This window comes from Odocoileus virginianus, chromosome 5 (assembly GCF_023699985.2).
Source record: "Odocoileus virginianus isolate 20LAN1187 ecotype Illinois chromosome 5, Ovbor_1.2, whole genome shotgun sequence".
NCBI classification, from domain to species: domain Eukaryota; kingdom Metazoa; phylum Chordata; class Mammalia; order Artiodactyla; family Cervidae; genus Odocoileus; species Odocoileus virginianus.
This window is the reverse complement of record NC_069678.1, coordinates 80,967,147-81,084,660: the sequence shown is the minus strand read 5'-3', so window position 1 is coordinate 81,084,660 and position 117,514 is coordinate 80,967,147. Positions and strand designations below refer to the sequence as shown.

General features: G+C 40.5%; 5 protein-coding genes and 1 non-coding gene across 17 annotated transcripts in view; 4 read left to right on the top strand and 2 right to left on the bottom strand.

The window, feature by feature from the left end:
• The window catches only part of AKR1A1 (aldo-keto reductase family 1 member A1), an 11,845-nt gene extending 9,643 nt beyond the window's left edge, over positions 1–2,202 (top strand). For both annotated transcript variants that reach the window (XM_070468236.1, XM_020897400.2), the window contains exons 5-9: positions 155–350; positions 685–884; positions 1,134–1,206; positions 1,346–1,432; positions 2,044–2,202. In XM_070468236.1, the coding sequence (XP_070324337.1) occupies positions 155–350; positions 685–884; positions 1,134–1,206; positions 1,346–1,432; positions 2,044–2,109 (622 nt within the window). In that variant the 3' untranslated portion in view covers positions 2,110–2,202. The remainder of the gene's footprint in view (positions 1–154; positions 351–684; positions 885–1,133; positions 1,207–1,345; positions 1,433–2,043) is intronic.
• Positions 2,203–12,786: 10,584 nt separating this feature from the next.
• On the top strand, positions 12,787–12,859 carry TRNAS-GCU (transfer RNA serine (anticodon GCU)). The gene has a single exon. It is a non-coding gene; the product is annotated as a tRNA-Ser (tRNA).
• Positions 12,860–13,968: 1,109 nt separating this feature from the next.
• On the top strand, positions 13,969–43,635 carry NASP (nuclear autoantigenic sperm protein). 2 transcript variants are annotated; one of them, XM_020897385.2, is made up of 16 exons: positions 13,969–14,243; positions 14,464–14,561; positions 28,015–28,065; positions 30,387–30,497; positions 32,640–32,720; positions 33,755–33,864; positions 34,584–35,564; positions 38,755–38,834; positions 39,487–39,572; positions 39,677–39,750; positions 40,241–40,429; positions 40,584–40,750; positions 41,140–41,196; positions 41,294–41,371; positions 42,163–42,291; positions 42,761–43,635. In XM_020897385.2, the coding sequence occupies exons 2-16, from the start codon at positions 14,503–14,505 to the stop codon at positions 42,839–42,841; spliced, it is 2,334 nt and encodes a 777-aa protein (XP_020753044.1). In that variant the 5' UTR covers positions 13,969–14,243; positions 14,464–14,502; the 3' UTR covers positions 42,842–43,635. The 2 variants fall into 2 exon arrangements, with proteins under 2 accessions (XP_020753044.1, XP_020753046.1); XM_020897387.2 differs by lacking the exons at positions 13,969–14,243; positions 34,584–35,564 and having other exon boundaries at positions 14,387–14,561.
• Positions 43,636–44,386: 751 nt separating this feature from the next.
• On the bottom strand, positions 44,387–48,236 carry CCDC17 (coiled-coil domain containing 17; the record flags this gene model as incomplete). The annotated part of the gene is made up of 11 exons (XM_070468230.1): positions 44,387–44,758; positions 45,052–45,162; positions 45,235–45,445; positions 45,615–45,818; positions 45,971–46,068; positions 46,185–46,315; positions 46,552–46,668; positions 46,860–47,029; positions 47,126–47,536; positions 47,631–47,853; positions 47,969–48,236. Coding segments are annotated over 11 exons (2,028 nt in total), but the record flags the coding sequence as incomplete, so codon positions are not given.
• A 1,998-nt stretch (positions 48,237–50,234) lies between these two features.
• Positions 50,235–112,354, bottom strand: GPBP1L1 (GC-rich promoter binding protein 1 like 1). 8 transcript variants are annotated; one of them, XM_070468231.1, is made up of 13 exons: positions 110,651–110,818; positions 107,866–108,064; positions 81,436–82,455; positions 80,479–80,593; positions 77,945–78,074; positions 77,275–77,561; positions 63,575–63,647; positions 62,307–62,500; positions 55,360–55,500; positions 54,755–54,913; positions 53,689–53,813; positions 52,201–52,303; positions 50,235–51,138 (listed from the first exon to the last, which is right to left on the bottom strand). In XM_070468231.1, the coding sequence occupies exons 4-13, from the start codon at positions 80,536–80,538 to the stop codon at positions 50,986–50,988; spliced, it is 1,425 nt and encodes a 474-aa protein (XP_070324332.1). In that variant the 5' UTR covers positions 80,539–80,593; positions 81,436–82,455; positions 107,866–108,064; positions 110,651–110,818; the 3' UTR covers positions 50,235–50,985. The 8 variants fall into 8 exon arrangements, with proteins under 8 accessions (XP_070324332.1, XP_070324334.1, XP_020753052.1 ...); XM_070468233.1 differs by lacking the exons at positions 107,866–108,064; positions 110,651–110,818 and adding an exon at positions 112,336–112,354; XM_020897393.2 differs by lacking the exons at positions 107,866–108,064; positions 110,651–110,818 and adding an exon at positions 111,307–111,396.
• Positions 111,462–116,927, top strand: TMEM69 (transmembrane protein 69). Of its 3 annotated transcripts, none has more exons than XM_020897399.2 (4): positions 111,462–111,547; positions 112,579–112,682; positions 114,643–114,750; positions 115,925–116,927. In XM_020897399.2, the coding sequence occupies exons 3-4, from the start codon at positions 114,709–114,711 to the stop codon at positions 116,636–116,638; spliced, it is 756 nt and encodes a 251-aa protein (XP_020753058.1). In that variant the 5' UTR covers positions 111,462–111,547; positions 112,579–112,682; positions 114,643–114,708; the 3' UTR covers positions 116,639–116,927. The 3 variants fall into 3 exon arrangements, with proteins under 3 accessions (XP_020753058.1, XP_020753057.1, XP_020753054.1); XM_020897398.2 differs by having other exon boundaries at positions 114,614–114,750; XM_020897395.2 differs by having other exon boundaries at positions 114,611–114,750.
• Positions 116,928–117,514: the final 587 nt, after the last annotated feature.

The window sequence follows — 117,514 nt, the reverse complement described above, 5'->3', positions numbered from 1 at the left end:
ATCATGACCTGGAAAGGTGAAAAACCATGCTTGTTTCTCATTCTTGCCCTTTACCCTTTCTGGGCTTCGATTATGGGATGTAGAATGGCTGGACAGGCAGGTAGACAGGAGCCTGGCATGTGTGCCCACACCTGTGGGGCTGTCTTTCACTCAGGCGGGGAGACAGCCCCTTCCCTAAGAATGCTGATGGGACTATACGCTACGACTCCACCCACTACAAGGAGACCTGGAGGGCTCTGGAGGCACTGGTGGCTAAGGGGCTGGTGCGGGCTCTGGGTCTGTCCAACTTCAACAGTCGGCAGATTGACGATGTGCTCAGCATGGCCTCTGTGCGCCCAGCTGTTCTGCAGGTGAGCACAGCAAAGCAGATCAGTTGGCTTGGGGATGGTGTGCATGTATGTGTGTGTGTGTGTGTGTGCGTGTGTGTAAATGAACATGAGCTAGCAGATGATGAGTTTACTTCAGGAAATAGCTAGAAAGTTGTCAGAAGTGTTGGTGCAGAAATCCTCTGAAGTGTGAGAAAAGAATGAAATAGACATTGGAAAACTGTCCAGAGAGTGAGAAAAGCAGAGTGAGGGGAAGTGGGGGGTCAGCAATTCAGGGTTGGTCAGAATGTGCATGTTCGGGTGGGGCCAGCAAGCCAGCTGCGGCCACCCCGTGCTGATAGGTTGTTTCTTGGCTTAGGTGGAATGCCACCCATACCTGGCTCAGAATGAGCTGATTGCCCACTGCCAAGCGCGAGGCCTGGAGGTGACTGCTTATAGCTCTCTGGGCTCCTCTGATCGTGCATGGCGTGATCCTGAAGAGCCTGTCCTGCTTAAGGAGCCAGTGGTCCTGGCTCTGGCTGAAAAGCATGGTCGGTCTCCGGCTCAGATCTTGCTCCGGTAAGGGCAGTCTTAGGGAAAGACAATCAGGTTAGGGAGAGGGCTCCTGGGCTGGGAGGCAAGGGTTGAGGGGTTCCCAGTGCCTGAATGAGACTGAGAATCTTGCCATGTTATCTCGGGAGAGGCCATTCTGAGGCTCATTCCCTCTTCCAGTGGGGCTCGGGGGCTCCAGGAGCTCAGAGAAGCCTGCATGGAGGACAAAATGCTCATGAGTGCTGACTGTTTCATTTACTTCTATCCCCCACTTAGGTGGCAGGTCCAGCGGAAAGTGAGCTGCATCCCCAAGAGTGTCACGCCTTCCCGTATCCTTGAGAACATTCAGGTACTTGATATGTCTGTCCTGTCTTCTTTAGCCCACCGGGACACAGTCTGACCCTTACTCTGGCTAAGAAGGCAGTGGTCTGGAACCCCAACTTCTACTCACAAAACTGGCTTTCCTGACCCCCACCTTCCATTCCCAGGTGTTTGACTTCACCTTTAGCCCAGAGGAGATGAAGCAGCTGGATGCCCTGAATAAAAATTTGCGATTCATTGTGCCCATGCTTACGGTGAGTGTGTATTCCCCAGAATCAGGGAATGTGAGATTCGGGGCAGCATTCTGGCCTTCATATTGCTGATTAGAGGCTTGGCAGGATGGTATTGTTGGTAGGATTGCTGTCCTGGACACAGTGGGCTGTTTTTCTTTATTGAGCTCCCAGAAGTAATCTGGTTCAGGGATAAGGCATTTAGCCTGTGAGTTCCAGTCCTGACTCTCAATACCTTGTAACCTAGAGCAAGCGATTTAACTTGTCTAAGCTTTAGCTTCCTATGTGTAAAATGATCCCAGTTCCTGACACGTAACAATTTCTTAGTATAAATGGGGCATTCTCAACCTTGTTAGAAAGGAAAATAAATAGTTCCTTATCTAAGCTGACTGTAAACTCTTAGGGATAGAGTCAGCCATGTACCAGGCTGTGGGTTTGGTGCTGGAATGCTGTTGGTACCGTGGCATTCTCTGAGGCTAGGTCCCTGTCACTGACATCTGTCATAGTGCTGTACACAGGTGAGGCTGTTCAGGAAGATTCTTGGGAAAAGATGTCCTGGAATGTCTAACTAGGGGAACTGGCAGGGTGCGGGAATATCACCTCCTGCTAATGGAGTCATCTGTCTGTCTCTCCAGGTGGATGGGAAGAGGGTCCCAAGAGATGCAGGGCACCCTCTGTACCCCTTCAATGACCCATATTGAGACCACAGCTTCCTGGCTTCCTTTTCATCTCTCCGGCTGTAAGGTCCTGCCGTCCCCAGAAAGAAGGAGTTAATAAAGCCCTTGAAGTATCCATCCATGCTACTTGCTTGTCTTATTTGTCTGGTCGACTTGGTATGGAAATTGTTTCTTTTTGGGATGCTGGGTGTGACCTGCCTTGAGCCCAAACCCCTTTGTTTTCTTGCTTCTGGAGAAACAAGCATGTAGCTGAATTCCATTTCCACTTTCATAAGTTAGATACATTAGTGGAGTATCGCCATCTAGTGGCGTCTATTAGCACTGCATGCCACCCCAGAGTAGTCTTTGTGAGAATAACCAAAATTGGTCACTTAAGGACTGTGGTTTCTTGGCTCTGCTGGGCATGGGTCTTGAGTTCCCACACCCTGCCCCTCCTCCTAGTTAGTGCCTTGATTTAGGAATATGAAGAGCCAAAAAACCTTACATTCTGAAGTTTGGGAGTCCCAGCTTGGAGAATCAGGCAGAGGCTTTTTCTCTCAGACACTATAGTCAATGTGCATAGGCTACCTGAAGGAGGCCGAGTCTTGTCACTGTAGCTAAGGTCCTGTCTTATATAATTTATGGTCCCACCAGAGACAACTGAGATTTTAGGAGGGTTTTTGGAAAAACCCTCTAGACTCCAGTCATACAAAACTCAGTTTCCTAGTTGAACCATTGCTCTTCATTCAGAAGATATTAATGGAGTCCTTATATGGGTTAGACACAAATGCTAGGCCCTGGGGATATAGCTATAACTAAGACACAGGTCCCTGCAGTTTACTTGAAACGGACTAAGTAATTGCATAATTAGTTTAATTACAGTTGGGAGAAGTGCTGTGAAAAAGCACAGAGCAAGAAGCCTACTGATTTAATTGGCTAAGTTCTGAAGGATGAGTAGGAAATAATTTGTTAAAAGAGGTGAGAGTGGTAATAGTGTTCCATACAAATTGGATCGCTTTGGGGGAAAACTTTGTAACTAGAAGAAGCTGTTGGAAAAACCTAAAGAAGTCTTCTGTGACAAACTGGAAACGAGGTGGGGGTAGTGGGGGTATGGAATGGCATGAAATAATGCTGGAATAAGATAGGGACCTGATGCTGGAAAGCCCAGGAGACTGGGTTAAGATTTTAGGTTCTTTAATCCTGAATGCAGCAGGAAGCTATGGAAGAGTTTTGAGCAGGAATAACATGGCATGATTTGTATCTTAGAAATACAGCACAGCTGCTCTTGCCTTCTGAGATGGCCCATGCTCTGTGGAGTGTGTTTCTCTTTAAATATATCCACTTTTTATCTATCAAAAAAAAAGAAGAAATAGCACTAGAGCAGTGGGGAAAATGGATTAGTAGGATAAAAAGTGGTTGGAGGAAGGCATGTTGCAAGTTAGTCTTTTTTTATTTTATTAATAGTATAGTCAAAGCTATGGTTTTTCCAGTAGTCATGTATGGATATGAGAGTTGGACCATAAAGAGGGCTGAGCACTGAAGAATTGATGCTTTCAAACTGTGGTGCTAGAGACTTGAGAGTCCCTTGGACTGGAAGGAGATCCAAACCAGTCAATCCTAAAGGAAATCAACCCTGAATATTCATTGGAAGCACTGGTGCTGAGACTGAAGCTCCAAAATTTTGACCACCTGATGTGAAGAGCTGACTCATTGGAAAAGACCCTGATGTTGGGAAAGATTGAGGGCAAGAGGAGAAGGGGGCAGTAGAGGATGCAGTGGTTGAATGGCATCACTGACTCAATGGACATGAGTTTGAGCAAACTTGAGGGTATAGCTAAGGACAGGGAACCCTGACATACTGCCATCTGTGGGGTCGCAGAGCTGGACATGGCTTAGCGACTGAACAATAGTTGATTTACAATGTTGTGTCAATCTCTGCAGTACTGCAAAGTGACTGTTAAATACATATGTACATTCTTAGGGCTTCCCAGGTGACACCAGTTGTAAAGAACCTGCCTGCCAATGCAGGAGACAAAAAAGAGACTTGGGTTCAGTCCCTGGGTTGGGAAGATTCCCCTGGAGGAGGGCAGAGCAACTCACTTCAGTATTCTTGCCTGGAAAATCCCACAGACAGAGGAGCTCGGCAGGCTATAGTCCATAGAGTCACAAACAGTCGGACACGACTGAAGTGACTTAGCATGCACATGTACATTCTTACTTTTTATGTTCTTTTCTGTTATGGTTTATAACAGTATTGAGTATAGTTTCCCATGCTATACATTGCGGCTTCCCTGGTGGCTCAGACAGTAAAGAATCTGCCTGCAATGTGGGAGACCTGGGTTTGATCCCTGGGTCAGGAAGAGCCCCTGGAGAAGGCAATGGCTACCCACTCCAGGATTCTTGCCTGGAGAATTCCATGGACAGAGGAGCCTGGTGAGTGACAGTCCATGGATACATTAAGACAGTCAATGGATACATCCATTCTAAATGTAATAGTTTACGTCTAGCAACCTGGGAAGTTAGTCTTTCATCTCCAGTCCTTTCTACCTGGAACCTGTTATCCCACTGTTGGGTGAGCATCTATTACTAAACATTCCATTTAGCTGTCACTTCTCTGGAACATTTTCCTGATCTCACTTTCCCCAGGTGGCTTGCTGTATGATTCCATAGCCTCCTTACACCCTTTCATGATCCAAGTTTCCACAGTTAGGAGATAGTGTGAGTCTGAAGTGTATTAGTTTGCTGGGACTGCCATGACAGTACCACATAATGGGTGATTTAAACAACAGAAATTTGTTTTCTTACAGTTTTGGGAATTTAGAAGTCTGAGATCAAAGCAGGATAGGTTCCCTCCGGTGTAAGAGAAGGGTTGTTCTAGGCCTCTCTCCTTGGCTTGTAGATGGACATCTTCCTGTGACTTCATATTGTCTGTCTTCTGTACACATCTGTGTCCAAATTTCTTTTTTTGTTTGAGTTTTTTTTTGTTTAATTTTTTGGCCATGCTGCATGCTTTGTGAAATCTCTGTTCCCCTACCAGGGATTGAACCCAGGCCCCCGCAGTGAGGAGGTAGGGTCCTAGCTACTGGACTGCCAGAAATTCCCTGTGCCCAAATTCCTTATAAGGCAGTCTACTGAATTAGGGCCCATCATAATGATCTCATTATAACTGAAGACCCTGTCTCCATGTGGAGTCACATTCTGAGGTATTAAGGGTTAGCACTTAAGCATAGGGGCTTCCCAGGTGGCTCAGAGGTAAAGAATCCACCTGCAATGTAGGAGGTAGCCTGCAGCGCAGGAGATGGGGGTTCGATCCCTGGGTAGGGAAGGTGCCCTGGGGGAGGAAATGGCAACCCACTCCAGTATCCTTGCCAGGATAATCCTATGATTATCCTGATGGGCTGCAGTCTATGAGGTCACAAGAGTCGACCCTACTTAGTGACTAAACCACCACCACCATAAGAATTTGAGGGAGGAGGACACAATTCAGCTCATATCAGGAAGTGAAAGTTGTCATAACATCAAATTATTCATGAGTAAACTGATTATTTAGGAATCATTCTTGACTCAGACATCTTACCCTGCTGAATGTTAGCATTTCTCTATTGACATCTTTGTCTAAATCACTGAGCAGTACAGTTTATATCCACTGAAAAATGAAATTGCACAGCTTGCAAAAGATAAGTCTTTATGAAGCAATGAAGTGATATTGGGAACTTAACACATCATACCCAAAGCAATAGAAAAGTGAGGATCTGACAGTTAATTTGGAAAGAAAATCAAAGATTAAGACACTAGACTTCAAAAGAAGATATGTGGCTTATCAAGGTATTAAGGACAGACTGAGAAAACCATGGTGTCCTTGGGACTTCCCTGGTAGTCCAGTGGTTAAGACTTTGAACTTCCAATGTAGGGGATGTGGGTTTGACGCCTTGTCAGGGAACTAAGGTTCTATGTACCATTCAGTACAGCTCAAAACAACAACACAAACTGTCAACAACAACAAACTATGAGGTCCTTAAGTAGTTTTGCAAAAAAGGATTCTTTATATGACTGTTTTGAGTAAAAGACCAGAGACTCATTTTAAAATGAGACTTGCCTTTAGAAGACTACATTCTAGAAGGAAGGGGTTGCTCACCAGCCAGAGACTAGCACCACCACATTCCTGTTCCTTATATCAGAATTCCTTATACACAAGTACAATCTTAAACCCCTCTCAGAAACTGCTCTGTGGTCTGCAAGGGAGGAGGGGCTATCTCCCACTCAAGTAGGAAAAATGAAATTTTGTGATGTTCTGTAGGAGAAGAAATGTGAACCTTGTAGTCAAAGTCAGGCAAACTGAAAGAGAATACTTGGAAAAATGGGACTAATAACATACATTTGAAAGAGATCACAATATTTGTCCAGGAAAATGTGATCTGTGGAGTCCTCGAATTTGTCCAAAGCAGTAAAACACTGAAAATCTGTTTGAGATGTTTACTTCTAGAATGTTCATGACAAGTTCTATTGATTTTCCTCTTTGAGGATCATCTGTACTCTGACAACTGTTTATTCATGAGGCTATAAATATGCCTGTACAGATGTATCTTTGTTTTATTTCACTGCCCCTTGGGCCTTTGGCTAATCAAGGTTTTAATAGGTTGTTTTATACAACATGACAAGTAAGCCTGAGCTAGTATAATGAGTACAGGAGAGCATTTTTTTTTTTTCAGGATAATTAGTGCACTTTTGTTATTATTGTTGTTTAGTTGCTAAGTTGTGTCTGACTCTTTTGCAGCCCCAAGGACTGTAGCCTGCCAGGCTCCTCTGTCCATGGGATTTCCCAGACAAGAATACTGGAGTGGGTTGCCATTTCCTTCTCCAGGGGCTCTTCTCTACCCGGGGATCGAATCCACTTCTCAATTACATTTAAATCTCATTCTGTTTCATTTCCCTACATCCAGGATCTATCTGAATTAATTAAACAGTTCTCAATAGAGTGGAGAACCAAGACTGTTTAATTTTAGAGATGTTTCTTTTGTTTTTCTTCTTCTTTTTTTTTTTTTCCTTTCTTGTGTGGGATCTTCCTGGACCAGGGATTGAACCCATGTCTCCTGCATTGGCAGGTGGATTCTTTACCACTGAGCCACCAGGGAAACCCTAGGGATGTTTCTTTCTAATTGACTATACAGTTTAATAATTTGTGTTGACAACAGTGTAAACATCACCATGAGCTATGAACATTAGGTCAAGAGCCATTCAATTCTGCCACAACAGAGGTAGATGATACTTCTGTGTGTGGGGATCTGGGGTGTCACTTTTTGCATTAAAGCTTTGCTCTAATATTCCAGAGATATTAAAATGACTTGTGCTGACCAATAAAAAGAAAAATTATGTGTTGGTTCCAAGTGAAGGCTTTAAGAGCAAGTATACATTCCAACATATTCTCTCTTTCCATCTGAAACGGTGACAAGCAATACTCTACATTATAATTTATGGTCGCTGTTTCATGCGCTTGAGACCTAGAGTGAGGATGACACAAAGGCTCCAGCTCACATGAGATGAAAACATAGTGTGAGTGAAGACTGAATCTTATTGAATGAAGACATTGAAGTTTTGGGGTTACTTGCTACTGCAGCAAAATTTACCCTGTCTTGATTAGTGCAGTTAGCTAATACTTTATTTAGGATATATGCAATGACATTCATAAGTGAAAGGGGCTTGCAACTCTGTTTTGTATATTTTTCTACTTTTAGAATCAAGAATACATTACCTTTTGGACTTCCCTGGCAAAAAGTGATTAAGTCTGTGATTCCCTGGTCCAGTGATTAAGACTGTGTTTCCACTGCAGGGGGCACAGGTTCGATTCCTGGTCAAGGAACTAAGATTCCCATGTGGCCAGTGGAGTGCCCCCTCATTGCTATATATGAATGCATGTGCTCAACCCACCATTTTAATTGGAAGTCTTCCCTAAATCTATTAATAAAAATCAGGGTTCTGGACTTCCCTGGTGGCACAGTGGATAAGAATCTGACTGCTAATGCAGGGGACCTAGGCTCGATCCCTGCTCCGGGAAGATCTTACATGCCTTGATGCAACTAAGCTCAAGCTCCACAAATACTGAGCCCCTGCTCTAGAGCCTGTGAGCCACAACTACTAAGCCTGAATACTGCAATCACTAAAGCCTCAGTGCCTAGAGCCTGTGCTCCACAATGAAGAGTAGCCCCCACTAGCCTGTGCAAAAAAACAAAGACCCAGCAATGCCAAAAAAAAAATCCTAGAAAAGCTTTTTTCCCCCTACATATGGAAATGTTTCTTGAAAATATGTTGTGAGAGTGTTAGTCACTCAGTTGTGTCTGACTCTTTGCAATCCCATGGACTGTAGCTCACCACATTCCTCTGTCCATGGAATGTGTTAACCTCACCGATAAAGCCATCTGGGCATTTGAGGGAAATGGTAATTCAACTACCATTTTCAAACGTGTATTATTTATTGATCTACTTAAAGTTTCTGTTTCTTCTTGTGCCAGTTTTGGCACTTTTTTCTTAGGATCACTCCATTAGGTTTTCAAATTTATTAGCAAATAGTTATTATTAACATAATTATCTTTCCATTGTACTTATTTCTTCTGCATTTTCTTTTTTTTTTTTTTGTATTTGCCATCTGTATTTTTATATTTTTATAATTTTTTTTCAAAGAACTAGTTTCTAGTTATGTTAATCTTTTATTTCTGTTGATTCCTGCCCTGTCTTTCTATGTCCTTTCCTTCTTTTTTAAAATAATTAATTTTTGGTTGCACTAGGTCTTCATTGCTGCACCAGGGCTTTCCCTAGTTGGAGTGAATGGGGGCTACCCTTCATTGCAGTGCTTCTCATTGTGGTGGCTTCTCTTGTTGTGGTGCACAGGTTTCAGTAGTTGTGGCACAAATAGTTGCTCAGAGGCATGTGGAATCTTCCCAGACCAGGGATTGAACCTGTGTCCTCTGCAGTGGTAGACAGATTCTTATCCATTGTACAACCAGGGAAGTCTCCTTCCTTCATGTTTTACAAGGGCTATTTATATTATTTGTACAATATATAAATGTTAATTTGCAATGCAATAAAATTTTGTGGATAGAGAAGATTGTTTACATGATAATGATTCTTTAGAATGTCTGAGGCTTTCTTTGTGGCCTAATACATGGTCCATTTTTGTAAGTGATCTATGATGTTTGAATATAATGTGCATTTGCTGTTTTTAATATTTAGTTTTTGGCTGTGCTGGATCTTAGTTGAGGCATGCAGTATCATTTTTTCTTTAGTTGCAGCATGCAGGGTCTTCAGTTGTAGCATGAGGGATCTAGTTCTCTGACCAAGGTTCCAGCCTAGGCCCCCTGTTTTGGGAGCATGGTGTCTTAGGCACTGGACCACCGGAAAGTCCCTGTATTTGCTGTTTTTTTGAGTATAGATTTCTATATATGTTTAGTGACTGAGCACACACACAAACACACTAGAGCATATCAATAATATTGGTCGTATCTTCTCTATCTCTGTTTATTTTTTTGTCTACTTGTTTCTGAGTGACATGAGTTAAAAATTTTCAACTACAATTGATGATTTATCTCTATTTCTTTGGCAATTCTTATAGTCTTGGCTTGATATATGATGGATATATCTAAGAAGTTTATTTTACTCTTATATAACATTTTTGGAGTAAGTAGTCTAGAGCTTGTACAGTGGCTCTGCGATGCTAGGAAATAGTTCATGGGGTCCAAAGAGTTGGCCACAGCTGAGCGGCTTTCACTTTCATTTTCAAGCATCTTACTGATTTGTCATTTCTGGTGCATCACACTGATTGACTTTGTCCAAGTTGGTTCACCACCATATCTTCTGGAAAGACAGGCCCCTTCCCTTTGATGTCGCTACATGGAAGTTGCACATGTTACTTCTGTTCACTTTCCTTTGACCAGAATGTCATCATGTGAGCACATCTAGTTCCAAGGGACATTGACAATTTTGGTTTTTGTTCTGGTGGCTATGCACTAAAATGAATGTATAAATAAATTAATAAAAATCAGGGTTCTATTTACTACTATAGGAGAGAAAAATAGATAGTGGAAGACAATTAGGAGTCTATCACAAGGTCTCAGTATTTTGTATGTGGTCATTCATTTAATCCTTTTCTTTTCTATCTACTTCTTCTACCCTCAACTTTCACTTAGTTCAACCTCCTTATTGTTTTACCCTCTCCAAAAAATAAACTTCCAGTTTTCCATTGCCTTGGGGAAGACATTTGTCAGCCTAACCTGCTTTTTAAAGCCCTGGGAGACACAGGTTTGATCCCTGGGTCAGGAAGATCCCCTAAAGGAGGAAATGGCAACTCACTCCAGCATCCTTGCCTGGAAAATCCTATGGACAGAAGAGCCTGGTCTGCTACAGTCCATGGGGTCACAGAGTTGGATACAATGAGTAACTGAGCACGGACGCATGTACTTCTTCCCATACTCTTAAAAGAGCCTGCTGCAACCAATTCATGAGCCTTTTGTGACTTCTAGGTTGACTTTTGTTGTCAACCTAATTGCTTCTTGGCTTTCCCATTTGAATTCTCTCTCTCTTTAATGATTTTATTTATTTATCTATGGCTGTGCTGGGTCTTCATTGCCATGCAGGGGCTTTCCCGAATTGTGGTGAGCAGGGACTACTTTCTAGTTGAGGTGCATAGACTTCTCATTGTGGTGGTTTCTGTTGTGGCCCAGCATGAGCTCAAGGGCATTCAGGTTTCAGTAGTTGTGGCTTGAAGGTTCTAGAACACAGGCTCAATAGCAGTGCCTACTTCGCTGCAGCAAGTGGGATCTTCCTGAACCAGGTATTGAACCCATGTCTCTCACATTGGCAGGCGGATTCTTTATCATTGAGCCACCAGGGAAGCCCGAATTCTCCTTTCTTGGGTGCTAGGTCAGTTACTACTTGTCCATCTCTTTTCCAGCTTTAAGAATTTTGTTGCTATTTCTTCCTTTCCCATTCTCTGTGATCTTGCCAGTCTATCTTTAAAAGCAAATTAAAAGTTTCTTTATTGCTATGTAGACAGGTTTCAAAGGGAATGGGTATAAATGTGTTCAACACACCATCTTTAGCTGGAAGTCCTCCCTAAATCATGTTAAATATAATTTTAAAATTACTATGAAATCTTGTGGCTTGTTTTGTTTTCGGCCGCTGCTCTTGGGATCATATTTCCCCAACCTTGGTCCTTAACAGTGAAGCATGGAGTCAACCACTGGATTGCCAGGAAATTCTCCAAATCTTGGCTTCTATTTTAAGTAGATATATTTTAAGTGAAACTCTTTCCAGGTCTAATTATGATTAATTATTTTATTCATTCATTTGATAAGTTCATTTTGGACACCTAGTATGCATCAACCACTGGTAAATGCATTGGGCATTTAGCTGTAAATAAGACAGAAAAGGGCACATGAAGTCTATATATTTAGAAGTGGTAAGAATAAAATAAAAATTAATAAGTTCAGATTTTGATAAGTACAAAGGAAGAAATAAACACTAGGAAGCTAACTTTGATTGAGTGGCTAGGGAAGGTTTCTTTGGAGAAGTAATACTTGAGATGAGGCCTAAAGGAAGAAAAGCTGCTGCTAAGTCTCGTCAGTCATGGCTGACTCTTTGTGACCCCATAGACGGACCCTGTCCCTGGGATTCTCCAGGCATGAATACTTGAGTGGGTTGCCATTTCCTTCTCCAGTGCATGAAAGTGAAAAGTGAAAGTGAAGTCTCTCAGTCACGTCTGACTCTTCGCTACCCCATGGACTGCAGCCTATCAGTCTCCTCTGTCCATGGGATTTCCCAGGCGAGAGTACTGGAGTGGGGTGCCATTGCCTTCTCCAAAGGAAGAACAGGAGCTAGTTATTCAAAGTATTGGTAGAAGAGCTTTTTAGGTAGTAAGACAGCAAGTGCAAAGCCCCCTGGATATGAGAAAGGGCTTGTGCATTCAAAGGAACAGGGAGAAAGTGTGGTAGGAAAACCAGGTGAAGGAAGAGGAGTAGTATGAGATGAATTTTGGAAAGGTGAATTGGAGCCAGATCATGTAGGACTTGTAGGTAATGATAAAGAGCTCAAAATTTCTTCTAACAGCAATGGAAAGCTATTCCAGGAGAGTGACATGATCTGATTTACACTTTAAAAAGATTTTTCTGGAGAGGGTTCAGCAGAGATCAGAAGGTATGCAGTAGTACAGGCAAGAGATGAGTGGTGGTAGTAAAAACTGAAGGTAGTGGATGAATTTAAAATCCATTTTTTATAAGACTGAGTTCCTCAAAGGCAGAGACCATGTATTTTGTCCTTAGGACTTAGAACAAAGCCTTGAGAAATTATAGCTGTTCAGCGAATATTAGTATGAGGGACTTCCGTAGTGATCCAGTGGTTGAGAATCCATCTGCCAATGCAGGGGACATGGATTCGATTACTAGTCCAGGAAGATCCCACATGGCATGGAGCAATTAAGCCTGGGTGTTGAAACTACTGAAGCCCACACACCCTAGATCCCATGCTCAGCAACAAAAGAAGCCACCTCATTGAGAAGCCGGAACACCTCAACGAGAAATTAGCCCCTGCTGGCCACAACTAGGAAAAGCCCCTGCACAGCAATGAAGACCCTGCACAGCTAAAAATAAAATAAAAATATTTTAAAAGTTAGTATAACAAATGAGTGAATCACACAAGTTCCTGGACTGGATTTGTCAGGCCCTACTCCTGGCTGCTTCCCTGGTGGCTCAGATGGTAAAGCGTCTGCCTGCTATGCAGGAGACCCAGGTTCGATCCCTGGGTCAGGAAGATCCCCGGAGGAGGAAACGGCAACCCACTCTAGTACTCTTGCCTGGAAAATTCCAGGGACAGAGGAGCCTGGTAGGCTACAGTCCATGGGGTGAAAAGAGTCAGACACGACTGAGCAACTTTACTTCACTCACTCCTGGCTGCTAGGACTCTGGAGAGATCTCCCTGGAGCTCGATCGTCCAGTCACTGTGTTATCAGACTGTTGTAGCCATTTAGTAAATGGTTAGCATGGCCCAGGCATAGTGCTGATTGTTGAAGCATCATCTCGAATTCTCACAATATTCTTAAAGGGTGGATACTGATATTGTCCTCATTTTACATTTAATTTTATATGGTTACTTGACTTGGCTCAGGTCACCCAGCTATAAAGGGAGAACCCACATCTGTTTGCTACAGGAATTGGCATTTACAGGAATTGGCTCTTTTTCCCTAAAAATTCCCAACTGCCTGAGTCTTGACAGGCTGGAATAAGAACACTCCCCAGGAATCTTTCGCAGTATGTCTGAACCTGGACGAAAATAAAATTACTGTTTTGATCACAGTAGGCAAGGCCATGGTGGAAGGCAATGGATGGTGCTCCAGGTGTGAGGAAGTGTAATCATTTCAGCCTGCCAGTTATCTTCCACTCAGCCAGCTGCAGGAAACGAGGCACATTACTTCCCATAAACGACTTGTCTTGCAACTTTCTGCGCTAGTCAAACCTTCTCCGAACTTTGGTTTCCATCTCTACCAAATGGGGCTGAGAACACCGTTGTCACTAGTAAGCTTTGGTGTCAAGTTAAGTAAGACAGTTAATAGCTTTAGATGTTTAAGCACAGTGCCCCCGCAAGTAGTGGAGAAACGATAAGATAAATCGAAGCTCGATAAATCGTAATCAGCTAGTCAGATTTGGAGTCTGGGGTCGGGTCTAAGAGAATGGCGTCAGCGGATTGGGCCAGTCGAAGCGGGGCGGCTCCAGAGGGAGGAGCCAGCTGCGTCCCGCCACAGCCCGAGCTCTGAATCAAGCGCGGTAGTTTCAAGCAGTGACCAATCCTAGGACAGCACTGTTTTGCGTCAGTTGTTGCGGAGGTTCAGAGCCACGCGTCTCTCACCGATAACAGTTCTAGCCGTTGCAGGTAGTTCTAGCCCGTGCTCGGCTCCTGCGTGTCCATCCGTTACGACTCAGAGGACAGAAAGAAAATTTCAGTTTCCCTCCTAAGTATCGGGCCGAGAAAGAGACTCCAGGCTACTCGCTCCAAACATGTAGAGCAGCACTAGCTTCTTTTCTGGAAGCTGCTGGCCAACGTCCAGTCAGGAGCTGTAGTGCCAAAATTCTAGTTCTTACGTGACTTGCTAGAGAAGCAAAAAGTTGCTTTCTTCGAGGAAGGCAGACTAGGGAGGAAAGGTACCCGGCAGAACCAGATGGTGCGGGCGGGGGATATCCTTGGGTTGGTTTGGGGCTGGGTCCTGGCCCTTTAAACTCGAGGGGGAGGATCCGGAAGTGGATAGGCGGGGCGAAGGGCCCTGGTATATAAGAGGACCCAGCCGCGCGGGGTCTCCAATCTGCCATTTTCTGTCCCTGAATAAGTCTCTGGTGTCCCGAATTCCGTCTGTTTTTCTCACAGGCTGTGTCCCGTCCGTTGGCCCACCACCTCAGGGGAACGATGGCCGCAGAGTCCACAGCCACTGCCGCCATCACCGCAGAGCTGGTTTCCGCCGACAAGTAAGCCGGACCGTGGAGAGCTTGAGGCACTGGGCAGTCCTCAGGGAGGGGGTGGTGGACGGAGGCTCCCTGGGAGGGGCAGACTGGAGGGTTGGAGGACGTGCCTTCCAATGAACAACCGGCGCTATTCGGGAAGGCTCGGACACTGGAGAAGCTCACCTCTTGTAGAGAGTCTCTCTCAATATCAGTAACGCCGGTCGGCTGGCGCCCCCTGCCCCGCTTTTCGCGGCCGCCATCTTGCCGGGGGCAGCGGTGGCTGTCTCCATTGCCTGCCCCTCTCTTTCCTCCCCCGGCCCGGGGCTATCGGTGTGGGGGGGCGGGGCCCAGGCGCGCCGGTGTGCCTTCTTGCCCCTGCTATTCCCACACAGCAGGTGTGCGCCTCCGGTAGTATTCTCAAACACCTCGGGAAAATAACCAACAGAGATTTGGCGCCAAAAAAAAAAAAACCTGCACGAGGAAGGAGGCTGGACTGGTAGCTCGGGGTGGGCGGGACCTCTAGGGGGCGGGGTCGTGCGCTGAGGCGTTCGCTTCCCTCCGCGGGCTCTGGAGCAGGGGGCGGGGCCCCGAGGAGGCGGGAAAACTCCATTGTTTGGGGCTGTGCGGCTCGCGGTCAGCCTCGTACTTCCGTGGTGGGACACAGGGAAGCTTGTTCCCCGCGGTCTCCGTGCTCACCTGGTACCCTCCTACCTTCAGCTAGGACCATTTCTTTTTGTGGTGGAGAGCATCGTGGTTCTTTTTGATTTTAGCAATGTTGGCAGGGGACTTGATTGCTTGTAGGGTACTTGGTCGGGTCTTGAAGCATCTTCAGCGCTGCGTTGAGGTCTCACTTCTAGCAGCGTTTGGTTGCTAGGAGAATGGGCAGTATTATGCTTGAAGTGCAGTAGAAGGGAAGACATGATTGCTGTAAAAACGGCACAGTGCCACTCAGGTATTTTTTGAACAGTGAAGGGAAACGGGACGTTTATTCTAAGAAACATAATTTAAATTATTGTGTCAGAGACTGGTTAAGCCCTAGTATTTCACGTTTTTATTCCCTCATTTCTCATCCTTCCTCCATCCCCAAAGCTTACTTGAGAGGAAATTGCATGAAAATTTAATTAGCTAGTTGGAGAGAACAATAAAGGCAGCATTCCTCAGTTAAATTCTTGAAACAGTTCAGGGGTAAGGCGTTTATGGGGGAGGGTGAAGAAAATTAACATGAATTTAGACTCTTAAGAATGCACATTATAATTCCAGTATAACCATTGAAAGAATAAAAAACATAACTTTCAAACCAGTAGAGAGAAAAAAATGGAATGAGAAATAAACCTTAATTCAGAGTTGACTTTGATACCACTTTCATTGCTTAAGTAGTGAGCGTTGGGCCACAGTTTTGTCATCTCTAAAAAGCTTCAGTTTGGCTTCTGTTCCCTCATGCCATTTAAACAGCATTGGTAAAGTTTATCAGTGACTGTCTAAATGTTAAATCAGTCCTTGTCCTCACTAGCTTTCTGAATAGTTCTAACTAATTTTTAATGTTTTTATGTTACAATAGATAAAGAATATAACAGTTTGTAATGTAGTGGTAAGGAGGAATGAGAAAACTTAGGAAGTCTTATGTGGTGCATGAATTTTAGTTTAGCTGTTTTATTATTGTTTCTGAGCTACATAATTGGACCTTTAAATGAGAGATGCCAAAGTAAAAATGAATGGTTTAGCTCATCCTTAAAGTTCTGGAGTTTGTTTCTGTTTCTGTTTCTGTAAGTGTAAGGTTCATCTGTGTTGGTGTGAGGCTTATTTTGGTGCTTAGTATTCCGCTGTTTAAAGTGAGATAAAAAAAGAAAAAAAAAAATAAAGTGAGATCAATAACTTCTTGTACTGGGTTGGCCAGAAAGTTTGTTTGGGTTTTTTTCCATAAGCTCAATAAGTAAGCTTTACCATGAGATGCATTAATGTCACAGTAATTAGAATATAAGATTTAGCCAAGGTAGCCGTGGTACTAATTTTTGGTGGATTGGAGATGTTAGGCTAGTATATTAGCTCAAATGTGTAAATGAGAAGAGTCTCGGTGGACCTGCCAAAAAAAAAAAAAAATACTGTTCTTACAAGATCGTTTTATTTACTCATTAATTTTTTGTGGCGTGGCATGTGGGATCTTAGTTTCCCGACCAGGACCTTGAACTCGAGCCCCTTGCATTCTCGATCTTAACCATTGGACCACCAGGGAAGCCTCTTTAGAAGATTGTTTTAAATGAAATCTGATATTTGATAATCTCAGGATGGTTTTGAGGTGAAGGAAAAGAACAGATCAGAAAAATAAATGGAATATTGAAATTATTTCTGAACAAGATGAATATGACTTGTACTCTTAGGACAAGCTTTTTCGTCATGACATCCATTAACTTTGATAATCTATGTGTGTCCAAAAGAACTCTTCACTTACCACTTTAAAAGCTGGGGTTCAGAGAATTTCCTGGTGGTCCATTGGTTAGGACTCAGTGATTACACTGCAGAGGGCAAGATGTGCAGCCCATCCAAAAAAAATAGTTTTAAAAAAAGCCCTGAGGTTCACCCTTAAGATTCCACAAAAAAAAATGTCCTTTGTTCATGGACTGGAATGCTTGATACTGTTAAGATGTTCATACTACCCAAAGAGATCTGTAGATTCAACAGTCTGTCAAAACACCAGTTTTGTAGAAATAGGAAAATGCGTCCTAAAACGCATAAGAAACCTCAAGGGACCCCAAATAGCCCAAACATTTTTTTTGTTGTTTTTGGCCTTTCCTTGGCCTGGGCCCGTAGCAGTGAGAATGTGGATCCACTGGACCACCAAGGAATTCCCTGCCAAAACAATTTTGAAAAAGGACGAAGTGTGTAAGTCTCACTTCCTGATTTCAAAACATTGCAAAGCTATAATAATTAAAACAGGGTGGTACTGGCATGATGGAGCAATGGAATGTAATAGTCCAGAAATAAATCCTTGCTTGTCATCAAATGATTTTTGTTAAGGATGCCAAGACCACTCAGTGAGGACAGGACATTCTTTTCAACAAATTGTCTTGGGAAAACAGGATGTACACATGCAGAAGAATGAAGTTAGACCCTTGTATACAAAAATGAGCTGAAAATGGATTAAAGTCCTAGATATAAGGCCTTAAACTATACATCTCCTAGGAGAAAGCATAAGTTGAAAGTTCCATGGGACTTCCCTGGTTGTCCAGTGGCTAAGACTCTGTGTTTCCAATGCAAGGGGTATGGATTCGATCCTTGGTCAAGGAATTAGATCTCCATATGCCTCAACTAAGAGTTCACCAAAAAATAAATAAAAGCAAATATTAAAAGCCCGTTGGAAATTCCCTGGTGGTCCAGTGGTTAGGATTCAGTGGTTTGACTGCAGTGGCCTGGGTTCAGTCCCTGCTTGGGGAACTGGGATCCCTCAAGCCATACTCCCAACAAGGGTAGTTCTTCTGACTTACAACATTACAGATTAGTTTTGTCTGTTTTTGAATATTATATCTACGGTATGTTATTATATGATCTCTTATACACAACTTTATGTGAACCATCCACATTACATATTGTTTAGTGATTCTTTTTGCTGTGTGGGTGCCTGCTTTTGAATAGCTTTATCTGTTCTATCATAGGTGGGTGCTGAACATGTATTTATTTGTAAGGGTATCTTAAAACTTTTTATGGAGGGACTTCCCTGGTGGTCCAGTGGTTAAAACTGCAGGGGGCACAGATTTGATCCCTGGTCGGGGAACTAAGATCTTGTATGCCAAGTGGTGCAGCCAGGAAAAAAAAAACAAAACTAGACAGATTATGTCTTTGATGACTAGGAGTCAAGAAAACTGGATTCTTATTTCTGGCTACCATGGTGGACCTCAGTTTTCCCATTTGTAAAATAGTAGCAGTAATGAGGAAGGTTCTTTTAGGAAATTTTCTTTTAGCAAGATTTTGTGAAGCAGTTTTTTTTTTTGTCCTATTTAAGGCATAGTGAAAGTGTTAGTCCCTTAGTCATGTCCAATTCTTTGTGACCCCATTGACTGCAGCCTGCCAAGCTCCTTTGCCCGTGGAATTCTCCAGGCAAGAATACTGGAGTGGGTAACCATTCGCTTCTCCAGGGGATCTTCCTGACCCAGAGATCTAACCTAGGTCTCCTACACTGTAGGCAGATTCTTTACCATCGGAGCCACCAAGGATTCCCTGTATTTATCGAGCATTTGTTTTATATAATGAGACAGAAAAGATCTCTGCTCTTAAATGGAGAGTACTTGTGATAGAGACCATAAATATGATGTGGACTAGAGAATATCAGTGATAAAGTGCTATGCAAATAATTGCTTTACCTTCCCCTAGTTTAAAGAGATGTGAGGTAACTGGGTAGTTATTTTAGATTGGGCAATCTGGAATGGCCACAAGGAGATGAATGACCAGGAGCCAGCAATCTGAAGTTTCCATTCATGAGTAGGAGAGAGTGGATACAGATACAGGCAGGTTGATGGTTTTAGTGGTTGAGGGAGACTTTCTGTCTAATGGTGTCTATTTGCTCAATGAGGGGTGAAGCAAGACCTGCTTAGAAGTAAGGGAGAATGGAATACAGTGTAGGAGATTTGAGGAGAGAAATTGTTACTTTGGAGACTTGGAAGACATATTTTAGGGAATGTAGTAGGATTGCCAGTTTTGTCCTTGTTTCAGATGTGGGGCCAAGAATTTAAAAAGAGTGCTGTTTTCTTAAGTGTGCATTCAGCTGCTTTTTTGGAGCAGACACAGAATAGACAGCTAGAGGGTTGAAACCACCTCTTGTGGAACTTAAAAGTTCTCTAGAAGAAAGGTCTTCTTTACAGAGTGAGGGTTTACGTAAAGGAAAAAAATTTGAAGATACAACAATTGGAGATTTCCGCCCCCCCCCCCCCCCCCCCCACGTCCAGCAACTACCTATTTGGTCTCTTGGTGCTTGTATTCCTTAGATAGAGCACCATCTTCTCTGCATTCAAACTTCCCAAGATGAAGTGAAGTGAAGTCGCTCAGTCGTGTCCGACTCTTTGCGACCCCATGGACTGTAGCCTACCATGATCCTCTGTCCATGGGATTTTCCAGGCAAGAGTACTGGAGTGGGTTGCCATTTCCTTTTCTAGGGGATCTTCCTGACCCAGGGATCAAACCTGGGTCTCCTGCATTGTAGGCAGATGCTTTACCGACTGAGCCACCAGTTGCTTTCTTTGCTTCTTCCCTTTCATAGCCAGGCTTCTTTAGATAAGATTCTGCATTTCTAGTCTCCCATTTTTTCCCCTTCTATTTGCTTATACATTTAACAGATATATTCAATATATATTTTAATATGTTGGGTTTTAGAGATACAAAGATGAATAAGATACTAGTTTCTGGTCATCAGATCACAATCTAACTGGACAACTGTGTTCTGAGAATATACACATTTGTCCATCCTGTCTCAATTGGGCTTCTTTCTTTTATGTCATTTAAACAACATTGCTAAAGATAATCATTGTCCAAATGCTGAAGTAGTCCTTATCGTTTTTAGCTTCCTAATTAGTTCTTTTTGGTACCTTTTTGCTGCCTCTGATACCAGATACTCCCTCCTTAATTTTGTTTTCCTTTGATGCTGCCTCTAATTCTTCCTATCTTTTGGTTCTTTCATTGTTAATGATTGTTAGCGTCTTTTGATTCCTTATGTGTGAAGCATTGAGCTAAGTACTTTGTGAACATTCTCATTTAATTTTCAAAACAAGTCTTGTGAGATGGTACTGTTAATAGTTGAGGAAATTTAGGTACTTCACATGGTAAGTGGCAAGGTCACTTGTCCTTAATCCTACCCTTAGTGATTCAGAATTGTTCACTTACTTTAACAAATATTGATTAGATGCCAGGCTTTGTGGTTGATTGTAGAATACAGTTCAGGATAAAATAGACATCGTTTCTCAGATCTTAATCCGGATGGGGAATACAGAAAGTCAGTAGGCAGTTAGAATATAGCATGAGTTATGATTGGTGTTATGTATAGATTAGTAAATCATTTCTGTAATTGGGTAAGTTACTACTATGGAAAATAGGATATTGACACATACCGCAAGGTTTTTTTTTTTTTTTTTTTTGTGAGAGGATTAAATGATAATGTAATAGGTACTGCTCTATGACATGTTTGCTCTGAATTGCCTTTGGAATCTTACCCGTTTAGGTGTTTTATAAGCACCTCAAAACCAACTCCGAGGGACTTCCTTGGTGTTCCAGTGGGTAAGACTCCACTCCAATGCAGGGGGCCTGGGTTCTATCTCTGGTCAGGGAACTAGATTCCACATGCTGCAATTAAGAGTTTGCATGCTGCAACTAAAGATCCCTCTTGCTGCAACTAAGACAGTTCAGCCAAATAAATACATACATTTTTTTTTTAAAAACCAACCAACCAACTCTTAATATGTACCCACAGTTTTCACTAATGAATCCTGTTCTTGTACCTTATTTTGCTCGGATAGTGCTCAGTTTCCCTATCCCAGAAATAAAAATTCCAGATTCACCCTCCCTCCTTTCCCAGTTTCTAAACAGTCACCAATATTTAGTAGTTTGGTGTTTTGTAGTGGGGCTTAGAAATGTAAAGCTTAGAGGGCCAGATAGGAAAAAGTGACGTGGTGGGGATTGAAGTGAATTCTCCCTTATTAGTGTTAGGTCACTATTCAGCTTTGCTTGATTGGGGAGAATGTATGCCACAGTGGCAGATATTTTTGATATTTAAAATATTATTTCTTTGAATAGGACATACGTTCCTAGTTCAAAATCCAGAAGAGGCAGTATACAGCGAAATGTTAATTAACCCTTCTTAGCATTTTCTCCTTACAGTCCACCAGTGTTCATAATTTACCAGTGTTCGTAACTTATTATGTATCCCTCAGTGATCTTTTGGGCTTCCCTGGTGGCCCAGTGGTCATGAATCTGCCTGCCAATGCAGGAGTTGCACGTTCAATCCCTGGGTGGAGAAGATCCCTGGAAATGGAAATGGCAACCCACGCCAGTGTTCTTGCCTGGGAAATACATGGACAGAGGAGCCTGGCAGACTACAGTTCATGGGGTTGTAAAGAGTTGGACACGACTTAGTGACTAAACAATAACAGCAATGATATCTAATCATATAACAGCAGATTGTATGTTGTTATTAATTCTACATTACCATACAAATGGTAGCACATTTGATACATCTCTGACCACTTTATTAGCAGTGTATCTTGGAGATGATTCCTCATCAGGATGTAATTTCCTCATTAAGGCATAGTTTTCCTTTTTTTTTTTTTAATGGCTGCATTTTATTCTATTCTGTGGCTGTCTCATAACAGTTTTCCTTTTGGTGGACATTTGAATTCTGCCCAGAATTTAATTATTACAAATAATGCTCTAGTGAATAATCTTGTAAACCATGGACTCATCTATAGGATAAATTTCTTCAAGTGGAACTGCTGGATCAAAGAGTGTTCACTTGTTATTTTTTATAGATATTGCCAATTAGACCTGCATAGAGGTTTTGTCAATTTAGATTTCTATTAGCAGTATATATTTAAACCTCTGTTAGCAATTGGTTAGCGTGCAGTACTTATACAGCAGTGCATGCAGAGCATTGCCGAGGTTGTGAGTTCAAGCCTGACGTGGAGCATGACTCTTGGATACCCTCATGTCCCTTCTTTTGATTCCCTGGTGGCTCAGACGATAACGTGTCTGCTTGCGATGCTGGATACCTGGGTTTGATCCCTGGGTCAGGAAGATTCCCTGGAGAAGGCAACCCACTCCAGTACTCTTGCCTGGAAAATCCCATGGACTGAGGAACCTGGTAGGCTGTATGGTCCATGGGGTCGGAAAGAGTCGGACACGACTGAGTGACTTCACTTTTAGCAGTATATGGGAACAGTTGTTTCTCTTACATTCTTGTCTTTGAATATTTGATGGGTAAAAAATGTTTTCTCATGGTAGTTTTGTGTTTCTCTGAAGAGTATGAGCATGTATTCAGACATTTGAGCTCTTTGTGTTTCATTTTCTGAGTATGCTTATAACCTTTGATCTTTAATTGTTGGACCTTTTTTCCTGTTGATTATAATACTCTATATTTGGTAAGTTAACCTTTTGTGAAATGAATTAGATGGAGTAGAATTTATCAGTCTTCTATAATTTCTGAATTTAAAAAGGCCTTCTCCAGATGAATTACAAAGTAATTTTCCCATGGTTTTCTTTAATAATTTTTGGTTTTACAGTTTACATAACAATTTTTCAAGAGAAGCAGAAATACAGATTTTTTATGTGATTTCTTCATAGTTTTAAATGTAGTAGCTACTGTAATTAATATTAAAAAAATAATTGTGGATAAACTTGTCTGTGTCTCAGATTAGACATGAACATTAGTGTATAATTTTTTTCCTCATCTGGTGTTTGTTACATTGTGGTCCCCAAACCAGTAGTAGCATCACCTAGAAAGTTGTTAGAAATGCAAATTCCTGGACCTCATAGTAGATCCACTGAACCAGAACTCTAGGGTTGGGACTCAACAATCTGTTTAATTCATGTAGACTGAAATTTGAAGAATCACTGCTTTAATTATGTCTTTTCTTACGACTGTACTAGTATGGCCTTGATTGGTTCATGCCCTTTTTGTCTAGGCTACTAAGTAAGAGTAGAAGTAAGTTTATCACTGCTGAGTGCTTTACAGTGCTATTTAATAATATACTGAGCTATTTCAAATCCTGAAAGATGATGCTGTGAAACTGCTGCACTCAATATGCCAGCAAGTTTGGAAAACTCAGCAGTGGCCACAGGACTGGAAAAGGTCAGTTTTCATTCCAATCCCCAAGAGAGGCAATCCGAAAGAATGCTCAAACTACCACAATTGCATTAATCTCACATGCTAGTAGAGTAATGCTCAAAAATTCTCCAAGCCAGGCCTCAGCAATACGTGAACCGTGAACTTCCAGATGTTCAAGCTGGTTTTAGGAAAGGCAGAGGAATCAGAGATCGAACTGCCAACATCCGCTGGATCATTGAAAAAGCAAGAGAGTCCCAGAAAAAAATCTATTTCTGCTTTATTGACTATGCCAAAGCCTTTGACTACGTGGGTCACAATAAACTGGAAAATTCTGAAAGAGATGGGAATACCAGACCATCTGACCTGCCTCTTGAGAAATCTGTATGCAGGTCAGGAAGCAACAGTTAGAACTGGACATGAAACAACAGACCGGTTCCAAATAGGAAAAGGAGTACATCAAGGCTGTATATTGTCACCCTGCTTATTTAACTTATATGCAGAGTACATCATGAGAAATGCTGGGCTGGAGGAAGCACGAGCTGGATTGCTGGGAGAAATATCAATAACCTCAGATATGCAGATGACACCACCATTACAGCAGAAAGTGAAGAACTACTAAAGGGTCTCTTTATGAAAGTGAAAGAGGAGAATGAAGAAGTTGGCTTAAAGCTCAGCATTCAGAAAACTAACATCGTGGCATCTGGTCCTATCACTTCATGGCAAATAGATGGGGAAACAGTGGCTGACTTTATTTTTCTGGGCTCCAAAATCAATGCAGATGGTGATTGTAGCCATGAAATGAAAAGACGCTTACTCCTTGGAAGGAAAGTTATGACCAACCTAGACAGCATATTAAAAAGCAGAGACATTACTTTGTCAACAAAGGTCTTGTCTAGTCAAGGCTATGGTTTTTCCAGTGGTTATGAATGGGTGTGAGAGTTGGACTATAAAGAAAGCTGAGCGCTGAAGAATTGATGCTTTTGAACTGTGGTGTTGGAGAAGACTCTTAAGAGCCCCTTGGACTGCAAGGAGATCCAACCAGTCCATTCTAAAGGAGATCAGTCCTGGGTGTTCATTGGAAGGACTGATGTTGAAGCTGAAACTGCAATACTTTGGCCACCTGATGCAAAGAGCTGACTCGTTTGAGAAGACCCTGATGCTGGGAAAGATTGAAGGCAGGAGGAGAAGGGGACGACAGAGGACGAGATGGTTGGATGGCATCACCAACTCAGTGGACATGGGTTTGGGTGGACTCCAGGAGTTGATGATGGACAGGAAGGCCTGGCATGCTGCAGTTCATGGGGTTACAAAGAGTTGGACACGACTGAGCAATTGAATTGATACCCATTTTTCCTAGTTTTATCCACTTCATACTTTTGTACCACAGGGTATATAAGAAGTAAATTTGATGATATTAGACGTTCAGTGCCTCAGCTTGATAAAAGTTTAATGACTTAGGTTGGCATCAAAACTAAATGATCTGTTTCTAGCCTTGTTCCTAGGAAGTGGGCACATGGAAAGTAGGGTGAAGGACAGTTACAAAGGTGTAAATTTCAGGTAATTCCCTGGTGGTTCAGTGGTTAGGACTCCACACTTCACTGCTGTGGTCCCTGGTTCAATCTCTGGTCCAGGAACTAAAGTCCTATGCTGTGCAGCCCGGTCCCTGCTCCCACCGTCCGCCCCCCCCCCCCCCAAAAAAAAAAAAAGATTTAAGTATAAAAATTGAGAGTAAACATTTGGAAATGAAGAAATTTGACATTACTGTGACATTTCTGTTTTATATTACAAAAACCCATCTCTTGCACATTGGAATTGAAAGTCCGGTCGTTTGGTCACAGGTAATTTGAGAAACTCTGCTAGAATTAGTGGAAGAAGCTATCTGAAGGTAACTAGCTATGACAGGGGCTTCCCCTGGTGGCTCAGTGGTAGAGAATCCACCTGTCAATACAGATTCAGTTCCTGGATCTTGAAGATCCCCTGGAGAAGGAAATGGCAACCCACTCCAGTATTCTTGCCTGGGAAACTCCATGGACAGGGGAACCTGGCAGGCTACAGTCCATGAGGTCACAAAAGAGTCTGATACGTCTTGGCAACTAAACAACAGCAAGCTATGACAGGAAGTATTTGTAGATAAGGATCCTGGGCCATTCCAGGGTTCTGGTCAGATCATTTGCTGCTTACCGTGCAGCTGAATGCATTAGCTTTTAAATTGTGCTTTTTTCCTGTCACTGTGAAGTCTGCTTATTTTCAACCTCATTTCCCTGCCCACCTCCCCTCCCCAGGACTTTTCATCAGACTTGTAAACCAATATAATATTTATCAAAGGTTTAGGAGTTTCTAGCAAGGATACTGGAGAAGGCAGTGGCAACCCACTCCAATACTCTTGCCTGGAAAATCCCATGGACGGTGGAGCCTGGTGGGCTGCAATCCATGGGGTCGCAGAGAGTCGGACATGACTGAGCAATTTCACTTTCACTTTTCACTTTCATGCTTTGGAGAAGGAAATGGGAACGCACTCCAGTGTTCTTGCCTGCAGAATTCCAAGGATGGGAGAGTCTGGTGGGCTGCTGTCTATGGGGTCGCACAGAGTCGGACACGACTGAAGCGACTTAGCAGCAGCAGCAGCAAGGATACTAGATCCTGTTGAAAGTAATTGACAATTTTTCATCTCTAAAGCATTTTCTAAGACTCAGATTCCAATATAGTTAGCCCCTGCTTGTCATTTAATCTCTTCTGCTTTTCCCAAATTGTCCTCTCTGCTTTTTTTTCTGGGGTGGGGGAGCGTTGGCGCCTGTGGCTTGTGGGATTTTAGTTCCCCCACTTGGGCCATTGGCAGTGATGGAGCGAATCCTAACCACTGGACAGCAGGGATGTCCTCTGCTATAACTTTTGTTGGAGGCTGATTCCGATCCTTAGCATACAGTAGATACTAATAAAATGTCTATTGAATTTGATTTTTGAATTAATATATTTTTTGAATTGAGTGAGCTATTTTTTAATCGTTCATTTATTTAGTCCATATTGTGTATATTACTCTGCTGTTTTCATAAATTTGGTATGCTAAATAATAAAGTCCAAGTATGAAAAATTGACTCAGTTCTGTTTGTGTGTATATTTTAACCTTTGAAGTTTTCAGTAGTGTTATCTCCTGCAACTTTCTGTGTTCTCTCATACTCCTAGCTTCCTTGCTGCATGTACTTAAGTTCTAATGTATGGCTTCTGAGGTGTTTAGTAGTAAAGTTTTCTGTTTTCCCACTGTCCTTTTTCTCCATTTCATCACAGCTAACAGCATTCTCTGCTCTCATTTGAGATGTAACTGTCCTTGGTTTAAACTCTGGTGTGCTTTGAGGCCACAGTTAAAGATGATACATATCCTTAACTGAATATTTCCTTTGGGATATAGGTGAAAACTGGTGATAGAGGAGGTAACAAAGGCAAGGATTTAAGTTAATACCAAGTGAATGGTGTCAGTGTATAGCATTCCTAAGTAATAACTCAGGTCAACCGTTTTCTTGAAACCTGCCTAAGGTTTAACTGTGTGGTAAAGAAAGGGTAAATTCTTCTTTTCCTTTATCAATTTTCAAAATAATACAGTGGTCTCCCGTCATTTTCCAGATGACTAATGAGTTTTTTTGTTTTTGTTTATATTATTGAGAACTCACGAATTTAAACATATTTGGAGTTTTCCAGTCAATTGCAGCTATAATCTTTTTAAAAATGTTTAAAACTTTATATTGCTATATAGTTGATCAACAATGTGTTAGTTTCAGGTGTACAGCAAAGTGATTCAATTATATGTATACATGTATCCTTTTTCAAGTCTTTTTCCCACTTAGGTTATTACAACATATTGAGCATATTTCCCTGTACTACACAGTAGGTCCTTTTTGCTTATTCAGTTATTATCTGTGTGTGTTTTATATTTATTTATTTGGCTGCTTTGGGTCTTAGTTGCAGCTCATGGGCTCTTATATCATCATTGTGGCGTGAGGGATCTTTCAGTTGTGACTTGTGAACTCTTAGTTGGGACATTCGGGATCTAGTTCCCTGACCAAGAATCGAACCCGGGCCCCTTATTGAGAGCTTGGAGTCTTACCCACTGGGCCACCGGGGCAGTCCCTATTATCTTTGTTGATGCTCACTCACATTGTCCCTCCTTTTGGTCAGTGAGATTTTGTTGAGGTTGGCTCCCAAGTGTGCTTTTGTAATAGGAGCCTTGGTTCCTTTTAGTGGGAAATGGATTTTCAGGAGCACAGTCTAGGTTCTAGGGGATACTCATTGCTGCTGAGTTGGTCATTATTTCTAGACTTTTTCAGTAAACACGACTATGAAATATTTTTAAGATATTTATTAGTACTTTTCCCCCCAAAAATGGAATGTTCTGGAAAACTTTGCTTTTTCCTTTTTTTAAAAAACAAACTTATTTTTAGTGAGCAATAAACTGAAATCTAGGATGTAACTGTCTTGTTCATTATATCAGTAGTAGCATGTAGCAAATAAGCATTCGACAGTTACTTGAAGGAATAAGCGTTAAATTTGATAATGTAAGTAAATGTTCTGTAAGATCTGAATATATTGGACATTTAATAAAAGCTCTTTTTATGGCTTTATGTTTTTAGGTTTCTAGTCTTAAAATAGCCTTTCATTTTTACTTTTTTTCCCCTTAATTTTTCTTTACAGAATTGAAGAAGATGCCCCTGCTCCTTCTACTTCTGCAGATAAAGTGGAGAGGTATGATTATTTACAGTGGTGTGATTTGATTTATATCTAGAACATAGACATAAGAGCTATGTAACTTGAGGGTAGTTTGTTTTATCATCTTTAATAGGTAACAAGTGAGAGTGAATATTAAAGTACTTGTTCATTTTAAAGTATGGAGTCCTGACAGTGATGTCATCAGGGTTTTTTGTATTTGATTAAAATATTTGAATTTTAAAAGTTATTTAATTCTGCTCTTTATTTGGTACACAGCATGCCTGGCAAATGCTAGCTTATTCTTTGTTTGAATATGCCTACTGATTTAGATCTCGGTTTTGTAAGGTTGCTATTTTCAATTTTGTTGTTAATTCTTGTTGAAAGTTGTAAATTTTATATTGCGCCCACATGTATTTCCATGTAACTTCTGCATCTTGATGTAACCATAGTTCTTAACCAGAGGAAACATAATAATTGGAAAGGTTATCCAAAAGGTAAATGCCTGGGTTGCGTTCCTGGAGATTTCCTTTGTTAAGCTTTGAGTGTATGAGTGTTTTAGAAAAACTTCCTGGTAAATCTTAAACTCACTTAGGTTGAAAACTACTGTTCTAAATTCTGTCTAATCCTTCTGCAAAATATATGCACATCTTTTGGGGTTTTTTTGAGTCTTAAGTTTTCCCTTTTTTTTGGTTTTCATTATTTTATGTTTTTTACATTGTGGTCTTAAATTCCTTTGTTATCTTGGTTACTTAAACTATGTCTTCTACAAATACTATCTAATGATTTGTGAGTTAGTCTCGTTTTTGGGTGGAAGGAGTACTGCTCAGGATTGATCCTAAACACATTCATGTAACTTTTAGAGGGTTAATCTTGGTATATACCATGATATTAAATTTCTGGACTGAGCATAAAAGGTGTAAATATAGCTAGGCTATTTAATTAACCCTTGGGACACTGCTGATAGGTAATTATTAATATTACAAGCATTTATGATCTTTCAAGGAGTATGATAATCTGATTCTGAGAGAAACATGAAGGATATTTAGGAAAAACATAAAGTCTCATAAATTGGTAACAACTGACCTGAAATGATTACTTAGTACTGCCCAGCAACTATAGCATGTTTCTGTGGCCAAGTTGTTCTGTTCTGCTGAGCAACTTTTTCTTAACAGTCAATACCATCACCTGTCTTCTAGCTCTTGAAGATTTTACTTGTTAAAAAAATTTTTGATTGTTCAGTGAATCAGCAATAGGCAGGGAATTTTTTAAAAAATTATTTTTTAGTTGAAGGGTAATTGCTTTACAGAATTTTGTTGGTTTCTGCCAAACATCAACATGAGTCAGCCATAGGTATACATATGTCCCCTGCCTCTAGAACCTCCCTCCTATCTCCCTCCCCACCCCACCCTTCTAGGTTGTTACAGAGCCCCTGTTTGAGTTCAGTCACTGTATCTTAAATCTGTACCTATACATTCTTTTCTTTTGGATGTGGGTCCATGCTCTTATTCAGAGGTTCTCAAAGTATAGTATAGTTTGTATGCCCTTGATGTCCCTAAGACCCTTTGAGAGATTCTGCAAGATCAAAACTTTTTGTAATTGGAAGAACATTTGCCTTTTTGACTGTGTTGACATTGATACTGATGGTGAAAAAAAAGCAATGGTGGATAAACTTGCTGGCCCTTTTATTTAACATAAGGCAGTACAAGTAGCTCACTACTAGTTTCACTTAGGAATGTCCGTTAGAAAGCAATACAAGCTAATTTATTCTCAGTCCTTCACTAAATGATTTTATAATCTGTGTGACAAAATGTGAAGTATGAATGCTACTTCTGCATACTAAAGTAGGTAAGATGATTGTCTTTGGGAAAAGCACTGTGTGACCATTTGAATTAAGAATTAAAATTTTTCTTTGTGGACATGGGGATAGGGGAGGAGAGAGTGAGATGTATAGAAAGAGTAACATGGAAACTTAACATTACCATATGTGAAATAGATAGCTAACGGGAATTTGCTGTGTGGCTCAAGAAACTCAAACAGGGGCTCTGTATCAACCTAGATGAGGTTTGACAGAAAAACAACAAAATTCTATAAAGCAATTATCCTTCAATGAAAAATAAATACATTAAAAATAATTAAAATTTTCATGGAATTCTGGATTTGAAAGGATGACCAACAGACAAACTGATTACGCAGACTTTGTAGTGAGCTTTTGTAGTGATAGATTGTGGGTTAGCTCGGCCTTGCCAGAGCAGTTGAGAGGTTTAAGGAAATGAAATACTATGGTTTAAATGTAGCAGGTATTCAAAAAATGTTGATTTTAAAAGTATATGACACCTGAAAAATCCTTTTTCTTGCAGTCTGGATGTGGATAGTGAAGCTAAGAAACTATTGGGATTAGGACAGAAACATCTAGTAATGGGTGATATTCCCGCAGCTGTCAATGCCTTCCAGGAAGCAGCTAGTCTTTTGTAAGTACTGTATTTTGGTATGCTGTGATACTACATTCCTAATAAACTTGAGTCATAAAAAGTTGTTTAATGGGAAGAAGAATGAAAAGCAAGAGTTTAAAAAGATTTTTCATGTATGAGTTTATTCCTATAAAACTTACGTATAACTGAGCAATTTCAGCCTTTGATTTTCCTGAGTTAATGAAATTTGTTTTCTGTTGATCACTAACTAATTTGTCCCAGTTCTGGGATTTGTTCCATTTTTAACAGTGGAAGTGTTTGTTTTTTTTTTTTTAACTTATTTTTTAGTTGAAGTGGAGTTGATTTACAATGTTATATTAATTTCTGCTGTATATCAGAGTGACTCAGTTATACTCATATATACATTTTTTTAAATATTCTTTTCCCTTTAAGTATATATCCCAGGGTACTGAATATACCTGTATAGTAGGACTGTGTTTATTCTAACGCTTAAAGTTCTGTATCCAGGGAAAGTCCATAATCCCAAGCAAGGCATGGTTAGTCACCCTCTCACTAATGCTGTTACTAGCACAGCATTTTTCATAGATTCTTGGCACCTTTGTTATCTGTACAATTTCTTGGGTATTGGTAGTTGACCACCAGGTGGCCATGTATAGCTGTATCTTGGGGGAACAGGTTAGTCTTAGTGCCTCAAGAGTGATTTAGTTTAGCCAAAGACTTTAATGTACTTTGTACCCTGAGAGAAAATGTCTTTTACGTGGTAGCCTTTCAGCCTGTGACTTGTTTTCTCAAAAATACCATTACCAATAGCAATTGAAGTCAGTCATGCATGCTCATTAGTTGATAACATTATATTCCGTGGAATTGAAGAAATCTTCCTTATGAAAGAGATGCTTAATAAACCTGGGTGTCAGGTTTTAAGGTTACTGATTAAGTCTTTGGCTTCTTCATTCCTTTTATTCAGTCAGTCAGGGTTATATTAGTGCATTTTTTTCCTAACCCTTACTCTAGAACAGAGTCTTATTCATGGATGTCTGCAATAATCTCTTGTTGATTTATTGGCCTTTGGCCTCTCTGTCATCATCGGGGCCTGAAGAGCTGAGGTTCTGGTATTCAGTGTTGTGCTAAGGGTAGGGCCCAGGTTTCATCTGATGCTGAGTAATTAGGTGTTTTTATGTAAAAATCTTACATTGTAAAATGCTAAAATTAAATTTTTAAGATCGAGCCCATAGACAAACTTCTTAGCTTATTCCTTCCAGATTCCTGAAAAGTTTAGTTTTCTCGCTGTCCTGCTATTAAGGGTATTTGAGGAGAATTTGACATGACCTTCATCACTATAGCTTTTATGCTTAGTTGCTCTGGTTACTGTCACTAGACTCTTAGGCTATTAGTTGACCTGACTTAGCATGATTTCTGCAGATCCTTTACTACCATAAAAGCTTGTCTTTTTACTCCACATGAAGTATTTCCTCCTTCCTATTTATTATACTTGTGATTTTCCCTCTGCTTCTTCCATGTTTATAGGTATTAATAGCTAAACTTGGTATATATATTGCTATCTCTATTTCTAAGCATTATTTTGAATGATTTTATATACATGAACTTAATTAGTTCTTGCAGTAGAGCTAAGTGGTTCTTAACATTTGCATTTTATAAATGTGAAAACTAAGGCATTGTGAGATTAAGTTAACTACTAATGTTTAAAGTTAGAGGCAGGATTTGAATCTAGGCAGTCAGGCTCTGAAGAACGTTAACTCTTTATCATGATGCCTTTCTGTGGACTTGATTCATGCCTTAGTCCCAGCCAAAGGCCGTCTTAACTCCTAACAATAATCTGGCTTATGTCGACCCCTATCTTTTATTAGGAGAAATACCTATTAATAGTTTGGATCTTAGATTATATATAGTAGCAAACAGATGTCTTTTTAGAATATATATTCTAATTATATAATGTATATTATATATCTAAGTACATAATTATGATATATACTATATAGATGAAGAACTGGCAACATTAACTTAATCATTGTTTCTTAAAGTCCCTTGAACCTTGAGTTCAAGAGGAGGGGAGAGTATTGGTTTCCTAGAAGGATGTGTTATAGAAGAAATGTCATTTTATGGCTAAAGAACTAGAAAAAATAGAAGTTTAATTCAGATCCTAGCTGTTTATTCTCTTTTTAGAGGTAAGAAGTATGGAGAGACAGCTAATGAATGTGGAGAAGCCTTCTTTTTTTATGGGAAATCGCTTTTGGAATTGGCAAGGTATGTCTTTATAGCTAAGTTTAAAGTAAGATGTTTGTATTATAATGATTTATTTAAAAACTTTTAAGTTTCTTTGTTAAGATTATTTACTAGCCTTGAGATTTCACAGGAACTGAGTGAGACTGGAGATGGTTTAGAAAGGAGGATGAAAAATTGGTGGATTGTTTTTGCTTCTCTTTTTCTTTTTTGGTTGTGCTGCACAGTTTGTGGGATCATAGTTCCCTGACCAGGGATTGAACCTTTGCCCTCAGCAGTGGAAGTGTGGAGTTTTAACCACTGAACCTCCAGGGAATTCCCTTGATGGGAGTTTTGAAAGTCACTTAAAACAGTAAAGTTATACTTAAGTTTTGACTTTGGCAGTTATTAGAAGCAGAGATCTTTCCATTAGTGAATAATCAATAACTTACAAAGTCTAGTTTGGAGAGGGAACCTTTAAAAACACTCTCAGCTAGCCCATAGTGAACATCCATAACAAGGATGGACTGAAGGAACAATTTGAAAACACTTGGTATGTGAAAATGTCTTAAAATAAAAAAACAGAAGAAGAATCTCTGGATAAGGAGTCTTAATTGTTGGAAAGTTGTTGTGATATTCCACCAGAATTTATTAACCAGAATAAAATATACTGAGGGTACACACGTAGCAAATAATCTGTAATCTATTTAATCTCTCACTTTTGCTAAGTTTTCTAATTTTGTAGAGCAGTCTAAGGATTTGTCATGAAAATCTTGCCAGAATGTTTTTGGCCATCTAGAGACATAGGTGGATGAGAAGTGGGAAACATGGCCCTTTTTATAAGGGTCATCAGTGGTTTTTCTGATGGCTGGATAAAGGGTATGTTTATTTTCTTCAGTGCTCCTAAAATCTTAGTTTATATTCCTTTTGATCATTGCTTTTCTTTCATGAGTGTTTATATTTCCTGTACTTACTTACTTTTCTGTTGCTTTTGTAATATAGGACTAAGTTTCTTTCTTAAAAAGACTGTTAGGTTCTAGCCATCATACCTTTAGTGCTTTCTCCTTTTGTTCTGCTAGAATGGAGAATGGTGTGTTGGGAAATGCCCTGGAAGGTGTGCATGTGGAAGAGGAGGAAGGAGAAAAAACAGAAGAAGAATCTCTGGTAGAAAATAATGATAACATAGATGGTATGTGGAGTTGCATGTGACATTCAAGAGATGCGACGTATATTTCTTGTGTATAAGCGATGGAAATAGGGCTCTCCTTATCTTGAATAGTCTCTCTTGGGGCTACACCTGAATCTGGTGGAGACTGCGGGGGAGGTCTCAGTAAAACTGATGATAGGCTTTTTTTTTTTTTTTTTTTTATGATGATAGGCTTTTTTAAGGGGATAACTTAATTTCCTAAATAAATCTGGTTATTTAAATTGATAACTCAGAGTATTAAAATAACCTAAAATATTTTTTCTGATGTAAATTTTTAAAAGTTTGCTGCTCAGTTATTTTAATGGCTGGGCTTTTGGGGCCCTTTTACATTTTTTGTGTCTAAGAAAATTAAATGTTAATTTCTAATCTGGGTTTTGCTGTTACAGTTTTACATATCAGATATATATATAGTGTTGAGAGGAGAATGTAAAGCTTGGCACCTCTTACCTAACTGATAATTAGAATGCTCAAGTAAAATAATACCTAATTTAAGGAGCTTGGGTTTCTTTTGCAGTAAGTTGCTCTGCTAGTTGGGATTTTCCCTTTGCTTTTCTGAAGGGGACAGGTAATTTGTAGGCCATCTGCTAAAACATAAGCCAGGCTGTTTGAGGGTTTAAAGGGAATGTATTTTTAGTTTCCATTTATGCCTTTATCATTAAACTCGAAGACATGTTTATGCTTCATGTTCTTTAACCATGTAGAGGAAGCAAGGGAAGAGTTGAGAGAACAGGTTTATGACGCCATGGGAGAAAAAGAAGCCCAAAAAACAGAAGACAAGTCTCTGGTAAAGCCTGAAATGGATAAAGAACAGGAAACTGAAATGGAGAAGGGTGGAAGAGAAGATATGGATATCGGTGAGCCTGCAGAGGAACTACAGGAAAAAGTTAAATCAACTCCAGATCAGTTAACTGAAACCACTGAAGAGGGAAAGGGAGCAGCAGCACCAGAAGGATTGAGTGAAGTTGAAGTCACTTCTAAGAAGCCAGATCAGGAAATACCGGGTGCTGAGGAAGGAAAATCAGTTTCTGGAACTGATGTCCAAGAAGAGTGCAGAGAAAAAGGGGGTCAGGGAGAAGTAATTGTGAGCATAGAGGAGAAACCAAAAGAAGCTTCAAAAGAACAACCTGTTGTGACTCTAGAAAAGCAGGGCACTCCAGTGGAGATAGAAGTAGTCAAGCCAGTGGATATGGGTGGGGATGAGCCAAAGGAGCAGGTAGCTGCCTCTGAAAGTGAGCCAGGAAAGGCTATTCTTGAGCAGTTGGTAGGGCAAGAATTTCCTTCTGCCGAAGAGTCACCAGAGGTGACAACACAGGCTGCAGATGCCTCAGCTGCAGAAACCGGATCAGAAGTCTCTGAGAAGCCTGGAGGGCAGGACACAGTTCTCCCTCAGGATGGTGCAGTCAATGGACTGTCAGCTGCAGGGGATTATGCCTCCACTCAGCCACAAACTAAGGCAGAAGGACTGATAGAAACAAAAGATGGCTCAGGACTAGAGAAGGTCAGGGAAGAGTTGGTTCCTAGCCAGGAGATTAAGCTGTCTGTAGAAGAGTCTGAGGCAGCTGGAGATGGGGTGGAGACTGAGGTGGCCCAGGGGGCTACTGAGAAATCCCCTGAAGACAAAGTTAAGATAGCTGCTAATGAAGAAGCACAAGACAAAGAAGAACAGATGAAAGAGGGTGAAGGTAACCGGGACATACAGGAGCTGCAGTGGGTGGAGTACATTCTGGATTTGACTCACTAATCATGGGTAAAAGTCAGTCTTCCATTCAGAATTTTCCGTCTGCCTTTGGATTAGGAAAGGGCTAAATGAAAATGGGAGTAGTTTAAGAAGGTGGTGATAAGTTGAGCAAGTTAAAAGCAAGTCGTCTTTAGCTGGCTTGTAGACTAACGCTTTTACTAACTGCAAAATAGGCCTTTCTGAGATTTGGCTAGCTATCAGTAACTTGTTGCACTCTACTAGCCAACAAAAGTGGGTGGTGGGGTGGAGTAGGTAGGGAAATAGTGTGCCAGGCTGGCAGAGAATGCTGAATGGATGTTCACTTGCATGCCTTTGGATTTTTAAATTTACTGTTCACATGGTTCCTTTTTTTCTGCTTTAGGAAGCAGGATTAAAGCAGTAGAATCCACTGAATTGATGCACTTAAGCAGGCATGCCATTTAAGTGAAGGCAGTTTACCCTTGAATGTTTTATCACCAGAGTGAAAGAATTCTGGTAATCTTTCGGTCTTCAGGAAGTGTTTAGAGGCTTATTCACATTAGTGAAATTAGCCCCCTGCAAAAGATAATTGAAAACTGTGAAGCACTCTTACAGCTTTCCCTCCTCATTTCATTCTTGCTTTGGCTGCTAAACTGACTGTTTTACTTAGAATGTTACAAAGTGTGAATGCTTTGTATCATATCATTGGTCTAATTATGATTCCATTTCATCAAGATGTATAAGCCTCTAATTAGCAACTACATAATTGGCATGTCTGACTTGAGTTGTACTATCATTTGAGGATTCTGCTGTGTCTGTAAGATTCATCTAACGTTGGTATTAATAACCACAGGTATAGTCCAATTAATCGTTATTACTTATATATAGACACACACATATATTACTTATATAATTGACTACTTTGAGTTTTCTTACGTTTGAGATGTTCAAAGACCCATTATCAATATCTGTAGCTAGTTCTGGTTAACTTCCTTCTACCTATGTGCAGGTCCTTGTACTCCAGCCAGCACAAGCATGGTAACGAGAAATGAATTGGCTAAACGGTAGCACCATTGGGCTGCTTGTTGGGCTTTAGGAGAGTGTATGGAAAAAGCACAGAACTGAATTCCTCAGTTCTAAAAAGAAACCTCTCATGTCTTAATCTTTAGAGTTTCTCACATGCATTACTTTACTTTTGATTCCAAAATACATTACTGTGTAGTAGTCAGTATTACTCCAGTTACAGTGATGAGGAAATGGACGGTTAGGGGTTATGTGACTTGTTTGGAGTCAAACAGTAAATCATAGGACCAGAATATGACCCTAGATCTGATGTGAATGTGTTCTTCCCAGAATGCCTCACGTTGAGGAAGGCAACTTTCATCCCTTCCTTTAACCCACTTCTTGTCAGAAATTTATGTGGTAGCACTAGCCTGCAAAAATCTTGAAAGAGGTTTTCTCTTAAAACCCCTTGAAGAGGTATTTAAGAGTCATTCTGCTTTGCACAGCTCTCTTTCCACATTGTTTTGAAGAGGCTATAAGATTAGAGAAATGGTATCTATAAAATGTTGTTGCTCTTTCTCTGAAGGATGACATACTCCACTTTCAAAAAGCTTAGAAAATAAACAGATCTCTTAACTGAGGCCTTCAGTGCATTTCTATTAATACCTGGGTACAGATTACCAGGTTGAAAAATAATGGCTTTCTCATTAACCTAGCTCCTCTCCACCACTCCATGAAGGTAATGCAGATTCCTCAAGAGAAACAAGTATTTTTCTCAGACCATTATAAGAATTTTAATTTTAAAATTTGATGTAAAACTCCAAATATCTAGACATTTTATGCCAAAATAGATGTCACTTTCTAGCATGCTGGTATGAATTGAACAGATACCAGATAAATAAGACTATAGAACAGCAACATTTTGTCAAATTTTCCTGCAAGTTGGGAAGATAAAATGTTTGGTTTTTTTAATATTGTGAGAAATACACTCAAATCTGTTTCACCTGTCATGTGTTCTAGTGGAGGATGGGCTTCATCATCAAAGTCAATAAGAACACCCATCTAGCCTAACATTAGGGAGCTAAGTACACAAACCACTTCGAAATTTGGACACGGAAAGGTACTGATATGTGGTGGTGAGTACTTATATTTCAGAAGTACCAAATTACATGGTCAACAGGAGAAAAGGGAGGTACCTGATAAAGCAGTGTTTGCTGTAGAGGTTAACTGGTTCTTAGGACTTTAGTTTGTCCTAATTTATATGACTTTTCTTTGCCTATTTCCATCCTAAAGAAATATTGGTAGACGGATAAAAGTTTTCTAACCTGACTTCATGACTCTAATGCCTAATTTTTAGTTAGGAGACAGTATTTGAGCTCTTCTGATGGTGTTAAATGCTTAATGAAAGATGGCAGAAATAGGCACATTATACCCATTTCATGAATTGTTTGAACCCAAATGTGTAGAGCTATTTATCAGCAGCCTGTCCTCGCAGGCAGTTAACTTGTATTTGTCAGTATGGTGAAATATAGTGTTGGTATGGCTGCAGATTTTAACATGGTCCTGGAGAGTGAAATAACATGGTACTGCTCGTGCAGATTCTGTACATGCTGGAGCTGGCTGGAGTGTGGCATGCTCATTGGTGAGAGGTGGTGAGGGCTGTGCTTTTCTCTCCACAGCTGTGTTGTGGGAAAGCTAGTCTCTTGAGCATCTTTGCTTCAGATGGACTGGAGTAATTTAACTTTTGGTATTTTCTTGGCCTTATTAGTATTAACTGACAGTTGGCTTAAAGAACCCAGGAATACTGGCTGAGGCCTCCAACTGACTCTGGTTGAGTAGATGGGAGTTTCTAGCCAGTGAATCAAAGTCAGTAGTTAATTTCTTTTAATCTGAACTGTGCAGGTTGACTTTTAGAAGAGAAACACAGCCTGTTGGTCATTGAAGGTCTGAATTATTTAACATTATGCTAAGTCTGGATTAGACTCGAATTAGACTGTTAACCACTGACTTTATTATTTATATCCAGTTCAAATGTTACCTGATTTGGCTTGGATCTGGCCTGTCCTACCCCAGAATATAGGTCATTTGACATGTTTATTGGCATCTCTGACTTGTCTTGTCATCTTTGTCCGTTATGCTTAGTATTCTCAATACTGAAGAATTTTTGCTTGCAGAAACCGAGGGCTCAGAAGAGGAGGATAAAGAAAATGACAAGGCTGTAGAAACACTAAATGATTCAGCTCTTGAAAACAAGGTGAATTATTATTTGCTGAGTATTATCTGCTTTCTTATTCTAGGACTATAGTTTACTAGTATAGGCATGATTATTATAATCATTTCTTCGTTAGGGATTGAGGACCCTTTTTTCATGCTGGAAATAGACAGATCCATTTGATCCTAGGGGTCCTGTCAGCCTAGGGGTCCTGTCAGTTAGGACAGGACCCAACATACCATTGCTAACTATCACTGATGCTGAAGCTCCAGTACTTTGGCCACCTGATATGAAGAGCCTACTCATTGGGAAAGACCCCAGTGCTGGGAAAGATTGAGGACAGGAGGAAAAGGGGGCAACAGGATGAGGTGGTTGAACAGCATCACGAACTCAGTGGACATGAGTTTGAGCAAGCTCTGGGAGATGGTGCAGGCTAGAAAAGCCTGGTGTGAAGTCCATGGGGTAGCATAGAGTCAGACATGACTTAGTGACTGAACAATAACTGACATAAGGTGATACAGGGTAGACTTTGTAGGGGTCCATTGTGTAGGTTTAGAGAGAAAATTCTGAATTTTGAATCCTATACCAGTTCTCTTCCTTCACCTCAGCTGTACTAAGTTATACATTTTGATTTGTAATCAAAGATGCCTGTCTTGTACTTCTGCCTAATACCAATGATTTGGATATACTTTAGTCCCTTCAAGAAAATGAAGAGGAGGAGATTGGGAACCTAGAGCTTGCCTGGGATATGCTGGATTTAGCAAAGATCATTTTTAAAAGGTAAAACTCTTGGTGCTTTTAGGCTTAGGTTGGGAGTTTGGCGGTTGAAAACAAAGCAGTTAGGCTTGGTCAGATATTAAGGTTTCTAACTATCCTTCTTTTAGGCAAGACACGAAGGAGGCTCAGCTTTATGCTGCACAGGCACATCTTAAACTTGGAGAAGTTAGTGTTGAATCTGGTAATACATTTTCTGTTTTACTCTCTAACATACTGTTTCCCCGCCTGCCTTACCCTTCCTCTAATTCCTTAAAATCCAGCTCACTTGAATTGTGGGCAGTTAGTTTTGAAAGGACAGTAGGTGTTTTAGATTCCTTATGGTTCCTAGAACAATGAATAGTCTTTTAAATGATACTCTAAATGAAAGTCTCTTAGTAGGTTTTTTTTTCTTTTGGCTGCACTGTGCAGCATATGGGATTTTAGTTCCCTGACTAGGGGTGAACCCATGGCCCCCTTGCATTGGGAGTGTAGAGTCCTAATCACTGGCTCCCCAGGGAACTCCCTCCCAATAGGTTTTTTAAGTTGTTTTGATGGATTTTAGTCAAGGGTCCTGGAGATACTACAAAGAAAAGTGAACTATAACATGGGAAAATGTTTCTGCAGGATGGTCTGGAATTTTAGAAGTTCTGTATATTAAATGTACATTTGCTTGCTATTTTTCTCTTTAATAGAGAATTACCTCCAAGCTGTGGAGGAGTTCCAGGCTTGCCTAAACCTCCAGGAACAGTATCTGGAAGCCCATGATCGGCTCCTTGCAGAGACTCACTACCAGCTGGGCTTGGCCTATGGGTACAACTCTCAGTATGATGAAGCAGTAGCACAGTTCAGCAAATCTATTGAGGTCATTGAGAAGAGAATGGGTGAGTGTGCATCAGTTGTTTCCATAATAATTATGATGGATCCAGTATTGACAGTTCTTTTTTTTTTTTTTTAAGAAACTCGTTTCTTTAAACTCAAACTCATGTCCATTGTGTCATCTATTACTTACTGATCACTTCAGCCTTTTCTTTCTAGCTGTACTAAATGAGCAGATGAAGGAGGCTGAAGGATCACCTACTGAATATGAGAAAGAAATTGAGGAGCTGAAGGAGCTGCTCCCTGAAATTAGAGAGAAGATAGAAGATGCAAAGGAGTCCCAGCGTAGTGGCAATGTAGCTGAACTGGCTCTGAAAGCAACTCTGGTTTGTTTGGTTTCCTTTTGGAGTTTTGGTGGTCACACATTGGATATTTTTGAAGGCCCTTTATCATGGTACTAGTGTTCCATTTGCTAGGAATCTTCCTTATGACTTGGTTTCCAGGGAGTTGGATGTCAGAGGGAATGTGAGAAATCTATACAATTTCCTCTCAAATAGTAAATACAGTGCTTAAGACGGTATGCTCTGGAGCCAGACGGTGGGTTTGAATTCTTTCTCAGCTATTTACTGTGTGACCGTGGGTCTGAGTAGAGAGGGTGGGTGATGTTGCTACCATATGGAGGCCATTAACTAGTATTTGAAGTCTTAGTAGCTTGTAGGTAGGTGACCTGGTGGGCTCTATCCTAGGACCCACTTGGGTTTGTCACTTCTCATAGGTGGAGAGCTCTACTTCAGGTTTCACCCCCAGTGGAGGAAGCTCTTCAGTTTCCATGGTGGGTATTCAGGTGATTTTTGTCAATTAATATTAGGCCTCAGTGTGTATTTCATATATAGCAGTACATTGCTAACAAAGGTTTCTTTTTTGCCCAGATTGCCAGTAGAAAGCCAACAGATGGTGCTTCCTCATCAAATTGTGTTACTGATATTTCCCACCTTGTCAGAAAGAAGGTAAATCTATATGCGGTCATTTCTTTTCTATATTCTTCCTACTCTGCATTTCCCTCCCTCCAAATGATACATGAAAATTACCTTTCACATAAACATCCCTAATACTTGGTACAATAAGACATCTGTTTGGGGACTTCCTTGGTGGTTCAGTGGGTAAGATTCCAAGCTCACATTGTAGGGGGCCTGAGTTCGATCCCTGGTCAGGGAACTGGATCCCATATGCCACAGCTAAAGTTCACAGATCCTGAGTGCCACAACTAGGACCTAGTGCAGCCAAAATAAATATACATATAGAGTCATTTTTCAAAAGTGAGTGAGAATTGAAGCTAGTTCTCCATTAAATATGTCTTCTAGCAACACCCTTCTGTTTTATTTTAGCCCAGGGGCTATTAGGAAAGCTGCTGAGGAGGACTGGTCAGATCAGCCCGTCTTGGGAAGCTGGCAGGTTTACAGTAGTCATCCAGCAGCAGACCTCCCTAAACTTGTGAGAGAGCCTCCACTCTTACTTCGCTTCCTGATTCACCTGTAGAAATTCAGATTTGTGGGTTGGTTACTGTTGTCTATTCCTCATCCCTGTCCTCACTCTTCATCCTTAGAGAGGCTGAACTGGTATGTTTGGGCATACCAGAGGACAGGCTGTGACTCGGGAGACCCCTAGAGCTGTGAATCCTGGTGTTCATAATCTTTGCACCATAGGGAAGAGGCATGTGTTACAAAATTGTTTTATAATTGTCCTTTTAAAGACAGTAAGCACATTTGTGAAGCTTTCACAATTAATTATATCATTATAGAGGAAACCAGAGGAAGAGAGCCCCCGGAAAGATGATGCAAAGAAAGCCAAACAAGAGCCGGAGGTGAATGGAGGCAGTGGGGACACTATTTCCAGTGGAACTGAAGTTTCCGAAAACATGGAGGAGGAGGTGGGCAGCTAAGCAGGGTTTGGACTCTTGCCTCATTTCCCTTGTTCTCAGGGCCTGGGGAAACCAATGCATGTTCCCCAACTTGATCTTTGTATTATTTGGTTACTTTCATAAAAACAATGATTGTACTGGAAAGTTTGGTTATGAAATGTAAGATGTCTCATTGTCAAATACATAGCACAGGTCCCCCTCTAATGAATGTGTGAGAAGACACTTGACTGCCAAAACCATTCGGTCACTTTTGCTTGCTCCTCTTTCTACTAAATGAACACTGGCTCTATTAGAGAGAACACAGCCCTATTAGAGAGGTTAGGAAATGGCTGTATACTTGTGATCCCTTTTAGTGTAGAGAGCAAAGCAGAATTTAAGGGACCTGTGTTGTTCCTCTGACTGAGGCCAACTCAGTTGTGTAAGAAAAAACGGCTTAAAGTAGGGTCACTTATGCCCAGGCTCCTTGTTTATCTTCCAGGCTGAGAATAAAGCTGAAAGCCGGGCAGCAGTGGAGGGGACAGTGGAGGCCGGAGCTACCGTTGAAAGCACTGCATGTTAGAGAGGGAGCAGAGCCTTCCTCCCAATGGAAAGTGTTTTTTGTATATAATGTATTTTTTCACTTTTCGGGGATTCTTTTTGTATAACTTCAATAAAGATTGTAAGCAAAGGTTGAGGCTTTGATGATTTTTTTTTTCTTGGCTTAATCTGTGCCCCTTGGAGCACTCCGGGTTTTATACAGTGGCCAAAGGTTTTTGTGTTTTTTTCCTCCTCTGTATTGATCTCTGTTGGAAGTTCTAATCCATATTCCTGTCTAATGTGGAGGTGATGAAATCAAGCATGGCTGCAGGCCCTTATCTTCCATTGGTGCTATATCTTTTCCATTATAAATACTCTGAACCTGGGCTGTCTTGCAAATTGAGTGGTGCTCTCCCTGGACAGGGGCTACAAAATAAGACTTAGTGAAGATCTTGTTCTTTGGTGCTGGTAATGTTTGATGGACTTTGTGAGCTAATAACACCTATGCCAGGCCTTGGGTGGCACCTTGGTATCCACCTGGTCTCCAAGTAGGGCCATAATCCTGTCCTGGAAAAAGAACTGAAGAAAACTTGGGGCAGGGGAGCGGGCAGGGGGGAGTGATCCTTGAGGAAAACTGTTGTGCTAACTGTATAAAATTGAGCTTGCAAGTGGCTGGTCCGACTGGTCACTTTGGATGTGGTTGGAAGAATCTGTGGGGCGAACTGGCTGGTTGAGTTACATTGTTATATTTGAACCTTTTCTGTACAGAAAATATCAACAATTGGAATTGTTATCTGTCCACAGTTTTGACTTCTTAAATAAAGATGCTAAAATGCTTTTGGCCTCTGGACTTGTGTTGGGATCCTGGGCCACCTGGAGCATTTCAGTGGGATGTGGGGCTGAAAGGTGGAAACTGGCTCAGCAATTCTGGCTGCCCAGTCCAAGGGTGCTGGTGCTTATTAGGCCACTGGTACTAAAGCCATCCCATTGGGCACTTGCTCATGTCCAGGGTGCAGAGCCAGTGTAAGATCTGTGACTTGGCTGCCTCTGAGCTGACCTTTAAGAAACTGCTTTATACCAGGCAGGATCTGAATTCCAAACAGTGTCAGCCCTCTACTACCTAAGGGGGTTTGATAATTCCAACACTCACAGGGCTACTTTGCTGCACTGGGCAGATAGCAGGTTAGAACCTGGAGTTTGAACATCAGTGTTGGAGGCAAAGGCAGCTCTTAATTATCAAGCCTTTGATTTTGCTGACACTGGGGTCTGGGGCCAGGCCCAATGTAATAGCAGCTGGATTTCACCTCTGATGAGCCCCCCCTGCCAACTTGGGGGGGGGGCACATGACTGGGTTGTTTTAAGTAGATAGGCTACAGAAGCTCCCTGTTTTATGGAGACCTTGAGAATCTGGAAGACTTCCTCGAGGATGTGAAGAAGCTGGGATAAATAAGTGGGCAGTAAGACTGGCTTTAGCAAAAAAAAAAAACAAAAAAAAAACACATGGGCAGGAGCTCATAGAGTTCCTTTAGCTGAATGACAGACTGTCTCCAAGTCACCTTTCAAAGAATTTATATGCTAGACAATACTGTACGCTTGATGTATTTAATCCTCACATCAATCTTTTTTAACAAAAGGATAATAAAGAAGGGCCAAGTGCTTGTGGAAGTTAAAGATGGCATTGGAGCGCATGTTATGTTGCTCACATCTCTATTTGTTTCCAGACTTGTCAGAACATGGAATTAGTAAAGCTGCAGATCCCAGAAGAGGCCTCAGTCTAGGCCCCATACCCCCATTCTTCTTCTGGACTCAGAGCCAGTGGGGGTGGGTCAAAGCTGTGGGGAGGGCCCAAACCCTCTTTATGCCTGAGTCTGCTGGTTCAGGCATCTTCGGGAGGAGGGGGGTCAACAAAGGCAGTTGATGGGGCGAGGGGGCTGGCTTCCGGTGAAGATGAGTTGGGTACCTGTGGAACAAGGAGAGGGTAGATCTGTAGCAATCGGTTTGTATAGAGGTTTGCACAGCGTCTGGTGTCACACCACCTTAATTAACTGCTTACTGTGAACCAGGTTAACATTGTGCTCTCATTTCCTTATCTGTTGACACAGTAGTATGGACCTAATAGGATATGTGAGTCATGTGAGTTCATTCACAGAAAACACTTAGTAATGGCTTGGTAAGTACATAGTAGTCAACAAAGGCTGGTTATTAACCACATCAACTACACCTGTGGTGTCCCCACTCTAGTTGGGCCCTCACCAGAGGTGGGTACTGGTACTCATGGGCATTTGCTGGATTGACCTCTACCAGGGCCTGGACACCTGCATCTCTTGCATTCACCAGTCTCACAAAGAGCTCGGCTTGATTAACCTGGGGAAAGGTGAAATGGTCTTGCATTTGTAATGTGGAGGAGCAGACCCAGCCCCTATCCTCCACACTCACCTGGGGAATCCCGTTCAGCTGCTCAGGGCTAAGGCTGGGGTCCAGAGGGAGGGCCCGAAGTGGGAGACGCCAACAACCACTTAGCAACCTCTGATTCTTGTCAAATAGCGCTAGTGAGGCCCAGGCCTTTGGCTGTGGTGCCTTAGCCCATGCTAGCCCCTGCCAGGCCTGGAGCTCACAGATCAAGGCTACTGATGGTGAGGGTGGTAGTCTAGAGCAAAACCAAAAATGTGTCAGGAGTCAGAAGTGGTTATGTTCCCTTCCTAGGACTTGGCCCTCAGAGCCAGAGTCCTTGTATACAGATGAGAAAATATAGCAGAATGAGAGACAAGTTTCAACTGTGGCAAAAAGCACCAAGGAAATAATCCCCATGGACTGACCTGGGTACAGGCTGCTTGCTGGCAAGGATGGCACAGTTGCCGGTGGGCCCGGGAGCTGGAGGTGGGGGCAAGCAAAGGGCTGGGGGCAGTGCAGTGGTCCCTCCTGACTCCTGTCCATCTTGGGCCAAGCCAGTCATTAGTTGCACCCAAACCCAAGAAGCCTCAAGGCCCCGCAGGAAGTCATAGAAAATGACAAGGCCAGCCCTAGGAAACACAGGTCTCAAAAACGCACACCCCAGTCTTTCACCCTCCCACCCCTCAGGCAGTTCCCCCATCCTAGCTGGCCTGAGTGGGTCTCCTTAACTAGCAGCAGTGACTAAGTCACAGAGGATGTCGAAGGAGGGAGCAGGCCTCACCCGGGGTCGTAGGGTGCAGGGCCCAGGACGTCAATAGAGGGTAGGAGGTAGTTTGGATCCCCGGCCAGGTTTCTGGTCATGGCTCCAGGAAGCTGCGACTGCACCGGGAGTAGAGTTAATTCTTCCAGAAAGCCTCCCAGGCAGACACTATGCTCCCTGGGCTCCCCCAGCTGCACAGAGCAGAACTGCCCCCATCCCAACTCCCGGTCCTCACAGCCTTCTCAGCGCCACCCAAGAACAGGACTCCGGTGGAGGACGGCAGCCGGGGAGCCACTGGAGGCGGGAGGAGATCTTCCCTCCTCAGGCGTGGGCTCGGATTGGCCGCAAGTCTCGGCTGCCCGCACCCTAGGTACAGGGAAGAGCCGGGGCCCTTGAGCAGGACGCAGCAAGTAGTTGGGCTGAGATACCTCATCCCCAAGAGCCAAACCCATACGGACACCTGGAGATGAGCGTGGACACGGACTGATGGGGCGCAGACACGGGTCGCATTCCCCGTGCATGGTTCCTCTAACCCCTTTCTCTGAGCCTGGCCTTCTGGGGAGGGCTAGGCAGGCCCTGGGTGGAACTGGGTGCTCACTGACCCCAGGGCATCTGGCCTGCGCCCCTCTGCATTTGCAAAGCCAGGATTTCTGCTTCCAGGCGCCGGTTTTCAGCCTCCACTGCTAGAAGCTCCTTGAATGCAGCACCTGCCCGTCCTCCTGAGATTGAACAAATGTGACCTGTCACCTCTTATCTCTGGTGACCAGCTGCTCTGAGCAGCTCTCCAGCCTTGGTACTCTCTGAACACGGCCGACTTGTCGGCTAACAATCTTGCCACCACCACAAAGACAAGTGTTCTACTTCGGACTGTTACTTAAGTGGTTCTCAAGCCAAAGGCGTCGTCCCTCACCGCCCTTTCCTCTTTCCAGAGAGGTCTCCTGGCTGGCCTGCTCCTGTTCACCCCTGCAGGTCCGCGACCGCCGAAGTTCCAGAGCTGATGCCTCCGCTTGCAGCTGCCACATCCAGCCCAGAACGCCGGGGTCCCGGCCCCCGCCTCGAATGTAGGCCTCACGCAGGGCCCTAGGGAGTACGGGACAAGAAGGCAGCAGCGTTTTACCAGAACTTATCACCCGTCCCCGGGCCCGGACCTCACCCGTTCCCGGGCCCGGACCTCACCCGATCTCCGCAGGCAGAGTCCCTGGGGTGGCCTGTAGCACCGGACCACAGAGTTCTGCTTCTCTCAAGGTGTTCAGCCGGGTGCTGAGGTGGGGGCCGGCGGCGCTGGGACCGCTTAGAGACCAAGACGCGGGTCTCCGGTAGCCCCGCCCCTTCCCGACGCTCCCGCGCGGCCTACAGGCAGGGCCCCCTCCCCGCCCAAGCCCCGCCCCGCGCAGGCGCGGCTCTCCCGGGTTCCCACGCACCCTGCTTACACCGGGTTGGCCTGGAGCTGCTGAACGTGCGCCCTTAACTCCTCCACAGCTCCCCGCGTTCGCCCTGTCTCTGCCCGGAGTTCTCGAAGCTCCCGCTCCAGACTGAATATACGCGATTTCCCGGTCCGGGCCAAACCTTGGAGGCGCCGGCTCAGTTCTGAGGGGGTAAGAGATTGAGTCAGGCGGTCTCCCGTCGGGCGACCTCAGGCCAAGCGGGAAAGGTGGGCCCTAGCCCCCCTCTGTCCCCTCACCCTCGCTGCGTTGCTCTAGGGCCCAGCTCTGCGCCGCGGTCTCTGCCACGCGCCTTGCGCGAGTCCAGTGCAGCGCCAGCAGCTGCTCGCCCAGGCTGCCAGCAGCCTTGGAGTAGGCGCTCTGAGGCGTCACCTCTGAACACATCCAGGGCCCCGGTGGCCCCCTGGGGACTTCTGTTATCCAGGGTCTCATTTTCTGCAGATACAGCCGCAGCCGCTGCACCTGGAGGTAACAGTTACCGGCAGCCTCTGTTGGAGTAATCTGACCCACGCGTGATCTCTAAGTTTGGGGGGGGGGGGGAATGCTGTTTTGAGCCCGTGGGGAAAGCCAGGTGTACCTCCTCTGTTAGCCTCTTCAGAGCTGATTTGCTGGCCTCCTGGTCCGGGAGGCCCTGGTGTTTTTGTGGCACAACCTGCGGACGGGGTGTGGGGTGAGCAATGCTGAAAGTTAGTCACCAATACCCACTCGTGACCATGGAGGCCCTTTCCCCGGGTACCCGTGGTTCGGTGGCTACTGGGGGCTGTGCTCCAACTGTCACCTCCCGGGTCTGACCGCCGATGCAGAAGTGCCGAGCGTGGGTGGCCAGCAGGGGCCAGGAGCGGAAAACCATGTCACAGGACCCGCAGGGCAGGGGCCCTGGCTCCCTGGAGTGGGAGGCCATGGGAGGGGACCCCTTTCCTGACGCCAGCCAAGACCTGGAGAAAACAGGACAGAGGGGTAGAGGGAAAGAGAGAGGAGGATGAAATAGCCAAAGGCAGAGAGGAAAGACCACGTTTACCTGTTCAAGTTTGTTTGGGGAGAAGCTTTAGCTCCCTGGGCAACCACATCAGGTGTGGGCAGGTCTGGAGAATGAGTGGGAAGGCTTAGTCACCTTAGGGAGGAGTCCCTGGCTTGAGAAACACTGTTAAAACATTGTTGCACCTCATTGTATGAGTATAGGCAAGTCTCTTAACCACCACACCTTGGTTTTTCTGCCTACATTAATAAAGGGGAGCAAACAGCTGCCTCCTGGAATAGCTGAGTCCATATCATGTAACTCCATCTTGGTCATTTAATAGCCTCTGGCAGAAAAGTGTCATTTTCTTCTAGTTTTGCCCAAGTGGATGTATCCCAAGTTACATGTCATTGTCCATCCAGGGAATACTTGAGAAGGGATTGTGCCTGGAAACCCATGATTTGCTGGTTGAGTAACATGCATTTCCATCTACCATGCCTCTCTGGAGGTAACATCTTTTGCATAACCAAGTCACACCAAGGCTCCCCAATGCCCAATCCCCGTCCCCCCCGCCCCCATCAAGATAATCTGCACAGCCCAGAAAAGGTTCTGGGAGAACACAATCCATCAGAAAAGGAAATCAAATATAGAAAGGTACCCCTTCACTCGAGACTGGGGCCCACACAGGCCCCATTCTTGCTGACCAGATCTCCCTGCCAGCTCCCCAAGTAGATAAATCCAACAGAAACAGGAGCTCTGACCTAGCTCCATGTTTCTAAACAAGCAGGTAGTGGTTACCCTGCCCCCAGGTGCTTAAGGCCAAGGTATGAGGAGCAGCAGGTTACAAAGTGTTTCAAAGTATGTAATTAAAGTCCAGCTCAATTTAAAGTGAGAAAAGGGCTACATTTTAGAAATTTGTTCTCAGACCGCTAGTTAAGTGGCAAAGCCCAAGACCAAATATACAGGATATGTCTAACTCAACCTACTTCTCATTTCCAATTTATAGTTCATTTGATAGTATTTCATTGATCCTAAGATGCACACTTTTTCATATTTTAATACTAAAATCAAGGTTTGTAATTAATATAGTGTCATAACTGTCAAGTTTTTTCTTTTCCTTCCTTCCTCTATTAATTTCTCTCTCTCGACCCCCCACATGGCACATGGGATCCTAGTTTCCCGATAAGGAGCTGAACCCTTGCCTCCTACACTGGCACCGTGGTGTCTTACCCACTAGATCACCAAGGAGTCCCAAGTTTTCTTATTAGTACTCTGCCTCCCTCTCCTTTAGAATCTACCAAGCACCATGGTGGTTTCTCTTCCTCTAGTCTCTACTCCTTCTGAAATCTACACTGTAAGACAGTGATCCTAACTAGTGGTTGGGCCTGTTACCCCTTGGCTTGTTGTCTCCCATTAGAGTATAATCTTGGGCTGCTATATCCACTACGGACCACGAGATAAGACAGCTGGTCAAAGAATGCCACTATCAGTGATCTGTTCGCTTCTAATTGTCCATCAGATCTTGGCCTAAGATTCCATTTTTAATGTAACTGTTTCTTCTCTTCCCTATTAAGTTGGGTGCTCCTTGCATTCCCAGGGCCTTGCACAATGCCTGGGACACCCTCCCTATATTCTTATTTAACAGGAATATTGAGGCACAGAGTTCCTTCAAATAGGCACACTGGCAAATACATGGGCAGTGAGAAACAGTGTCAGAAAGGAAATTTGGGTTTCTGGTTTTATTACTGGTAGTATATTGCACAGGTTTTTCTGCATCAAAAATGTATCTGCTAAAAGGAGAAACAGGTGTGTCTGAATTCGGATTTTCCTCAGACCTCTAAATCCACTCATTTAATTTTAAAGAAAATATACTTCTTACACAAGACAATCCAAACTGATGCAAAATATTTATTCCAAGTTAGTTATTTTATGCAGTAGTTTTCCCCTCAACAGACTTGTGATAACCACATCTTTTAAATCTGTAAATAATGTTATCAAAATAATCTTAATCTTTGAAATCTCACAAAAATTTATATTTTACAATCCACCCTGAATATCAAGGCTGCAAGAATAACACAACATTTCCTATATCCAAATATTTTACAGCTGTACCCAGAAAGAAAAAAAAAAAAAGGGAAAAAACCACATATGCTTGGTTAAGGGCTAACGTTACCCGAGCAGCCAGAAATAAAATAAAATATCCAAATTATTAGCATTAATTTAATACAATTATAACTTCAATAGTCACTTTGTCATTGACAATGATTGCTTGAGCACAGGGGTGAGTGCCCCAAGGGCTGGTAGTAGAAGCTGTTGCTGCAGACCAGTGTCTCCTCCTCTCTGCACTGCCAGCTCCCACCTGTGCATTGCCCCATATATACTGTGTGTATGTGTGTTTTAAAAATCTTTCCCACCACACAAAGTTCTCTCTATTAAGCAGATAACAGGGAAGAACAACAACAAAAGCTAAACAAGCCAATCGCTCGCTCTCTCTTTGGGATATGATTATTTCCCTTGTGCATGAAGTATTCAACAATAACATAAGAAAAGGAAAAGGAAAAGAACGATTTCTTCTGTATAACCCCTAAACACACACGCTGAGTTTACTGGGTCAGATTTAACTGTGAGCATTTATACGCCTACTTCCAGGCATCGTCATCAGATGTCTCACTGCTGCTTGTCTCCGTGTCTGAGTCCTCAAACTCTGCTCTGCAAGTGCTTCTCCAAGGGGAGAATAGGCTGGAACTTCGACTCTGCAAGAAGCCATTCTTTCCAAAGCCATTTCTTCTCAGCTGTGGTTGGCATGGGAAAAAAAGAAAAAGACAATCATCAGTCACTACACTGGCCCATGGGGCCTGGTAAAGGCCAGAAAGCCAAAGTGTTAGTTGCTCAGTCGACTCTGCAACCCCATGGACTGTAGCCCACCTGGCTCCTCTGTCCATGGAATTTCCCAGGCAACAATACTGGAGTGGGTTGCCATTCCCTTCTCCAGGGGATCTTCCTGACCCAGGAATCAAAACCAGGTTTTGTGTGTTCCAGGCAGATTCTTTACTCCCGAGCCATCAGGGAAGTTGGGAAAGACCAGGCTTCAGCTCAATTTTAGCCAGAAAGTTCTAAGAATGTTCTTTCTTCTAAGAAACTGAAGATTTCTTATAGCAGTGCTTTTTCAACTGTAATGTGCAAATGAATCACCTAAGGATTTCTTTAAAATGCAGACTGATTCAGTATGTTTGAGGTAGGGTTCAAGATTTCTTATTTCCACAAGTTCTCAGGTGATGACAATGATAGGGGAACAGAGTTCTGAGTACTGAAGTCTTTATGTCAGCCTATACTTTTCTTTATAGGATTTAACATCACTGTTATTTATGCTTTAAATACATACCACCAGAACTTAAGTTCCATGAGGTTTGTAGGGACCTGGCGGTGTTTTATTCAGAGAAAGAATCCAGGCATTTGTTGGAAGAAATTCAGAGAGACTATTTGGTTTCTTGGCTCTGGTTGCGGTACCAGACGGAATCCACAGGGGTGCAAGCATAGCCTGCTTCCCCAGGGACCAAGGGCTCAGCCCATAACCTTGGAACATAGCCTTGTGACTCTGATGAGGAGTTAGAGCTTCCAGGATGAAATAACATATTGCTTTCTGTAATCTGCTAACCACTGATTTGGTTTCTGTGTCCACCACTGGAGATCGTTATGGCCTGGGATGCTCCTCTGTGTTTCTACAATGGCAACTTACTGTTTTCTTTCTCAAGATCCTTCTCACACCCAAAACTGGGACTTCCCAAGGGCAATGACTGTCCTAGCACTTTTTTGTCTTACTCATTAACTGGTCTCCAGCAAAGTTTACCACATACCTGCTCTGTCTTCATGTGGAACTCTCTGAGCTCATCCTCTGTGAGGGGAAGACAATTTTCGTCATTTTCAGGATACTCCTGCCATCCCATTGCTTTCAGTAACCTAGTAGAAGCAGGTCAGGCAAAGAAAATACAGCTTTAAGTGGGAGGGAAGCCCTTAACTTTCCACAGAAACTTTCCTGTCCAGGGACAATGGTATCCGCTTAGAGAAGAAATGTGGGTTTTATTCTTTATACCCAGTAGGATAATCTTTAATTATGACTACTTAGGTGCTTGGAATTAGATGGTGGATCTCCACAATTGCTCTTTCCAATCTCAATAGATGCAGAAGAGGCCTTTGACAAATTCAGCACCTATTTATGATTAAAACTCTTCAAAAAATGGGCATAGAAGGAACCTACCTCAATACAGTAAAGGCCATATCAGTTAAGCCTACAGCAAACATTCTCAATGGTGAAAAACTGAAAGCATTCCCCCTAAGCCCAGGAACAAGACAAGGGTGTCCACTTTCACCACTATTATTCAACATAGTTTTGGAAGTCCCAGCTACAGCAATCAGAGGAGAAAAAGAAATGAAAGAAATTCAGATGGGAAAAGAAGAAGTAAAGCTTTCACTGTCTGCAGATGACATGATACTGTATAAGATAATATCAGAAAATTACTAGAGATAATCTATGAATTTAGCAAAGTTGCAGGATACAAAATCAATACACAGTTGCTCTTTCCAGAGCATAAGAGTTATAGAGAACTCTTATGTAGAAGCAGCAGAATAAAGAAAAGAGTCAAACTGTCCCATAGACAAAACCAAAGAAATCTCACTGTCTCCTGTGAGCAAATCAGCACATAGCCACATGTACCTAAGTTCTTATTTATTTTTCTTGACTGCACAACACAGCATGTGGGACCTTACTTCCCTGACTAGGAATGGAAGCCATGCCCCTGCAGTGGAAGCATGGATAATTAACCACTGGATCGCCAGGCAAGATGCTCTGAGTGCTCTTAATTTCATGGCATTGTGAACCCCATAACCTTGTGATCCTGTTTACCCCTTTTTAAGTTCCTCTGGACAGGAGCTCCTTTTCAGGAAGGTACCTGGCAGGTCCCATCTGCCATCCAGTTGGCCGGACACCTCGGCTCTGTGTTCAAGGCCCTCATTTAAAGAAGAGGCCTCATAAATCTCGAGAGAGGCCAAAGGGGCCACCATAACAGCTCTAGGAAACAGGTCTCACCCACTCCAACCCTTCCCACCTAAGCCATAAATGGAGCCTGAAACTGAACTACAAGAAAGCCTTTGGAGAGAAGCATGTGGAAAGCTGGTTGAATCTATAAAGGACTACACCCAGTGGGCAACAGGCCAACCTGTGGCCCACAAGAGAACAAGCTGTGCTGCTGTGGGCACTTCTCTCTATACTGGAAGTGGAGCTGTCTTAAGTACGTTCAAACTCCTTGTAGCTCATACACAGCCCTGTGTATCTGATCTTTTCTCACCTGTGCTCTGCTTCCAAAGAGTGAGAGAGGGCCTCCCCTTCCTCTTCTACAGGGAGAGCAAGACCATTCTGATGACAGCCTTCCTCTCCATTTTCCTTTGGTTCAGGTGTGCTGTTGTCCTCCGACTGGAGGACAGGAAGGAAAGGAAGGACATGTTTAGTTTAATAATCTATTGCAGCAAGGTAAGTAATCTTAAGAGATTAAGGAGATGCTTTCTACCTTGGCCCACAGGTTTTCCCCACTTAAAAATGAGAACTTGCTCATCTTGCCAAGATTTCCAAAGTATACCAACTGGCTACCATCTTACCTTCAGGCTAGGTCAACTGTGGCAGAAGTTACTAGCTGCCTATGCAGTATCGATTTTCTATTCTTCCTTACCGATTTGGACTAAGGAACCAATGTGCTAAGTTTTTAAAAAGTTCCCTTTCCTAAACTTCTTCGAAGCTAGGAGTGACAATTTGACAGCTGCCCACTTAAAATGTGAGTGGAAATTGCAGGGGTGGCTTTTAAGAAAGCATTTTAAAAAGGACATCCCTCTTCTGGTTTTTGGCTCTGTCCTTTCCGTAACTAGAAAGTGGATGGGAACACAAGTACCCTAGTCCAAAGTAACCAAAAGTTAGAAGTTTCCTGATACTACAGATGCTGTTACCTCTTGGGACTAGGAACCTGCTGCAAGATACAAAAACGAAAACCCTCGTTTTATGGTTCTGTTTGTCAGATTTTCTTCCATTACAGTTAAATATAATCCTTAAAAAAAAAAAAAAAAAAGCTTCCATAGTTTACCAACTTCTTACAGCAATGACCAATTCAAGACTCAAGCAGTGCTGCCCTGTTTAAGAGCACCAAGTCCCAAGGCCACTATCATTGAAATGAGCCGTAATCTGAAATATGCTGAACAAAGAACTGAGCTCACTTTTATCACAAGCTGTTACTCCTATAGCCAAATCTCTGTACTTAAAAAAAAAAAAAAAAAAAAATGTGCCATATCTTTCTCTCTTAAAAACGAAAAGTACATATATAATGCAGAAAAACACTTATGTTGCCCCAGAAGAACCCACAGTCTTACATCTTCCAACTTCTCACACTCTCTGCTCTCTGAGAAGTCTCCATTCCGGTCATCCTTCAGAGTCTTCAGGAACTCGCTCTTCCTGTCAGTAGTTCGGCGGGTCAACTTGGTCAGACGAGAGGAGCTGATCTCAATCGGAGGAGTGGTGCTGGCGGGGCTCTGGGAAAATACCACAAACAGGTTGTTCCCGGCAGTAAACCTAAGTACTGGGATTCTCTAGGCCACTTCTACATGGTAATGCTTTCCTGAATCTGGCAGTCTGTTTATTACTGTCTTTTACCAAAAATAAACTATCCTTTTCATTTAAACAGAGTTCAGTTCTGCAGAGTTTTTACAGTTAAAACCAGATGGTTTAAATAGCACCTCTCTGCTCTTTCTCCAGAGGCAAGCATAATGCCAGTCTGACACAGGCCAAAGACCCCACCCAGCTACTGCCTATCTTTGGATGCTAATGGGAATCACCAGTAAAGAAATGACTCTGAGCTAAGAATAGCTACAAAGGAAATGAAGTTACAGCTATACATACCACAGCACTTGTCTCAGTTTAAGTAAATGGGGAACGGCAACTTCACAAAAAAAGGCTGCTTTCCTTTATCCTCACTCACCTCTTTGGGAGAGCTTAAAACTACACCACCAGCCAGTACTACTGGTTTGGTAACAGAGATTGGACTGGTAAAAGCGGACTCTCGGCTAGAGGAAAGGGGTCCTGATTTGTGTTCCATTCTGTTAGCTTTCCATGCACTGGCCTACATAGGAAGAAAGAACAATCAGTCAGAACAGCACATAGACAGAAGCTCAGCTTGTGAGATCACAAAGCAAAGAGTGAAAAGCTGTGGGAACAGTATGTGGGATGTTATGTGGGAATATGAAAGCTCACCTGTCTCAACACATTTGGAAGGTATACAACCTTGAAGGGAAAAGGTAGATAGGAATCAGAAAAGCCATGGGATATTAACAGGTATAGAGAGCTCTAGTCCAATAAGCCTGGGAGATGCTAGGCTGAATATAGTTCCACAATAGGTTTCTTTTACTGTGCTATTTCACAAAGCATTTTCATGTATGTGAATTGAGAGGCAGATATAATCTACAGCATTTTCTAAACTCATTTGACCCCCCAATTTTTTGGTTTTGTTTTTTAATGGTGTGTTGTATGTTAACCTTTGAAGTAATCCTGACAAACCCCCACCCTCACAAAGCACATCAGAAAAAATGTTGTTTTCTAAGAACTTTGATGGCAGGAGGCTAAGTTACAGGGCAGAGTGGGCAATATAAATGGCTGGATGATCCTGGTTTAGTCCAGAAGCTCTTCCCTTGCTCTGCCTTGTGGGGTCTGGGCCCATTCTGTCACTCTGGCCCTGGCCCCAACTCAAATGGCAACATAGTGTAGCTAGAATACTCATTTTCCCCTGAGTCACACAGCCCATCTGAGGCACATCACTGATGCCAGGCTGAAGAAAGTAAAAAAGGCTGTTTTTCCAAAATGAAACAATTAGAACCAAAAGACCTCTAGGACAAAAGAAGGGTCTGAGTGAAAAGAGCTTCATTCTTGTTATTAAAGAAGATACTGTAGGCTTTCGGAAACTTAACAGAGTTCCATATACCAGATACTTGTTGTAGTTTATTTAATCCTTAACCCAATCAGATATAATTATGATGTGGAATTTTCACTGAGAATTATACTGACATTGTGTGTCAGTTGCTCAGTCATGATCGACTCTCTGAGACCCCATGGACTGTATCTCACCAGACTCCTCTGTCCCGGGATTCTCCAGGCAAGAATACTGGAGTGGGTTGCCATTCCCTTATCCAGGGATCTTCCTGACCCAGGGATGGAATCTGGGTGTCCTACATTGAGGACGGATTCCCTGGAGCCACCAGGGAAGCCCATACTGACATTAAGGAAGTTACATAATTTGTCCAAGGTTACTCAACTGGTATGTAATACTGTTTTCCACAATGCCTCCAAAAACAACATGCAAGTCAATAAAAGAAAGAGGCAATGACCCAACTAGAATAATTTTTTTTCTTTCACTAAAGAAAGTCTAAAGATGGCTGCTTATTCAGGCCAAATATCAAAGACACAGTTTCCCAGAGTTGTACAAGGTCACCAGATACCTTGACTCTGTTAATATTGTACATTATCCACACTTCAATCAACCAGTAAAATAAAGGGAGGGGAAAAAAAAACCATTAAAATGAACCATGTATCAACCATTTTCTTTTTAAAGTATCTTCTCCTTCCCTCCAAACCAATCTCAACTCTCCACCTCAAACGGTCATGCCTTTTCCTACTGGACAGAAGTCAGAAGTCACTAGAGCCAAACTCTCCCCAATTCCCTTCTTTGCACCTCAAGTTCCTTTAATAGCTCCACCCTACCTTTCTATCATTCTACATGTTTGTTCTCATTCCTCTGTGAATTTATCAATTATTTCTCCTTTGTATCTTTAACCTCCTTTCTATTAAGTTGAAGCTAGGGGGAAAAAGATTTTCCTTTTTACCATCCTTTTATTGCCAAACTTTTCTGCACAGGTCAGTATCTGCTTTCACTTGCTCATTATTACTATTTAATTCCCTGTAACACACACTTCTATCCCCATTTTAATAAAACAGCTCTTTCAATGAATAAGCAAAAATTTTGTCTTCATATTACATTCAAAAGCCAGCTTTAAAAAGTCTGTTTTTGTAGAAATGAGAGATTGCACTTTACCCATCTTTTCTGAACTCTCTTCCCTTTTTTGGGCTTCCCTGGTGGCTCAGATGGTAGAGTCTACCTGTAGTGCAGGAGACCCCAGTTCGATCCCTGGGTCAGGAAGATCCCCTGGAGAAGGAAATGGCTACCCACTCCAGTATTCCCTTTCTCAGTTCCCTGATCCTTCATTCTCTTCTCACTTCATAATTCCTTTCAGTCTTTTCAGTGGGTGTAGGCATACTCAGTACTCGCCAACTGGAATCTGTTCCCAGGTGAACTTAATTAGAAAACCTAGTTACTTGTAATTGTCTAATCATTTAAGTTGTTAAAATCATGTAGCTGATAATATGACCCCTAAACTCTCACTTGAATTTTTATAAAGACCTCCATCACTTGGCTTTAGTCTTCAAGTACCACCACTTCCTAACTACCTGCCATTCATACTTAACCACTTGTCTTTTTCCAAACATGGCATGTTTTGCTCCCCCACCCACTTTTTTTTGGTAACACACAGTTCCTTTGCCTGCAATGCCTCACCTACTTGCTCCCTAACAAACTCCTACTGTTTTAAAACTACAGTTTGTTGACTACTTAGTCAACTACTGACTACTGCCTACAACTATTGACTACTGCCAATACTATATTCCAAGTACTTAAAATGGCATGAAGTCTGACTCCAAAACCAGAATTCTCATCTTCCTCTTTCTTTTTTATCCTTCATCAAGATGGGAAGTATTCTGGGGCAGTGTAAACAGCCCTAGCTGAAGTCAGACAAATCTAGTTGAAGAATCTTGACTCCATAATTTTTTTTAGGATTTGAAATAGCTCAACTGGAATTCCATCACCTCCACTAGCTTTGTTCGTAGCGATGCTTCCGAAGGCCCACTTGACTTCACATTCCAGGATGTCTGGCTCTAGGTGAGTGATCACACCATCATGGTTATCTGGGTCGTGAAGATCTTTTCTGTATAGTTCTTCTGTGTATTCTTGCCACTCTTCTTAATATCTTCTGCTTCTGTTAGGTCCATACCATTTCTGTCCTTTATTGTGCCCATCTTTGAATGAAATGTTCCCTTGGCATCTCTAATTTTCTTGAAAAGATCCCTACTCTTTCTCATTCTATTGTTTTCCTCTATTTCTCTGCATTGATCGCTGAGAAGGCTTTCTTGTCTTTCCTTGCTATTCTTTGGAACTCTGCATTCAACCTAACATTACATAATTTTCTACATCCTAGGATTAAAGTAAATATTTTATGTAAAAGGCCTAGTGAATGTCCTGGAACATAGTAAGATGTCAACAAATGGTAGTTCTTCCTTTCTTTGTCACTTCAAAACCCATTTCAAATATGACCTCATCTGCAAAGACTCATGAGGACCCTCTCCAAGAAGGCAGTACAATTATTTTTCATATCTGTCTCTTCACTATATCTCAAAATAAACCCTTTGAGATTATTTTTGTGCCTCTAGTGCTTTTAAACTTAGCTTTTAAACATACAGATACTTAATGTTTAATAACTGTTAAAACACAGAGAGAAAATGAATGGATACATCCACATTAGTCATCTCCTCTCCCCATAGTATCCTACATTCAAGAGTCCCAGAACCACTCACATCAACTTTTTCCTGAAAACTCTGCATTCTTTCTTCTCTAACTTCAGTGAAATGGTTCCACAGTTATCCCAGTTTCTGGGGGAAGAATGCTTAGTGTCCTGTTTTCTTGCTTTTATTTGCTTCCCACTGTGTGCCATCACCACCCCCTCTTCTCTGTTCACTTGCATCACATCCCTGTTCAGGCTTTACTACCTTTTGCAAAGGCAGTTAATAGCAGACTTTACACTGGTTTTCCTATCTTCATCTTTTCTCAACTCAATTCTCCACAACAGGGCTAAACTGATCTTAAGCTCTGTGTTATGACTTTTCTCCTTGTCATGTCTTCACCCACAGAAGATTTGAGACCCTGAGGCTATGACTTTGTCTCACTCATTTTCTTTTTCTTCTTCTACAGTTTAACATAATGTTTACAGATATTCCCAATGAAGTAACACTTATGAAAACTTTTTAAACTCTCAAAAACCCTTAAGACAGGCATTACTACCTTCCTTTTATATGATGAAGTTGAGGTTCAGAACATTAGAAACTTGTTCAAGGTTGTAATATAAAGGAGTTAAGTGTCACCTGCCTACTCACAAGTCCTGCTGTTAATTTCCATGCTAGGTTTGTTCTTTATAGGAGTTGCTCTCTTGACTGAATTCACATTCTTTCCCTTCTGTATCAAAGGAAATATTCTAAACCCCTTTTAAAAATAACTCCACTCGTCAATCAGTGTATTCTCTTGGGTCATGTTCCTTTAATGACCTTTCAAGTAAATTTAAAGTCCCCACAGGCTTCTTCCTACAGATTTTCTTCATCCTCTCACTTTTCTAGCACTTATACTGTTTCCTTTTACTGTCAAGTTTCAAACGTGCCACTGCCTTCATTTCCACTCACATAACTATAGAATCCTCTGAAATCTTGTTTTTCAGCCTTACACTACTCTCCTAAAACCTCGACTCAGAGTCACCAAAAACTTTCTAACTGCTGAGGTCCAAACCCCCTCTTTTCAGTTATTGCCCTTGTCAGCAGCAACTGACAAATGCTGACAACCCTGGCTGCTATCTTAAACTCACCCTCGCAGATGTGTGATAGCTTACCATTGTTTCTATGTCTGAGTACAATCTCTTAATCCTATTAACTATGTTGTTAGTTTCCTAATATTTATTTTTTCCCTAATATTTATTAAATAATAAGTATTTTCTCAAGTCTTATTTTCCTACTCTTTACTCTTCTATCCTCTTTCCCTTGGTGATCTTCTCTACCCTGAAAAGCTTCATTATCACTAGGATAATGACCATCAGTTCTGATATTTTTCCAGTACTACCAGGCAATTAGAATGGTTCATTCATTATCCCTCAAATGTGTCCACTGTTTTCTATTTTCAAAACATTTTACTTAACCACCTCTTCTAATCTGTAGTACTTTCCAGGCTTTTTCCTATCTAAATCTTGACTAGCCTCTAAAAATCTGTTCAAATTACATTTTTTCAGTAAAATTTCCCTTGATGGTTATAGTCTAAGCTGATCGTGCTCCTCTGAACAATATAAAAAGTGTTTTAATTTAGTTGTTCCAAATCTGTTTAAGCTTTGTTTCTAGGATTTGTTATTTTATTTCATATACAATCATATGACCTTATACTGTTGTATCTTGTCATCCCAATTAAACTTTCAGCTCATGACCAATGATGTACTTCTTTGTGTTGCTCTTAAGCACAAGACAAGTGTTTTGAGTCTCAGTCGTGTCCGAGTTTGTGATGCCCCATGGACTGTATCCCACCAGGCTCCTCTGTCCATGCAATTTCTCAGGCAAGAATACTGGAGGGGATTGCCATTTCCTCCTCCAGGGGATCTTCCGGACCCAGGGACTGAACCCACGTCTCCTGCACTGGCAGACAGATTTTTTACCACCGAGCCACCAGGGAAGCCTAAACAAGTGTTGGTGCACAAAGAAAAGTGAATTAATGCTCACTAGTATTTTCTCTCAATAACACAGTAAAAACTGTTTCTTTACAGTGGCGAGAATTTATTCAAGCAATTATTGTGTGCTTTTGTGAGAATGCTAGGGATACAAACATGGAAAAGACCTGAAGCCCTTAAGAAGATTACACCAAGTGAAGAAACAGATGCAATAAATATCATGATTAGAGACAGAATGCTATTCAATCAGCTACAACACTTAATTAGATCTTTAGACGGATGTGACAGAAAAGGATTCACAGAGAGGATGACATAAACGTGAAGGAAAATCTCCTAGGTAAGAGAAAGAAAGGGCAGTAAAATATAAAAGACGTATTGGGCTTAGACTATATAGAATTATACATGCCAGTGCTAAGGAGTCTGGACATTGTATTATAACATCAGTGGTTGCTAAGCTATGACCCATGGGCCAAAACTGGCTTGAGGACTACTTTTATATGACCCATGAGCTAATGTTTTGTTTTGTTTTTTTGCCCCAATTTTTAAAGGGTTGGGGAAAAAAAGAAAAAGAGTATGTTACCAAAAGGTCATATGTCATTATGTGACCAACAAAGCCCAAAGTGTGAATTATCTGGCCCTTTACAGATAACGTTTAGCCTGCCAGGCTTCTCGGTCCATGGAATTCTCCAGGCAAAAATACTAGAATGGGTTGCTATTCTCTTCTCCAGGGTATCTTCCCAACCAAGGAATCAAACCAGGGTCTTCTGCACAGCAGGCAGATTCTTTACTGTCTGCCACCAGGGGAGCGCTAAGTTATCCAACAACGCCTGGTATATTGATGGTATGGGATCACTAAAGGGACTTAACGGGAAAGGATGTAATACATTCAGATTGCTTAAGGATAACCATTCTAACAGTTCAGTGGAAGATAAACAGAGATGAGGCAGTAGAAGGGTACACTGAAATTGTGAGATGATGAAGACATAGGATATCATAGAGGAAAAAACTGACAGACTTTGTAACTGCTTGGTATAGGGGGAATGAGTGAGGAGGAGGAATGAAGCAGCAGCCATGGTATTCAGCTCACTGATAGATAAATGTTGATATCACTAATGAAAACAGCAAATCAAGAGAAGCAGGTTTATAAGATGAAGCTAGAGTATGAGAGGCCTACTAAACATGTAGTTGGCAGCAGTAGAGAGTTTGGAGACCGAGTAAAATACTACACATATAAGTTAATGGTACCAAATGAATATCTGGTGAGTGACTCAACAGGAAAAAACAAATTTACTAAATTCTTGTTTATTCTCCCACCTCTGCTGTGTAAGGTTCTGAAACTGATTCCAAATCATACCTTGGATGGAGGTGGTACAGGCTTAGGAACCAGGTTCTTATAGACACTTGGAACCATGGTTGACGATTTGTTTCCATTTGCATGGTGAGATCCTGGTGAGGTGAATGCAGCAGAGAAGGCAGCAGCAGGATCTTCTTTGGAAACTTTTTTGATGACTAGCATTTTGGAGGGTTGCTTGGCACTAGGTGGGTTTTCTGTGAAACACAACAGTGGAGAGCAAAAGAATGTCAAAACTTTTGGTTAACACAGCATAGTTCAAATGAAGGCCTCACTTTCAACGAAGAGCTACGAGTTGTGACTAAATGACAAACATTTCCCGGTGTGCACTTCACAGATATTCTCAAAAGTGACACTACTCAGGAACCATAAGAAAAAAGGCAGTATGTCAAACACTTGATTCTGAATTCATACTCAAGCAAAAAGCCCGAAGATGTCATCAATCTTTCAGGCGTATAACATGTCTCACATGTGGTGTGATCACTCAGGCATATACCAAAGAAGAATATATCCAAGGGTAGCAACTCCTGTCAGCATGAGAATAGAGAGAGTAGAGAAAACTGGAAAAAGGAGTCAGCTATGGGACCTTCTGATGAGGTGAACTGGAGCAAAGCTATTCATTAACAAAAGGGAAGTGGTACAACTGCCCTTGATCCTGCAACTTGGAATCCAAACCCAGTATTTAGATACACTAAATGCCTGGAGAGTAAATAAGAAACCTAATAAGAAACCAGGAGAGTAAAATTTGTAAATGCCAAACATCCCAATGCCACAGGATCAGGTTTGGTTTGAAATACACTGATTTGTCTAATAACTTTTTATAAAGTTAGTTATTATCAACATATACATATAAATGTGTGTATTTATAGGTTTTCCCCAACCTACACAACAATCATCATTTATAACTGCCAAAAACAAAGACATCACCACCACAGTCAGCAAACAGAACCTGGCTGAACAAAATGTTCTACAGGATGTGGTACTATATAGCCTATCAAAGAATACTTTAGAATCCATTTGCTTAAAATCTGCTTTCAAATTCAAGCACTCAATTGTCTTTACTCTGACTCCACTACCTTTACATCCCAAAGGAATTTTCAGGGGGTGGGGGTGGGGGCAGAGTAACAGTTAATAGGTGTTAGTTACCATGTGCAAATGGATGAGATGAGAAACCAGAGATAAAGAAACAAAAAAAGAGATAAAGAAATTTTTCTCCTCTCCCTGCTAAGATAAATTTAAAGTTTTGCCTTTAAAATGGCAAATCTACCTACCCCACACTCCAGAAGGGGTCCCAATAGGTCTGCATGGCTGATTCTGTTTGCCAGCTTCTGGATTCAAAGAAGGCTAGGAAAAAAGGGTATATTAATGGGTGATACAGAAAACTAATCATTTCAGCAATTTTTGCAAAGTAGCCTTCATCATGGAACCTATCAAATAACTATCAGCAGCACTTATTTAACACTATATTCAGAATTAACAAACAGATGATGTTGAAATGCCAATCAATAGGTCTTACATTGATCTCAGGCTCTTGTGGCTTTCATTTCCTTTATAAGAGGATTAAAAATTAAAAAAAACAAAACAAAAACTGTGCAAATTCTCATCTTCCTATAGGATATATATGCCAACTAAGGAGAAAACTGAATGAACAAGAAAGTAGATCACTTTTCTCGGATTTAAGGAGCACAATCTGGTCAGTGCAATGTGTAATGTCCATAGCATTTTTAATAAGACTGCTTTAGGGCAGAGGCACATCATGTGCTAGGGACTGTGCTAGGAATTTACAAAGGCAAATAAGAAGAATCCTAATCCCCACAAGGGACACAGTCTTCCTATAAAGATAAACTTGTAGCCAAAAGTACAATAAAACATTATAGGTGCTATGATAAACGTTCACATTAGGGAAGGAGTACTAAGGAAGGAATACTCAATTCTACTAGAAAGAGAAGTTCTATCGGAAAAAGTTTCATTAGACAAGTCCTTAATGATGAACTCCAAGGCTGGAAAATGGGTGATTCCAGGAACAGAAAGCTCAATGAACACCAAGTCAGGAAAAACATGAAAAAGAATCATTCAGAGATCTGCACACAGCTCAACATCAGTGCTGGGAATGAGAGGCCCTTTCTTTGGGGAAAAAGATGTCTGGCAAAACAGGAAAATGCCAGATTGTGGAGCAGTTTAAGGGAGGTTGAATCTTATTTTTTAGGAATGGGGATTCATCTCTCATGAAGAGTTAACGTGATCCGATCATTAGTTTACAAGTCTGGGAGCAGCTTGAAGGATGTATTTCATGGCTTTTAAGTATCAACTAGGAGACTATTAGGAGACTAATTTCATAGTTCAGAAAACTACGAAGGTGACATGAGTACAGGAAGAGATGACAGGAAGGATCAAGAAGTGTTAAGAGCAACAGACTCAATAATGAACTGTATATGGAGGATAACATTGGTGTCCAAACCTGAACTTTACAACCAGGTACAGAGTAGGAAAATGGCCTTTGGGCACAAATGACCATGAGACATTAAACAAACAAACAAACAAACAAAGAGAAACAAATGCTTAGATTTGACTACAGAGTCTCTGAATCAAACTCTCCAGGAGTGGGGCCCCAGCAGGTGTGTTATTTTCAACCTGTCAAGAGGAGATGGACTAGCATTAAACAAACACAGACACAATCTGAACTATTAACTCAGTATACAAATAGACAGATCTGTGACAGAAAAAGGACAGGTAAATACACTCTGGATGGAACCGTATGGGCAGGAGGAATCTACATAGAAAAAGGCTGTATATTCTTATTTGTTTTAAATAGGCCTGTATTCTTCATATTCTATCTAGGGGTCTTGGAAACACTGACCTATTTAGTTGGTTATCTTTGATCCATTTCTACTAATTTTTTTAAAACAGTAAAATATAACAGACCCAGAAGACTGCATAAAACAAGCAGGCAAAGAGTTCTTGTTTAACAGTTTAACAGAACATCACCAGCCAAACTAAACATTTTAAAAGCCTCGTTAAATTGAAAACAAAACCAAAAAACACTTCTTCCCTCTCTTAAATAGTTTCGTCTCCAAAAAACATCTCTTATATATATATTTCTCTAAGTTACTGAAAAATATCTTATATCTCTGCTTTTCCTACAAATTGGTAGTCAGTTCTAGAGACTATAGGATCCCCTCGCCCTTTTTTATTTTGGCAACTACTTGCTGGTTTTGTGTTTCCTCCTTCGGTTCAGTTCAGTTGCTCAGTTGTATCCAACTCCTGCAACCCCATGAATCGCAGCAGGCCAGGCCTCCCTGTCCATCACCAACTCCTGGAGTTTACTCAAACTCATGTCCATCTAGTCGGTGATGCCATCCAGCCATCTCATCCCCTGTCATTCCCTTCTCCTCTTGCCCCCAATCCCTCCCAGCATCACGGTCTTCTCCAATGAGTCAACTTTTCACATGAGGTGGCCAAAGTATTGGAGTTTCTTTCAGCTTCAGCGTCAGTTCTTCCAATGAGCACCCAGGACTGATCTCCTTTAGGATGGACTGGTTGGATCTCCTTGCAGTCCAAGGGGCTCTCAAGAGTCTTCTCCAACACTACAGTTCAAAAGCATCAATTTTTCGGCGCTCAGCTTTCTTCACAGTCCAACTCTCACATCCATACATGAACACTGGAAAAACCATAGCCTTGACTAGACGGACCTTTGTTGGTAAAGTAATGTCTCTGCCTTTTAATATGCTATCGAGGTTAGTTGTAACTTTCCTTCCAAGGAGTAAGCGCCTTTTAATTTCATGGCTGCAATCACCATCTGCAGTGATTTTGAAGCCCCCCAAAATAAAGTCTGATACTGTTTCCACTGTTTCCCCATCTATTTGCCATGAAGTGATGGGACCAGATGCCATGATCTTACTTTTCTGAATATTGAGCTTTAAGCCAACTTTTTCACTCTCCTCTTTCACTTTCATCAAGAGGCTTTTTAGTTCCTCTTCACTTTCTGCCATAAGGGTGGTATCATCTGCATATCTGAGGTTACTGATATTTCTCCCGGCAATCTTGATTCCAGCTTGTGCTTCATCCTGTCCAGCGTTTCTCATGATGTATTCTGCATATAAGTTAAATAAGCAGGGTGACAATATACAGCCTTGATGTACTCCTTTTACTATTTGGAACCAGTCTGTTGTTTCATGTCCAGTTCTAACTGTTTCTTCCTGACCTGCATATAGGTTTCTCAAGAGGCAGGTCAGGTGGTCTGGTATTCCCATCTCTTTCAGAATTTTCCACAGTTTACTGTGATCCACACAGTCAAAGGCTTTGGCATAGTCAATAAAGCAGAAATAGATGTTTTTCTGAAACTCTCTTGCTTTTTCGATGACTCAGCAGATGTTGGCAATTTGCTCTCTGGTTCCTCTGTCTTTTCTAAAACCAGCTTGAACATCTGGAAGTTCACGGTATCACTAAAGCCTGGCTTGGAGAATTTTGAGCATTACTTTGCTAGCGTTATGAGATGAGTGCAACTGTGTGGTACTTTGAGCATTCTTTGGGATTGCCTTTCTTAGGGGACATTTAATGTCTGGCTGTGCTTCTGTTTTTGAGATGTTGGCAGACACTGATGCTCATAACCTGAAACTATTAATTCACTACAAGCTGCAATACAATGATCTAATTTTATCATCCTTTCCTTATAAGCTATTATATGTACTTCCACAATTCAGTGGTAGAATTCATATGGAAAAGATCGAATACATGCTTGTTTCTAGGGTGAGGTATCATTGTAAACTCACAGCTTTAATCATATTTAATGTTATTTAAGGGCTTCCCTGGTGGCTCAGTGGTAAAGAATCTGCCTGCCAATGCAGGAGATGTGGGTTTGATCCCTGGGTCAGGAAGATCCCCTGGAGAAGGAAATGGCAACCCATTCCAGTATCCTTGCCTGCGAAATCCCATGGACAGGGAAGTCTGGCAGGCTACAGTACATGGGGTTGCAAAAAAGAGCTGGATATGACTTAGTGACTAAACAACAATGTAAATCAAATACTTGAAATTACCCTTAATTGATGCATGAAACATCCCATGTTTGGCCAGCGGGAACCTCTTCAATTTGGCCTCTGAAACCTTTTGATACAAGCCTAGTTGTCTTTCTTTCTTTGCTATATAGTATAACAAAATATTCTAAGCTTATCTGATAAATATCCTGTCCAGAAATGGCATTTCAAGACCATGATCTGGGCACTAGGGACATTGTTATGGTATTGGTCATTGTGTTCAGTAGTTTTTAGTGGACAGAGCCTGGAAATGCTCAAACATGTGCATACACACACATTTTGAAAGATTAAATACCTCATGGCTTAGTGATATTTCCAATTCAAATTGAGGGCCTTGGGCTTTTTACTAAACATCTTCTATTTTCTATCTGTATTTTCTTTCTTATACCTCTGATTTTCAAGAACACAAAATATAGAATATGCATTTAGTTACTTTATCCCATATTACAATAATCTCAGATAACAATATCAACATCACATCAACAATATGATTAATAAAACATTTTTACACACTGTTTGTGACCTTTATAAATGAAGATAAGCATGACAGAGTATAAAATGCTTGGCTCATGTTTTCTTTGATTGAGTATCCAGTTAATTCACTGACTTGGGTTATAAAGCTTTGTTGTCAAAGTGTATCTGATTTTTTTTCTTTTATTAGTCACTTGTTCTTTATGTCTTGATATACAAAGGATGACTGGTCTGACTGTCCTTTCAATTTGTAGCCTCAAGTCTTACTGTATTTCATGAAATTATTCTTGAATTACACTTTTTACCACTTACATTTTTGTTATTCTTTTTTTTGAAGGGAGAGCTTTTGGATTTTTTTGGTCAAGTTACTGCATCTCTTTTTTTCAATTCTAAATTTCAATCTATTTGTTTCAGCTTCATTTAAAGTTACCTTTAATTCTTGAAAAACACTACTGGTTTATTGTCTTGTGCTCCTTGTTTAGTCTTCATTTTTCTGAACTTTTATTGTTTCTTCCTCAAGTTCCAGCACTGTGAATTTTTCTGGTTATGTTTTTCTTGTACCGTTTATTCAGATTTTAAAATAGCAGGTTATGGTTCCTGTCTGTATTGTGTACACCTTGCAGGTGTACTTTGCATGATCTATAGAAATGATATTCTGATCCTTATTATCTTCATCCTTTCATGTTGTTCCATTTTTATGTGATGAATTTTTGTGAATGTGGATCAAGATAGCTTTCTAATATCACTCTTTATAGCTCTCTCTTCTGTTGTTTTCATGGAGTGCTCAAAAGGACTATGGCATACTTTCTTTGATATCCTAGCTCACCACCCCCTCCCCAAGCCTTTTATATGAACCTTTTCTTCCCTTTGTCTCTATTGTCTGTCTCTGCAGCTCAGTCTGGATTCTATTTCCAATGGTTTTGTTCTCAGTGAGGGGCTTTGTTTTGGAAGAGAGCACTGGCTAGTTATGATTAAAAGGAATAGAACTTTGTACTAGTTATCACTTTACTGCCTCTTGGTTCCAGTCATCCTTTCTGCTTGCTCCATGTAAATTTATCTGGGCACTTAAAAAAAACTCCCTTTGTTAATTTGCTGGCATGGTAATTCTGTCAGTAGACAGCAAGGAGAGACTTTTGCTTCTTGTTCCTGTGTGCTTACTCAGCAGACTCCTGCAGTACCCTGCTCCTGCTCTAAGCCAGGTTCTAAAGTGCAAGTGAGTGCTGACTTGAGTGGTTTTATAGCATTGACATCTCCCACAAACAGCTTTATGAGCTACTCTAAAGGGGATATTTCCAGTATGTTCCCTAAAGAAGCACCTTACCAACTGCTCTGCCATTCAGTGAACCACAGCTAAGCCCTTCCAACAGGGTCTCAATCTCAATTTTGGGCGTGGTGATGGGGCAACAGAGCACTCTTGGGCACTGTGTCTTAGCCTTAGGGTGAGTGGCAGCTCCTTGGATCTGTTAACTCGTTACAGAATTCCTTAGAATTCTATATACTTTTAAAAAATATTTATTTATTTGGCTCTATCAGGTCTTAGTTGTGGCATGCAGGATCTTCATTGTGTCATGCCAGATCTTTTGTTGCCTGCTATGCATGGACTTTAGTTGCAGAGTGTGGGCTGTCTAGTTGTGGCACACAGGCTTAGCTGCTCCACAGCATGCAGGATCTTAGTTCCCCAATCAGGGATCAAATTTGCATCCCCCGCACTGCAAAGCAAGACTCTTGACCACTGGACCACTAGGGAATTCCCAGAACTCTGTATTCTTTATATTATTTAGAGTTCTCTTTACTTCTTGCTAGCCAATGACTCATTACCCCATCTTGTTACAGTTCTTTATATTAACTTTCCTTGTTCAAGTTACTCAAAGATTTCTCTCTCCTAATTGATCCACTTAGACCCTTCAAACCACATCCCAGAACACCTCTGTATTTACTAGTTTTGGGGATATGGAAAACTACCCCTAATTTCTAGCTGCTGTTCTCAAATGTTCTCTAAGCTTTCCAGAATAATTCCTGGCTCTTATGAAAATCCTGGGGTTGCTCAATGCCCTATTGTTTCCTTCAGTTTCTTCTGCATAAATGTTAATACCTAATTATCATTCAAGTTTTATAGCTTTTAGTGATTTGCCCCAATGCTGCAATACCTCATTTTATTTTGCTGTAGATGATGTCCATGTCATTTCTGGCTCTTCAATCCTGTAATTTCAGACTTAGAAGTAATACAAAAAGAAAAAAAAAGAAGTAATACAAAGAATTCCTATACATCATGCATTTAGAGTCTCATGTCTCCTGCTTGGCAGGCAGATTTTTTACTACTGACACGCCTGGGAAGGCTGTTCTAGAATGTCATATAGATGGGATCATGCAGTATGTACTCTATTGTGTAAAGCTTCACTGAGATTCATCATGTTTTATCCAGTTATTTTCTATTACTGAATAAGTAGTCTATTAAGAATCCATCTGCCAGTGCAGAAGACACAAGAGATTGGGTTGGGAAGATCCCTTGGAGTAGGAAATGGCAACCCACTGCAGTATTCTTGCCTGAAAAATTCCATGGACACAGGACCTTGGCAGGCTACAGTCCGTGGGGTTGCAAAGAGCACAGCATAGTATTAAGTAGTCCATTAGATTATTACACCACAATTTTTCTATTCCTGTTTCTACAGACATTTAAATTGTTTGCTGGGAATTCTCTGGGAGTCCAGTGGTTAGGACTCCATGCTTTCACTGCTGAGGGCCTGGGTTCAATCCCTGGTTGGGGAGTTAAGATCCTACGGGCCAGATGGCATGGCCACCAAAAAAAAAAAAAAAAGTTTCCAGTTTTGTGTCATTATGAAAAAAATTACAATAAATGTAAATAGATTTCCATTTCTCTTTAGTAAATACACAGAAGTACAAGTACTGGGTCACCAGACTTATGTTTAGTTTTATAAGAAACTGCCAGATTTTCTTTTTCTCAAAATGGCAGCCCTACTACACACACCTACATGAGAGCTCCAAGTACTCAAAAATATCACCAAATTTAGTGTCCTCAGACTTTTAAATATTAGCCAGTGTGTAGAGCAATATCTCATAGTGGTCTTAATTTAAATTTCTACACTTCCTCTATGACTAATGACAGTGACCATTTTTTCATGCGCCTATTGGCCATTCATATATCTTCCTTGTGAAACATTTGTTCAAATTTTGTTTATAATTTTAAAACACTGATTTGTAGGAGTTACTCATATTATGGGCACAGGCTCCTTTTCAAATCTATGTTCTGCAAATATTTTCCCGAGTCTGTGAGATAAGAGCAGAAGTCCTAAGTTTTGATAAAACTCAATTTATCAATGTTTTCCTTTATGGTTACTGCTTCCTAGGTCCAAAGAAATCTTTTTAAAAAATCCCCTATGTGAGAAAGATATTCTCTTAAGTTCTCTTCACTTCAGGCCTTACCATAGGTCTATAATCCATCTCAAATTCATTTTGTGTATGCTAGGTGATAGGAGCAGAGAAGATATATACGTGTGTGTGTGTGTGTGTGTGTGTGTGTGTGTGTGTGTGTAGTTACTCAGTTGTGTCCAACTCTTTGCGACCCCATGGACTGTAGCTTGCCAGGCTCCTCTGTTCATGGAATTCTCCAGGCAAGAATACTGGAGTGCGTTGCCATTCCCTTTCTCCAGGGGATCTTCCCTACCCAGGGATCAAACCCGAGTCTCCTGCATGCAGACAGATTCTTTACCACCCACCTGAGTCACCAGGGAAGCCCCATCTATATCTAAGAGAAAGTATAGGTATAGATGGGGAAGCCATCAGGGAAGCTACCCTGGTAGCTCAGTTGGTAAAGAATCTGCCTACAATGCAGGAGACCTCAGTTTGATTCCTGCATCAGGAAGGTCCCCTGGAGAAGGGATAAGCTACCCAACTCCAGTATTCCTGGATTTCCCTGGTGGCTCAGACGGTAAAGAATCCACCTACAATGTGGGAGACCTGGGTTTGATCCCTGGGTAGGGAAGATCCCCTGGAGAAGGGCATGGTAACCCAATCCAGTATTCTCGCCTGAAGAATCCCATGGACAGAGGAGCCTGGCAGGCTACAGTCCACAGGATCTCAGAGTCGGATATGACTAAGCGAATAAGCACACAAACACTTGCAGCATCTATACCTATATATATATAGATACACAGTTCCAGCACAATTTGTTAAAAACATTTCTTTCTCCACTGACTGGCTTACTTTGGTACCTCTGTTGAAAATCAGAGGAACATATTAATGAAGGTTTATTTCTGGGCTCTCTATTCTGCCCTACCATCAATCTATATGCACAATAACGTCACATTATTTTGATTACTGTTGTATTATACAAAGTCTTCACGTTAGCAAGTATAAATCCTCCGACTTTTTCAGGATTTCTTTAGATATTCTTTTTCAGGATTAGATAATTATTAGAAATTAGATAATTTCTTTAGATAATCTTTTTCAGGATTTCTTTAGATATTCTAGGTCTTTTTATTTCAATATAAGAAAGCATGTTTGCTGGGGTTGTACAGTCCACAGAACTGATGTCCTAACCATGTTGAATGTTCTAATTCAAAGCGTTCCATTCAAAATGTATCGCTTATTTAGATCTTTACTTTCCCTTGGCAATATATTGTGATTCAATATTAATGTCTCTCACATCTTCTGTTAAATTTATTCCTAAGCAGTTTTCAAAGGTTTTTTAAAATTTTGTAAAAAGCTCTCTGTATACATATAAGCTGTTGAGTTCTGATCTGTGGATTCAATCAATTGCATACCATATACTGCAACTGTAGTATATACTACTGAAAAAAATCTCCATACAAGTGGACATGCAAGCTCGAACTCTTGAACATCATGTTGTTCAAGAGTCAACTGTATATAAAAATACAACTGACTTAAAAAAAAAAATGCTGTAGCCTAAAACCTTGTTAATTCTCTAGAGTCCTTAGGATTTATGTAAGCAATCATGTCACTTGTGAATAGAAACTTTTCTTTGTTAATTTATATGCATTTTATTTCTCTTTCTTGCCTTACTGCACTTTTTAGGATCTCCAGTACAATGCTAAATGTAAGTAGTGAGAGTACACCTGCTAATACTGCTCCTGATATTAAAGGGAGCTCTGCTGTTTGGTAAGACTCAAAGCTATGGCTACACTATTATACCTTCTTAGAATCCCTTCTCTTGTCCACAAATTTCTTACTCTCCACGAATTTCTTACTTCCACACACATTAAAGCCCAAATCCTATAAGACTACCCTCACACCTGGCTCCTCCTTCTTCAAGGAACAGTGTACCATGCATCATCGATTCATTCTCTTATCCTTGGAAGGTAATATCAAACTGCCAGGAACAAAACTCTCACTCACACTTACTAACAGCTATCATTTAAAAATATATGTGCTACACTTTTCTGGCAGTCCAGTGGTTAAGACACATTTCTACTACAAGGGGGCGCAGGTTAGATCCCTGGTTTGGGAACTAGGATCCTGCATGCTGTACAGCATGGCCATTTAAAAATAAAAGAAATTTTATTCTTTCTTGATATACCCCATTCTTTTTCAACAAATCACTTCTTAATCCCCCTTATTGCTTTCCACACACACCTCCTCTCTGAATATATTACTTTCCTTGGATGATTCTGTCTATTCATAAACCTCAACTGCCACCTCTGCTTCCAAAGGCATACCTCTAATTTACCTCACCCATCTCTTTGGTACTAAGACCTCTTTATCTTCTACCCTCCAATTCTGCTCCTCTTGTTTTTTCTTTTCAAACGAATTACTTATTATTCACTAATTCCCTTTGAATAGAAATCTTTTTTTTTTTTTGTAGAAATCTTAATTTTCACTCTTTCTTCTCTAGTTACAATGCCATGGTTTCCATTCTTTAGATTTATCCTCCAAAACAAGATTTTTAACAAACTTAATGTCTGTTAACAGGAAAATGGATAAACAAACCTAGTATATTCATACAACAGAGTATTTCCTATACAGCAGTGAAAAAGATACCCAGTAGAGTTTCTCAACCATGGCACTACTGACATTTGGGATTGGTCAATTCTTTGTTATAGGGCTGTCCTGTGCATTGCAGCAAGTTCAGCAACATCTCTGATCTCTACATACTAGATGTCAGTAGGACTATCTCCAGTTGTGACAACCAATATTTCTCTAGATATTGTCAAATGTGCTCTGAAGGAGGCAAATCTGTTCCTGGGTTGAGAACCACTGATCTAGAGCCCTATGTATCAATATAGACAAATCTCAAACAATTTTAAGGAAATAAAAGAGAGCTACGTCAGACACAACTGAAGCGACTTAGCAGCAGCAGACAATGTGATAGTATTCATATAAAACCAGGATCAGGCAAAACTGTATTACAGATTGTTTATGGATACATTCATATATGGCATTGGTGCAAAAGTACTTGTGATTTTGCACTACTGAACTTTGCTGTTTGATAATGGAATATTCTTAAATAAATGTGGTAATGTTATATACATCATTTTAATGTGCATATCTCACTTTATGGTTTTTTGCTAATGAGTTATTACTTGCTGTTTATATTTATTTTAGACTATGGAAATGTGAAATGATGTTAGACAAAAAGCAAATGTGAGTGATTTTCTTATTCAGGTTCAAAATGGAGAGCAGTAAAACAGTGGAGACAACTCACAACATTAACAACACATTTGGCCCAGGAACTGCTAACAAACATATACTGCAGTGGTTGTTCAAGAAGTTTTGTAAAGGAGATGAGAGCCTTGATGATGAGAAGTATAGTGGGCAGCTGTAGTGGAAGTTGACAACGACCAATTCAGAGCAGTCATCGAAGCTGCTGCTCTTATACGAGAAGTTGCTGAAGAACTCAACACTGACCATTCTACAGTCATTTGGCATTTGAAGCAAATTGGAAAGGTGAAAAAGCTCCATAAGTGTGTGTCTCATGAGCTGACTGTAAATTTAAAAACCTGTTTAGAAGTGTCATCTTTTTTTCTACACAAGGACAATGAATAATTTCTTGATCAGATTGTGATGTGCGACAAAAAGTGGATTTTACATTGTAACTGCTAACGACCAGCTCTGTGGTTGGCCTGAGAAACAGCTCCAAAGCACTTCCCAAAGTCAAAGTTACACACACACACACACACACAAAAGCTAATGGTCACTGTTTGGTGGTCTGCTGCTGGTTGGATCCATTACAGCTTTCTGAATCCCAGCGAAACCACTGTATCTGAAAAGTATGCCCAGCAAATCACTGAGATGCACCGAAAACTGCAACACCTGCAGCAAGCACTGGTCAACAGAAAAGGCCCAATTCTGCATGACGATGCCTGACCACACATCGTACAACCAATGTTTCAAAAACTGAACGGATTGGTCTCTGAAATTTAACCTCATCCACCATATTCACCCGCTCTCTTGCCAACCACCTACCACTCCCTTCAAGCATCTTGACAACTTTTGCAAGGAAAATGCTTTCTACAACTAGCGGGAGGCAGAAAATACTTTCCAAGAGTCCGTCAAATCCCGAAGCTTGGATTTTTACGCTACAGGGATAAACAAACTTACTTCTCATTGGTAAAAATGTGTTCAATGTAATGGTTCCTATTTTGGTTAACAAAATTATAATGATTTAAAATTCAGTGTGAAACCACAATTACTTTTGCACCAACCTAACAGTAAAAAAATCATATATGATGGGAAACACTGAAGTAAAAAACAGTGATTACCTTTAGTGGAAAAAGGAGAATATGGCTAGGGAAGCTTTAACTTCATCTATAATATCTTGCCTCATTTGTAACAGAATGGTCTGGAGCATACTGGGCAAAATGGCAATATTCACAAAGCTAAGTTATGAGTGTACTTGACCATTTTCTCCATACTTTAATGTACACTTAGAATATGCCATAAAAATGTAAACACAAAATAAACCTGCCCTTAATGACCTTGTTCAGGTATGATGTGACTTAGCAGGTGAAGATAACGCCTTAAACATTTCTCTCCATTCTCAACTCATTTCTCACTGGAAAAGCCACAGAACTGATAACAGACCTTATCAAACTATGCCAATCAGTAGTATAGTACCAGTTTAAAAGGTACTCTAAGTAACTTTTACCTTACCCCACACCAATTCTCATTTCTCATTATCTTTTTTTTTCAAAGTAACACACACAAGAAACTTAAAACTACTAAAAGGGATCTTGTTTTCCATGTGCTCAGCTGACTGTGGTCATAATATATATTTTAGATAAATATTCAGGTAAGATAGAAACTACAACTATAGTAGGTTCATTTAATTGTGTGAAAATTACAACATGAAATTCATTTTATAATAGGAATAGCATTCAACTTTTTTTTTTTGTTGCTGCTGGTTTGATGAGGATTTCATCAAGTTCTCAAAGTGTGATGAGCAAGAGAGATTTTGTTTCCTAATCACTACCACTGGTCGTGTTTGAATTTGTTTATTGAATAAATAAAGTTATAATTTAGTGTAGTCATTTTGGACTATTGAGTACTTAAGACATCCTGGTCAAATACTTAATGTATTGGTATATTATAGACTTTTCCATGAATAAAGTTTTAAAGGATGGGCACCTTGAAATAGGAATATAAGTTAACATTTAAATTAAGAGCCCCCAGATCATTTGCTGGACTTGGGAGAGGAGGGGATGAATGCCTAAATTTTACTCTTTAGTTGGCTCTGATAACATGAAATGGGTGTCATAAAAGTGACTAGCTTATCTAATGTGCTACTTAAAATTACAACTGCACTAACAGGATTTTGCTACTAGTCATATATGGCTTTTGGGCACTTGGAATGTGTTATCTGTATTAAGATATAGTATAATTATAAAACACAAAGAATTTTGCAGACCTAATATAACAAAGAATGTAAATTATCTTGGTAATTTGAAAATAATGACTACAGGTTAAAATAATAATAATTTGCATATATCTAGTTAAATAAAATATATTATTAAACTTTTAAGGTGCACAAAAACTACTTTTGGCTTAGAGGTCAAAAGACATATAATTCAACACACAGTAGCATATATAGGCAACAGTTAAAATATTCCTAACTGTGTGTTTCTAAATTTATCACAACTATTTTATATAAGCAAGTAGAATCAGAGGTAAAAAATCTCTCATGATAGTTGGAGAAAGACAATTTAGCAGTTTTCCACAAATATATTTGAATATTCAATCTTATAAAACTTAAAGAAAACTCAGGATTTCTTTCAAGTTCCAAAGGCGTAAAGATGAAAAAATATTAAAATTTGCTAAAAATTATACAGGAATTTTGGTCCTCATCTTCATATTAATCAACTCCTTCCTAAAAACAATGAAAGTCTAAATGTAGGACTCCCTTTTATGTATTTCCTCAAATGTTCTCATTATTAACAGGGTTTTATGTATAAGAATCATTTTAGATTTTAACTGCAGAACTAAACCTTTATACTTACAAAGTCTTCCTCTTCAAACTGCAACTTTTCCACCTTATCTTCTTTCTTCTCTTCCCTAATATCTGTAGGTGGCTTTTCCTGAAAGACACAGCCTTTCCGGGAGTGGAAGCTGCCATTCCAATGGCGATGGATTCCTGTGCCACCCCCACTACGCTGGTTCATGCCATCATGACCTCGTGAAGAGCCATGCCAACCAGATAGGTTCCCTGTGATTCCAGCATATGCTCCCTTAGAGACACCAGAGTCCACAGAATCATGGCGGAACAGGGAGGGCTGGTGCCAAGAATCTGATAAAGTAAGGAAAAGTAACACATTAGTGTGTTTGCTTTCTGGAAATTCAGAAACAAGTGGGCCATATGATCTAATTTATGGTACTGCCAAAGCCCGTCAGGGGACCTTCTAAATAAAAAATTAAGTCTACACACACAAAAAAAATCACAAGATACATCCTTTTGTTTTAATGTAATTTCTGTAAGAGTTCTTTAACTGAATAAATGACTTAAGAGAACCTGAGAATATTAGAAAGCCAATATAGCTGAGTAATGACTACTGGAGGATCTAATTGAGTATTATGTTTACAAAAGATCATTATTCCAAGGTTATGGACATGTACACTCAGCCTGGGCTTCCTGAGTAGCTTAAATAGTCATGGAAGTTGGGCATGTCTTACCTCCTGTCGTTCGAAGAGGTCCATTGTTGAAAAAGCCATCAGAGGAATTATGTCTACGACGGCTTACTCCAAATCTACCATCTCCTCGGGGTAGGTGCTCTCCGTGTTTTTCCAAAGTCGCTGTAGGTGACTAAGATGATAATAAAGTATAGGGAAGCAAACAGATAAGTACGTATGAATCTCATTATCTTCGGTTTTGCATCAGGCTTCTAGAAAACAAGTGATATTGGTGGCAGAAATCTCCATTTTGAGAACATGGGACATAGTTAAGGGCTATAGTTCTCTGAGTTAGAGAAGCTCTACATTGCCTATTTAATCACTGATTGAATTAACAGGCTACTTCAATTACTTGCATGGGGGGGGGGGGGGGGCAGGCACGAAATCAGTCAATATCCAGAAGAACAAGCTCCAAAACTTACACTTAAAAATGTTGTTAATCTTGAAAGGAAAAGAAAGATGCTTGCTTTTAAAATAATTCTAAATAGCTTATTTGTGTAAATTACTCTCGAATTGGAGAGAAAGGAACAGTTTAAATACCACCTTGGCATGCCATTAACGACACAAAAGTTTTTATAGTTTTATAAAACACTTATTTCCATTGTTTAATACCCATAACAAGATTACAATTTGACATCATCCCCATTTTATTTACACGTGAGGAAGGAGATCAGAGAGAATAAGTCTCTGAGGTTACGCAATTGAAGTAAAGCATTTTGAGAAACACTGTATGTCCTTTCCTATTCCTAATAGCTGTATTCTATTCTTTTTCTCAAATAGAAAACCAAAGTTTAAAAATCCATGAAATGTATGGTTTACAGGCCCACCACTCCCAACATTTGATAAGCGCTTATAGGAGAACTACAGGTTGTGTCAGAGAAATCTTTACATCTATTTCCTTATTATTAATAACTTCACTTATACTTGGTATTGTCAGATTTTATTTTAGCCATTCGAGTGGGTTACAAGGGCTTCCCTAGTAGGTCAGCTGATAAAGAACCCGCCTGCAGTGCTGGAGACCCCAGTTTGATTCCTGGGTCAGGAAGACCTCCTGAAGAAGGGATAGGTTACCCACTCCAGTACTCTTGGGCTTCCTTGATGGTTCAGCTGGTAAAGAATCCACCTGTAATGTGGGAGACCTGGGTCTGACCCCTGGGTTGGAAAGATGCCCTGTAGAAGGGAACATTCTAGTATTCTGGCCTGGAGAATTCCATGGACTGTATAGTCCATAGGGTTGCAAAGAGTCAGACATGACTGAGAGATTGTCACTTTCTTTCAGTGGGTTACAAAGATTTCTCCTTTCCTCCGAAAGTTTAATGGGTTTTAATTCTTCAACTTAGGTTATAATCCACTTCAAGTTCATTTTTATGTATGATATAAAGTCAAGGTTGAGGCTCTCCCTCCCATTCCCCTATAAATATCCAGTCCTAAAGCCACTTGTTAAAAAGGATTATCACTTCTGCATTGAATTACCTTGGTACTTTAGTCAAAAATCAACCGACTAAATATACAGGACTATTTTTGAATTTTCTATTCTATTTCATCACTTCACATGGCTATCTTTATGGTAATACCACAAATTTGCTTACTGTAGCCTTAATGGAAATATTTATTAATAAACTGTATTTCCTAATTCTTTTTACCAAGTTCATGGTGCTAAATCAATTGTTTTTTGCAGGTATAAGATCTGCCTACTTTAAACACTTCCCTAGATCCCATATCTAATCCCTCAGGCCCACCACTTCCAACCCTTGAGGTGGATTATGTCAATTATGAGATGGCTGGAAATTTCACAAGTGCAATTCAAACTGAAGTTTAGAGCAAAGGGTTGTGGGTCTAGAAAGACCAGGAACATATTCCCCAAAACTCATGTTTAAAAAAATGTTTTTTTCCTGAGACCAGCTATTAACTTTGTCCCTCCTCTATTAGGTGGCAAAATGGGAAGTATTTTTATTAGCTTCCCGGAAGGTTTCCTTTATCAAGAATATATTCCATTTGTCTTTATCCTTAACGCAAACATTTTCTCCAAAATCAGTGATCAGACCATTGTCTCTGAAATAGAATTTCAGATTTAATTAATTAAAATAAATTAATTAAATTAATTTTACTAATAAATTAATAGGATTTAATCTGAGAGTCATGTAGTAGTCAATCAATTACTGTCTATCCTTTTTCCTCATCAACTACTACTTTAGGCTATGTACATTCATTCTGAAGATCCATTTCCCCCCAAACCAAAGTGTTCTGCAGCTAACATAGGAAGTCTTAAGTGTGCCACATGATGAGAAAAGCTTAACATGTAATGAAATAAACAGGACACTTGGATACACACTGACTTGAACTGCCTAAGTATTTATACCCTATTAATATCCTAAAAGTAAGATAAAAGAAAGATAAGTTTATGAAAATATATCTAAAATTCTCAGACAAGACTGAATATACACACAAAAAACTAGATTATAAAATAGAGGCTATAAGACAAGATAAGGATGCAAAGAATTGGTATTGCGACAGTTACTAGAATGGGAGAATAGTACCTTAGCTGACTGTGGTGTTGAGAAATTTAGCCAAGCAGGAACAAAGTCATGCTGCGCCATTTAGGTCCAGTGTCTCTTTTCAACAAGGTGAGGCATCCAACCTCATGGCCAGGATCTGAAAATAAGAAAATTAAAATCATTTATTCTTGGAAGAATCTGGTATCAAGTAAAGGAGTCTGCGATTACTTTAAGGTCCCCCCTTTACAGAAAGATTTGCTCTCTGAGCCTTTCTAGAGTACTCATCTGGCCTCATATACCAGAGAATTTCTAAACAAAAACAATAGTCTGTGAATATATAACCATGAATAAGCAACACAAACAGAGAAAGTGGGACCTAGCCCTGAAGGTTATATGACAGAAGCTAATGAATTCTTGGGTTATAGCAGAAGAATCTTAAGAATAAACAACTACTCATAACTACAGATATATGCTATGCCAGGTATACGCCAAGTTGCTTCAAACACTGCTGACACTTTGCGACCCCATGAACTACATACAGCCCCAGGTTCCTCTGTCCATAGGATTCTCCAGGCAAGAATACTGGAGTGGGTTGCCATTTCCTTCCCAAGGGGTCTTCCTGACCCAGGGATCAAACCCATGGTCTCTTATGTCTCCTGCATTGGCAAGTGGGTTCTTTACCACTAGCACCACCTGGGAAGCCCCAAGCTATAGATATTTATTAAAAAAGATTAATCTGCTTCAGGTAACTTCAGGCAAAAGCAGTAGAAAAAAATCTTCCTACAGAAGGAAGTTATAACTTCTCAAGTTTTTTTTTTCTATTTAGTTCACATTAACTTCTCCTAATCAGAATCAATTTTCCTGAGAGATCCGTTGGTGTCTCCAAACCACCTCTGGGGACTATCAGTCCCCAGAATACATCAGAAAAGAGTAGGTATTTTCCATGACACACATACATACACAGTCTTCTTCCAAAGTTAGACATAGGAGGATACTTACCCCAGAGTATAACCTCTGTGGTCCTGCTTCCTGAACTTTTTGAGTTGCCAGCTGGATTTCCACGAGGTTCTCTTCTTAAAAGGATACTTAATTAGGCTGGCCAGCACAACACCTTACGATGAAGCAAAAAGAATCCAGGCTCTGTGTGGATCAATCTGTCAGTCCCCTCAATTGCTCATCTTAAACTATCTAGTTCCTGACACGTTTCCCAAAGGGGAAGGGGAAAGGGGAAGGGGGAGGGGAACATAAAAAGTATTTGTTACATTTAAAAAATGGGGGGAAGGGGAAAGAGCTATATCAATGTTCACCTCATTCAACTTCCTTGAGTGATGGCACTATGATGTTGCTTAAATAGATAATACATGGACATTTGCACAGTGAATGCAAATACTGTTCATAACAAGGTCATAGCTTAGAAAGACAGAATGACTTTTGTTTGGTCAAATAATGTCATTGAAGTGATAGATCAAAAATAAAACACTGACGAGCTATAAAAGATCTGAGTAGTCAGTCAACTCTAGGAGCAAAACATCTACATTACAAAGCCCTTAATTTATAAATCTCATTATTCTTACACAGCTGGTAAAAATAGTCTGCAGGTATGAGTTTATATTTGTCTTATCCTTCAAAATCTAAGGACATAAGAAAGCTTGTTAAAAAAAACCCAAAAAACAGACAGGAACTTGATATGCTTTTCCCTCCAAGAATAGCAGCTTTCAAGGCAAGTTTTCTTGGTATAAAGCTCTCAAATGTTTCTTCTATTTCTTTGGTCTTCACTATTTATAAATTCACAGCAAAATTAAAACAAGTAGAAAGGCAGGGCTTAAGAACAGTCACAGAGAAACTTCCAAAGTGAGGTTTTCTTCTCTTCAGTTTTCTGTATTTCACTCGTTCTGCCCGTTCCCAAAGACTAAACTGAGTTAATGGAAGGTAATAAGAATCTTCTGCTTCAGTAGATAAGTCACTTTGGATCCATTTTCATTGTTATTCAATCATTTAAAAGGCCACAGGAATCTATCACTATAAATGAAAAAACAAAATAACATATTACAAGAGGCAAAATTACTATATATAATTGCTAAAATGAGACATGGTCAAACGATGGACCTAGGAGACAAAGGTCTAGGAGACAGAACTCAAGTCCAATTTAAACATTAATTTAATGTACCACCACCTATAGCAACAACGTAACTGGCTAAAATTTTTTTAAGGATTTTAAAAGGATTTTAGAAAAGTGAGGTGAAAAAAAATCTAGTTTTAAAATTACCATTTCTTCAATTAGCTATCAAATGCAATTCAGAAATGCAAATTAGAGTCCATTAGATTTAGACTTTCCCTCATACTTGGAACAGCTTGCCATAAGTGGTCAAAGAGGCATAACTAACTGGTTTATTACACCGTCATCAACTATTTAATTATTTAGTACTAACCATGGCTAGATGCTTAAAAACAAGACAACTGTCACAGCATTCCTCATGTATTTACGTATTTTTAGATACCTACTTATCAATTAAGAGACTTAAGTGCTTATTCTCTGACGTAAGATATGCAGTAAGAGATGACATAAATATTTCTTTGGCAAATTCCTAACATACTTCCAAGGGCTAGAGCATTTTCTGATATGAGAATGCTTGCATCTGTGGACAATTCTGGTCTACACTGGTAAATACTAGTTTATAGAATATTTCTCATATCATCAATTCCTGTTTAAAGATATACTAAATTCAGAACAGTAAATACCTCTGTGGGGAAACAATGGGAAAGGAATCAAAAAAAGGTTCCGGGTGTTTCATCTGTATCTGTAATACATTATTAAATTGAATGATGGGTATTCACTTGTTCTCTACATTTTTTATATCTTTATAATACATATATGTGTAACATCAACCACGCAGAGTACACACATGTAATAATTTTTAAAAGTGACCTTATTAATATGTAAAAGAGGTCTCAATAAGTTCCAAAGAATAAAAGTCTATGTTCTCTTACAATGTTAAAATCAGGAAGCAATTTTCTCTTCAGTTCCCACTCTCCTTCCCCTTCCTGAAGAAACACTGTATAAACCCATTAGGAGTGGTCAGGCGAAGTAAAAGCAGCAAAGGGGGAGCTCCAGAGGCCAGAGCAAGGTACTGGGGCATAATCAGGATGCGAGGGTGTCCACCGAGGGTGGAAGGATACTGAAATGTGTGTATGGCAGCAGTGCTGCACAGGTTGTTGGACCTCATTAGGTGAGTGTCCCAGTACAGTCCAATGCAGAATATGGGAACCCCAAGAGGAAGAAGGAGGATTTCCTCGTTATTCAAGTGGGTTGCAGGCTTCCATACAGCAATGTGCCTTCCACAGTTGTTACAACTCTGACGTGATTAGAGAGAAGTACATATAAGGGAAGAGATGATAAATGCAGGTTGGTTACATACCAGGATTTGATCAAAAAGTAAAAATATTAGGGAAAAATGGGAGTCAGATTTCTTACTGTGAGAGAAGTGATAACAATGATAAACTTTCAAAACCTTTAAGTAGAAGAAAAACTACTATGAATAAATTTGCACTATAACAGCTAGAGCAGTACTTAATAAAAAATAAGCTTTAAAAACTTTTTAAGAAGATTAAATCAAACTGAACTTTATTGCTCTTTTTTTCATGACAGGTAATGAGCAATAAAAAAAAATCTAAAGAAACATAGAAAGATAAGGTCAGAAAAAATCAGAATGATTTTTTAAAACAATAATTCTTTGGACACAGATTAATAATTTTTTAAGACAGCATGAAAAAGAGGAAATAAATACAACAGATAAATAAATATCATGCGAAGGGATTCCCTGGTGGTCCAGTGGTTAAGAATGCGCTTTGCACTGCAGGGGATGTGAATTCAATCCCTGGTTGGGGAACTAAAACTCCAGGAGCCAAGGAGCACTAAGCCCACACCACAAATACACTCCAGTATTCCTGCTTGGAAAATTCCACGGACAAAGGACAGGAATAGTTATTTCAAGGATAATCTCTTGATATTGGTTCTGTAGTCCAGCCTAGAGATTTTGAAAATCAGAACTGACTGCAATTCACAACCTGGAGAAAACTTGATTTTTTTTTGAAAACCAGTTTTTAATATAAACAAATTAAAAGCCAAGTCACAAAATACTTAGGAAAAAGTAAAAATAAACTGAACTACATAATTGATGGGATACAGGAGTAAAAGAGAAATAAAAGTTCATACTCTGATTTCTAGTTTGGGTAACTTGGTAAATAACTACCACATCACTGGCTGATACAGGGAATAAAAGCTAACTGGCTACTGTTCCTCCAGTATAATTCAGGTGTTTTTTACAAAATTAAATTTATTTATTTTTGACTGCACTGGGTCTTTGTTGCTGTGCACAGGCTTTCTCTATTTGTGGTTAGCTGAGGCTATTCTCTCGTTGCATGCACAGGCTTCTCTTGTTGTGGAGTACAGGATCTAGGTGCTTGGACTTAGCTGCCACTTAATTGCCCCGCAATATGTGGGATCTTCTTGGACCAGGAATTGAACCCGTGTCTCCCGTACTGACAGGCAGATTCTTCAGGACAGGACCACCAGGAAAGCCTCAGGATTGTTTTTACTTAGGTCTATCTATACCTGCAATGAAACAATCCTATGACAAACCTAGACAGTGTTTTAATAAACAGAGATACCACTTCGCTGACAAAGATCCATATAAACAGAGCTATGGTTTTCCAGTAGTCATGTATGGATGTGAGAGCTGGACCATACAGAAGGCTGAGTGCCAAAGAATTGATGCTTTTGAACTGCTGGCGAAGACTCTTGAGAGTTCCTTGGACAGCAAGGTGATCAAACTAGTCCATCCTAAAGGAAATCAGTCCTGAATATTCATTGGAAGGACTGATGCTGAAGCTGAAGCTCCCAATACTTTGGCCACCTGATGCGAAAAAACCCTGATCTGAGAAAGATTGAGGGCAAGAGCAGAAGAGGGTGACAGAGGATGAGATAGCTGGATGGCATCACTAACTCAATGGATATGAGTCTGAGCAAACTCCTGGAGACAGTGATGGACAGGGAAGCCTGGTGTGCTGCAGGCCATGGGGTTGCAAAGACATGACTTAGTGACTGAACAACAACAATACCTATAATACCTAATACATGATGACAATGTCCCTGGTAACAGTTTCTTATGCAAAAGTATCAAACCAAGTTTCTATCTAAAATAACATAATTAACTGTTTGTTGCACACTTTCTGTTTTAAGAATTTTGTTTTAAACCACAGAGAACCAGAAATTCACAGCAGGAAGATGGATCATCTATTAGGTTGTAAAACTGATAGACATGAAGGAAAATACCTCAGTTTTATACACAAACATTTCCCTTTAACAAAGCACACTAGGCATATTCTAATTGACATACATTATCTTTTCAGTCAGTAGTTTAGTTTTAGTTTAAGTCGCTCAGTCGTGTCCGACTCTGCGACCCATGGACTGTAGCCTACCAGGCTCCTCAGTCCATGGGGTTTTCCAGGCAAGAACACTGGAGTGGGTTGCCATTTCCTTCTCCAGAGGATCCCGGGTCTCCCGCATTGTAGGCAGACGCTTTACCGTCTGAGCTACCAGGGAAGCCCAGTCAGTATTCAATCCCAAATTACTCTAGTAGAGTTTCAGCTGAGGCAGTGACTGTAGAGGGAATATTAACTGGTGATACTTTGCTGCTGGAATGAAAGTTCTAAATTTGTTATATATCCCATAACTACTTACTGACCATCTCCAACATACTAGGCTGTCAAGCTTTCAAAGTGTGGTCTGTGCATGTACATGTACAGCATGTGGTGGTGAGATGAATGACAAATGGGAAATGAAGAAAGAGGACAGATAAAGGAAAAAGAAATTCCTGTTTCAGAAGCAAAAGACTAAAATGTCAATAATGGTTTTACTAGGATGGTGTAACTACAAGCATTCTGTTTCACCTTTGTAGTAAAATGTTTTTGTAATGAAATGTCTTTACTCTGGTTATGCCTTCTGTGGCTGTGGCTATTTTTACAGAACTAATTGGAGCAACTTTAGCCTAACTACTGAGAAATTCTGAGAAAGAAAAATACATCACTCAAAACTCTTTCGGGGTGGTTATCAAGACTTAAAAAATTTAAATATGAAATGTCAAGTATGTAGTCTGGATCTCAGAGAGGTCTATTCTGGAGAGAGAATTCTGGGAATTGTTAGTGTTTGGTGAAAGTGAAAGTTGCTCAGTCGTGTCCGACTCTTTGCGATCCCATGGACTATACAGTCCATGGAATTCTCCAGGCCAGAATACTGGAGTGGGTATCCTTTCCCTTCTCCAGGGGATCGTCCTAATCCAGGGATTGAACCCAGGTCTGCATTGCAGGCAGATTCTTTACCAGCTGAGTCACAAGGGAAGCCCAGTGTTTGGTAGATGATGTTTAAAATCAGAAGAGATGAGATCTAAGGAGACTGCAAAGATTTATACAAGAGTCTCCAAGTCCTATCTATTCCACTCCTTAGTTTCCATTTCTGTGTTACTCTTCAATTAAAAACCCAGCTCCAGGGACTTCCTTTGGCAGTCACGTGGTTAAGACCCTACATTCCAATGCAGGGGGCACGGGACTGATCCCTGGCTGTATGTCCCAGAGCACAGCCAAAACAAACAAACAAAACTGGGTTCACAGGCACTGCTAGACTCTTCTGCCCTCTACCTCAGCCTCTACTCTCGGCTGCTAGATTTCTCTTCCAAAGTCCAGGTTCATTATATTACTACCCTGCTCAGAAGTTTTCTGGCTTCCTATCAACTACACAACAGGGTTTAAGTTCCCGTCTGACAGTCGACAAATAAGCCTTTCAGGACTTACCGGGTGGCACAGTGGTTAAGAATCTGCCCGCCAATGCAGGAGACACGGGTTCCATCCCTGGTCTGGTAAGATTCCACATAAGCCCCCTAGCCACAACCACTGAAGCCTGTACACTGCAATTACTAAAGCCCGCAGACTTATAAGCCTGTGCTCCTCAACAAAAGAAGCCACTGCAATGAGAAGAAGCCTATGTACTGGAATGAAGAGTAGCCCCAGCTCACTGCAACTAGAGAAAATCTGGGCAAAGCAACAAAAGACCCAGTGTAGCCAAAAATAAATAAATATTTTTAAGAGAAGAAGAAAAGAACTAAGCCTTTCCCCATTAGTAAACTCTCTGTCTAAAATCTTCAAGGTAAGTTAATTGTGCCTTCTAGGGCACTTAACACTTGCTCCTTCCAGGATAGTTATAAATGTTGACTCTAACTCCCAGAAGGCCAAAAAACTGTTGCTTCTACAAAGTCTTGTCCTGCCCTTATTTGAAACTCATACAGCATCGAGCATGGTACCCTGCATGCATAAAGATTCAAAGGTTTAATAAACTAATTTTTACAGATTATGACAAAGCAAAATGCAGAGAAACTTGAACCTTCATACATTGCTAGTAGAAATATAAAATGGTGCAGGTGCTGTGGGAAACAGTTGGTGGTTCCTCAAAAGTTAAACACAGAGTTAGCATACAATCTATCATTTCTATTCCTAGGTACACAGCCAACAGAAATGAAAACATGTGTCCACACAAACTTGTAAGTGAATGTTCACCGTAGTTTTATTCACAAAAGCTACAAGAAGAAACTCAAATGCCCATCAGTAGATGGATGAGAAAAATGTGGTATATTCATACAATAAAATATTATTCAGCTATGAAAAGGAATGAATACATGCTCCAAGGATGAACTCTGAAAGCATTATGCTAAATGAAAGATACAAAATATGCAAAACAATACATTACATGACTCCATTTATATGAAATATCCAATCCAGAGAGACAGAGAACAATTAGTGGTTACCAGGGGTTGGAGGAGGGGATGTAACTGCTTAATGCATTTGAGGTTTATGTTTGGGATAATGAAAAAGCTCTAAAACCTGACAGTGATGACAGTTGGAAAACACTGTGAGTGTACTTGCTGCCATCAAACTGTACACTTTAAAATGGTTACAACAGTAAATCTTATATGTACTCTGCCACAATTTAAAAAAATAGTATTATAGTGCAGTTAAATCAATAGAAACCATAATATTAAATATAAACAATGTACTACATCATTCTTTTTAGGTCTTATCTAAATTTTTAGATAAAATGCTCTCTTCCTGCACATGCGTATCAGAACTGCCTATTTGAACACTTGATCCAACCATTCATTCACAAACATCTGTCAAATATTTTAGCTTTACAAATCCTCTGACTTTCCGGCTATTTACCATATGCCTAGCAATCTACATGATACTTCATAACAGGATCTAATTTTATACCTTGTAAGTTGCTAGAGAGGATGTCCCTGCCAGGGACCTTATCTCAATCTCCTCTAAGTTAAGTTCCCATTATCATTCCACATGTATTCATGACCTCACTAACTCTTATTTTCTCCACAGTCTGATATCCCTCTAGGAATTTAGGTTCATTTCCCTTCAGTCTTAACAAAACTTCCATAAAGAGCAGTGTACTGTCAGTATCTCCATTTTCTCACTCCCCATTTATTTTTCAATCCATTGCAAATTTAATTTCTTCCCACAACTCCAATGAACACTCATCTGTCCTCTTAATTCCAAAATTTGAAGAGTATCTCCTAGTTTCTTTACCACTAAAATGGAAGCTGTGCTTCTTACATGTTGAAGGTTAATAAGCCAACAAATATATAAAAACAGCACATTACTTTTTTATCGACTTTTAATCAAAGGGCTTCCCAGGTGGCACTAGTGGTAAAGAACCTGCCTGCCAACACAGGAGATGTAAGAGACAGGTTTGATCCCTGGGTCAGGAAGATCCCCTGGAGGAGGGCATGGCAACCCAATCCAGTATCCTTGCCTGGAGAATCCCATGGACAGAGGAGCCTGGCAAGCTACAATCCAAGGGATGGCAAAGAGTCTGACACGACTGAGCACACAATCAAAGAGTGGATGAAAGGAAATATAAAGCCAGATGGTTTATTTAGTCATATTCTGGGAGAATTTTTAATTAAAACACAAATCTGTGCAACTCCTAACATATACTTTATTCTTCCTTCCTTCCTTCCTAATACCAGGTTAGCCATCCACTCAGAGATTAACAACAAGAAAAAGCCAAGGCAAGCTCTAAAATGTTACGGGACTTAACCAAGGTAACACATCTAATAAGTGACTGGGTTAGGTCTAGAACACTAGTTTTCTAATTTCACTGCTTTCTGAATTATATACACTGTGATTGTTTCCAGTTATGAAATAATTCTAATACTTAGAAAAACAGAATAAATTCCTTAGAATCCTATGGAGCAAGAATCTAAAGAGGGATGTTAATTTATACACTTTTTTTTTTGCCTTCTTTATTTCTCTTTTATTTATCTCGGTTAGTCAAGAGTGGCTGGCTTCCAGGTAAAGCTGAATGATGAAAAATTAAACCTTTTGGTGCTAAGAAAAAAGAAGCACATAAAAAATGTGGCTTTAAAGTACATGGTTCCTAATCCTTTAAAAAAATAAACTTTATTTATTATGGCTGCATGGGGTCTTCGCTGCTGCGCGCAGGCTTTCTTTAGTTGCAGCAAGCAGGGGCCACTCTCTAGTTGTGGTGTGCGGGCTTCTCTTGCTGTGGGGCATGGGCTCGAGGGCCTTTAGTTGCAGTGCGCAGGCTCAGTAGTCAAGGCCCATGAGGGCCTTGGCTTATTTGCCCCAAGGCACATGGAATCTTCCCAGACCAGGGATTGAACCACATTTTCTGCAATGGCAGGCAAGTTCTTAACCACTGAACCACCAGGGAAGTCCCATGGTCCTGATCTGAATAAAACTGCAATCTCATTTTAGCCATGCCAATACCTTAAAAGAACATGAACCATATATCCAACTCCATCATAGGCAAAAATAATTCAGAACATGTACTGCTGAGCCATGAAGTTCCAAAGACCTATCATATCCACAGCTAGCTAAGGGAAAGAATGCAAAGAAGCCACAAGGGGTTCTTTCTACAAAATGTAATCAGGCTTATACCAACTGATCTTGGCTAAAAGGGATAATTGGACATAGACTTTGAAAGGAACTTCTCTACCTTCTATGTTCACCTCTCTGAAACTGCATATAAAGTTTCCGTATAAGGAAGCACCTGTGTGGGGCTTCCCTGGTGGCTCAGCGGTGAAGAATTTGCCATGGCAGGAGTCACAGGTTCAACCCCTGTGTTCAGGAATATCCCACATGCTGAAGAATGACTAAGCCCATGGGCCACAACTACTGAGCCTGTCCTCTAGAGCCTGGGAACTGCAACTACTAAAGCCCACACACGCTAGAGTCTGTGCTCCAGAACAAGAGAAGTCAATGCAATGACGAGCCCCAACTGCAGAGTAGCTCCGGCTCTCCACAACTAGAGAAAAGCCCACACAGTAGTGAAGGCCTGACACAGACAGAAATAAATAAATAAAATTAAAAGAAAAGAAAAGAAAAAAAAAAAAAAAAGGCATCTGTGGTCAAGACCTCACGTTAATTCTTCTTTCCCAGGAATGTTTCACAAGTGCCCTTCTCCTCACCCATCTTACTATGGTGTGTTATTCCAAGTGGATTAAGAAGAAAGTCTTGATTCATGTTGGAGAGCTCTCATTGTAGAATGTGGTGACAGGAGTGATAACAATTTTTGTTTAATGATTTCACTTTTTGGTCCCCTTACTAGTATCAAAGAATGCTACTGTAAGCAAGTATGATGACAGCACAGAGGATAAGGGTAAGGCATAAAGCATTATTTCACCTAGGTGAAAGAATCCTAGCAATGCTCCTGAATTTTGGGAGATATCTACTGCAAAAGCTCAGCAGGGACTCATTTACTTGTGTTTAAGACTGTGTCCTAGCTGGATTAAAATGTGTCCCAGTACACACTTTGCATGATTCCAAGTTGTCGAGGTTGAAAAGATCCTAAAAAGTTACTTTTATGAGACCAACATTACATATCTGAATAAAAGGAACTTACGAAGTTTGAAAACATGAAAAGGGAACATACTAGACATATGTTGGGGATTTGCATTACATTTTGTTGAATAGCTATTCAAGACATGAAGAAACATTTTAACTGACTTTTGCTGAAAGATTTGATACTATAAATCCATATTCATTTATGCACTATCATATATTAGTATTTCACTGCACCTTTACTCATTCCTACCACACACTTGGGCTTTCCTGTTGGCTCAACAGTAAAGAATCCATCTGCCAATGCAGGAGACATGAGTTTGATCCCTGGGTTGGGAAGATCCCCTGGGGAAGGAAATGGCAACCCATTCCAGTATTCTTGCCTCGGAAATCCCATGGACAGAGGAGCCTGGTGAGTTACGACATGCGGTCACAAAGAGTCAGACACAACTCAGTGACTACACAACCACCACCACAGACTAATAATTTACAAAGACTCTTAAAAGAGTTTTACTGCTTAAAGAAAGTTCCTAGCAAAATAAATTGATTAAAAACTAAATCTACATATTAGGTAATACAAATATTCCCAAAATGCAATCTAGGACATAATGGCCTGAACTTATAAACAGCAAACAAAAAACCACAAAGCAAAAACACAAAAACTTCTTTCAACTTAATCATTTCTCCCTCCCAGATCCTGACTTGTCATTTAAATTCATTTTAATGAAAGCATAACCTTTAACCATGAAATGAAATTTCTATTCTATCTATACTATATACGACAACTCCAAAGTTACTTCTACAGTACCACTGAGGTTTGGTTTTAATTTTTTTTTAATAATCTGTGAGAAAATTCCAAAATATGCAGTGTCTAATTTTTAGCCAATCTTGTTTTAATTTTGGCTCCATAAAAACTGCTTTTAAGTAAAAAAGTAATAGGTATACTTTATCTTTTAAATTTTTATTTATTTTTATTTTTGGCTCTGCTGAGTCTTCACTGCTACACAAGGGCTTTCTCTAGTTGTGATGAGTGGGGGCTACACTTTACTTGCAGTGTGTGGGCTTCTCATTGAGGTGTTATGGAACATGGGCTCTAGGGCACACAGACTCCAGTAGTTGTGGCTCGTGGGCTTTATTAGCTGCCTTGCAGCAGCAGGTGAGATCTTCCCAGACCAGAGACCAAACCTGTATCTCCCCAGGCAGATTCTTAACTGCTGCACCATATTAGGGAAGTTAAATAGTCTTGTTTAGGCTTCAGAGACAAAGAGCAGGCCTCTGACCTTGCTTCTAATTGGCCTGGACACTGCTCTGACTGTGGTCTGAGTACAAGCCTTGCAGCAGCATAGATAAGATACCAGATGAATCTTAAGACTGTTGAGTCCCTGGAGGGAGGCTGGTCAACCAAGCCCTGGGCTTAACAACATTCCAAGTTTTGTCAGAGTTTTGACAAAACATGGTCCACTGGAGACGGGAATGGCAAACCACTTTAGTATTCTTGCCATGAGAACCACATGAACAGTATGAAAAGGCAAAAAGATACCACACTGAAAGATGAACTCCCCAGGCTGGTAGGTACCCAATATGCTACTGGACAAGAGTGGAGAAATAACTCCAGAAAGAACGAAGAGACAGAGCCAAAGCGAAAGCAACACCCAGTTGTGGATGTGACTGGTGATGGAAGTCAAGTCTGATGCCATAAAGAACAATATTCCATAGGAACCTGGAATGTTAGGTCCATGAATCAAGGTAAATTGGATGTGGTCAAACAGGAGATGGCAAAAGTGGACATTGTAGGAATCAATGAACTAAAATGGACCGTAATGGCTGAATTTAATTCAGATGTCCATTATATCTACTACTGTGGGCAAGAATCCCTTAGAAGAAATGTAGTAGCCCTCATAGTCAACGAGAGAGTCTGAAATGCAGTACTTGGGTGCAATCTCAAAAATGAGAGAATGATCTCTGTTCACTTCCAAGGCAGATCATTAAACACCACAGTAATCCAAGTCTATGCCCCAGCCACTAACGTTGAAGAAGCTGAAGTTGAATGGTTCTATGAAGACCTACAAGACATTCTAGAACTAACACCAAAAAAAGATACCCTTTTCATCACAGGGGACTGCAATGCAAAGGTAGGAAGCCAAGAGATCCCTGGAATAAGAGACAAATTTGGCCTTGGAATACAAAATGAAGCAGGGCAAAGACTAACAGAATTTTGCCAAGAGAGTGCACTGATCATAGCAAACACCCTCTTCCAACAACACAAGAGACGACACTACACAGGGACATCACCAGATGGTCAATACCGAAAGCAGATCGATTATATTTTTTGCAGCCAAAGATGGAGAAGCTCTATACAGTAAGCAAAAACTAGACTGGGAGCTGACTGTGGCTCAGATCACAAACTCCTTATTGCCAAATTCAGATTTAAACTGAAGAAAGTAGGGAAAGCCACTAGTTCATTCAGGTACGACCTAAATCAAATCTGTTACGTTTATACAGTGGAAGTGACAAATAGTTTCAAGGCATTAGATCTGACTGACAGAGTGCCTGAAGAACTATGGAAAGAGGTTCGTGACATTGTATAGGAGGCAGTGATCAAGACCATCCCAAAGAAAGAGAAATGCAAAAAGGCAAAATGGTTGTCTGAGGAGGCCTTACAATTACCTGAGAAAAGAAGAGAAATGAAAGACAAAGGAGAAAACGAAAAGATACACCCATCTGAATGCAGAGTTCGGAAGAATAGTAAGGAAAGATAAGAAAGCCCTCCTCAGTTTTCAATGCAAAGAAACAGGAAAACAATAGAACGGGAAAGACTAGAGATCTCTTAAGAAAATTAGAGATACCAAGGGAACATTTCATGCAAAGATAGGCACAACAAAGGACAGAAATGGTATGGACCTAACAGAAGCAGACATATTAAGAAGAGGTGGCAAGAATACACAAAAGAACTATACAAAAAAGATCTTCATGACCCAGATAACCATGATGGTGTTATCAGTCACCTAGAGCCAGATATCCTGGAATGTGAAGTCAAGTGGGCCTTAGGAAGCATCACTAACAAAGCTAGTGGAGGTCATGGAATTCCAGTTGAGCTATTTCAAACCCTAAAAGATGATGCTGTGAAAGTGCTGCACTCAATATGCCAGCAAATTTGGAGACGTTACCAGTGGCCACAGGACTGGAAAAGGTCAATTTTCATTCCAATCCCAAAGAAAGGCAATGCCAAAGAATATTCAAACTACCACACAATTGCACTCATCTCACACGCTAGCAAAGTTATGCTCAAAATCCTCTAAGCCAGGCTTCAACCAACAGTAAACTTCCAGATGTTCAAGCTGAATTTAGAAAAGGCAGAGGAACCAGAGATCAAATTGCCAACATATGCTGGATCATCGAAAAAGCAAGAGTTCCAGAAAAACACTTCTGCTTTATTGACTACTCCAAAGTCTTTGACTGTGTGGATCAAAACAAACTGTGGAAAATTCTTAAAGAGATGGGAATACCAGACCACTTTATTTGCCTCCTAAGAAATCTGTATGCAGGTCAAGTAGCAACAGTTAGAACTGGACATGGAACAACAGACTAGTTCCAAATTGGGAAAGGAGCACGTCAAGGCTGTATATTGTCACCCTGCTTATTTGACTTCCATGCAGAGTACATCATGTGAAATGCCAGGCTGAATGATGCACAAGCTGGAATCAAGATTGCCAGGAGAAATATCAATAACCTCAGAAACACAGATGATAACACCCTTATGGCATAAAGTGAAGAAGAACTAAAGAGCCTCTTGATGAAAGTTAAAGAGGATAGTGAAAAAGTTGGCTTAAAGTTCAACATTCAGAAAAGTAAGATCATGGCATCCAGTCCCATCACTTCAAGGCAAATAAATGGGGAAACAGCAGAACAGTGACAGACTATTTTCTTGGGCTCCAAAATCACTGCAGAGGGTGACTGCAGCCATGAAATTAAAAGACGCCTGCTCCTTGGAAGAAAAGTTATGAGCAACCGAGACAGCATATTAAAAAGCAGACATTACTCTGTCAACAACGGTCCATCTAGTCAAAGCTATGGTTTTTCCAGTAGTCATGTATGGATGTGAGAGTTGGACTATAAAGAAAGCTAAGCGCCAAAGAATTGATGCTTTTAACTGTGGTGTTGGAGAAGACTCTTGAGAGTCCCTTGGATTGCAAGGAGATCCAACCAGTCCGTCCTGAAGGAAATCCGTCTTAAATATTCATTGGAAGGACTGATACTGAAGCTGAAATGTGAATACTTTGGCCACGTGATGCAAAGAACTGACTCACTGGAAAAGACCCTGATGCTGTGAAAGATTGAAGGCAGAAGGAAAGCTGATGAGATGGCTGGATGGCATCACCGACTCAATGGACATGAGTTTGAGCAAGCTCAGGGAGTTGGTGATGGACAGGGAAGCCTGGCGTGTTGAAGTCCATAGGGTCGCAAAGAGTCAGACACAACTGTTCAACTGAATTGAAGTTTTATGCGTGAACATAAATCAGAGATTCAGTTTGCTCACAGACTGGTGATGCCATCAGTTTGTGTCCTAGGATTACCCTTGGGAATCGTGAACTGCAATTTTGCAGTCACCCTCAGAACTGACTGGCTGCCTGGGATCTTTTCCCAGTTGGGTCCCCAGCTGTGCTGTGACAAGGGACTTCTCAGCGCTCTTTGAGTGTAAATGTTTGTCAAAACCCAATTTGAAATAAAAAGACCATTTTGGTGATATATCTTCTGCTGTTTCTAGTTCTCTTTTCTTTTAATGTTAGTATATTGAAAGTAAGCTAGATAATGCTCTAATAAATATTGGTATTATGTATTTGTATATAATGAGTGGCTTATTCTGTTAACAAATCCTTTGAACCTGAGGTGAAAGTTTTTGCAAAACAGACCACAGGGAAACTCAATAGATAAAATTTAGTAATTGGACAAGCTTTTGGCATATTTCCTAGAATGCAACATCATCTCATAGATAGGATAGTTTACAATCTGCTTGTACCACAGAACTGAAAAAGGATGTAACCTATTTCTCAGCTAATAGATCATAAAAATTACTTCTGATGATGGATTGATGAATTATTTTTTTTATATCATTTTGGTAAATCTAGAAGGATTCAAAGAATGCAGTGGCACTGCTTAACAAACTATACATAGCACTTTTAGAACTTTATCCAAAAAAGAAAAACGAGAAGTGACCTGATAGCAATCTGATTTTATTCTGTTAAGTAACATTTTTCTATAGGAATTATCACCTTACATTTTTAACGTCTTCCACTGAACCAAAGCACAAAGAACATTATCTTACACAGTAGGTACTCATTGCTGAATGCATACATAAATAAATGAAGGAATTGCTGACTAACAGGCAGTACATCTTCAACTTCACAAGGTAATGCCATATTGCTTTTCAATCAGGTCACCAATTTACACCAGAAGTGATTATTTTTAGAGTTCCATCTGCTCCATGCTCTCACAAAGCTAGGTATGGCTAGACTGGCAGTTAATTTTCTGCTCTGCTGGTAGGTATAAAATAAAAAGACTGGGTACCACAGTCTTTGCATCATTTAATCTATTTATCATCTCTTTGTGTTTCATTTTTTGGTAAAATTATCTATTCTTATCATTTTACCATTCTTTCAGTAGCTGGTCTTTTTTTTATCTGAAGTAAGAGACTACAATTAGACCCATCTTTTCCAACTTCATGGGGTTTTTTTTTTTTTATGAATAAGTTCTTATTTTAAATGTAATCAACACACCCGAAAGTAACACAGCATTGTGAATCAACTATATTCCAATAAAATTTTTAAATAAAAAGATGAGAAAAAAATGTAGTCAAAATTGCTGATCAAGACATGATTATTTGGCAGGGCTGGGGGGGGGGGGGGAGGGGACGCCATGCAGCATGTGGGATCTTAGTTTCCCAACCAGGGATTGAACTGGTGCCCCCTGCAGCAGTAGCACAGAGTCTTAACTACTGGACTGCTAGGGAAGTTCCTAAGATACATATTTTTAATCTAATGTATAAAAGCCTTTCTTCCCTAAAGTTCAAAGAATTTACCTACATTATCTTAGTTTTATAGTTCTGCCTTTCACATTTAAGATATCAATCAGTTGGAACTGACTTGTATCCAGTATGAGGTCCAGGTTCAGTTTCTTTTTTTTTTTTTTTTACTGCTTGAGTAACTAGTCCCAAACCATTCTTTCTCCACTGATTTATAAAGCCAGCTCAGAGTTCTCTGGTGGCCTAGTGGTTAGGATTCCAGGCTTTCACTGCCATGGCCCACGTTCAATCCCTGGTCAGGCAACTGAGATCCTGTAAGCCATGGGCTATTACCCCTCAAAAGGCCAGCTCAATTTTAAATTGTTTCTACATACGCATGGATCTGTTTCTAGACTTCTGTTCCACTTGTTCATTTGTCTATTCCTATACTACAACTCATTCATGTTAGGAAAGAAGGAAAGGAGACAGGAAAGTTGACACATCCACACTGAAAATATTCACAAAGGACTGGTGTAACCTTTGACAGGGAGCAGCATGAGTGGCAACCATCCATTGCGTCAAGATATCCTGCTCTTCTCCCTACTCCGTGATTACTTCTTTTCTTATTCTTTTTCTTTTGCTCTGTAAATATAACCACTACCTAAAAGCTCTGATGCAGCACATTTTGTTTCTTTGGAATCTCTTCACCATCTCATTCATTTTTTTTTTTTTATTTTATTTTTTTTAATTTTTATTAGTTGGAGGCTAATTACTTTACATCATTACAGTAGTTTTTGTTATACATTGATATGAATTAGCCATGGATTTACATGTACTCCCCATCCCAGTCCCCCCTCCCACCTCCCTCTCCACCCGATCCCTCTGGGTCTTCCCAGTGCACCACATCTCATTCATTTTTAAGTCTTCAGTTCTCACCTCTAAGTGGGTGACTTAAATAAATCTCTACTTCATGAAGCATTATATCATGCACATACCTATACTCAAGTATCCATCACCATGTATTATTTACCTGTTTATATATTTATTTCCCTATGCTTGATAGGGATTAAGAGCAAATGGGGTAATCTCTTAGTACAGACAGGATGACCATTAAATAATCATTTCTTTAAGAAATGTTGACAACTTGATCCATTAGCATCTCCTTTAACCGTTCTTAAGACCTCTCTTTAAACATTCCTTATTCCTTAAATTGCCGAGTCCAAGATTATTGACTTTGCATATCTTCAGATATTCACTGGCCCTAAAATTTCCTTTCCAAATCTCATGATTTGAAAAAAAAATACTATTTAGGTTTAAATGCCTACCACTTTCAATTCCTCTAAAGGATTGAGAAACCCTACAACAGTTTATACGCATTTGTTAACTGCACATTAGTTTCCTTCCCAAGTCCTTAATAAGGAGAACTCCAGGGTTACTGGTGCCTTGCTTAATTTTTAACCTTCACATTATTATTTCATCAGAGGAAAGAGCCCAGGGTCATATTTTATTTTATTTTTTTTAATTTCAGGAGATTAACTCATACCTACAACTTCTAAGCCATGAAATTTGAGCACATCTTTCAATGAACCAAAAAGAGATATGATACACCTTTCTTTCAAAGAAAGATTTCTTTCACTGCATTTCTGTCTGTTAAGATAACACTTACTAGCATGATTATTAATACTGATAAATAAGGTCTGCTATTACATGATAGGAGTCCAACAAACAAAAAAATTCTAGTACAAACTCAATGATGACCAAGTTATCTGTCAAAAAATATAAATGCATATTTAACATATTACCCTGCCCATAAGAGACATGCATGCGATAATTGAGTGTTCTGAAATACAATAAAGCACTACATAATGTATTACTCAGAATTACTCATAAACTCATACTTTCAAAATTATGTAAAATTATGAGGTACTATCTCACATTCTCCAAACTGGCAAAAACAAATCCTGAAACTATCAAGTGCTGATAAAAATATAAAGCAACAAGAAATTTTCACATATTGCTGGTTTGAGTGTAAATTCATACAACTACTTTCGAAAACGGTTTGACAAATACAAAACTGAAGCTGTGAAACATCTATGACCCACCCAATCTTAACCATACATGAAAATAAGACAAAATGCTTAAGAATATTTGCTACAGGATTGTATACAGTAGACAAAAAACTAAATTACCTAAATGTCCACCAATAGACTGATTTAGAGTTTCTCTGGTGCCTCAATGGTAAAGAATCTGCCTGCCAATGAGGAGATATAGGTTTGATCCCTGCACCGGGAAGATCCCCTGGAGAAGGAAATCCACTTCAGTATTCTTGCCTGGGAAATCCCAGGTACAGAAGAGCCTGGCAGGCTACAGTCCATGGGTTTGCAAAAAAGTCTGGACATGACTTAGCAACTAAACAACAACACAAGACTGATTAAACTGTGGGTTTGTACCGTGCTGTACAGCAGGAAGTGATCACATTAGAGATGTGCATAAACAAAATGGATGACTCTCAAAAAAGAGAAAAAAGTTGTTAAAAATTAAAAATTATGATACCATATAAAGTTTTAAAAAATGAGTACAAAAAATAAAAACAAAAAAGGAATAACAGTATCAGATAGTTTTGCGAAATGCTTAGTTACTCAGTCAAGTCCGACTCTCTGTGACCCCATCGACTGCAGCCCACCAGACTCCTTTGTCCATGGGGATTTTCCAGGCCAGAATACTGGAGTGGGTTGCCATGCCCTCCTCCAGGATCTTCACAACCCAGGGATTGAACTCAGGTCTCCCACATTGCAGGCGGATTCTTTACTATCTGAGCAATCAGGGAAGTCCAAGAATGCTGGAGTGGGTAGCCTATCCCTTCTCTAGGGGAACTTCCCAGAAATCAAACCGGGGTCTCTTGCATTGCAGGCAAATTCTTTACCAGCAAGGCTACTAGGGAAGACTTAGTTTTGGGATATAGTCAAAAAAAGCAAAATTACTTAAAATTACAAGAGAATGACCAACACCAAACTCAGGATGAAAGACACAAAGATGTATAATCAAAAAGGAACATATATAAGGGCTTCAATTCTGCCTACTGGCATAAGGATAAACACAGAGGTCAATGGAGCAGAACCAAGAAACCAGAAGTAAACCTAGTAAGTATGGCCAAATGATTTTTAACAAATAAGCCAAGATATATCAACAGGGGAAAAATGGTCTTTCTTTTCAACAAATGGTGCAATGATCACTGGATGTCCACTACAACAACACAAAAATTATAAGTGGGTCAAAAGCCTTATATAAGAGCTAAAAGTAAACACAAGAGTGATTTTAAGTTAGGGAAAGATAAATTGAACTTTCTTATCAAAATTAAAAACATTTGTGCTTCAAAGGACACAGTCAAGAAAGTGAAAGGACAACATGAGAGAAAACATCTGCAAATCATATATCATGTAAGGGACTTGTATTCCAAATAATATCATAATAAAATATCACCTTAAACCTACGAGAATAGTTATTGATATTATAAAAAGGACGAGATACTGGCAAGGATGTAGAGAAAAGGGAACCCTTATGCACTGTTCATTGGAATGTAAACTAGTGCAGTCACTATGGAAAACAGTATGGAGGTTCTTCAAAAATTTAAAACAGAATTATCAAATGATCCAGCAATTCCACTTCTGAGTGTTTTCCAAAGGAAAGGAAAGCACTAACTTGAAAAGCTATGCACCCCCATTCATGTTCACACACACACACCCTGAAATATTATTCAGCCATGAGAAAGAATGAATTCTTGCCATTTTCAACAATATGAATGAACTTTGAGGGTACAAGGTTAAGTGAAATAAGACAGAGAGAGACAAATACTTTATGATCTCACTCATATGTAGAATCTAAAAAAGCAGCACCAAGTTCATATACAGAGAACAGATTGGTAATTGCCAGAGGTGGGGTGGGGCCAAATGGCTAAAGGGGTCAAAAGGTACAAACTTCCAGTTACAAAACAAATAAGCTATGGGGATAAAAGGTATAACATGGTGACTGTAGTTAATTATGTTGTTTAGCTGCCAAGTCATGTCTGACTCTTTTGCAACCCCATGGACTATATTCTGCCAGGTTCCTTTGTTCATAGGACTTTCCAGGCAAGGATACTGGAGTGGTTTGCCATTTCCTTCTCCAGGGGATCTTCCCTACCCAGGGATAAAACCTGCATCTCCTGCACTGGCAGGTGGATTCTTTACTGCTGAGCCACCAGGGAAGCCCCACAGTTAATTATGTCGTTCAGCTGCCCAGTTGTAGCCAACTCTTTGTGACCCCATGGATCGCAGCAAGCCAGGCCTCTCTGTTGATTATACTGCAGTGAATATTTAAAAGTTGCAAGTTCTCATTACAAGAAAAAAATTCTATACGGTGACAAATGTTAACTAGACTTATTGTATTGCTTATCTTGCAATATCTGCTGTAATTATAAAATTATCATATACACCTGAAATAAAATGTCAAACTTCAATTAAAAAAGAATCCTACAACAGTAAAAAGACAACCCAATTATAAAGCGAGCAGAGGATATGAAGAGGTATTTCTTTCAACATACCCAAGAGTCCAAGGGGTCACTTCAGAAAACAGCTTCTTAAAAAGTCAGTTACCATATGACCCAGCAATTTCACTTCTAGAAAGATCCAAGAAAGATGCAAACATACATCCACACAAAAACTCAAGACATGAATGTTCATAACAGCATTACTAACAACCGCAAAGAGGTAAAAATGCAAATGACCATCAACTGATAAGTAAAAAAACAAAATGTGGAATATTCATACAATAGATTATACGGCAAAAAAAAAAAAAAGAGAAAAATACTGAAACATACTACAACATGTATGAAAATGAAAAACATTATGTTTAGTGAAGGAAGCCAAATACCAAAGACCACATACTGTATAATTCTATTTATATGTAATGTCCAAAATAGGCAATTCCACAGAGACAGAAAGGAGATTAGTGGCTGCCTAGGGTTGAAGAGGTGAATGCTAATGGTCATGAGACTTCTTTCTGGGGTGATGAAAATGTTCTAAAATTAGATAGTAGCGATGGTTATATAATTGTGAATATAGTTAAAAAACAAAAAAAAACCATTAAATTGTACATGTAAAGTGGGTAGTTTGCTATGTAAATTCTATCTCAATAAAGCTGTCTTTAAAAAATTAGGCAACTGATTAACAACAAACAAGGAACTTGTATAAAGTAGCAACACTCAAATTAGTTTCTTGTTGCAAGCGGCAAGACTTACTATTTAATATATGGACACAACTATTATCACCTTAATCCAAGAACCAACCTTAGCACTACTAAAAGTAGGTCAACCAGGTATTATGTGAATTATGACATGATGCAAAATGAGATAGAACTATGATGTATTCTCACCAAAATGTTTAGATATAAATCTGTCAAGCTTTTACCTGTAAACTTTAGAGATAATACAGGAACAAAAGGAACAAACTAAGTGATACCATAAGAATGCAACTGTACAAAAGCACTCTCGGGACAACCAGTCCAGTCTCAAAGTCAGCATCACTGAAAAATAAGGACTAAGCTAGGTTAAGGGCTTCCTAGGTGGTGCAAGTGGTAAAGAATCTAACTGCCAATGCAGGAGACACAGATTCAATCCCTGGATTGGGAAGATCCCCGGCAAAGAAAATGGCAACCCATTCCAGTACGCTTGCCTGGGAAATCCCATGGACAGAGAGAAACCTGGTGGGTTATAGCCCATGGGGTCTCAAAAGAGTCAGACACAACTTAGCAACTCAACAACAAAGCTAGATTAAAGACAAATTAAACAAAGTGCATTTTAAATTACTTTTATTTTTACTTTATTTATTTATTTTTGGCCACTCTGCACAGCTTGTGGGATTTTAGTTCCCCAATCAGGGACTGAGTCCAGGCCACGGAAACAAAGTGCTGAGCCCTAACCACTGGACTGTTAAGAAATTCCCTAAACAAAGGGTTACAATGGACAAGGTCCTGGTTCAGATATTAGTTTGGACAGACAGCAGTAGCAAACTTTTTTTTTTGGGGGGGGGATCAGCTGGGGAAATTTGAATAATAGCACCTGCATACCAAAGGAAAGGAATATGGAGTGTGGGGATCACCCAGTTAAAATAAAAGCTAAGCTGTAAACTGATCTCATTTTAGTAAAATAAAAGTAAAAACTTTATATATATGTGCTTAGAGAAAGATCTGGAGGGGAAATGCACCAAAAGATAACAGTAGTGATTTCTGAATGACAGGAATGTCAAGTTTTTATTTTCACATATCTGTATACTCTAATATTCTATACAGCACATTCACTGTTTTTTTAAAAAATAAAAGAACTAAAGACAGAAACACATGGGGGGCTTTAATAAACTAACAGTGTCCAGGCCTTATCCCATATATATTTAAAAACGTTGAGAACGACTGCTCTTAAGAATTGGGAGTGGACAAAAGGGAAAATTCTTGCCTAGAATTATCTTTAAAAAAGACATTCATGGACTTTTCATTTATTGAGTTAGGACACCACTCTAAATAGAGGCAGTAACTGTATCTTTTAGAAGGGGCAAATTTTATTAGTCAAGTTTACAAATTAGGATCCTTGCTTGAAAAAAAGAAATCCGGTTTTGGCATATTAGCAGAATAGGAAATTTATCAACAGGATATTAAGAGTTCCTCCCCAAAAAAAAGATGATTTGGCAAACCTGTAAAAATCAAGTCAAGTTAAGCAGTCAAAACCACCAACCAAAGTCACATCACAGGAAGAAGTCTCTCAGAAAACTGCCCACAAGCTAGTATGCCACTGCCACAAGTCAACAGAATTAATTCTAAACTGTCCTTGCTCTCTTGTATCTCTCTCACTCCAGATTCAAGTACCCAGTCAAGTGTACTTGATTGGCACAGCTGGGTCACAGCTACCAGGGGCCTAGGAAAGAAAGTACATGTGTATATGCCAACAAGTTACATGTCCTCCAGCTTCCACTCCCACCAAGTTTCACAAAAAGGCAATATTGGAACAGGGTTAAACGGTAAACAGACAAAAGAAACAAAGAACAACTTTAAAGTCCAATTACTAGAATGTCCAACATATGAATCTTCCCAGTCTTCCCATTAGTAACAAATTTTAATCATTGTGCCTTCCGATTCATTCTCCAAAAAACACTACCTGAAAGTAATTTCACAAAGTATAAACTTTTTAGACTAAAATTTGCAACCTTCCTCAGGTAGTTATCTCCTTTCCAACATTTTGTTATTAAAAGGTCACAAGCACCTGCTGCAAACATACCTATATACTATCCCACTAATAGAAATGTAATTTACTTAAATCACAACAGTTCCAAATAAACAAACACATTATGAAACATACTATGTTACAAAAGTATATTTATCACCTGATGCAATCTGACACATTAAATTCCGGCTATAAGAGTCAGATAACTAAGTGGATTAGTTTTATGTACAAGCATATTTAAAAATCTCTTCTCAAGAATAAATTTTTTGCTCAAAATCCAAACATTACTTTTAAGTTAGAAGAGCAGACTCTGGATCTGCTCTTCTAGCTCTTCTAGACTCTGGATCTGCCATGTACTAGCTGCATGTCTTTGGACAAGTCACTTCACCTCTTTGTGCTTCAAATCCTTATCTGTAATTGGAGATTGTTGGAAAGTCAATGATTAAGTGAGTGAATATATGTAAAGTATTAAGAATAGTGCCTGGACGCTTTTCTCGGGGAAATAAAAAAAGGGTTTTGTTTACAGTGAGTACTCCATAGGTGTAATGCTTAATAGTTAAGGACTAGGAGGGATAAATGGGCTTCCCAGGTGGCACTAGTGGTAAAGAACCTGACTGCTAATGCAGGAGACATAAGATCTCCAGGGAAGATCCCCTGGAGGAGGGCACAGCAACCCACTCCAGTATTCTTACCCAAAGAATTCCATGGACAGAGGAGCCTGGTAGGCTGGCTACAGTCCACTGGGTTACAGAGTCGGATGCGACTGAAGAGGCCTGGCTCGCACACGCACACACAGGGCGGGGCGTAAACAACAGGAAAAAAATGCTGTTTTGAGAAGAGAAATTTTCAGACCAAACAGGCTGAGGAAACTACTCACTAGTAACCAAAAAAGAAGACAAAACCACTACAAACCCAGCATAATTAGCTCAATTGTATAATACAACAAATAAACACTAGGTAGGGAAAAAAAGGACAAGAAACAAACTACCTGGAAAAGTTAACACTGAATTGGGCACAGGACCAAAACAAACACTCCATTTTACAACCATGTTGAAGGAGGATTAACATCTCATACAATTACTCTATGTTGCTCAACAGAGAAATTGTGAGAAAATGATATGAGAAACACTGAACAAACCAGAGGAAAAAAAAAAAGGCTACCAATTTACAGGAAAATCTAGAATGGGGGAAACTGCAAGAGAAATAACCTGGTTTCTTCAACAAAGTACAAGGGAAAAAACCCAGAAGAAACATACAAACTAAGACAGGCTTAAAAGAATATCAGTCAACTACAGTGTGTGGGACCTGGATACTGATTCAAATAAAGAGAAGTCAACAGAAAAGTAATAACTAGAAAAGGAAAAAAGGAATACCAAAAAGTCCATGTGCTGTTCAGATTCCATACAATTTAATTCAATGAGTAAAAGATAAAGACAATTTTGAAAGATTTACTTGCCAATCATGAAGTACTTACAATGGTCAGGCATTGTATTAGGAACTATACAAATGTTATTTCATTTATTTACCACAAAAACTCTATGAGAAGGTACTATTACCCACATTTAACAAAGAAGCAGGCAGAAATCGTACCTAAAACTTTACCAAAGTTTCAAAGCTTTAAGTGGTAATGCAGAGATTCAAACCAAGGGCACCATGCCCATCATACCACCACACCATCTCTCTACATGATATGGTGAAAATCCAGCTTCGGAATCAGACAGCTGTCTGAGTCCCCACCTTTCACTATGTTATGCAAACCACTGAACTGCTTGGATCCTCTGTACACTCACATATAGAAGCATTAATATCACCTATTTAAACAAGTGTTTTAAGGAGTAAGAAAACATATAATGGACTCTGCTACACCCTCTAGCTTATGAAGCCTTCAATAAATGGTTCTCACTATCCTTCCACCATACCTGGTAAGATTAATTAGAAAGCAGAGCTAATAATTCATAAGCACATAGCTGGAACACTGGAAGAGTTCTACCTTTTAATTAACTAACTAAAGAACCCCCAAACCAACTTTTCAACATACTTGTAAACTTCAAGGACAGCAGTAATTCAGAAGAGAACTTTTTTATATAATGACATTTAAATATATAATCTTTGGTGGCTCAGACAGTAAAGAATCTGCCTGAAATGCAGGAGACCCACGTTCGATCCCTAGGTTGGGAAGATCCCCTAGAGAAGGGCATGACAACCCACTCCAGTGTTCTTGCCTGGAGAATTCCATTGACAGAGGAGCCTGGTGGGCTACAGTCCATGGGGTCGCAAAGAGTTGGACATGACTGAGGGACTAACACTTTCAAAATTATAATCAGCAGAAACCAGAGTTTGCAATATAAAGTATAATCAAACTTAATTCTTATAAGACAAAAAACCAAAAACACAACCAACTTACTCCACACATACAGACCTGCTACTCAGATAAGTGCACTAAAACTTTGTTCACACTGATGATCCTCTTGTCTGACATCTGATTAATATATGGCAAAGTAGTTTTATTATAGAAAAGAAAGGTAAGCTTAATGACTATGTTAAAAATTAACTCCTTCAAGAAAGACAGCTTTCTGTGTTGTTATCCTGTGAATATTTTTGTGCTTATCTGCTAAACTACTAAGTTCCTGGGTGGCAGGAATGTTTTATAGTCACCTAGGCATTTCTAGACCTTAACAGGCTGAAACTGGCACCACAGTATAGCCTCCAGCATTTCTTAGTGTTTCTTAAAAGAATGATTGAAACATTTTGTTTGAAAAATAACATGTCCAACAGATTAAAGGTCGATTTTTAAAAAAATAATAAATAACTTTTATTATTACTATTATTTTTTGTAATGCCATGCTGTATGCGGGATCTTACTTCTCCAGCCACGTAGCAAACCCAGGTTTCCTTGCAATGAAAGCGAAGAGTCTTAATCACTGGATTGCCAGGGAAGTCTGACCAAAAGGCTATTTGCTTCAGGAAATAAAAATAACTATTCAGTTCAGTTCAGTCGCTCAATCATGTCCAACTCTTTGCGACCCCATGAACTGCAGCACACCAAGCCTCCCTGTCCATCACCAACTCCTGGAGTTTATTCAGACTCATGTCCATTGAGTCGGTGATGCCATCCAGCCATCTCATTCTCTGTCGTCCCCTTCTCCTCCTGCCCCCAATCCCTCCCAGCATCAGATGCCTTTAAATATTTGTGGAGTATATTTGAAATCACCTGTAAAATTCATAACATGAGCAATATTTTACCTTATTAGTTAAGATATACCTGTGGACAAAAGAAGTTCTGCTCATCTCACTGAATTATTTTTCAAGGTTGATTGTAGCCAGTTTTGTTTTGAGCAGAAATCCAGTGGGTTTAAAAATCAGTCTGATTTTGAAGTGACTTGGGCAGTTACCTCTCAGCACAACCACATATCAAACTGCAGGCAATGGCAACTATAGTCAGTTATGAAGTAGTATGTTTTCTATGTATGAAAGAAAAGAAAGAAAGCGAGGTCGCTCAGTCGTGTCCGACTCTTCGAGACCCCTTGGACTGCAGCCTACCAGGCCCCTCTGTCCATGGGATTTTCCAAGCAGGAGTAATGGAGTGGGTTGCTATTTCCTTCTCCAGGGGATCTTCCCGACCCAGGGATCGAACCCAGGCCTCCCGCATTGTAGGCAGACGCTTTACCGCCTGAGCCACCAGGGCAGTCCCCTTCTATGAATGGGAAAAGCCAAAAACTTCATTCAAGTTTTTCATCTTAGTATCACCTAGATTCCCTCCCCATTACAATTAGTTGAAAAACCATAAATACATAGCACAATTTGCCTTTTCCACAAACTACTTTTTCAGTTGGGATAATTTAAAAATTGCTTAGGTTTAAATACATACTAGTTGGATGAATATCTGAACTTATTTTCCTCAACTAAAATAATGGGAATAAAACAATATCTACCTCACAGGAATAAACTAATAAAAATATAAAGCAATTCAGGCAACTGGAAGCCAATGGCACATTAGTTACTCCTGTTACTATGTGCATACACTTTACGTTTTAATCATAAAACAAAGATACGCAATCTGTTGGAAGTATGATTCAAAATGGTTATGTTTTATCTAAGTATTTAAATATTAATTACAAACAGAAATATGTCCCAGATTTCTTGTCATTCCAAACTTATTAAAATGGCTGCATGTGCTGTCCTCAACCAAACTACTAAACAGCCACTGACAAGAAAACCAAGCTGAATTTATTCAAAATAAAAATGGCTTCCGAACACCCACCACCACCACCAAATTTCAAGCGCTTTGATAAGATACTATTCAGAATCAATTGAAAGAATATTTGTATCAGTACGCACAAACTGAACCTTTAAAAAATATGAGTTCTCACCCAAGTTTATGGGTTCAGTAGTCAACAAAAGCAAAACACAAAGCAACTGACTTGTAATTTCTATAGAGCACTTTAAACGTTTTTTCTGTAAAACCACCAAAATAATTTAAGAACAACAACAACATATCCTAGGGGAGTTGACAAAAGTAAACTTTTGTATTGAACCAATGTGGAAAGGTAAATTGAAATTGACTCCCTAGGGAAGGAAGATGAAGTAAAATAGTTTATTTTCCTATTAACTTCAAACTTCTCATTCAAAATTAGCACTTTATTATTTTATCTTTTAGACAGATTTCAACTTGAAACTGGAGCATCTTCCCAAATACTGAAGTTAACTGTTTTTTATTTCCATTCTATGCCCTTTTGTTTTCAGTTAAACCTCTGGATCTAATGGTTTTTTTTTTTTTAAGCAGCAAACAAAAAAACAGCCTTTTGTTTAAAAAGGCACAACAATCAGGCACTGCACTTAAAGTTTGTTTTCATTTGTCTTACATTCTTCTGAGGCATGTCCCAACATAAAAGACCTTAGAAAAGGCCAGCAATCGACCAAACTGCAAATCTAAGTCTACTGAAGACCAATCACTATACTTTTTGGAAAGAATTACACAGAATGTGGCTTATGTTACTAAACTAAAACGTGAGCCATCATAAACTTTATTTTTCCCAGATAAGCAATAAACATTAAGAGTATTTTAACAAATATGACAAACCAACTTTAACAGCACAAAGTTGGCTGATAAAATTAACACCACAGCACAATTTCAAAACTATAAGCAACTACCAAAAAAACCGCACCCACTCTTATGTAAACTTTTGGAGTAAGCAAACTACTTTAGCCTCACCTTTGTTTTCACCTAGCAAAGACTCTTCAATATAAGACAACAGTAAGATCAAAAGACCCAGTTATTGAAAAACAATTAAGGAAAAATAACTAAGAATTCGAGACTTGTTAACGTATTTAAGTTAGTAAGCTCGGGGCACTTCCCCAAGCTACAGCCATTTTAGATTCAGCCTTTCTTTTGAGTTTCACGGGGAGTAGGGAGAGATAGATATAAAACAGAAAAAGTCCTCACTAAAACACTTAAAGATCGACCAGCTTTTTTCTCCAGGTAGGGAGGAGTCGGTAGGGACTGGACAGACAATCTAAATCAACGAAAACACCTCGCTACCAAGGGGAACCGGAACACTGGGGGCAGGGGTGCGGGGTTAAAGCTCTTCTTTTCCTCACAGATACCCCACATTTGACTCACACGTTTTTTTCCCCTTAGATTTTTCCATCACTGGAAAACAAAAGCCCTTGGCTCTAATTTAAGAAAGAGAAAGAAAAAGTAACCCGTAAACCAAGCTACTCAATCACCAACAAGCCGGAACGCCTGGAGAGGAGCCAGAGAGCCGCAGGTGAGTGTTCCGACCCGAAGAGCAAAGTTGAAGTAGGAGCGCTCTGGCAGAGTCTCGACGACGGTCGTGTACAAAGCTCCACGCGTGGGGGAAGGTGCCCCGTTCGAACCACACGACCCGTGGGCTCTGCTCCCGGTCCCCGGACCGACCTACACCCAACCACCTGTGTGAAAGCCTCCTTCAACTTGTTTCAACAGCCGGTCAGTCAGGCACCGGGTGGAGCCCTGCGCCGGGTCACTCACGACCCCCTACTGCCCGTTGTCGGGAACTCTCACTCACCGGGCAGTGGAGGGGCTACAGTTAGGGACCAGTCGCGGCGTCTGAGGGTGCGTCCCCAGCTTCCTGATCCGGCAGAAGTGGAGAGCCCACAACCATAACAAAGGTCTTCCCAAAATGGCTGCCCGGCCCACACGGCCCAGGAGGGGCAGACCGGGTGGAGGGGGAGGAGCGACGACCAGCCCGGCCCTCCCCCAATCTGACCCCGCCTCACACACGCCCACACGTTCGCACCGCCCACAGGGGCGCATGCGCATGCGCATGAGCCCAGTTCGGGTGACCCCCGCCGGCGCCCCAAGCAGCCAACGTTTGGCTGAGAGGACGGCGGTTATTCCTCGCCCCGCCCCCAGCTCCCTCCGCTGCGGCTCCTGGTGGCGCCTCCGCCCCTCTACAGAGTTGAACACTGTCTTTCCTAGCGCCGCCTCAGAGGCGGAGACCAGCTGGGTTTGGTACTCCCCTTCATATCTCCTCTCCAGGCACTAGGGCCTAGGCGCCGGTGAATGAGTGGGTGGGGGTGTATATGTGCACCCATTTTTCCCCGCCCCTTCATTCTGCACCTTCCCACACCCCACCTCTCAGCAAGCGCACTTCTCCAAACTACCTTACAAGTACTAACAAACCGGTTTTGTAGGCGCGTGTGTTTTCCGACCCTTTCCCACCTTCGGCTCCTTCCTTCCTCCTTTCACGTGCGCGCGCCGTTAAGACTCCAGCCCCCAGCAGGCCACACGGCCGGGCTTTGGCGGCCTGAGTGGCTGGTCCAGACGCACTACCCGCTGGGAGTGGTAGTTCCGCCCGGCCGCTGGCGTCACGCCCCTGTCCCAGTACTGGACGGTTTTCTGGCCAGAGCCTGCTCCAGTGCCAGGGCGGAGAAGCTGTTTCTGCGGCTCTAAGTCTCATTGGGTATAGCATAACGGGAAGGGGCGGCGCTGTCATGGCCGAGAAGGAAATTAAAAGTGAAAGCTTATGGCGACTGAAAAGTGTTACTATTACGAAGAATTCGCTGTGAACCTGTTCTGTACGAGAGGCTAAACCAAGTGATAGCCGGCAACCGGGAAGCTAGGTTGAATCGGGAGGAATGGAGGAACTGGCTAGCGTGGACTCCTGCAGCTCTCCTTTTGTTTTCAGATAAACAAAATTGCCTGATGGTGTTTCCTTTGATAGACTGTGAAATGGAGGCCCAGAGAAGGGAAGGGACTTGCTCAAGGTCACAAAGCCCACAAATAAAAGTTAGAGAGTGACAGGAGGAATAATCTAACTTACCGGTCACCCTAAAGGCTCTTATCACAGTTTTCATGAAAATAAAAGCCTTGCCCCTTGTTTTTATTTCTTAACAAAATTTACAGGTACCAGCAAAGATAATGAAGTGGAACTTTTCCCCCCTTAAGTAGTATTAGTTCAGTACCTTAATGAGCTGTGAGATATGCCCAGGCTATCCTAGAAACCGCTTTTAAATGCAAAGTAAAAAAATGAGTTCCAGGGACTTCCCTGGTGAGCCACTGGCTAAGACTCCACACTCTCAGTGCAGGGGGTTCCAGTTCGATCCCTGGTCGGGGAACTAGATCCCACATGCTGTAACTAAGACCCGGTGCAGCCAAATAAACAAATATTTTTTAAAAAGAAAAAATGAGTTCCAGAGATGGCAAGCAATCTGGCCAAGTCATACTTGGCCTAGACTCCAAATCTCCTACCTTCCTCCACACCATCACTCAGTAACTGCACTCTATCTTCCCGAACTCTGTGGGGCAGATTTTCTTGGCTGGGAAACCTGGACTAGAAAAGAAAGGACCATTTATGTACCCTACAGACTTCAAAAGCCAGTTTCTACTACAACTAAGATTTTACAGAAAACCCTGGGTGGGAACTAGTTAGCGCTGGTCAAGTTTCCACCCGGACTCATTTTTTTTTTTTTTTTTTTTTTTTTTTGCTCTCAGGAAGTGAGGGGGGACTATTTATTCTCGCTTGCCGGAAGACTTTTTTCCAGAGTTCGAGCTCTTCTTGAAGTTCGGGTTTCTAACTCAGTGTGCGACGCTGGCAAGTGAGTAGCAGGGCTGTTGCCACAGGTGCAGGTTGGGGAAAGTGGTGGGGCTCCAAGGCTTTGTTGTAAATTGAAGCCGCGGACACTGTTGAACAAAATTTCCCGGGGATCTCTGCGTCCAGAATTCATCCCTTTTCTACTGATGTCGGCTCTAACAGTTGCAGTTGCAGTTTGGCGCAGTGAAACTATTGAGCATTTTCACCCAAATTGAGTGGATTAACTCTTGGGTCTTTGTCCTTAATCTCCTCACCCGTTGCCATCCCGGGCTTTAGGCTACCACATTTTTGCTTTAATACCTTTGAGTTGGAAAGCACTTGTCACAGTGCCTAGGGAGTTTGGAAGGTTGAGGGAGCATGTAGATTTTTGAAATCCCGTAAAAAGGTGATTTTGAACAAACGTGAGTTGGTCGGTCCTGCAAGTTATGTGTTTGGGAGTCAGGAAGTGTGTGTGTGTGTGTTTGTGCACTCAGTTGTGTCCGACTCTTCGTGATCCCATGCACTGTAGACATGGAATTCTCCAGGCAAGAATACTGGAGTGGGTTGCCATTCGCTTCCCCAGGGGATCTTCCTGACCTAGGAATCAAACCTGGGTCTCCTGCATTGCAGGCAGATTCTTTACCATCTGAGCCACCAGGGAAGCCCATATTATATAATTGACCCAGGATAACTTAACTCCCTACTTGCTTCCATATATGGAGAGAGAGCCATCGATAGTCTGGTATACAGAATTTCTTGACCCAGCCCTAATATCTGTGATCAAGAAATTAGTTCACTCTTTTGTTTTTTCCCCCAATAGGCGAGAAGTAGATTTATTAATAAAGGAATCTTCTGAGAGATGCAAGGGGGCTCTGCCAAGATTTTTTTTTTTTTAATCTGTGTTAGATCTTAGATGTGACTCCTTGTGGCTGGAGAGCCTAGTTGCTTTTGCATGTGGGGTCTTAGTTCCTCTACAGGGCTCAGACTATGTCCTCTGCATTGGGAAACTGCAGACTCTTCAACCACTGGACCACCAGATAAGTCCCCAAGTTTTTAAATTAAGCAGCAACTGTGGGTTTTGGATTTTAGACACTTCTGTTTTTCTTGTTAATACTGGGACTCATGTAAACATAACAGATCTGGGTTAATAGTATTCTCATTCAGTCACTTACTGGTTGCTTACATTTTGTAAGGTGGGAATAATAGCTAGTTTGGTCTTCTTTTTTTTTTAGTGCCTGCTTTGTGTTAGGGACAGTGCTCAGCTTTTTACATCTATTAGCTTATTTAATTTTTACAGTGACCCTATGTAGTTATTAAAAGCCTTAGGTGAGTGAATTGCACTATAATCAGGTTAAATAATTTGTCCAAAATCACATAACTAATACATAGTAGAGCCAGAATTCCAGCCCAGGTCATTTGACTCCAAAATCTGCACTCTTAACTTAACAGGTTATTAATATCACTCAGCACCAAGTTGATGTGGGGATTGTATTAAATAAGTTGGTGCATATAAAACACATAGTTATAATGCCTGGTTCACAGCTAGTTGAATTGATTGCTATTATCATTACTTTTAAGCTATAAACTCCTAAGCCCCAAAATAAATAACTAAGGGGAAAAAAGAAAGCAGACAAGCTATGACTTTCAGTGTTAAAGATAAGAAAGCTGGCACTTCAAGGAAGCAATTTATCCAAGGTCACACAATTGGGAAATGATAGAGGCATTTGTAAAAATCTAGATATATTGTCTCTGCCTTACTCTTTACACCCAACAGCAAAAGCTAAAATAACATTCAAAGAAAAGGATCTGTTTACTACATGTTACAGATTTTTTAAAACATTAATGACTATTTCCAAAGGAAACTATTATATGGAAGACATTCCCCCAAATTCCTATTTTTAAAAATTATGTATGAAGTGAAGAACATTAAATGACATCTTATTTTGTACACAGCAGCATGCTTCTGATTCAGACCCTCCACTTAGGTGTAAAAATACATTAATCAGAACTGTGTGGCATCTTCCTAAGCAAGACTTTCACTGGGACCCAGTATGCTTCACTTCATCCAGAAGTTTTCTCAAGCATCTTCAAAGGTTGGTTTATTCAGCAAATATGTGAGCACTACTTTCCAAGCACTGCTTCACTGGACAATAGTAGTAAAATAAGACAAAAATCCTTATCTTCATACTCTAGGTGATCTGGGTAAGAGTAAAATACAAATAAGTGAAATATTTAATATGTCAAAGTGAAAAATTTAGTATGTCAAATGGCAAGTGCTGTGGAGAACTACAGAGCAGGGAAGGGGAATAGGGACAGTAGACTTTTAAGTACTGCATTTATAAATAGGGTGGTCAGAGTGAGGCAATGAGTGATGCAGATACCTCAGGGAAGAACATTCTAGACAAAAAAAAAAAAAAAACAGTTCTCAAGATGGAATCATTCCTAGCAATTTTGAGTAACTACCAAGATTCTTTAAATAGCTCTTTTGTTTTCTTTAATCCAGTATTTTCTGAGTTACAGTTGATACTACTGAAGTATGGCATCTACTCACTAAAGAACAAAATCAGCAGAAGAGGTTATTGCTTTGGCCATATGCCATGAATAGCACTGGGGATTTTTTTTTAAGGCAAAGAAAAAAGAAAAATGGTTCAAGCCCTCAGGTCTACTGAGACAGACAAGTGAACGTGTGATTTTAATTCACTATGAGAGTTATGATAGGAGTGTGCATAGGGTACTTAACTTATAGCAGAATTAAATCAGATTGGAGAAAGTTTTCAGCTGAATTTTGAAAGGTAAGTTCACTAGAGAGAAAAATGGTAATCTAAAATTCTAGGCAGAGACTTGTAGAAAGGCATGAAGCTATGAAAACTATGCAGTGTCTAAAGCTTAATTTTCTTTACATAAAACAGAATTGCCATAATAATTAGTGCAGCTTCTTTTTCAATTTATAAATAGAAGAGGCAGTTTAGAATGCCAAAAGCTAAAGGCCTAGTCTTTACCTCTTCCTCCAGATATTTCTTTCATGGGATAATATTGTGGTAGGCCAAAACATTATCACGGTTTCTATTCAGTAGTAGCTTCTTTTGCATGTTGTATAGCTATTTAATAGTCTTTGCAGCAATAACATCACCCTATACGCCAACCTTTAAGTTTGACATGCTAACAGAAAGCACATGGTTTGTTTTTATATTGTTTCATATTGTGACTAAAACATTTGGTGATTTTATAAGTCTGTTTTGTTGTCTTCTGGTTCTGTTTTCCCTATAGATGCTGAAGTACACTTCCACAGTCAGACCAGGAGCCAGCAGGAGAATAGAAACACTTTCTCACAAGACATATCTTCAGCAGAACTTTCCCCCTTTGTTTCCAAGGCTTTGGCTTTTCTCATCCTTTCCAGCATGTGTGAGCAAGACACAGTATTATCATACTTCCCTATGCAGTTTTAAGAAGAAGCAAGAGCAAGCAGTGCTTCCAGCCAGGCCACCACGAACCATAAGTTTCCTGCCTGACAGCCCAAAGCCAGCATTATACATAACCCTGGCAGGACTAATCCCCTTCGTTGCTCCACCACTGGTCATGGTGATGACAAAGACTTATATTCCCATGTTAGCTTTTACTCAGATGGCTTATGGAGCCAGTTTCCTTTCTTTCTTGGGAGGAATCAGATGGGGTTTTGCTCTGCCAGAAGGTAGTCCAGCCAAACCAGACTTCCTCAATTTAGCTAATAGTATAGCTCCTGTTGTGTTTTCATGGTTTGCTTTCTTTATTTCTGAAAGACTCAGTGAAGCTATAGTCACAGTCATAATAGGTTTGGGGATAGCGTTACACACTGAACTTTTTCTCTTGCCCCATTATCCCAATTGGTTCAAAGCCCTAAGGATAGTAGTCACTTTAGTGGCCTTTTTTTCATTTGTAATCACTTTACTAGTGAAGGATTTTTATCCAGAGAAAGGACCCAAGAGACTTGGGCAAGTAAAATAAATATAAAACTACTCTATAGATGATGTTAGCATGTTGGTTAGAAGCCTTGTGTTTTGCAGTCATCTTTTTCTACCTCTCCTGTTTAGCTTTTTCCCAGGAAAGGTGATATTTTCTTTACAAACTATTTTTCATTTGTAGAAATCTTTCTCTCATAGATATCACTGAGAAGCAGCTTGAAAATCCTTAAGTAAAATTCTCATTCAGTCTTTTTATGAGTTATAGGCATCCACTTAAAATTTTCAGTGTTTTAATTGTTTTGAAAAATGTAAATAAAAAAAGATGAAAAACAGTGTGCTAGAGCTTTACGGTCATTGAAAACACACACATACACTCTCAGAGGAAAACTTCATGAGTGTCTGAAAGTAATAGGTGGCTCTAGTATGGAGTTTTCATTGCAGTTGCCCCTGGAAATTGCATTTCCAAGCTTATTTTACCTGGAATAACCTAGTAATTTGAACTGAAAAGATTTGTGGCTTTAAAAGTCAGTAGGAAGCACTATCACAAGAGAAAGCTGTGTTCAAAGAAGAGTTGGACATATTTTCTGGTTTTATCAGGATATTTGACAGAGTATAGACAGAACTTGATTTATGGACCTAACATTCCAGATTCCTATCTAATATTGTTCTTTATAGCATCGGACTTTACCTTCACCACCACAGACATCCACAACTGAGTGTTGTTTCGACTTTGGCCCTGCCGCTTCATTCTCTCTGGAGCTATTAGCAGTTGCCTTCTGCTCTTCCCCAGTAGCATACTGGCATATTGGACACCTTCCTACCTGGGAGACTCATCTTCCAGTGTCATATCTTTTTGCCTTTTCATACTGTTCACGGGGTTGTTAAAGTACCAGACCCATCTTACCTGTCTCCTGAGAAA

Coding starts and splice junctions, on each gene's coding strand:
- GPBP1L1 (XM_070468233.1), bottom strand. CDS start 80,538: ATGGCGCAGCATGACTTTGTTCCTGCTTGGCTAAATTTCTCAACACCA. Junction 77,562..77,944: donor ACCTCTTCGAACGACAGGAG/GTAAGACATGCC, acceptor TTACTTTATCAG/ATTCTTGGCACCAGCCCTCC. Junction 55,501..62,306: donor CTGTACCACCTCCATCCAAG/GTATGATTTGGA, acceptor CTTCCTATGTAG/GCCAGTGCATGGAAAGCTAA.
- NASP (XM_020897385.2), top strand. CDS start 14,503: ATGGCCGCAGAGTCCACAGCCACTGCCGCCATCACCGCAGAGCTGGTT. Junction 39,751..40,240: donor AGAAGTTAGTGTTGAATCTG/GTAATACATTTT, acceptor TCTCTTTAATAG/AGAATTACCTCCAAGCTGTG. Junction 41,197..41,293: donor GAAGCTCTTCAGTTTCCATG/GTGGGTATTCAG, acceptor TTTTTTGCCCAG/ATTGCCAGTAGAAAGCCAAC.
- TMEM69 (XM_020897399.2), top strand. CDS start 114,709: ATGCTTCACTTCATCCAGAAGTTTTCTCAAGCATCTTCAAAG. Junction 114,751..115,924: donor TTTCTCAAGCATCTTCAAAG/GTTGGTTTATTC, acceptor TTTTCCCTATAG/ATGCTGAAGTACACTTCCAC.